Source organism: Lactuca saligna, chromosome 8 (assembly GCF_052625555.1).
Source record: "Lactuca saligna cultivar CGN05327 chromosome 8, ASM5262555v1, whole genome shotgun sequence".
NCBI lineage: Eukaryota > Viridiplantae > Streptophyta > Magnoliopsida > Asterales > Asteraceae > Lactuca > Lactuca saligna.
Window position 1 is genome coordinate 50,692,572 of NC_136424.1, and position 144,179 is coordinate 50,836,750.

At 37.8% G+C, this 144,179-nt stretch overlaps 1 long non-coding RNA gene across 7 annotated transcripts; it reads right to left on the bottom strand.

Moving 5' to 3' along the window:
• Window positions 1-57,158: 57,158 nt before the first annotated feature.
• Window positions 57,159-111,497, bottom strand: LOC145008005 (uncharacterized). 7 transcript variants are annotated; one of them, XR_013663227.1, is made up of 5 exons: window positions 111,179-111,497; window positions 109,645-111,074; window positions 108,437-108,545; window positions 57,367-58,257; window positions 57,159-57,263 (listed from the first exon to the last, which is right to left on the bottom strand). It is a non-coding gene; the product is annotated as an uncharacterized LOC145008005 (long non-coding RNA). The 7 variants fall into 7 exon arrangements; XR_013663223.1 differs by having other exon boundaries at window positions 57,159-57,272; XR_013663226.1 differs by lacking the exons at window positions 57,159-57,263; window positions 57,367-58,257 and adding an exon at window positions 74,798-74,954 and having other exon boundaries at window positions 111,179-111,496.
• Window positions 111,498-144,179: the final 32,682 nt, after the last annotated feature.

The following is a 144,179-nucleotide window of genomic DNA, read 5'->3' on the forward strand; positions in this document are numbered from 1 at the left end:
GATTATGGGAGAGAGTGGTTAGCGCAGGCGGGTTATATGTTCAACAACTAGGTCAAGCCGATATCTTCAGCATGGTTGTTCTAGATTTTTTGCCTATGTTATGGATACTTGGGAGAATGGTAAGGCGAATGTTGATGATATGTTAGTCGTTCAGGAATATTCGGATGTGTTCCCCGATGATTTTCCTGGACTTCCTCCAGAAAGGTAGGTGGAGTTTCGGATTGACTAGGTTCACGGTTGGCTCCGATAGCCAAAGCACCTTATTAGTTAGCACCTCCGGAGATGTAGGAGTTGTCTACATAGCTGCAGAAGCTGTTAGACAAAGGGTTCATTCAGCTAATTAGTTCTCCATGGGGAGCGCCGACCTTGTTTATGAGGAAGAAGGATGGGTCATATCAGATGTGTATCAACTATCAGGAGCTGAATAATCTAACGGTGAAGAAACGTTATCCACTTCCTAGGATTGACGATACAGTTGACCATCTTTAGGGGGCATCTTGGTTTTCTAAGATTGATCTTTGTTCGGGTTATCATCAAATGAGGGTCAAATAGGACGATACGCAAAAGACAACTTTCTGGTCTCTTTATGGTCATTACGAGTTCGTGGTGATGCCCTTCGGGCTCACCAATGCTCCAGCCAGATTCATAGACCTCATGAATCGCGTATGTAGACCCATGTTGGATCGGTATGTGATTATGTTTATCGATGATATCCTGGTCTATTCTAAGACCCATGAGCTGCATGAGGAGCATATGAGGGAGTTATTAGAGACCTTGAGGAGGGAGATACTGTATGCGAAGTACTCCATGTGTGATTTCTGGTTGCTTTAGGTGCAGTTTCTAGGGCACTTTGTCAACCAAAACCGTATTCTGGTCGATCCGACAAAGGTTGAGGCAGTGATAAGATGGGAGGTTCCAAAGTCTCTATCTGAGATTCATAGTTTCCTTGGTTTGGAAGGCTACTATCGGAGATTTATTCAGGATTTCTACAAGATAGCGGTTCCTCTGACTCGGCTAACGAAGAATACTGTCACGTTTCGTTCAGGGTCCTGCATAGCATGTTGCTTTTGAGACCTTGAGGCAAAATTGTTTGAGGCACCGATCCTAACCCTTCCAGAGGGTGTTAAGGATTTTGTAGTTCAATATGATGCGTTGATGATGGGTTTGGGTACAGTTCTGATGGAAAAGGGTGGCGTTACATCTATGGTGTTCGCCCTCAAGATTTGGTGGCATTGCCTCTATGAGGTTCGTTGTACTATCTACATGGATCACAAGAGCCTGAGGTACTTGATGCATCAAACAAATATGAACATCAGGCATCGTAGGTGGTTGGATGCGGTGAAGGATCATGATTGTGAGATCTTTTATCACCCATGGAAGGCCAATGTGGTAGCCGATGTTCTCAGCCGCAAGTCGGTCACGGCTCTGATCAGGGATTTGTGTTTAAGGATGATAGTGATTACTCCACTCTTGGAGCAGATTCGAGAGGTGCAGATCGAGACTATGAAGGAAGAGAAATTGAAGAGTGAGTGCATATTGGGACAGGTGGCTTCCTTCGATTATGATAGCCGGAGGTTATTGACCCTTTACCGGAGGGTGTGGGTTCCGTAAAGGGGTGGTGTACGATAGATTTTGATGGAAGAGGCGCACAAGTCGATATTCTCTATTCATCCTAGAGCGAAAAAGATGTATAGAGATCTTCGTCCTGATTATTGGTGGAAATGTATGACGCGGGATGTGGCATGGTATGTGGAGAGGTGCTTGACTTGCAGGAAAGTCAAGGCCAAGCATCAGTGACCTCATGGAAAGATGCAGCCTTTAGACATTCCCGTTTGGAAATGGGAAGAGATTATTATGGATTTCATCACGAAGTTGCCACGGACAACGAATAGAGTGGATTCGATATGGGTCATCGTGGATCGACTAACCAAGAGCATGCATTTCATTCCGATCCATGAGATTATCTATGCAGTTTACTTCCAGCGAGGTTGTGGCACGACATGGGGTGTCGGTTTCAGTGGATTCAGACAGGGATGTACGGTTGTTCTTCCAGGTTTTGGAAGATGTTTCACGATGAGTTGGGTACTCAACTGCATTTCAGCACGACTTTCCACCCACAGACTGATGGCCAGAGTGAGCGGACTATCCAAACTCTGGAGGATATGCTTTGGGAATGTGTATTGGATTTTGGTGGGAGTTAGAATATGTATTTCCCTTTGGCGAGTGCATTGCACGTGATCGGCCGAGCGAAGTAAGTAGTTACCAAATGTGTTAGCCATGTTATACTGATATGTGAGTTACGATAATCATATGAGTCTTGCTATGTGTATGCTTTCAAAATTGTATACGGTTAGGGTCATATAGCCTCAGAATGATTGATTTGGCCTTATTCATGTTCCTTGTCTGGTTGTGGTCTTCGGGTAGAGTCTATTATTCGAAAGTCTATTTGATCCTTTTTTTTTAGTATAATTTGCATGTATAAGGCAACATGATATGATTGAGTTCCGGATTGATATGGATGGAGGAAATCTTAGGTTAGCTTAGGATTTGAGATATGCAATAGTTGTGAGATATGATTGTTGGATTAATGTCTAAGTCCATAACTATAATTGGTAAGACTTGACCCGACCCGGCATGGTCCATTCGGGTTGCATGGCATCATGCACTTGGATAGACTATAATGAGAGAAATAAGACACTTATGGTTATTAATATATTATAAGTTCTAGTATATTAATAATAAGAATAATAAGATTATTTAATTAGTATTGATCAAGAATTAATCTAGGATTAATTAAGTGATCAAAAGAAGACTAATTAAATATATGGGTTGATTGTGTAAATCATCCATACTTGTATAGTGGGCTAATGCTCCATGGATTATCTAGTTGGGCCAAAACCCCCATATGATGCTCCATGGATGCTCCATGGTGTATTTGAACCCATGGATCCAAGGAAATGGAGAGTCATGACAATTAGGGTTTGCCCTAATTGTAACACTATATAAAGATCTTATTCTTGATCAAAACCGGCCACTAGTGAGAGTAAGAAAGGGCTAGCCGATTTTCATGAAGTGTAGAATTCTCTCAAGTTATTCTAAGTGTATTTGGTGTTGTGTGAACCATTTGAGGTGTCACACTTGGGGCACTAGGCACTCAAGCTTCATGAAGACATTCTACATCAAAGAGGTATGTATTCTATCTTGTTATATTGATAGTTTTGTATGCTAGATTAGGATAATACCTTGGACGTTCATATTTGCATGTATAATAGAGAAAACATAGATCCAAGGTATTTAGGGTTGCATGTACACTTAGGAGTGTTAGAATGCTCATAACCCAACAATGATTTGTTATGGGACTAATTAGAGTTATCAGGTAGGACCTTGGGGAAGGTACAGGTAGGTGTGAAAGGTAGTATTGGGCCCGTACTACTTAAAGCACATGACCTATACCCGAACCAATGTTAGACTTGGATGCTCTAAGGAGGACCAGTGTGGGAGGATCCCCTATATAGACATCATGATCATTATGTTTTATGGTATTGTTGTATAGTATGGTGGTGACACGACACAGAGTTGGGGGATCAATATCGAGATTTGGATCTAGGTCGGGCGATGGTACCGAGCCCATTGACGAGAGGCTACGAGAGCTCATCGCAACCGAGGTTACAAGGGTTATCCTTGACGCTACCCCAATCATATTTGGGATGGTTAAGGAGGGTATGATGCATATCATGGAGGAGAGGCTCAGGGCATTCAGAGCCAAGATTGTTGCGAGCCAGGTCTAGGCCGAACTCCCTCGTTCTAGGAGTTCAACGTGTGCGGGGAGATAGTTTTTCTGGGTCAGGGACCCCATTATTAGCCGATGTTGGGTGGCGGTAAGAGAAAACTCCCAGCGCACGAGTTCAGGCCCTGATGCGCCGAAGCTGGGGCTTGCTTCCTATATGCTGAGGGATCGAGCCTAGGATTAGTGGGTATAGGTGACTAGCCAGGTGGGAGCAGCCGGTGTTGTTGAGATGACATGGGCTGAGTTTGTCAGGCGATTTGATTAGGAGTTTTCACCACCTGTTGAGGTGAAACGACTGGTGAGGGAGGTTCATGAGCTTTAGTAGACCACCGAGACTGTGGTAGAGATCACCGCCAAGTTTCGAGAACGGGCTTTGTTGATTCCACATATGCTACTGATGAGGACATGAGGAACACGAGGTATCATTCCATGATGAGAGATGAGGAGGATGAGGTATCATTCCACATATGCTACTGATGAGGACATGAGAAGGACGAGGTATCATTCCATGATGAGAGATGATATCCACGAGTTTGTGATTTTTATAGGGTGCAAAAACCTGATTGAGATGGTGGAGAAGGCCGGTGAGCAGGAGATGGAGTTGGACTTCCGCACAAAGTGGAAGCTGGAGCAGGCACAAACAACAGTGGGTCAGGCTAAAAAGCGTAACACCTTAGATTCTTCTAGAAGGGGCCATTAGGGCCATGGATGGTGGGCCAGTAGGGCCGTGGCCGGCGGGCTCGGGATGTTATGCATGTGGCCAACAGGGTCACTTGAGCAGGGATTGCCCCAAGAAAGGCTTGATTTGTTTTCACTGCAACCACACCGGTCACAAATGGGCTGTTTGTCAGAGTTTGCAAGGAGGGGGAAGAGTCGTGGCAGCACCTGCACCCGTCACAATGAGGATCACCGATGGCCGCCCTGTTAAGGCGGATACTCCAGTAGTGAAGAGTCGCGTGTTTCAGTTGACCACCGAGGAGGCTCGGGTAGCACCAGATGTTGTGGCGGTGAAGAGTCGCATGTTTCAATTGACCACCATACCGGATAGCTCCATGCGAGATGCAGGAGCTAGCTACGCATCTTCAGGAGCTGCTAGACTGGGGATTTATTCGTCCGAGCAGTTCACCGTGGGGTCCCACAGGGTGTGCATTGATTACCGGGACCGGAAGAAACTAACTGTGAAAAACCATTATCCGCTACCAAGGATCGATGATTTGTTCTATCAGTTGCAGGGTGCGTCTTGGTTTTCCAAGATTGATCTTCATTCGGGGTACCATTAGATGAGGATTCAGAATGAGGATATACCAAAGACAACCTTCAGGACTCGGCATGGGTACTATGAGTTTGTGGTGATGCCATTTGGGCTCACCAATGCCCCAACAACTTTCATGGACCTCATGAACAGAGTGCATGGACCAATGCTGGATCGGTCAGTGATTGTTTTCATTGATGATTTCCTGGTATATTTTAAGACCAAGGAGCAGCATGAGCAGCTTCTGAGAGAGGTATTGGAGACATTGAGAACGGAAAGGCTTTATGCCAAGTTCTCAAAGTGTATTTTTGGCTGCGTGAGGTGCAGTTTTTGGGGCACATCATCAACCAGGAGGGCATTTCGGTTGATCCGGCCATGGTTGAGGTTGTGATAAGGTGGGAAATACCGAAGAACACATCGAAGATTCATAGCTTCTTGGGATTAACGAGGTACTACCGGAGATTCATCAAGGATTTCTACAAGATCGTCGTGCCTTTGACCCACTTGACCAAGAAGAATGTGACATTTCGTTGGGGCATGGATCAGCAGTTGGCTTTTGAGACCCTGAGACAGAGTTTATGCGAGGCTCTGATTCCAGTACTACCTGAGGGGCTGGGTGATTTGGTGGTATACTTTGATGCATCAATTTAAGGGTTAGGCGTGGTACTGATGAAGGAGGGGCATGTGATAGCTTACGCCTCGAAGGAGTTGAAGCCTAATGAGGCGAACTACCGCACTCACGACCTGGAGTTAGGGGCAGTAGTGTTTACCCTCAAGATTTGGAGGCACTACTTGTATGGAGTATGGTGCACTATTTATACTGATCCAAAGAGTTTGAAGTATTTGATGGACCAATAGAAGCTCAACATGCGTCAGAAGAGGTGGTTGGATGTGCTAAAATATTACGACTGCGAGATATTATACCATCCAGGGAAGGCTAACATAGTGGCCGATGATTTGAGTCGTAAGACGGCGGGTTGTCTGATTGGGAATGTTTGTTTGAGGATGATTGTAGTCTCTCAACTGCTAGACTTGATCAAGAAGGCTCAAGTGGAGGGTTTGAAGAAAGAAAACTGGAAAATAGAGAATATTCGGGGGAAACTTCTCTTGTTTATCCGGGATGGTCGGGGTCTCTTGACACAGTGTGGCCAAAGCTGGGTACTGGTCACCGGGGGAGTGAGATAGAAGATATTGGAAGAGGCGCACAAGTCCAAGTTCTCTATACATCCGAGAGCTACAAAAACTTATAGGTACTTGAGACTGAGTTACCGGTGGCCCTTTATGAAGCGGGAGATAGCCTGGTTTGTGGAACGGTGCTTGACCTACCGGAAGGTCAAGGCTGAACACCAACGACCGTATAGTAAGTTTCAGCCATTACCTATTCCTATATGGAAGTGGGAGGAGATCACTATGGACTTCATCATAAAGTTACCGAGGACAACGAGGGGCGTGCATGTCATATGGGTGATTGTGTACCGGTTGACGAAGAGTGGCCACTTTATTCCAATCTTCGAGAGCATCTCCGCTGAGAAATTGGCGGATATTTATGTGTGAGAGATGGTGGCTAGGCACGGAGTGCCAATGTCAGTAGTCTTTGGCAAAGATGTTTGATTTACATCTAGATTCTGGAAGAACTTCCATGAGGAACTGGGTAATCAGTTACATTTCAGCACGACATACCACCCCCAGACAAATGGCCACAGCGAAAGGACTGTTGGAATAGTGTCTAAGGTTGCAACTATATTATGCAAGTATTTGATCCGGTTGTGCATGGTCCTTTTGGGTTGCCTTCACCATAGCAACTTGATGGATGATTTGTTAAGAGAGAGTAAATATTATAAGGAATAATATATGGTTATCTGAGTCATAAATTAATTGGAATTAATTTGGTGACTTAAAGAGATTAATTAAATAAAGGGGTATAAACTGTCAATTGTTTGATAGTTAAACTTTAGACTATAAATCCATTGGGATATGCTTTGGACGAATTCTATGAGATATAGGATAGCTAAAATCGTCCAAAGGCTTATCTATGGAATGGATTTGGATAGCCTTAAGAGAAGATTATCCAAGTAGGGTTTAGGTTGTAACCCTTAAGGAGTCTACAAGTATAAATAGACCCTAGGGGTGAGGGAATTCGATACACCATCAAAAGTAGAGATACTCTGGCCGAATTCCTCCCCTCTCTTCTCTCCTAAATCATCTTGCTTGCTATTGGTGTTTGTAAGCCATTAGAGGAGTGACATTTGTGACTCTAGAAGCTCCAAGACAACAAGATCAACAAGGAACTCAAAGGTATGATTCTAGATCTGTTTCAATGTTGTTATTTAACCTAATTAGCCATTAGAAGTCTTGGATTCAAAGCATGTTTAATTAGAAAGCCTAGATCCAAGCATTAGGGTTTTGCATGCGCACATAGGAAAGTTCTTATGGCTAAAACCCATCAGTGGTATCAGAGCCTAGCTTGGTTTTCTTTAAATTGTTGCTTGATTAACTGAAACAAACCTGCAAAATTCAATTTTGGGTTTATGAGTCATGTACTCGCCGAGTTCCAAAGTGGACTCGGCGAGTAGGCCTGTACTCGGCGAGTCCGAGCGTCTGGATTAGGCAAAACCGGGATTTTTTCATGTTTATCTTATGGAATCTTACCTTAATCATATTAGATCAACCCTAATTCGATTTTTTGATATATATGACTATTATCTTGATCTAATTAAAGATATTTATCATCTAATAAAATATTTAATTTCCTTATGTGATAAATGATTAATTATTTTGATAATTATCTTAAAAGAAATCTTGGATAAATCAAATAAAGATAATCAGGATATTAATTGTTAATTGGAATTATTTGTTATTTGATCCTCCATGTTTTAAATGTTTAAAACCTACCCTAAAGTTTTGAAATTTATATTTGTGATTAAAAGTTTTAATTTAGACAACTTAAATTTCAAACCCTAGATTTTAAAAGGTTTTAAAATACAACCCTATACTAATATGATATTACTAGAATAATATATATATGTATAACTAAATGCTAGTCTTACCGTTAGTAGGCCTCATTCACGAAGCCGATCTATAAGGTGGGTATAAGGTTGCGGCCTATAAAATGGTGCTTAATGGGTGTACACTCACACCCACCGCTTGCTTGATTGGTGGAGGGTCGTTAGCCGAATGGGTAGGATAGGGCAACCTCATCCTCTCATTAAAAGTATAATAAGAAATACAAAGTAACTACACGTTTTAAAATTTTCCCAATCTTAGTTACTTTAGGAAAAGTGAATTGATGCAATCCCATGAAATTACACTTTGCACCTTGCTAAGAAGTTAGTGGAGCGTGTGTGGTTTACCGGCACACTAATTGGTTCTAAGCGAAGGTGGCAAAGGGTGATTCCTTGTTTATCATAGTTCGATGGAGCGTGTGTGGTTTACCGGCACATCGAATAGGTGATCGTTACAATGAAGGCACCATGTGAATTTGCATGGTAATTCACACCCGCTTTGTGATCCTCGGCATCCCAGTCACAAACAAGAGGGGCATATCGAGATTTAAACATGCCATTGAATAGTTTCAATGAATCTCATCCGAACCTAGGAATCCTCAAAAACACTTAGGGCTAATAGTTTAAGTTTTGTGATGGAGAATTAGTGAATCGTCATTCACTTACCTTCAATTTATTTGCATGTTAGATTACGGCATCCCTTTTCTAGTATGTAAATGTTATTGTTGGATCCTAGCCCTAATTTTCTTATTGGGTGATAATTAGGGATTCTTATTCTAATCTATCTTTGTCCTTTCTATAAATGTCGAACGCAAACAACGCTGCTGCTAGTTCTTTCACGTTGATGAGCCTTTGCCAAAAGGTCACCTTCGATGGAACGAACTTTAGCGAATGGATAAGATACATTCGCACCATTGCTCGCTATGAGGATAAAGAGTATGTCCTCGATGAGAAGCTCGAGAAAATCAACCCCGAAGTTGCTACTCCCGAAGAAATCACCGCCTTTGAAACTCATGAGCGAGATGCAACGAAGGTACATTGCATCATGATCGCCACCATGAACTCCGAATTCCAAAAGTCCTACGAGGACATGTATCCATATGAGATGCATCAAGACTTATTGGAGAGATACCACCAAAACGCGAGACAAGAGCGTTACGAGATTTTCACTAACATGATCTCCGCTAAGATGGGTCATGGAGAATCTCTTAGCGTGCACCTGCAAAAGATGCAAAGGTATGTCGACCGCCTTCGCAAGTTAAATGTTGACTTTGGTGAAGCCTTGGCGATCGATATGGTGCGTCACTCTTTGCCTCCGATGTACAACCAATTTAGGATGACCTACCACATGAACAAAGAAGAGGTCACCCTAAGAAAACTCCAAGGTCTCTTGAGGGTCGCTGAGAGAAACTTCAAGGACAAGTCTGTTGCACCTACTCCTAATCCGTCCGTTGCTCCTGTCTTGGCTATTGGTCAAGGGAAGGGAAAGAAGAGGAAAGCTTCATCGAATAACTATTGCAAGGTGAAAGCCCGAGATGGTGCCTCTTCTAGTGGGACCAAATTTGATCCCGCTAAGCCCTGCTCCAACCCAAAGGAGGCAGAGTGCCACCACTGCCACAAGATAGGACATTGGAAGAGAAGCTGCCCGGATTACCTGCAAGTGATCAAAGAAGGAAAGATCAAGCCATCTTTCACATGTATATACACAATCAAATCTAACGATTCTAATCATGCTATTTCTTGGGTTCTTGATACCGGTTGTGGTTATCACATTTGTTCTAATGTGCAGGGACTAAGAAGAAGTAGGGATGTAGAGCAAGGAAGGATCAATCTAATCATGGGGAACAGAAGATCGTCGCCTGTGACCAAGATTGGAGTGTATTCTTTAGTGCTTAGGAATAGTTTAGTTTTAGATTTGAACAATTGTTGCTATTCGCCAGAAATGGCTAGAAACATCATTTCATTTCATGGTTTATATAGACAAGGATTTAGATTTTCTTTTAATAATGAGAATGGTTCTATTTTGGCTTATCTAAATGGTGTCTTTTACTTTGAAGCTATACCATGTAATGGAATATATGAAACTGTTATGATTGTTGATAACTTAGGAAATGATGTTTTGAATATTGACTCTTCCACTAGTATGGATAAAGCATCCTTGTGGCATTGTCGTCTTGGACATGTCAACAAGAAACGCATAGCGCAGCTCCAAAAGGATGGAGTGTTGGAGTCATTCGACCTTAGGGAAGATGACACATGCGAGTCTTGTTTACTTGGAAAGATGACTAAGTCACCCTTCACGAGTACTTGTGAAAGGGGTGAGGGGCTATTGGACCTAATACATACCGATGTATGTGGACCCTTTAGATCAACCACGAAGGATGGGAACCGCTTCTATGTGACTTTTACCGATGACTATAGTAGATATGGGTATATCTACTTAATCAAGTAAAAGTTAGACACCTTTGAAAAGTTCAAAGAGTTCAAGAATGAAGTGGAGAATCAATTGGGTAGGAAAATCAAGATGCTTCGATCCGATCGAGGAGGAGAGTACCTAAGTCTTGAATTCCACGATTATCTCAAGGAGTGTGGAATAGTTTCGCAATTGACGCCTCCTAGGACACCGCAGTTGAATGGTGTGGCAGAAAGGCGTAATCGAACCTTATTGGATATGGTTCGCTCTATGATGAGTCGTGCTTCACTACCTATCTTCTTTTGGGGGTATGCCTTCGAGACTGCCGCCCATGTCCTTAACCGAGTCCCTACTAAGAAGGTTGCCAAAACACCTCACGAGATGTGGACAGGGAAAGCTCCCTCGTTGGCACATATCAAGGTTTGGGGTTGCGAGGCCTTCGTAAGACGAGATACTCATGACAAGTTTGAACCTCGAAGTGAGCGATGTATTTTCATCGGCTACCCGCAAACATCCTTTGGATATCTCTTCTATAGACCGAAAGACAATGTTGTCTTTGTTGCGAGGAGAGGAGTTTTCAGGGAGCGAGAACTCATGAGCCAAGGAGACAGTGGGAGGCAAATCGAACTTGAAGAGATTCAAGAATCGATAGATGAAGGAACCTCTACCGCTGGCATTCAACCCGAGGAGGAAACTCCGGTTGAACCGATTGACGAATCCTTACCTCTCAGACGTTCTGATAGATTTAGAGTTCAACCCCAGTTTTATGGTTTTCATATTACTACCGAAGGGGACACGTATATTAGTGATGGTACACTAGTAAATCTTGATGAACCTAATAGCTATAAGGAAGCCATGGCAGGCCCGGAGTCTGCGAAATGGAAAGAGGCAATGGATAGCGAGATCCAATCCATGTACGATAACCAAGTTTGGAATTTGGTTGATTATGTGCCCGAACGTAAGACCGTTGGGTGCAAATGGATCTTCAAAAAGAAGACCGACATGGATGGGAACGTACACACATATAAGGCGCGATCGGTCGCGAAGGGATTTACTCAAACTCCCGGAGTTGACTATGATGAGACCTTCTCACCAGTTGCGAAGATTAAATCTATTAGAGTGATGCTAGCAATTGCCGCATTTCATGATTATGAGATTTGGCAAATGGATGTCAAGACCGCTTTCCTTAACGGAAAGTTGGCTGAGGATGTTTACATGGCTCAGCCAGAGGGGTTTGTGGATCCGAAGCATCCGAATAGAGTGTGTAAGCTTGAGAAGTCCATTTATGGACTTAAGCAAGCGTCTCGTAGATGGAATCTTTGCTTCGATGAGAAAGTCAAAGAGTTTGGATTTGTACGAAGCGAAGATGAATCTTGTGTATATGTCACAGCCAGTGGGAGTATAGTAAGCTTTCTCGTTCTATATGTCGATGACATATTACTCATAGGGAACGACATCCCGACTCTGCAGGAGGTTAAGTCCTGGCTCGGGAAGTGTTTCACTATGAAGGACCTCAGAGAGGCTTCTTACATTTTGGGAATAAGGATAGTAAGAAAAAGAAGTAAGAGACTAATTGGACTTAGTCAGAATACTTACTTAGAGAAGGTACTAAAACGTTTTAGTATGGAAAACTCAAAGAAGGGAGAATTACCGATACAAGGAAATGCCAAGTTGAGTAAGACTCAAAGTCCGAGTACCGAAGCTGAGATAGCAGAAATGAGCCGAGTACCATACGCTTCCGCAGTTGGCTCAATCATGTACGCTATCACTTGTACTCGCCCTGATGTAGCCTTCGCCTTGAGCATGGTTAGCAGATATCAAGGGAACCCTGGCAAAGCACATTGGATTGCGGTGAAGAACATCCTTAAGTACCTTCGGAGGACGAAAGAATGGTTCTTAGTCCTTGGAGAGAGTGATGACTTGAAGGTGCGAGGGTATAGTGATGCCAGCTTTCAGACCGACAGGGACAACTATCGTTCGCAGTCGGGCTGGGTCTTTACCCTAAATGGAGGAGCAGTGACATGGAAGAGTTCCAAGCAGGAAACCGTAGCTGATTCAACGTGCGAATCAGAGTACATTGCAGCGAGCGAAGTGTCGAAGGAGGCAATATGGCTAAAGAACTTCATTGGTGATCTTGGAGTTGTGCCGGCCATAAAGGAGCCCATGGAGATTTTCTGTGATAACGAAGGTGCGGTTGCCTTGACCAAGGAACCGAGGGATCATGGTAGATCTCGACATATCGACAGAAAATATCACTTAATTAGACATCGTGTAGAAGAAGGACAACTCGTAGTGAAAAGGATATCATCAGAAGATTACCCAGCAGATCCGCTTACGAAGGGACTGAGTAGGGTTAAGCACTTGCAGCATGCTAGGAGTATTGGGCTGAAGGATGATATTAGTATAGATTAGATAGTGTTAGAAACGTATAATAGATAAATGTAATTAACATTTGATGATTAAATAAAGGAGTTTTATTTATGAGTAAAGTTACTGTCACATGTTAATTGTTTAACTATTGTTTCACTTTGCATGTTTTGACTTCCAGAATAATTGAGTTTATTAGGAATAATCGAATTATTCAAATGGTCCACAATCGTTCATATGTTGGGAGTAGATATGAATGAAGATTGTCATGAATTGGTGTGTAGAATGTCTAAATGGTGTTAGACATAGCAAGGGTTGCTGCAACGTTCATGAGTGCTTATCAACTGGTTTTGAGCATTGGAGTAAACCCGCGCTTGTTGGAATCACCTTATGGAATACGATATAAAAGGTGATCGCAAGACGATAATATCATATAGTCTTAAAACCTAGATATATGGTTTATTATTTGTTAATTGATTGTACATTGATAATGCGAAAACGCATCAGTAATTCGGTGTTATAAAACGCATTGTTGTGTATAGTTGGTTAATGAATAAGTAAATGCATATAAGTCGAAGTTTATCTGTAACTTTTATCTATGAAGGTAAAAGCGATATCTCGGCCGCTCGATGATTTGATTTGACTTATGTGTCGGGCCCGGTCAGAACTGAATTGATGTGTTTGATTAAGTTCTATGTCAAATAAATCGGAGATCGAGAAATCTAAATGCTTGACTAACCATTCCATAGGATTGTTGGCATGATATCTAACAGAGGACTGTACGATCCCTTATCTAAAGGACAAGATTGATTAGATCAGAGTTGACAGCGTCTTTGAGAGCTACGATTGCAAACCGAATTATACTTGTATAGTTACTAGACTTATCCAAGTGGGAGACTGTTGGAATAGTGTGTAAGGTTGCAACTATATTATGCAAGTATTTGATCCGGTTGTGCATGGTCCTTTTGGGTTGCCTTCACCATAGCAACTTGATGGATGATTTGTTAAGAGAGAGTAAATATTATAAGGAATAATATATGGTTATTTGAGTCATAAATTAATTGGAATTAATTTGGTGACTTAAAGAGATTAATTAAATAAAGGGATATAAACTGTCAATTGTTTGATAGTTAAACTTTAGACTATAAATCCATTGGGATATGCTTTGGACGAATTCTATGAGATATAGGATAGCTAAAATCGTCCAAAGGCTTATCTATGGAATTCATTTGGATAGCCTTAATAGAAGATTATCCAATTAGGGTTTAGATTGTAACCCTTAAGGAGTCTACAAGTATAAATAGACCCTAGGGGTGAAGGAATTCGATACACCATCAAAAGTAGAGATACTCTGGACGAATTCCTCCCCTCTCTTCTCTCCTAAATCATCTTGCTTGCTATTGGTGTTTGTAAGCCATTAGAGGAGTGACATTTGTGACTCTAGAAGCTCCAAGACAACAAGATCAACAAGGAACTCAAAGGTATGATTCTAGATCTGTTTCAATGTTGTTATTTAACCTAATTAGCCATTAGAAGTCTTGGATTCAAAGCATGTTTAATTAGAAAGCCCAGATCCAAGCATTAGGGTTTTGCATGTGCACATAGGAAAGTTCTTATGGCTAAAACCCATCAAGGACGATCCAGAAACTCGAGGATGTAATTCGGGCATGCGTGTTGGATTTTGGAGGTAGTTGGGATACATACCTCCCATTGGCAGAGTTTTCATACAACAATAGTTACCATGCCAGTATCGACCCATCTCCGTTTAAGATGTTTTATGGTCAACGATGTAGGACCTCGGTTTGTTGGGGCGAGTTCCAAAGTGGTGCTCAAGACTATTGGATTGATTCAGCAGGTGTGCGACCAACTACGAGTTACACAGAGCCGTCATAAAAGCTATGTTGACCAACGAGGATCGAAGCTGGAGTTGTGGATGGGGGACTTTGTTTTGCTAAAGGTGTCACCATGGAAGGGAGTCATTAGGTTTCCGAAGAGAGGCAAGTTGGGGTCATGACATATTGGCCCATTCAGGATTTCGGCCCGAGTGGGCAAGGTGGCTTACCGTTTTGATCTGTCAGACGAACTTAGGCAGATACACAACACCTTCCATGTGTCTCAACTCTGGAAGTGTGTCATAGACGAGGCCATGGTTGTTTCTCTGGATGACATTAAGGTGGATGAGAGTCTGAACTACATTGAGAGGCCCGTTGCATTTTTGGATAAGAAGACCAATGTTCTTTGGAACAAGGAAGTGAAGCCTGTAAAGGTGCAATGGCAGCACCGAAGGGGCTCCGAATGGACATGGGAACTGGAAGATGAGATGCGGGAGCATTACCCCGATCTATTTGCATCTACGGACTTCGAAGATGAAGTCTAGTTCAAGTGGGGGAGATTTGCAACACTCCAAATCAGGTATTACCTTTGAAGCCCTTGAAATTTTAAATATTGCATAATAAGTCCCTTAAGTACGTTGGGTGTACTTCATGAGTACGCTTAGTGTACCATGCATGGATAATCATGGAGGTCCAGCCCGTACGCTAGGCCTACGTGACGGATGTTCCAACCCTAGTTTCTGGACTTAAGACCTATATAAGCATCCTTATCTAATTTGAGATTCACCATAACTAAGCTCTTTCACATTCAAACTTCCCTAAAAACCCTAAAATCATTAGAGAGTGAGTTCTTGAGCTTTTGAGTGTTTAAACATTATACTTGTTGTGTGTTAGCTACAAAGAAGAAGAGGAAACAAGCTTAAACGAGGAAGAGCTTCTGGATCTCGAATTTTGAACAGTCTAGGAAGCTTAAGGAGGTAAAAAGCTTTCACCTTGGTTATCATCTCCATTTCTAGAGCTAGGGTTTTCTCATTAGTCCCTTTTTGGGTTCTTGAACCACCTCTTGAGAGTTTGAGCAACTCCAGAGCTTAGGGAGGATAGATTTGAAGTCCTTTGGTCCATTCATAGCATAAAAATGGAGTATTGATGGATGTTTTGACCTCATGCATGGATTAAGACTCTCGGAAAGGTCTTAATGGGTTTTTGGGAGCATAGGGGACATGCAAAGGCATAAAGTTGCCAACTTTATTCCTTAGGACATTTTAATTAAATAAAGCTTGGACGTTAGAGCATCGAGTATTAAGCACTTAATGGATTTGTGCTTAATATGTTTATACGTTGGGCGTAACTTTGAGTACGCAACGTGTATGACTCAGGGACTCAGTACGATGCGCGTACCAGGGTGGTACGCAAGGTGTATGCATAGCAGATGGACTCGGAGTTGTTTTGGGCTTGTAAGCCTTTGGGCCTTAATTAATAATTGGGCTTGGTCACATTTTTAGTTAGTAGGCCAACTTATCTATATTGGGCCATGGTTCTTGTGGTTGGGCTTTATTGGGTTATGAGGCCCGTTAATGATTTGGACATGGACTTTGGGCCCATTAGCAAAGGAATACTTTTGGGCCATTGTAAAAAGGACATGGACTTTGGGCCTATCAGCACGGGAGGTCACAGACTGTTAGGAAAGTAGCTTTCGGGTTCAGCATTCATGAAAGGTGAGTCTCCTCACCATACTAATGGGTCTAAGACACCAAGGGCGGCCAATTTTCTGATATGTGGTACACCCATTATTGTACAGATATGTGGTATGCTAGTTAGTTATGCTTTCTGTTTTGCTAGGTATTGTTGGATAAGGTGTCTAAGTCCATAACTTATTTGGTATATACTTGACTTGGTCGGCATGGTCCATTTGGGTTGCATCTCATCCAAACTATTATGGATAATTTTATGAGAGTTATGCACATATGTTTATTAATATATTATAAGTTATAATATATTAATATGAAGTTATGTTATTTAATTAGTTTTAGTCTTAAATTAATTATGAATTAATTTAGAGATTAAAAGGAAGACTAATTAGATTATGGGCTATTGGTTTTATATGGTGTGGGCTAAGACTCAATTGTTAATGGGCTAGGCTTATGTGGAAGTCCATGGATGATCCATGGAGCTTTTAACCCATGGATCCTTGGAAAGGAAAATACATGGGTTATTAGGGTTTCACCCTAACCTTGCACACTATATAAGCATGCTTATGGAGCATGAAATGGCAACTAGTGAACTAGTGTGTGTGTGCTTGTGTGTGGCTGAATTTATACAAGTGTGTATACTCTCTCAAAGTTTTCCAAGAGTTTGTGGTGTTTTGTGATTCCATTTGAGGCATTCACACTATTGGTGCTTGGCCCTCAAACTCCTTAGAACCAAACTCATCAAAAGGTATGTAATCTCTTCTAACTCTTTTATGTTGAAATGTTCCCCATGCCATGTTAGATATGTTATAAACCTTGGAAAATTTATTATTTTGCATGTATTTAGACAAACATAGATCCAAGGTTTATTAGGGTTGCATGCACACTTAGGAAGTGTTAGATTGCTCAAAACCCAACAATGGTATCAGAGCCTAGGCTTGCTTGTTTGATACTTGATGCAAAATAGTGAAAAAAGTCGAAATCGTTGCTGTCTGCATGATGGACTCGCCGAGTCCATGGGGGGACTTGACGAGTCCAAGGTAAACTTCAACCTACTCGTCGAGTAGGTTCATGCACTCGACGAGTAGGATCGAGAGAGTGCATATTTTCGACTTTTGCTGCTGGAAATGGACTAGAAACATTACCCTAAACTGTTTTGGTGTTATAAAACTTATTTTAGTTGGTGTAATGGTTGTTCTAATCCATTTACAATAGCATATATCAAAATTCCATGATTTTATGTGTTCATATAATTCTTGAAATTTTGATGATCATGTTCATGTTCTTATGAATTTAGGAATTATTTGCTGAATTGTTTAGAATTAATTCTTGATCATTTATGTGTTTTAATGGAGTCCATAATTTGTCCTCAAGTTATGGATTTCCAAAGGTCACTTTTATTTAACACACACTTAAAACACATAAGTTACATGAAAATGAAGAGTCTTCATTTTTATGAACCTTTAATTCATAAGTTATGAAATGAAGAGTTTTGCATAGTTACAAAACTTGCCCTCAAGTTTTGGAATTTATAAAGTTTCACACACTTTAATAAACTTTAATTCCAACCCTTAGAGTTTTAATAGTTAAAATTCAATCCTTATACTATTTATAACATTAATGGTTAATTATTATATATATGTATAAGAATAATTCGTTTTACCGTTAGTAGGCCTCATTCACGAAGCCGATCTATAAGGTGGGTATGAGGTTGTTGCCTATAAAATGGCGACTTAATGGGTGTCCATTCTCACCCACCGTTTGCTTGACTGGTGGAGGGTCGTTAGCCGAACGGGTAGGACAATGACTTTAAATCCTCATTAAAAGTATAATGAATATTATAAAGTAACTAAACCTTTTATTTAATTCCTAATCTTAGTTACTTTAGGAAAAATGTGAACATGGTGCTAGTCCATGGAATTCACACTTTGTACCTTACCAAGTCGTTGGTGGAGCGTGTGTGGTTAACCGACACACTAACTTGGACTAGTAAGGATCACGAAGGGTGACTTAATGTTTGTCATAGATCAATGGAGCGTGTGTCATTAACCGGCACATTGATTAGGTGATAATATTAAGGGTACCAAGTGAATTAGCATGGTTATTCACACCTTGTTTTGTGATCCTCGGCATCCCAGTCACAAAACTTGAAGGGCACAATCGAGATTGAAACATGCCATTGAAAAGTTCAGTGAATCTCAAAAGAATCTAGGAATTTCAAATCCAATTAAACCTAATAAATCATTTCATTTTTGTGGTGGAAATTGGTGAATCGTCATTCACCTACCTCTCAAATATATTATTACTTAGATTACAGCATCCCTCTTCTAAGTATAATATATTGTGATTGGGTCCTAGCCTTAATATTACATTTGGGTGTCTTATTAAGGATCCTATAACTCTAATCTAAACTTGATTTCTTCTTTCAGATGTCTTCCAACACTAATGCTTCAGCCTCTAACCCAATTGGTTCTTTCTCTCTCATAAATCTTTGTGGGAGGGTCATCTTTGATGGTTCCAACTTCATGGATTGGATTAGGAACATCAGGATGGTTACTCGTTATGAGGACAAGGAATATGTCCTCGATAAGGAGTTAAAGGAACTTGATGAGTCTACTGCTACTCCTGAGGAGATCGCTGAATTCAGAACTCATGAGAGAGATGCTACTAAGGTGGCATGTATCATGATGGCGACGATGACAGCCGAGCTCCAAAAGTCATATGAAGATTTCTACCCTTTTGAGATGCACCAAGACCTGATGGAAAGGTACCATCAGAGTGCTCGCCAGGAGCGGTATGAAATAATCTCCTCCGTAATAACTACCCACATGAAGGACGGTGAATCCGTCACGGCCCACATGCAAAAGATGCAATGGTATGTGGACCGTTTGCTGGAACTGAATGTTAACATCCCTGAGGAGTTGGCAATTGACATCATTTTACACTCCTTGCCTTCTTGTTATGATCACTTTCGAATGACATATCATATGAACAAGGAGGAAGTTACCCTCAGCAAGCTTCAAGGACTCTTGAAGACCGCGGAATCCGGTCTTAAGGGCAAGGCGGTTGTTACCTCTCCTACTTCTACTCCAACATCTACCCCTGTTTTAGCTACCGGGCAAGGCAAAGGGAAGAAGAGGAAGCACCCCTCGAAGGGTACCAAGGGAAAGTCTCTTGAAGGCTCCTCATCAAAGACCAAGAGCGGTTCTGTCACTCCTTCTGCCGTTCCCAAGGATGCTGAATGCTTTTATTGCCATGAAAAGGCACACTGGAAGCGAAACTGCCCTAAGTACTTGCAAGATCTAAAGGATGGGAAAGTGAAACCCACCCATGCAGGTATTTACACTATATTGTCTAATTACTCAACATATTCTAACTCTTGGGTGCTTGATACAGGATGTGGTATTCACATATGTTCTGATTTGCAGGGCCTAAGAAGAAGTGAGGATGTGGAGCACGGGAAGATAAACTTGATCATGGGGAATAGGAAGGCTTCACCTGTTTCCAAAATTGGAGTTTATACTTTGTTGCTTAATAATGGGTTAAAATTGGATTTGAATAAATGTGTGTACTCGTCTGAAATGGCGAGGAATATTATTTCTTTTCATGCTTTGTACAAACAAGGTTTTACCTTTTCGTTTGATAATGAATGTGGTGGTATTAATGCTTTTTATAATAATGTGTTTTATTTTAAATCGTTACCTTGTGATGGTGTGTATGAAACTATGTCGATTGTAGACAACTTAGGAAATAATGTGTTGTATATTGATTCTTCTACTAGCCTAGATAAAGAATCATTGTGGCATTGTCGTCTTGGACATGGAAACAAGAAACGCATAGGCCAACTCCAAAAGAGTGGAGTCTTGGAATCATTTGACCTTAAATCGGATGATAGTTGTGAATCTTGTCTACTTGGAAAGATGACAAAATCACCCTTCACTGGAACTTGTGAGAGGGGTGAGGGTTTGTTGGACCTAATACATACTGATGTATGTGGGCCATTCAAAACCGCCACAAGAGATGCTAATCGGTATTATGTGACTTTCATTGATGATTTTAGTAGATATGGGTATGTCTACTTAATCAAACATAAGTCAGAAACCTTTGAAAGGTTTAAGGAATTCAAACAGGAAGTAGAAAATCAATTAGGCAGGAACATTAAGATGCTTCAATCTGATCGAGGTGGTGAGTATCTTAGTACCGAGTTCCTTGACTATCTTAAGGAGTGTGAGATTGTCTCACAATTGACTCCTCCCAGGACACCACAGCTAAATGGTGTAGCTGAGAGGCGTAATCGAACTTTGTTGGACATGGTTCGCTCTATGATGAGTCAAGTTTCATTACCAATCTCTTTTTGGGGGTATGCCTTAGAGACTGCCGCCCATATCCTTAATCTAGTCCCTACGAAGAAGGTTACCAAAACACCTCATGAGATGTGGACTGGGAAGGTTCCCAACCACATCAAGATTTGGGGTTGCAAAGCTTTCGTGAGGCGTGAAACTCATGATAAGATTGAACCCCAAAGTGAAAGGTGTATTTTCATCGGCTACCCACAGAAATCCTTTGGTTACCTCTTCTACAGACCCAGTGAGAATGTGGTCTTTGTAGCAAGAAGAGGAGTCTTTCGTGAGAGAGAATTTATAAGCCAAGGAGACAGTGGGAGGCAAATTGATCTTGAAGAAATTCAAGAATCAATTGGTGAAGGAACCTCAGACACTAGCAATCAACTTGAGGAGGAAACTCCGGTTGATCCAGCTGACGAGTCTGTACCTCCGAGGCGTTCCACACGGGTTAGGAACACACCTTCGTTTTATTATGGCTTTCATATTACTACGGAATGTGATACGTTTATCAGTGATAGTACACTGGTAAATTTGGATGAACCTAGTAGTGTTAAGGAATCCATGGCAGGCCCGGAGTCTGCTAAATGGAAGGAGGCTATGGACAGCGAGATACAGTCCATGTATGACAATGAAGTTTGGAACTTGGTTGACAATGTACCAGGCCATAAAACAGTCGGGTGCAAATGGATCTTCAAGAAGAAGACAGACATGGAAGGAAAAGTGCATACTTATAAGGCTCGACTGGTTGCGAAGGGTTTTACTCAAACTCAAGGTATTGATTATGATGAAACCTTCTCGCCGGTAGCAAAGATTAAGTCTATTAGGGTTATGCTAGCCATCGCAGCATTTCATGATTATGAAATATGGCAAATGGATGTCAAAACCGCTTTCCTTAACGGAAAATTGGCTGAGGATGTGTACATGAATCAGCCAAAGGGTTTTGTCAGTGCAGAGTACCCCAATAGAGTATGCAAGCTTGAGAAATCCATTTATGGATTAAAACAAGCATCTCGTAATTGGAATCTTTGTTTTGATGAGAAGGTAAAAGAGTTTGGCTTCTCGAGAAGCGAAGATGAGTCTTGCGTGTATGTCAGAGCTAGTGGGAGTATAGTTAGCTTCTTGGTACTGTATGTGGATGACATACTACTTATAGGAAATGACATCCCAACCTTGCAGGAGGTTAAGTCCTGGCTTGGGAAGTGCTTTGCTATGAACGACCTAGGGGAGGCTGCCTATATCCTAGGGATAAGGATATTAAGAGAAAGGAGTATAAGACTAATTGGACTTAGTCAGAGTATCTACTTGGATAAGGTGTTGAAAAGGTTCAACATGGAGAATTCCAAGAAAGGAGATTTACCGATCCAAAGAAATACCAAACTGAGTAAGACTCAGAGTCCGAGTACAGAGGCAGAGACAGCTGAGATGAGCCAACTACCGTATGCTTCCGCTGTTGGCTCAATCATGTATGCTATGACTTGTACCCGCCCTAATGTGGCATTTGCTTTAAGCATGGTCAGCAGGTATCAGGGGAACCCTGGCAAGGCTCATTGGACCGCGGTAAAGAACATTCTCAAGTACCTGCGGAGGACTAAGGACTGGGTTCTTGCCCTTGGTGGGAGTGATGACTTGAGAGTATTAGGGTATAGTGATGCTAGTTTTCAGACTGATAGGGATAATTTCCGCTCTCAGTCGGGCTGGATCTTTACCTTAAACGGAGTGGCAATTTCTTGGAAGAGTTCCAAGCAGGAGACGGTGGCTGATTCGACTTGTGAATCAGAGTATGTAGCAGCGAGTGAAGAAGCGAAGGAGGCGATATGGCTAAAGAACTTTATCGGAGACCTTGGAGTTGTACCAGCTATTAAGGAACCTATGGAGATTTTCTGTGACAACAATAGTGCGGTTGCCTTAGCTAAGGAACCAAGAGATCATGGCAGATCCCGACACATTGATAGAAAATATCACTTCATAAGACACAAGATTTAAGAAGGACTCCTCGTGGCAAGGAGGATATCGTCGGAAGAGAATCCTGCAGATCCCCTTACGAAGGGTCTGACGAGGGTTAAGCATTTTCAGCATGCGAGGTGCATCGGGCTGAGGGACGATATTAGTTTTACAGATTAGATAGTTTTTCCTGAAACTTGTAAAATGTAATCGACGTTTGATGATGAATAAAATTTGTGATTTATTTATGAGTAAAGTGTTACTATCATTGTCAATTATTTACTATTGTTTCAGTTTTGCATGTTTTGACTTCCAGAATAATTAATTTATTCAAACCTCCACAATCGATCATACGTCGGAAGTAGGTATGAATCAAGATTGTCATGAATTGGGTTTGTAGATGGCTAAAGGTGTTTAGACATGGCAATGGTTGCTACAACATTCATGAGTACTCATAAGTTATGAGTATTGGTATAAACCAACGCTCACTTGTATCACTTCATGGAATTTATCTCGAGTGATCGTGAGACGATAATATCATATAAATCTTTAAACCTAGAGATATGAGTTGTTTCCTATGAGTTGGTTGTGCATTGATTGCACGCAAACGCATCAGTAACTTGATGTTATAAAATGTGCCTTTTTGTACAATTCAATAAGTAGTATAACAAGCATATCAGTCGAAGTTTATCTGTTCCTTCTAGAAATAGAAGCGATATCTGGGCCCCTCGATGATTTTGTGTTGACCTATGTACCGGGCCCGGTCAGAACTAAACCGATGTGTTCAGTGAAGTTCTTTGTCAAACAAATCGGAAAATCGATAAACAACTGCTAGACAATAAGCAAGACATAGTTCCATGTGTTTGTCCGACTGATATCATGAGAACAGAGGCCTGTATGATCACTTGTCTTAAAATGGCGCTTCATAGTTCGACGGAGTTTTCGAGAGCTACGATTGTTGAAAGGTTCCTGAAGTTATACAGGCAAATACAGTTATTAGACTTATCCAAGTGGGAGTATGTTGGCTAAGGTGTCTAAGTCCATAACTTATTTGGTATATACTTGACCCGGCCGGCATTGTCTATTTGGGTTGCATCTCATTCAAACTATTATGGATAATTTTATGAGAGTTATACACATATGTTTATTAATATATTATAAGTTATAATATATTAATATGAAGTTATGTTATTTAATTAGTTTTAGTCTTAAATTAATTATGAATTAATTTAGAGATTAAAAGGAAGACTAATTAGATTATGGGTTATTGGTTTTATATGGTGTGGGCTAAGACTCATTTGCTAATGGGCTAGGCTTATGTGGAAGTCCATGGATGATCCATGGAGCTTTTAACCCATGGATCCTTGGAAAGGAAAAGACATGGGTTATTAGGGTTTCACCCTAACCATGCACACTATATAAGCATACTTATGGAGCATGAAATGGCAACTAGTGAACTAGTGTGTGTGTGCTTGTGTGTGGCCGAATTTATACAAGTGTGTATACTCTCTCAAAGTTTTCCAAGAGTTTGTGGTGTTTTGTGATTCCATTTGAGGCATTCACACTATTAGTGCTTGGCCCTCAAACTCCTTAGAACCAAACTCATCAAAAGGTATGTAATCTCTTCTAACTCTTTTATGTTGAAATGTTCCCCATGCCATGTTAGATAGGTTATAAACCTTGGAAAATTTATTATTTTGCATGTATTTAGACAAACATAGATCCAAGGTTTATTAGGGTTGCATGCACACTTAGGAAGTGTTAGATTGCTCAAAACCCAACAGGTTTGTATGTGATACTTGTAGGGAAGACCATGGGAGGAGCCCATAACACTTGGATGTAAGACCATGTGGGGGAGCCCATGGCTTTTCAAGTAAAGACCATGGGAGGATCCCATGTCACTTGGATGTAAGACCATGTAGGGGAGCCCACGACTTTCCAGCTAATGACCATGGGGGTGCCCATGGCACTTAGTTGGAAGACTATGTGGGGGAGCCCATGACATCCTGGAGTAAGACCTTGGGAGGAGCTCCCGACATCCTTATGTGTTTGTATGCATGGCTTATGTGGTATATGCAGCTATTGTAGCTAACATGATATGTGTTTATGTTGATTGTGTGCGGGGTATGCTATAGGGAACTCACTAAGCATTAGCTTATAGTTTGTTGATTTGTTTTAGGTACTTCTAAGTCTAAGGGCAAGGGCAAGGCTTAATGGTACGGTGTGCACTCTCCGACATTTGTTTTAATGGGACACTCTGATGTTTTAAATAAAATATCAACGTTATGAATTTTGAAAACAGTGATTAATGTTCATGTTTTATGGGAATGTTTGGCTAAATAAAAATGAAAATTTTATTTGAAATTTGGGTCGTTACACTCATTGTCCAAAATTATGTTTCCAAATTTCTCAATTTGTGATGACATCATTAGACTACTAACTGAACACATCAATTCAGTCCCGGTTGGGCCCAACACTATAATTTCAACACCAAATCACCAAAGGGACCAAATATATTGCTTTTCCCATTAGGAAAAAGGAATGAATAATCTTTGACAATATAATTGTGACCATTACTCGCCAAAATCATACATGATACTATGTTTTATAACATCAAGTTACCAATGTGTTTTCGAAAAACCAACGCACACCGACTTGTAAATTAGAACTTATATATCTTTGTTTGAAGAATATAAGATATTATTGTCTTAAAATTACTCGTGATTGAATCCATGAATTAATCCCTAAGTGTGGGTTTATCTAATACTAAAAAGTCTCTATTTTCAAGGTACTCACGAGTATTGCAACAATCCCATGAAATCTCTAATCTCTATATAGACTCTACAATCGATTCATGATAGTCTTAATTCACTACTTACGTCCAAAAGTATGAGTGACTGTAGAATTTTGAATAATCAAATTAATCAGGAAGTAAAACATGCAAATCGAAAAACAAGAATAAATAATTAAAGAAATCGGTATGATACTCATAAATAATTCTCTATTATTCATTCACAAAAATCATTTACATTTATTTTATTACAAAGTTTCAATCTATCAACTAACTACTAAAATTAATATCCTCTCATAAGACAATGTTCCTAGCATGTTGGTTGTGTTTGACCTTGCTCATAGCCTTTATAAAGGGATCTGTAATATTATCTTTTGATGATACTCGTTTCACCAGGAGATGCCCTTCTTGAACCCTATGTCTGATGTAGTGGTACTTTTTGTCGATACTTAGACCTACCATGGTATTTCGGTTCTTTGGTCAAAGCAACCGCACCTTTATTATCGCATAATATTTCTATTGGCTCTTTAATGGTCGAGACTACTTCGAGAAATCCAATAAAGTTCTTTAAGCAAATCGCTTCCTTCGATGCCTTACTCGTTGCGATGAACTTTGAGTCACAAGTTGAATCAACCACCGTTAATTGTTTGAAACTTTTCTAAGTCACCGTTCCACCATTCAACAAGAACAAACAACCAGATTGAAAGATGGTGTCACTGCAACCACTCACTCTCAACATATCATTGCATCCAAGAACTAGAAACATGTCTTTTGTTCTTCGCAAATAATGGAGAATATTCTTGACTGATGTCCAATGGGCTCTGCCTGGATTTCCCTGAAAGTGACTTGCCATGCTTAAAGCATAAGCCACATACAGAATTGATCTTATAGTCAAAGCATATGGGACTCAAGTCATGTCATCTATCTCTTCCTCAGTATTGGGACTTTGAGTCTTACTTAATATGATAGTACATTGAATGGGAAAATCCCCTTTCTTGGAGTTATCCATATTGAAATGCTTTAATATTTTGTCTAAGTATGTACTCTGACTAAGTCCAATAAGATGGTTCATTCTATCCCTTACAATTGTTAATCCAAGAATATAGGTCGCTTCCTTTAGATCCCTTAGAGAAAAACACTTCCCAAACCAACATTTCACTTCTTGCAAGGTTGGAATGTCATTTCCTATGATGAGTATGTCATCAACATACAACACTATGAAAATTATTGTACTCCCACTAGATTTGACATATACACATGACTCATCCTCACTCCTAGAGAATCCAAACTCTTTGACTTTCTCATAGAAGAAAAGGTTCCAGTTGTGAGATGCTTGTTTCAATCATTAATGGATTTCTCAAGCTTACACACTCTATCAGGATACTTGGCATTTACAAAAACTTTTGGATGACTCATGTACACATCCTCGGTTAACTTCCCATTTTGGAAAGCAGTTTTAACATCCATTAGTCATACCTTATAATCATAAAAGGAAACTATGGAAAGCATAATCCTGATCAACTTGATCTTAGCCACATGTGAGAACATCTCATCCAAGTTAACCCCTTGGGTTTGAGTAAATCCCTTCGCAACCAATCGAACCTTGAACATGTACCTTCCCATCCATGTCATTCTTCTTCTTGAAGATCCATTTGCAGAATACTGTCTTTCGAATGGGTTCATGATCAACCAAGTTCCATACTTGGTTATTATACATGGAATGATCTCGTTTTCCATTGCTTCCTTCCATTTTGTAGCCTTAGGGCTTACCATCGCTTCCTTGTAGTTAGCAGGTTCATCCAAATTCACTAGTGTTATATCATTGATGAACGTGTCTCCATATTTAGTTATATGAAAACCATACAACTCAAGTGACATGTTAACCGTACTGGACCAACGAAGAGGTAATGAATTGTCAATAGGATCAACTAGAGTCTTATCCTCTGGTTGAGAGCTAGATTCATTCAAGGTTCCTTCATTGGATGAATCTGGAATTACTTCTAGATCAATAAAACTCTCACTCTCCTCTTTGAATATGAGATCTTTCTCTCTCTCTCTCTCTCCCTCCTTCCCTCTTTCTCTCTCTCTCTTGCAAAAGACTCCTCTTCGAGCTACAAAAACCACATTCTCACTAGATCTGTAGAACAGGTATCCAAAGGACATTTGTGGGTAGCCAATGAAAATACAGTTCTCAGCTTTGGGTTCAAGTTTTTTATGAGTTTATTGTCTTATGAGAGCTTCACAACCCCAAAACTTGATTTGTCCAAGCAAGGGTACTTTCCATGTCCACATCTTATGAGGTGTTTTGGTGACATTCTTAGTGGGAAGAAGATTTAGGATATGGACAACTGTCTCTAAGGCATATCCCCATAAGGATATTGGAAGCAAAGCTTGAATCATCATGGAACGAACCATATCAAGTAAGGTTCGATTACGAACATCAACCACACCATTATGCTATGGTGTTCTGGGAGGATTCACTAGTTAAATGATTCCACATTCCTTTATATAGTTGGGGAAATCAATACTAAGATACTCTCCACCTCTGTTAGATCAAAACATCATTATCTTCCTACCCAAATGATTCTCGACATCATGCTTAAACTCTTTGAAACTTTCAAAGGTGTTCGATTTATGTTTGATCAAGTAGATATATCCATATCTACTATAATCATTCGTAAATGTCACGTATAATCGATTGGTGTCCCTCGTTGAAGGCCCCGCGCACATATGTGTAGATGAGGTCCAACAATGTTTCACATTTTTCACATGTGCCAGTGAAGGGTGATTTTGTCATCTTGCCCAAAAGACAAGACTCACATTCATCATATGACCTTAAGCCAAATGATTCTAACACTCCATCCTTTTGGAATTAGACGACTCATTCCTAATACGACAATGCAACAAACATGTTGTTATTGGACTAGGTGTCTATTCCAATAACTATAAGTGGTATGTACTTGACCCGATACAGCATGGTCCATTTGGGTTGTAACACTCTGGAACAATTTGATAGGATAGATACTTGAGAAAGAGTTTATTTGTGATTTATTAATATATTATAAGTAAAATGTATAAATTGAGAAATCATATTATTTAATTAGTATTGATCAAGAATTAATTGGAAATTAATTTAGTGATCAAAAGAGACTAATTAAATTAATGGGGACTGATTAAGTCAATCAGTAATATTCATAGTTTGGACCAATGATCCATATTGATTAGGATGGACTAATTCTATGTAGAGTCCATGAAGAGTTAGTCCATAAAACCCATCATATGGATTATTAGATTGCTTAAAGGCTTAAGTAAATGGACTAGGGTTTACAAGTTAAACATTAGGAAGCCCACATAATATAAATGTAACCCCTAAGCCAAAATGTGTACTAAGTGATTCTAAGAAGCCTTGCATGATTTTTGTGTCTCCAAACCTCTCTCTCAAGTTCCTCCTCTTGTTCTTGGTTTGTTATAATTCCATTTGAGGCATGACACTTGAGGAGCTAGGCTCTTGAAAGACAAATTACTACTAGCTACAACAAAGATGTAATCTTCTAACTTACTTTTATGATTTATATGTCAAATTGTATGCTAGTTGTAGGCTTCATGCTATGGAAATTTTGTTGCATGTATAATTAGAGAAAACTTAGATTGAAAGCTATTAGGGTTGTATGTGCACCATAGGAATGTTATAGTACATAAAACCCCATCAGTGGTATCAGAGCCATGGGTTATTTTCTATTATATTGATGCAATTGTGTTATTTTCAAAGTTGAGAAAAATAATAAAAATGTTGTTTGACTGTTGGACAAGACGAGACCATGAATGAACTCGTTGAGTTGGCTCTTACGTTCATCAACTTGTCGAGCTGGATATTGCACTTATCGATTTGAGAAGCTATGCTATAGATTCTTCGAGTCTGTGTCATATTTTGGATTAGCGTCATTACCAAAAACTGTTTTGGTTTATAAAATTTGATTTTGTTGATATGGTAATGATTATCCCCATCCAAAAACATGAATTTTGTCAAATTTTAAGATAATTACTTGATTTTGTTAAAACTAATTATTGGTAAAATTTGAAACTATCTTGAATATCAACTAGGTAAAATTGGTAAATGATGAATTGTATGATAATTGGATTAGTTTAATTTGATCTAAATGTTTTTTGGAGAGTTACAAAACTTGTTATTCAGTTTTGGAATTCTAAAAGTTTTTAAGGAGTTACAATATTTGTCATCAAATTTGCATCTCAAAAGTTTTTGAAGAGTTCCATAAGTTATGGAACTTGAAAACTCTCATCTTCATAAAACAAATTAATTCCTTAACTTATGGAGTACAAAACTTTCCATCAAGTTTTAAAAGTTGAAAAGTCTCAATTAAGAAACATTGAATTCATAGAAACCCTAAAAATTTGAAAAGTTTTCAAAAATCTAACTCATGGGTTCATTACTTAAAATTAATTAAATAGTTTTAATTTGATTTAGCATGTTGATGTTTTTTGAATAAGTTCAATTACCTCTTATGGACTTTATTAATAGTTAATTAAATGTTTCATTCAAAGAGTATTATTAAATCCATAATAATAACATGGTTTAAGTTCAATTAAACCATCAAGTATTTTAAAAGTTTAAAATACACCCTTATACTATATAAAGTTAAAAGTATAATATATTATATATGAATAAGTTAAAAGTCAGTCTTACCGTTAGTAGGTCTCATTCACGAAATTGGTCTATAAGGTGGGGGGGGGGGGGGTATAAGGTTACTGTCTATAAATGGTGGTTTATGTTAGATTAGTGTTTAAGCCCGTAATTATATTTGGTATGTACTTGACCCGGTTGTGCATGGTCCTTTTGGGTTACCTTCACCAAAGCAACTTGACATGGTAATTTTTGAAGAGAGAGGTTAATATGGTTTATTAATATATTATATGAATAATATATTAAAGGAGAAATCATATAGTTTAATTAATATTAGACAAGAATTAATTAAGAAATAATTATGTAGCTAAAAAACATTAATTAAATAAAGGGGACTAAAACTGTCAATTGTGTGATAGTTGAATATTGGGCTGAGAAGCCTTATGGACTAGGAATGGATGAAATTAATGATGTGTCCATCTTAATTTCGGCCATAGACGCCTTATTCCAGAAGGTTCCTTGGATTGCTTAAGGCCTAAGCTATCCATTAGGGTTTTGACTGAAACCCTAGCAGCACAAGTATAAATAGATCCCTAGGGCATCTGTTTTCAGCCACTTGAAACCCTAGAAGAGTTCATAACCAATATTGTGCCTCCTTCCCTCTCTCAAATATCATCCACTTGCTTGTGGTGTTTCTAAGCCATTAGAGGAGTGACATTTGTGACTCTAAGCTCCAAGAGAAGAAGATTCAATCCATTCTTGAAGAGGTAATCATCTAGATCTGATTTCTTACGATAATTTTGAAAGGTGTATGCTAGATCTAGGGTTCATAAGTTTTGGATGAATTGCATGTACAATATAGAAACCTAAATCCAAGCTTTTGGGTTTGCATGATCACATAGGATGTTCTTTTGGCTCAAACTCATTAGTGGTATCAAAGCTTTGTTTGGTTTCTATTGTATTAATGCCTTGTATGTTCATCTTGCTGAAAAAAATTCATTTTTATGCCCTCTGGCCGACTTGAATCGGCGAGTCACTTGCTGCACTCGGCAAGTCGACCTAACTCGGCGAGTCCAATTATTGAGTCGGCGAGTCGGGGAGTCAGACAGAGGGAAAATCGGGATTTCTTGCTGTTTTGCTGAAGGATAACTACCAAAACTATTTTTGACTAATATAATCTGAATTTTATTATTATTATGTGATTATCCTTACCAAAACAAAAGATAATTACCAATTAATTAAATAATAAGTTCCTTATATGATAAAATATGATTATTTGAATTATTTGATGAGTTATCTTGTGAATAAAATGGAATAGGTCAAATTTAGATAATCATTAAATTAAATGTTTAATATTAAATTATTTGATATTTGATCCTATGTGTTTTGAAAAGTTCAAAACTTGCCTTCAAGTTTTCAAATTTAAATTTTAACTAAAAGTTTAATTTGAATTATTTAAATTTCAAACCCTAAAATGTTACAAGTTTAAAATTCAACATTATACTTTATTTATTATAAGATTAATATATATATATATATATATATATATATATATATATATATATATATATATATATATATATATATATATATATATATATAACCTAAATGCTAGTGTTACCGTTAGTAGGCCTCATTCATGAAGTCGGTCTATATGGGGGGGTATAAGTCTATACCAATAAAATGGTCGTTTAATGGGTGTCCACTCTCCCCCACCGCTTCTTTGATTGGTGGAGGATCGTTAGCCGAACGGGTAGGATAGGGCAACCCTTTCCTCATTAAAAGTTTAATGAATTTATAAAGTAACTAAATTATTTTACAAAATTCTCAATCTTAGTTACTTTAGGAAAAAGTGAATTGATGCCATTCCATGAAATTAGACTTTGTACCCTTGCTAAGACGTTAATGGAGCGTGTGTGGTTAACTGGCACACTAATTGGGCTCTAAACAAAGGTGGCAAAGGGTGACTAGATGTTTGTCATAGTTCGATGGATCGTGTGTGGTTAACCGACACGTCGAATAGGTGACTATAATATTGAGGGCACCATGTACATTTGCATGGTTATTCACACCCAATTTGTGATCCTCGGCATCCCAGTCCCAAACTTGAGGGTCATATCAAGATTTAAACATGCCATTGAAAAGTTCAATGAATCTAAAAAAGATCTACGAGTTTTCAATACATTTAAAACTTAATTTTTAATTTGTTTTTCATGGTGGAAAATTAGTGAATCATCATTTACTTACCTTCAAATTATTTACATGTTAGATTACGGCATCCCTCTTCTAATTTGTAAATAATGTTGTCGTATCCTAGCCCTAATTTCTCATTTGGGTGTTTAATTGGGGATTATTTCTAATCAAACTTTATCTCTTTTCTATTTCAGATGTCGAATGTCAAAAAAAAAACGCTTCTGGCTCAAATTCCTCTAGCTCGTTCTCACTCATGAACTTGTGTTGGAGAGTGATTTTTGACGGGTCCAATTTCAATGATTCGATCTGTAACATTCAAATGGTCACTCGTTACGAGTACAAGGAGTATGTCCACGATAAGAAGCTGAAGGAAATCAACATCAACATGGCCTCTGCTAAAGAGATCGCAGCCTTTGAGGCCCATGAGCATGATGCTACGAAGGTCCATTGCATGATGCTGGAGACTATGACTGCAGAACTCTAGAAGTCCTATGAGGACATGTATCCCTATGAGATGCATCAAGATCTGTTGGACCGATACCACCAAAGTGCTAGGCAAGAGAGGTACGAGATCATTACTTCGATGATGACTATCAAAATGGGTAATGGAGAGTCCCTTACTGCTCATCTGCAAAACATGCATAGATATGTTGATCGCCTGCTAAAGTTAAATGTTAACTTTGATGAAGAGCTGGCAATTGATATCATCCTTCACTCATTGCCTCCCTGCTACAACTAGTTCTGCATGACCTACCACATGAATACGGAGGAGGTCACTTTGAGCAAACTTCAAGGCTTGATCAGGACTATTGAGAGCAACTTCAAAGAAAAATATGTTGCATCAACTCCTAGTCCTGTTGCTGCCCCAGTCTTGGCAATTGGGCAAGGGAAGGGTAAGAAGAGGAAGGCTCCCTCAAAGAGCCAGCATAAAGGAAATTCCCATGATGACACCTCTTCTAGTGGAACCAAGGTTGGTTCTGCTAAACCCAACTCCAAACCCGAGGAGGCAGAGTGTCACCACTGCCATGAAATAGGGCATTAGAAACGAAGCTTCCCGAAATATCTGCAAGATATCAAGGATGGAAAGATCAAGCCGTACTACGTAGGTATTTACACTTTGGAAAGATCAAGTCGTCTTACGCAAGTATTTACATTATAGGCCCTGCAAATCAGAAAAAATGACAAAGGGTGAGGGTTTATTGGATCTCATACACACCGATGTGTCTGGGCCCTTTAGATCTACCACAAGGGATGCGAGCCGCTTCTATGTGACTTTCACCAATGATTAAAGTAGATATGGGTATATCTAATTAATCAAGCACAAGTCAAAAACCTTTGAAAAGTTCAAATAGTTTAAATAAGAAGTAGAGAATCAGTTGGGCAGGAAAATCAAGATGCTTTGATCCGATCGAGGTGGAGAGTACCTAAGTCTTGAATTCCACGACTACCTCAAGGAATGCGAAATCGTTTCGCAATTGACACCACCTAGGACACCGCAGTTGAATGGTGTGGCTGAGAGGCATAATCGAACCTTGCTAGACATTCTTCGGTCCATGATGAGTCGTGTTTCGCTACCTATCTCATTCTGGGGTAATGCCTTAGAGACTGCCGCCCATATGCTTAACTTAATCCCTACGAAGAAGGTTGCCAAAATGCCTCACAAGATGTGGATAGGGAAAGCTCCCTCGTTGGCACATATCAAGGTTTGGGGTTGCGAGGCTTTCGTAAGATGAGAGACTCACGACAAGCTCGAGCCTCGTAGTGAGTGGTGTATTTTCATCGGCTACCTGCAGAAGTCCTTTGGATATCTCTTCTATAGACCGAGTGACAATGTTGTCTTCGTTGCGATGAGAGGGGTTTTTCGAGAGTGGGAACTCATAAGCCAAGGGGACAGTGGGATGCAAATCGATTTTGAAGAGCTTCAAGAGTCGAGCGATGAAGGAACCTCTAACATTGGCGCTCAACCCAAGGAGGAAACTCCGGTTGAACCGATTGACGAGTCCTTACCTCTTAGACATTCCGAAAAAATTAGGGTTCAACCTCAGTTTTATGCTTTTCATATTACTACAGAAGGGGATACGTTCATTGGTGATAGTACACTAGTGAATTTGGATGAACCTAAATGCTAGAAGGAAGCATGGTTGACCCAGAGTCTACAAAATGGAAATAGGCTATGGACAACGAGATTCAGTCCATCTATGACAACCAAGTTTGGAGTTTGGTTGACAATGTGCCATGTCCTAAGACGGTCAGGTGCAAGTGGATCTTCAAGAAGAAGACCAACATGGATGGGAAAGTATACATCTATAAGGCGTGATTGGTTGCAAAAGCGCTTTACTCAAACTCCCGGAGTTGACTATGATGAGACCTCTCATCACTTGCGAAGATAAAGTCTATTAGGGTGATGCTAGCCATTGCTGTATTTCATGAATATGAGATATGGCAGATGAATGTCAAAACCGTTCTCCTAAATGGGAAGTTGGTTGAGGATGTTTACATGAATCAGCCAGAGGGTTTTGTCGATGCGAAGCACCTTAATAGAGTGTGCAAGCTTGAGAAGTCCATTTATGGATTGAAACAAGCATCTCGCAGATTGAATATTTGTTTTGATGAGAAGGTCAAAGAGTTTGGTTGTCTAGAAAGAAATGATGAATTATGTGTACATGTCAAAGCCAATGGGAGTATAGTTAGTATTTTAGTGCAAAGTTCTTCATGTATGACTTTGTAGATGGTTTGACTTTTGTAGACACACTTGCATGTGGTGCATTAGCCTTATGCCTAATGGGTATTTGAGAGTGAGAGAGAGACATGTAAACACCTCTATAAAATGTGGGTTCGTGCCACTTATAGAGGTGTGGTTGAGATATGTAGTCATAGTGAGTAGTGAGTGAGATATTTATGAAGTTCTAGACTAGATCCCTTTTTCTACTCATTTACTATGATCGAATATATCTTTTAGCACCCAAATCACCATGTTCAATTGTGCAAACATTAATTCCGCATACCAAACCATGTTCTTATGTCACTACAATTGGTATCAGAGTGGGTCTTCAAGATCAAGGTGATTTTTGAAGAACGATTCTGGGTTTGGCAACTTTTGTCACAATTGAAGCAATTTTTGGCGAGTCTCTCTCTGTGATCTCTCTTAATCGTTGAATTTGTGTGTTGCATTTTTGAGTTGTGATCATTTTGATTCATTCGATCTAATTTGTTTCAAATCCCTTTGCTGATCCGATTATTTTTTTCAAAGTCCAATCCAAAAGATAATTCCATTCATTCAAATCCAAATGATTCAAACTGTTACTGTTCATATAACTGAGTTTTTAAGCCCAAATTTCTGATTCTACACTATTCGTTTAATCCTTTCTAAAACAAAAATCAATTTCAATCCAATATATAGTGAGCCCAACATCGATTAAAGTATATGAATCATTGAACTCCTCATTGATTTAGTCACAAGCCTCCATGGGTTGTACATTTGGATTCACTCACATATGTTCTTATTTCTTAATCGATCACACATTTTTCTCTTATCATTTTGTAACGACCAAAAATTTCAACAAAATTTAAACTTTTCAAAAACAAACCATTTTAATAATGTTATTACAAAAAGATTTTCAATACATTTATTATCAGAGTATTCCCAGAACCTTGTCATAAACATAAACACGAGGAGCGGTACGATCACGCCTTCGCCTTGCCACGGTCTCCTGAAGAACCTGAAAAACATTAAACCACAACTGTAAGCCCGAAAGCTTAATGAGATACCCCAAAATACCAACCATATATATCATACACATATAACATGTCATATCATAACTGAATCACATAACAACCATGCATATCGGGTCTACCGTGTGACTGGTCCGCCGTATCGGGCCTTCAGTCCACCTGGTCCACCCTCCGATTCTAGTCATGTCCCTCGAGTCTGCAGTGTGGTTGGTCCGCCCGCACCGGGCCTTCAACCCACCTGGTCCACTCTTTGAGTCTACAATATGACTGGTCCGCCCGCATCGGGCCTTCAGTCGGCCTGGTCCACTCTCCAAGCCTCAGCACGTCTGGTTCGCCCTCGTGGGTCCTACAGCCTATCCGGACCACTCGCTGGGCCTTCGGAACAACCGGTCCGCCCTGGGTATCTTGGCCTACAGCACAAAGCAGGACCCGCCTCAAGCCAAATCCAGTCCAAACAACCATGTGCACATAAACATAAAATCATATAACAGTTCACAGTCAACAAGCCGATCAAACAGATCACATAATATATCATCATCCTAACCAGGATACCGACCTAACTGGTCACTAGCATATACCATCCTAACTACTAGGATGCAAACATATCAAAGCAATAGCATAACAACAAATACCCGGATCTCAATCCGATAAAGGGCCGACCTTGGTGCCTTAGACCCTGTTAGTATAGTGAGGATAACTCACCTCTCGATTGCCGATACTCTGAACTGAAGAAGCAGATTCTCAAATCACCAACTCACCGCAAATCCCTAGCTAGCCCACATAGCACAAATACCCATTAGGCCAAGCATACATCCACTTATCGGGCCAAGGCCAAAGTCCAAATCTTATACAAAGACCAATATTGGCCCAATTTACCAAATTGGGCCCACCTCACCAAATGGGCCTAGATCCAAGGTCCATAACACTAATTGGGTCCAAAGTATTCTATCCATAAATTTCCAGACATGGCCAATAAACCAACAACCCACAACGACCCAAACTCTAAGGCCAAACATTAAAGTCCAATCAGGGGGAGTACGCTGGCCGTACCCTCCTTGGTACGCGGGGCGTACACACTGAAACGCAGCTGAGGATCAGGGCCCTGACCCGCTACGCGGGGCGTACTACCATGTTACGCGGGGCGTAACTTCGCTACTCCTAAAGTCCTTTTAACCTCTTAATGGCTTAAGCTCTTAAGCCCAAACATCAGATCCCTAGGCCAAATATGCCTAAGATTCATAAAGTCTCAAACTTTATCACTTGGGACGTCCATAAAGCTCTTAATCCAAGGTATTAATCCATTAAGACCTACATATCTCACACATGGAACAACCACAGCCCTTGGGACCTCATTTTTCTCACTCAAGACCTCTCCAAAGGTCTGAAAGGACAGATAATCTCGGCCAACACAAAGCATGAATCAAGATGAGGACTTTTGGGACAAGAAAGATGCTAAAACTTCACAACACTTAGATCTAATGAAAATAATTGGCAAGCAAGAAGCGTTATACCTCAAATAAGCTCCAAAGGATGATATCTCTCCAGATCTACAAGTTCCAATCGTTCCTTTCCTTCTTTGACAACTTCTCCTTTCTTCTTCTAGCTTTTCTTTTGCCAAAAATGAGCTTTCCAAGAACAAACACACCCCACAATGGAGGGAATACGGGTTTCTAGGGTTCCTGAGGTTAAGGGTGAGCTTATGGAGGATAGGGTATGAACCAACATGTTCCTTATATAGTGGCTGACCCTAATTTTAGGGTTTGGGGTTTCTGAGAGTACGCTGGGTGTACTCACCTTGCCACCCCGCACATTTCCCTTCACTACGCTGGGCGTACGTCCAGCTTAAGCTAGGCGTACCCAACCAAACTCTAAAACACATGCATGGAACCCCTTTTTCCACTTTTCCGTTAAGAGCTATAAGCAATTATCATCTTCAAAACGCCGCAATTCCTCTACTCTAAACCCGCTCCCAAATAACTTTACATTCACACGAGGGTGGCGAGAAGCCATATGCTTCTAACAACATACATCCATCCGAAACCTTCTCGGATAAAACCCATTTCCCATAAAAGGACCAAAATTACCCTTCCCCTTAAATCTCAGGGACTCGTAATTAAACACTTTAAGAACGGGGTGTTACAATTCTCCCCCACTTAAATTAGGCTTTGTCCTCGAAGCCTACGACAACTCTACTCTAGAACTACCCCCGCAATGCACCGCCTGGCATTCACCAGACCAGGTTCCTCAAGACACAACCAACGAATCCTGAAACCCAACTTTCCCTTTCTTGCTGACAGGATGACACGTGCCTCAGCCTCAAAGCAACTCCCATGAGTCCTCCACCGCAATCTCATAACCACACTGAATTGGCTCTAGTGTCCTCGGGTTAGGAAAAACTCAATACACTGATGACACTTCCAAACATCTTTCAGGGTGAATCCCCACCACAAAAACAAAGTCTAACTGGAAATCTGAGATTCCATCCATGCATCCCTACCGAGCCTTAGCAACCATCCAACCCGGGTGTGATCCCATACCACGGTCGCAATTATGCTGCTCAATGACTATAATTGGACCACTCCAATCCTAACTCTGCGTTGCTGCTTTCACTTCCATGAATTTACACTCCCTCTAGGAACTACATTCCTCTCTCTTTTCTTACCAAGGAAATCCACTTCGCCGCCTTGTCACTACGACAAGTGCCACGGTGCTCGCCCAACACTACACCACTCCCTTGTAGCATAACTGCTATCCATACAACACACATGCTCTGAATCTGTTCACAAGGACTCTCGAGTCCATGCACCATCTCGACCAATCAAGATCAATACCCGGGGCCAAACCTTCTAATGCTAACACATCACGACATACTCAACCCATTTCCTCGAACCGGTCTAACAATACATGCAGAGTCTTCAGCATGACTGGTCCACCTTACCAGGCCTTCAGCCAATCTGGACTACTCTCAAAACCTTCAGCCAATCTGGACTTCCCTCCAGGGCCTTCAGTCTGGCTGGACTGTCCTCCGAGCCTTCGGCCTGACTGGTACGCCTACCGGCCTTCAGTCTATCCGGACCGCTCAACTAGCATTCATCACTCCGAGTTATCTCTCCGGGAAATCCTCCTATGCATACTGTTCTAGCCCTCTAGGGGTTTCGAACTCTATCTCCATCATACATACTCGATCCCGGCCTGATCCCAGGCCCTCCACAATCAATGCCATAGGTTTGTATCCCGCCCCGCACGCCTACCACTCACTCATACCAGCCTGCTCTTGGCTGACAGAAACACTGCTGAATCCCAAGCAGCTAAACAATCTCTCATGCCTATCGACCTTCCGGAGAATTTCCAATTCTCCCCCACTTAGGGCAATGACTATCAACCACCGGTCGCTATCACCGACCTCCCAAAACAACCTTGCACAAAACCCAACACTTACACGCGGACTGATTCCCACTAGCACTAGCAACCTTCATAAAATCACATTTCCGCACTGATCATCCCACTGGAAAGAAACTCAATCTTCAGCTAACCACTCCTCAGACTGCAGATGCTACCCGTCATTCAGACCAACGCCATATTTCCACTAATAACCCTCATGAATGATAACCAACGAAAACCTAAACACTAACCCATAACCATACCAAACCTCAAGGAACAACGGATACCAAAACGAAAACCACACAACGAGACTAGAAGATAATAATACTCCACAATAATCACAAGATAACAAGATATCAAGAAATGAACATACCCGCAGCTGCATCCGGCACTGCTTTGACCTACTCTGCTATAAGCTGAAAAGCACGACCCTGAGCCCTTGGGGGCTCCGCTCCACCTTGACCTCCACCCGTGATCCTCAAAGTGGTCAGTGCTGGAGCCTCCACCGGTTCCGCAACAAGCTGTGGACATTTGACCCTCAAGTGCCCAACCTGATGACAATGATAACAGATCCTCAAATCCTGACCTGGGGCTGCCTGCCGACAATCCCGCACATAGTTCCCCTCCTTTCCGCACTTGAGGCATGCACCACCGGACCTACAAACTCCGGTGTGAACCCTCCCACACTTCCCACAAACGTGGCTGCTCTGATATCCCACCCTGGAGTCAACGGTCTTGGACCGTTTCGACGCTGGTTGCGACTGCACCGAAGCTTGCCTCAGCTCACGCAACTGCAACTCAATCTCCAACTCCCACCGCCTAGCGGCCTCCTGCAACTCTAACAAGGTCTCGCACCTCTGCGTAGACACAATCTGTCTGATATCTCTCGGGACATCTGAGCCAGCTCCGAAGTGAACTCAAGGCAAAACATCGCCCTCTCAGTAAACATCCTGGTGATCTCCGTCACCGACTCCGAATCCTGCTTCAGCTCAAGGAACTCCTGCGCCAATCTCTCCCTCTCGACCTGCGTAACATAACGAGTACTGAACATCTCTCTGAACTGATCCCATGAAACCGCAGCCCTCTGCGCATCCGAATATGACCTTATGGTCAATCTCCACCAATCCTTTGCCACGAGCCTTAACAGGTTCAAAGCACACCTCACCCTCTGATCTGCAGGGCATGAACACGTGAAGAAACACCCCTCCACGTCCGATAACCATCTCATAGCAACGATCGGGTCCTAAACTCCATCAAAGGTGGGAGGCTTCGTATTATCAAAGTCCCGATACTAGAAACCTCTACCAGCTCCTCCCCATGCCGCTGCTACAACCGCTGTAGCCGCCGCGGTAGCCATCTCAGTGAGAGCGGCATAACACTCATCAAAATACTCCACCATGGCGGTCTTGATCGACCCAAACAGTTCCGACAGCTCGGCCCGGAACAACGCAACAACCTCATCATGTAGGATCTCGCAAATCCTCGCATCCAACTCGCACGTGTTCATCTGACCAATAACCTCGGGCGGTACTGACCCGCCCGAAACTCCCTCTCCTGCTCCCGATCCTAACCCGGATCCACTCCCAGCATGCCTCGAAATCTCCATACTGAAAATAAACCACATAATCTCAAACATTTCCCACTATCCCGGGAATCAACTCTTAACCCAACCCTAGAGATCATGGTTTCCCTGATACGCGTATGGGTCCTGTGCTTTCAGTAGTACGGGCCCATACTACCTTCCACACCTACCCATATTTGTATGAAGTACTACCACAACACCCTAGTGACAAATACGCATAGCAAGCGTTCAATCCTCGCTCCTAGAGGAACACTGAAAATCTCATACAGAAAGAGACCCTAGGCTAGCAGGCATCATAAAACAGGCAACATTATCATGAAATCCTGAAGATCCCTAGCCTAGTACTAGCATGTTGTTCTATTAAAGCTCGAAAACAAATATCATGTATGGTATTTTGGGGTTACTTACTGGCTCCGGATGATCGTACCTCCGCGTCCTCCTTTTTCTTAATTTGAAAACCATTTTAAATTCTCTTTTAAAAAAAACTCTCCTTGGTTTGAGACTGGATTCACACGAATGTTCCTCCAATTCACTCAAACCAAGGCTCTGATACAAACTTGTAACGACCAAAAATTTCAACAAAATTTAAACTTTTCAAAAACAACCCATTTTAATAATGTTATTACAAAAAGATTTTCAATACATTTATTATCAAAGTATTCCCAGAACCTTGTCATAAACATAAACACGAGGAGCGGTACGATCACGCCTTCGCCTTGCCACGGTCTCCTGAAGAACCTGAAAAGCATTCAACCACAACTGTAAGCCCGAAAGCTTAATGAGATACCCCAAAATACCAACCATATATATCATACACATATAACATGTCATATCATAACTGAATCACAGAACAGCCATGCATATCGGGTCTACCGTGTGACTGGTCCGCCGTATCGGGCCTTCAGTCCACCGGGTCCACCCTTCGAGTCTAGTCATGTCCCTCGAGTATGCAGTGTGGTTGGTCCGCCCGCACCGGGCCTTCAACCCACCTGGTCCACTCTCTGAGTCTATAGTATGACTGGTCCGCCCGCATCGGGCCTTCAGTCGGCCTGGTCCACTCTCCGAGCCTCGGCACGTCTGGTCTGCTCTCGTGGGGCCTACAGCCTATCCGAACCACTCGCTGGGCCTTCGGAACAACCGGTCCACCCTGGGTATCTTGGCCTACAGCACAAAGCAGGAACCACCTCAACCCAACTCCAGTCCAAACAACCATGTGCACATAAACATAAAATCATATAACAGTTCACAGTCAACAAGCCGATCAAACAGATCACATAACATATCATCATCCTAACCAGGATACCGACCTAACCGGTCACTAGCATATACCATCCTAGCTACCAGGATGCAAACATATCAAAGCAATAGCATAACAACAAATACCCGGATCTCAATCCGATAAAGGGCCGGCCTTGGTGCCTTAGACCCTGTTAATATAGTGAGGATAACTCACCTCACGATTGCCGATACTCTGAACTGAAGAAGCAGATTCTCGAATCACCAACTCACCGCAAATCCCTAGCTAGCCCACATAGCACAAATACCCATTAGGCCAAGCATACATCCACTTATCGGGCCAAGGCCAAAGTCCAAATCTTATACAAAGTCCAATATTGTCCCAATTTTCCAAATTGGGCCCACCTCACCAAATGGGCCTAGATCCAAGGTCCATAACAATAATTGGGTCCAAAGTATTCTATCCATAAATTTCCAGACATGGCCCATAAACCAACAACCTACAACGACCCAAACTCTAAGGCCCAACATTAAAGTCCAATCAGGGGGAGTACGCTAGTCGTACCCTCCTTGGTACGCGGGGCGTACACACTGAAACGCAGTTGAGGATCGGGGCCCGACCCGCTACACGGGGCGTACTACCATGTTACGCGGGGCGTAACTTCGCTACTCATAAAGTCCTTATAACCTCTTAATGGCTTAAGATCTAAAGCACAAACTTCAGATCCCTAGGCCAAATATGCCTAAGATTCATAAAGTCTCAAACTTTATCACTTGGGACGTCCATAAAGCTCTTAATCCAAGGTCTTAATCCATTAAGACCTACATATCTCACACATGGAACAACCATAGCCCTTGGGACCTCATTTTTCTCACTCAAGACCTCTCCAAAGGTCTGAAAGGACAGATAATCTTGGCCAACACAAAGCATGAATCAAGATGAGGAGTTTTGGGACAAGAAAGATGCTAAAACTTCACAAAACTTAGATCTATGCAAAATAATTGGCAAGCAAGAAGCTTTATACCTCAAATAAGCTCCAAAGGATGATATCTCTCCAGATCTACAAGTTCCAATCGTTCCTTTCCTTCTTTGACAACTTCTCCTTTCTTCTTCTAGCTTTTCTTTTGCCAAAAATGAACTTTCCAAGTCCAAACACACCCCACAAATGGAGGGAATACGGGTTTCTAGGGTTCCTGAGGTTAAGGGTGAGCTTATGGAGGCTAGGGTATGAACCAACATGTTCCTTATATAGTGGCTGACCCTAATTTTAGGGTTTGGGGTTTCTGAGACTACGCTGGGCGTACCTCTAGTACGCTGGGCGTACTCACCTTGCCACCCCGCACATTTCCCTTCACTATGTTGGGCGTACCCAGCCAAACTCTAAAACACATGCATGGGTTGCATGGAACCCTTTTTTCCACTTTTTCATTAAGAGCTATAATCAATTATCATCTTGAAAACGCCGCAACTCCTCTACTCTAAACCCGCTCCCAAATAACTTTACATTCACATGAGGGTGGTGAGACGCCCTATGCTTCTAACAACATACATCAGTCCGAAACCTTCTCGGATAAAACCTATTTCCCATAAAAGGACCAAAATTACCCTTCCTCTTAAATCTCAGGGACTCATAATTGAACACTTTATGAACGGGGTATTACACATTTTTTTTCCAATAATCTTGTTTGCTTTCTTTTGTTAAAATGTCGATCAAAAATCTGATAATATGTTTTGATTTCATCAGTTTTGGAACATGATGAATCCGAGTTCGTTCAAATGAAGAAATAATCAAAATTAATTGTTGATTTTGATGAACTTATACAAAGAACTCATGAATATGATGATGAATTGTCGAATAATTATATTTTGTTCCAAAATTGTTGTGTTTGAATCATCAATTTGTTGTTAATTCATCTTTGACTTCGAAAACTCAATCATAGAAAAAGTCAAACACAACTTTTATGGATCGATTTGGTGAATTGAAAGTTGAAATGGTTGAATTTGAGTTGAATATTGGCTGTGAATATTGAAATCTTATTTGATTTGAGATTTGATTTCGAGAATTTGTAGGGTTTATGGATTTATTGAAGGATGAACGATGATTGAAAGAAGAAACGAACTGTGAAATTGTTTTGGGTGATCTATGTTCATTCGATGGGTTGAGGATGAACAACATCAACAAAGATGATTGTGTTGAACATATTTGAGTTTCGTTTGGGTATCAAACTAGGTTTTGATGAATTTGATGAATAAAAGGCGAAGTCAGCAAGCTGGATGATTTATTTGGGTGTCATGTGCGAAGGATTGAGTGATCGAAGACTATGTTGATTAAGATTTTGCAATGGATTGAAGTTCGAACACACTGACTGGGTTGCAAATTGGCGGTCAAAACATTGTTCAAAGAATTGATTTTTGGAATCGATTGATGAATATTCAGTTTGAAGTTACTATAACAATACACGAAGGAATACAAGCATAATACGAAGAAATAAAGATTTACATGCGAAGGGGGTGTATGTTTGGGAAATATACGAAGGGGTTTGTATACAGGATTAATACGAATGGGTGTTTGGGAATTCATAGGAAAGATAAAGGATGGATTCGTATGAATTAAAGAAGGATTTCGTATGAAAGATAAAGGATGGATTCGTATGAATTAAAGAAAAAGGTGAATTTTCAAAAATGGTCCTTATGGTTTCAATTTTTTGACAAAATTTAAACATCCTTCATATGATTGATCACCATTTTGTATGATTTTAACAAATGAAAAAGTTTCGAATTCAGCCCCTGAACCTTCGAATATTTGACACTTCGAAAATTAACTCAAGTTTCGAATGTTTGACACTTTTCACCCAAATTCGAAAATTATTTGAAGCTTCGTATGTTTGGGGTCATTCTCCGTATGATTTGAGCACAAAGGACAGAATTGTCAAAAATAGTCCCTGATGTTTCGAATGTTTGGCGGTTTGTACACAAATTCGAAAAAGTATTGTTTTTGCTGAAAATTGAAGAAAGTGCATTTCAGGCCCTTACAGTTTGTGCAAATTGATGCTTTCTACCCAACTTTAGAAAAAGGAGAGAGTTTTGCATATTTTGTTGTTTTGGGAGTAACGTGTCACTGCAGAATTTTGAAATTGACAATTTCTACCCATTTTGAGAAATTTTGTCAAAGGCGATCCGTGAATGAAGCTAGAAATTGAATATTTGTTGGATTTTCCGAATTTAAGCACGAAGTTTATGCCACATATTAAGGGGAATTTTTGACTCGAAAAGTTCCGAATAGAGCATGTTCTTTTTCCTTGGATATTTTATAATCAAATTTCGATTATAAAAAAGGGGGTAAAGTTTATATGGAAATTCAAACTTGAATTTCTCATATTACGCAGATTTGAAGACTGAAGTGATCTTGAAGTTATGAAGATTACGAGATGATGCAATTGGAAGTTCGGTAATGATTTATTTTCGAAATGGGTTTGGAATTATTGAAGATTTTTTAGGAGTGTTTTTACGCTCAACTTTAGGGTGATCGATGTAGAGTTTGAGAAGCTCGTGATCATTCGTTAATGCTCAGATTGTACGGTCTCACATCCTAGAGCCCAAATTGAAGAATCATGGAAGAATTGAAGATTGAATTTCGTTTCAATATGTGTCACCTTTGAGGCTCGAACCACGTAGCTGCTTGATTTTGGAAGATTTGAAGTGGGTCATCCATTCCTAACTTTGAGGGGGAGAATGTTGGGGTGCAAAGTTCTTCATGTATGACTTTAGAGATGGTTTGAATTTTATAGACCCACTTACATGTGGTGCATTAGCCTTATGACTAATGGGTATTTGAGGTTGAGAGAGAGACATGTAAACACCTGTATATAAGGTGAGTTCATATCACTTGTAGAGGTATGCTTGAGAGATGTAGTCATAGTGATTAGTGAGTGAAATATTTATGAAGTTCTAGACTAGATCCCTTTTTGTACTCAATTACTATGATCGAATATATATTTTAGCACCCAAATCACCATGTTCAATTGTGCAAACATTAATTCCGCATGCCAAACCATGTTCTTATGTCACTACAGTTAGTTTCCTCGTATTGTATGTCGATGACATACTACTCATAGGAAACGACATCCCAACACTGCAGGAAGTTAAGTACTGGCTTGGGAAGTGTTTCGCTATGAAGGACCTTGGAGAGGGTGCCTATATTTTTGGAATAAAGATAGTGAGAAACAGAAGTAAAAGACCAATATGACTTAGTCAGAATACTTATTTGGACAAGGTACTAAAGCGTTTTAGTATGGAGAATTCCAAGAAGGGGGAGTTACCAATCCAAAGTAATGCCAAGTTGAATAAGACAAAAAGCCCGAGTACCGAATTCAACATAGCATAGATGAGCCAAGTACCATACGTTTCTACAGTTGGCTCAATTATGTATGCTATGACTTGTACTCGCCCCGATGTGGCCTTCGCTTTGAGCATGGTCAGCAGATATGAAGGGAACCCTGACAAAGCACATTGGACCGCAATCAAGAATATTCTTAGGTACCTTCGGAGGACCATGGAATGGTTTCTAGTCCTTGGTGGGAGTGATGACTTAAGGGTGGGAGGGTATAGTGACACCGGTTTTCAGACCGACAGGGACAACTACCGTTAGCAGTGGGGCTGGGTCTTTACCCTAAATAGAGGAGCAGTGACTTGGAAAAGTTCCAAGCACGAGACCGTAGCTGATTCTACATGTCAATAAGAGTATATAGCGGCGAGCGAAGCGTTAAAGGAGGCGATATGGTTGAAGAATTTCATTGGAGACCTTGGAGTTGTGCCAGCCATAAAGGAGCCCATGAAAATTTTTTGTGCTAATGAAGGAGTGGTTGACTTGACCAAGGAACCAAGGGATCATGGTAGATCTCGTCATATCGATAGGAAATATCAATTTATTCTACATCGGCTGGAAGAGGTACTCCTCGTAGTGAAGAGGGTATCGTCGGAGGATAACCCAACAGATCCGTTTACAAAGGGACTGAGTAGGGTTAAGCACTTGCAGCATGCTAGGAGCATTTGGCTGAAGGATGACATTAGATTAGATTAGATAGCTTCGAAACGGGTAATAGATAAATGTAATTGACATTTGATGATTAAATACACAAGTATTATTTATAAGTAAAGTTATTGTCTTACATTAATTGTTTACCTATTATTTCACTTTGCATGATTTGACTTCCTGAATAATAAAATTATTTGAATGTTCCACAGTCGCTCATACTTTGGGAGTAGGTATGAAAGAAGATTGTCATGAATTGGTTTGTAATTGTCTAAAGTGTATTAGACATAGAAAAGGTTTGTTGCAACGTTCATGAGTACTTATGAATATGATTTGAGTATTGGATTAAACCCGCGCTTGCTGGTATCACTTCATGGAGTTTATCTCAAATGATCGTAAGACGATAATATCATATGGTCTTAAAAACTAGATATATGGTTTATTATTTGCAAGCTGGTTGTGCATTGATAATGTGTAAACGCATCAGTAACTTGATGTTATAAAACGCATTATTGTGCATGATTTGATGAGTGAATGGTAAATGCATATAATTTGAAGTTTATCTGTTCCTTTTATCCTAAGAGGGTGAAAGCGATATCTGGGCCCCTCGATGATTTTGTTTTACTTATGTGTGAGGCCCGGTTAGGACTAAATTGATGTTTTTAATTAAGTTCTATGTCAGATGAATTAGAGATCGAGAAACAAACTGATGAACAATAAGTATGACTATGTTCCATGTAATTGTCCGCACAATATCTAGAACGTAGGACTATACGATCCCTTATCTAAAGGACAGGTTACTGATAAGATCATAGTTCGACAACATCTTTGAGAGCTATGATTGCTAATCGGGTTGTACTTAAGTTTATAGTTACTAGACTTATCCATGTGGGAGACTGTTGGATTAGTGTTTAAGCCCGTAACTATATTTGGTATGTACTTGAACCAATTGTGCATCGTCCTTTTGGGTTGCCTTCACCAGAGCAACTTGACAGGGTGATTTTTGAAGAGAGAGGTTATTATGGTTTATTAATATATTATATGAATAATATGTTAAAGGAGAAATCATATAGTTTAATTAATATTAGACAAGAATTAATTAATAATTAATTATGTGGCTAAAAGACATTAATTAAATAAAGGGGACTAGAAATGTCAATTATGTGATAGTTGAATATTGGGCTGAGAAGCCTTATGGACTAGGCATGGACGAAATTAAGGATGTGTCCATCTTAATTTCGGCCATAGAGGCCTTATTCCAGAAGGTTCCTTGGACTGCTTAAGGCCTAAGCTGTCCATTAGGATTTTCACTGAAAACCTTATCAATACAAGTATAAATAGACCCCTAGGACATCTGTTTTCGGCCACTTGAAACCCTAGAAGAGTTCATAGCCGAAATTGTGCCTCCTTCCCTCTCTCTAATATCATCCTCTTTCTTGTGGTGTTTGTAATCCATTAGAGGAGTGACATTTGTGACTCTAAGCTCCAAGAGAATAAGATTCAAGCCATTCTTGAAGAGATAATCATCTAGATCTGATTTCTTATGATAATTTCGAAATATGCATGCTAGATCTAGGGTTCATAAGTCTTGCATGAGTTTCATGTACAATAGAGAAACCAAGATCCAAGCTTTAGGGTTTGCATGAGCACATATGATGTTCTTTTGGGTTAAACCCATCAGTATAATGGGTGTCCACTCTCACCCACCGCTTCCTTGACTGGTGGGGGGTCGTTAGTTGAACGGGTTTGACAAGACATTTAAATTCTAATTTAAAGTATAATGAAATATAAAGTAACTAAACTTTTATAAATTCTCAATCTTAGTTACCTTAGGAAAAATATGAATTTGGTGCTAACCCATGAAATTGCACTTTACACCTTGTTAAGTCGTTAGTGGAACGTGTGTAGTTAGAGGCACACTAATTTAGGACTGACAATGTGTGGCAAAGGGTAGCTTGGTGTTAATCATGGATCAATGGAACGTGTGTGGTTAACCGACACATTGATTGGGTGATTTGTAACATCAAATGCACCAAGCTAATTTTTATGGTTATTCACACCTTGTTTGTGATCCTCGGCATCCCAATTACAAACTTGAGAGGGCATAATCGAGATTAAACATGCCATTGAAAAGTTCAATGAGTCTCAAAGAATCTAGGAATTTCAATTCATTTAAAACCTAAAATTCATTTTCGTTTTTCATGGTGGAAATTGGTAAATCATCATTTACCTACCTTCAAATATTTTGCAGTTGGGTCCTAGCCTTAATATTTCATTTTGGGTGTTATATTAAGGACTTAAATTAACTAACTTGAATTTCTCCCTATAGATCTCTAGTTCTGACAACTATGGTCATCCCGAATCTTTTGGAAAAAACTTTCCTCATGAAGTTGATGTTCCCAGAAATCATACTTCACTTCCTCCAATAATTCTCCCTAACCCACTTGTTCAAAAGACTTGAAAAGTTCAAGGTCACTCAAACCCTATTATCAAGCAAACACTAAGATGGAAGGTATGTGTATGCACATGTCTTGGAGATGAAGTCACATGTTGACATGCTGGGAATGTTAGGAGTCGTTGTCTCGAGGAAGTCGACTGTTGACTTGGTTCTTCAGTCACTTCCTAAGTCATATAGTGAGTTCATTAAAGATTACTATATGACAGACCATGACATGTCCCTTATCGATCTTACCTATTTGCTAATTGCAGCTCAATCAACAATGATTACGTGCACTAGTAAAGAAAAATTTATTGGAAGATCTACTTCCCAAACTTCCATGGATAATGACAATGGAAACATTGGAAGTCCAAAAAAGATTTCTCTTTCCAAGGGAAAGGTAAAGGCTAAGTCTGAGATTGTCCCGTGTGCCATTCCAAAAGAGTCTGTTTGCTTCTATTGCTAAGAAAAAGGGCATTAGTTTCAAAGTTGACATATTTACCTGAAGGACCACAAGGATGGTAAAGTCAAAATGTTTTACTCTGTTTCAGGATACTCCATTATCTAATTATGTTAAATTCCTATTTGGAGACTCTTAATACATGATGTAACATAATTACATTTTGATGTTTTAAAGGATCGAATAAGAGAAAGGAAGCTTAAAGAAAGAGCAGGTTGAATCTGATCGTGAAGAGATGGATTTCAATCGCATGATTTGATGATCAGAATTATGAGTTGCTACTTAAGAGTTATAATAGATTGCTTAGAAACATGTAGCGACATAGTTTTCATGTGTAATTGCATTGTAAGGAAAGGTTTTCCGCATTTTTATAAATAAAGAAAAATTTCAATTTTGTGTTATATTATATATCCTTGCGATGGCATTTGTGAAAATTAATGTTTTTATATTTCTATTGTTAGCAATATTGGAAAATGGATTTGATTCTTCCGTTTGTGGTAGTGTCATAATTTACCAAATAAGGAAAAATCCGCATCGCCCAAGTTTCAATTGGATAGAAACTTGGAATCATTAAACTTGTATTGTATGATGAGTAAGAACCTTCGTCTTTGGGAAATTAAGACTAATTCCTTGTGCACATGTATATGTGACTCAAGTGAAAGACTAGGGGATCGGGTACACTTGGTTGTGCACTGATCAGGTCCACCACAAAGAACGATAGGACTATTCATCATAGTTTACTAAAATTTTAGTAAATATGGTTATTCTTACAAGTTTAAGTGTAATTATGAGTCATTGGAAATGTTTCAATGTATAGCAGAATGAATAAGAAGAATCAATTTAGGCAGAAAGATAAAAGTTTCTCCAATCTGAAAAGAAGGGAGAGTACTTGAGTGTCGTGTCTTATGATCATCTTAGTGATTATGAAAACCATATCACAATTGATCATCCAAGGATACCTTAGTGCACTTGTATGGCTAAGAAGAGGAATCATGAATTGTTGAAATGGTTAAATCAAAAGGTGAACATACTTCATTCCAAAATCAAGTCTTAGAGTCGTACTCCAAGATTGTAACTTAAGTGACATAATCTTAAGAAAGATTTATAACACTTATCAAATGTACAATAGAATGTTTTTTTTACTGTTGTACATTTGAAATTGTTAAGTTGTGATATCTTGGATAAGACAAAGACCAACCAAGACGAATTATGTGAAGTGTTTGTCTTCATAAGAAACCGCACTATCTCTTGAATATTTGTTTGCCAAGGAATGATTATTTAGAAGGGAATCTTATATGTCAAGAGGTCTGTGAGAGTCTTAAAGATCTTGAAAAGTTTTAAGAACTAATCAAGAATAAACTTGTTACTAATCACTAGAACACGACTTGAGGTTTGTAACCTATCGTGTTGACATGTTCTTATTTATGTGCCCATTCCGGTTAATTTGACTACGCATGTGAGTTCTATGAATTATCAATTGTTTACATAACAACTTATGGTAGGCCCTTGAGCTTCCAGGTGGTAAGAAATTAAGATTGAACAAGTTCAGTCCATATGAGTTTGGATTTGTCACTAACCTTGTCTTGTGATTATGGTTATGACAAATTCACAAGGATAGGAACACATACACCATAAAATCTAAGTGTCATAAGGTTTCTCTCTGCTTCATCAAAATTCTTTTGATGAAACATTTTCACTAAGTAGATTTTAAGGAGATAGCATTTGTGATATGTAGCACCTGGTTCCTGGTATGTATTTATTTAAGTATTTTGCATTTTCGCCTGGGACTCGGTGAGTTAAAGGCCTAAATCATCGAGTAGAAGCGAATTGGATATGGGATTTAAATGACGTACTCGGCGAGTCGGCCTCAATACTTGACGAGTAGTCTCTGACTGGACAAAACCCTAATCTAAGGGTTTGCACCCTATTTAAGCATCTCTTTCAGCCACCCTTCATCCTTATTGCTTCCAGAAACCCCCATAGCAAACACTAACTATGTGTGTGAAGATCTAAAGGCATTTGTGGTGATTTTTGGTGATTTTGATCACAAGGAAGAACGAAGGGACTAGAGGGATCAAGAAAAGACCAAGGGGGTTTGAGTTTGTGCATCATTTGCAATTCCTAGAAGGTATAAAGTCGATACCTTGCTTTTTCATTTGCTAGATCCCTTTTTGGGGATATTTAGGGCTTTTTAAGCCATTCTTGGTGATCAACCATAATTGCAAGCATGGTTGGGGGTTGACGCTTCAGATCTAGGTCCATCAAGGAGTTACAAGGCAGAAAAGGGCTGCTTTTGCACCTATGGAAGCCCCCATGCAACTTAAGAGTATCTTTTAGAGCCTTTTTGGCTCAAAGTCCCATGCATGCATGTAAAGTTCGTAAGTTTACATGCTAGATCGAGTTTAGGGACATAGATCTATCATTTGGAGAACAGTTGTACACCAGAAATCAAAGAAATAAGACTTGGACAGTATCGACTTCGTGAGTCGTTCTTAGGACTCGGCGAGTTCGAGGTTAGACTCTCCTTCTCTATTACGGGTCAAAGAGACCCATATGAGTGTTGGAAAGGTTTTAGAGGGTCCAAGGGAGTGACCCAATGTTTTGGGCTAAGCCATAGTCCTAGAGGTTATAGGACTCGGCGAGTGCATGAGCCGACTCGGCGAGTCTAAGGAAATCTCCAAACATTTGAAGATAAACTTGACGAGTTGTTCTTACCACTTGGCAAGTCTAGGATAGGACTGGTTCATAGGATGAGGATAAACTCGGTGAGTTGTTCATACTACTCGGCGAGTCAGATGAAGGATCCTTCGACGATTTATATAGGAGGAGAACTCGTCAAGTCATTGCTAAACTCGACGAGTAGAGAGATGGAGGAGCACAGTTAAAGGGATATGGACTCGACGAGTTGGTGGCCCAACTCCGCAAGTCAGGTCAAATGGAAGTTGACTTTGACTTTGACTTGGTCAGGGGTAAAATGGTCATTTTACCCTAAGAATAGATATCAGAATCTAATTAAGTGTTTTGTGGGATTATAGCCGGAGGATTTCCAGAGCAGCAGCAGATAGAGATTTCCTGCGCAGATTATTGGTAGCTACTCGTTCGAGGTGTGTTACCTTCCAGTAGGGGCGAGTCTACGGCCATAATGTCGGCCCACTAATAAGGGTAATTGGTAGATAATTGTCTTTGTGATAATTATCTTGGTATGGTTATGTGCTTTGGTTATGAGATGTGCATGTGTGATATGTTATGTGTGTTAATGGTAGTGGTAGGGATTAGTCTTTCCCTAACATCGGTCTTAAGGATCGAGGGGTAGGTCAGTCCCCAGCTATGCCTGACTGTATGATTATATCTTGTTATTGTATGATAGTGGTAGGGGGAGCAATAGTCTCTAGTTATCGGTTAAAAGATACCGATGGTAGTTACCGTTTGAAAGATACCAATGGCAATTACCGGTTGAAAGATACTGATGACAGATGTCGGTTGAAAGACAACGATGACAGTTACCGGTTGAAAGATACCGATGATAATATATGGTATGTGATATGATGGGGGAACTCACTAAGCTTTGTGCTTACAGCTTCAGTTTTGGTTTCAGGTACCTCTTTGTCTAAGGGGAAGGAGTCGGCGGTGTAGCTGTGTGTCACACATTCACACATGATTTCCACAATGACCTTCTGGGATTGTACTCTGATTTACATCACTTATGATGTTATGATTTTTGAGACACGATATTGTAGTTTAAACCTGATGTAAAATTGACAATGTTTTGGTAACATATTTTATGATTTACTTAAATTAAAAACAAAATTTTTGGCCTCAAATTTTGGGATGTTACATGATATTTGCATTCTCAAATTCGATTATGATTACGGGATCCCTGTTCATAGTTTGAATTGTGAGAAATGGAAAAAGGTCCACACATTTGAGACTTATTGTTGTAAGTTCTGAATAGTTTAGACACACATATGAGCTTTCTAATAAAAGGTGTATGATTTTGAGAAACCTAGATAAAGTCTTATCGAAACATCTTGTATCAGAAATCTAAACTTTGGTAAGAAAGTCAACAAGTATTTATTTCTAGAAGTCCAGCTGGCTTCTGGGTACATGTCAAAGCAAGTGGGAGCATAAGTGTTATGCTAGTAAGATAATAATTATTATGCTAGTGGGAGCATAATCATTATGGTAAGTGTTGCGAGTTAGCAATGTTAATTATAGAAAACAAAAGTTTCAATTCGCAAAGTTGCAGAGTTTGAAAAGTTGTTTTGCTATAATTAAGGGATACGAATTCATACTTCATTTCGAATCTAAAAGCTTAGATTTATATTTTAATCGAATTTAGTCATGGACAGATGTGAATGTTATGTTGAAATGATTCAACATAAGGAAATTCTATATGTGGAAATATTATAGTGAAACACTGGTAAAGTAGTATGTCTTTATGTAAGACATTATGAATCGTTTCCCATATGTTTCAGGTATAGGGTCGATTGCATATGCCATAATATTCACATGTTCTAATTTTCCAAATGCCTAGGACATTAGGAGGCGAAAAGGAATAGAACCGGGTATGACTAAAGTATTTAAACAACTGTAAAGGACAATCTAAAGTTCGCTGATGATTGGTTGCTTAAGAACAGTTGGAAGTATAGTAATGAGTGGAGCATATCGACATTATTATGAATAGACAGTATTCTATTAATAATGAGTTGTCATATGGCAAACATGGAAGTGTTTCCATAATGGGAGTTGGATATTAAGAATCTATGAGAAAGTTAAAAACTTCTATGCGATAAGGATTTTCAAAGGAATGCACTTTGAAAATGAGACTTCACTTCCAAGGAATTGTTTTGTAACAATCTCCAAAGGAATACTTAGTAATATCGTTGGCAAAGTCTCTATGACTTTAGTACCATGATATTACTAAAGGTTATATTGCATGATAGTTTAGAATCTAACACATTCTAGCAGTGACAAGAATTTGGTATTCTTACACTTGCAATATGGATTTGGAATTGTGAAATGAGAATCATTGAAATGTTTTCAATTGATCTATTTCACAAAGTAAGGACCATATATAAATATAGTGTGCATTCTTGGAGCATAGGATAACTATTGTTTTAGTTCAAGTATAAAGTTGATAAATCGAAACGTTATACAATGAATAATGTGTAATCAATATGGTTATTACATAAAAGGTGTTTTATTTATATTCAAAAGTTTTGAGACCATATTGGATTCGATTACTCTTGTGTTTCACTTTGCATGTTTTGACTTCCTAAATAACAAGGTTATTCAAACTATCCACAGTCGATCATACTTAGGAAGTAGGAATTGAAGCTAAATTGTCATGAATGGGTATGTAGATTGTCTAAAGGCGTTTAGACACATCACAAGTTTGTTGTAGTATTCATGAGTACTCCTGTAATAAGATTTGAGTATTGGATTCAACCCACACTCATTTGAATCACTTCATGGATTTTATCATGAGTGATAATGAGATGATAATATCTTATATTCTTGAAACCAAGATATGTGAGTTGTAGTTTACAAGTCGGTTGCACAATGACACATGTAAAGGCACCAGTAACTTGGTGTTATAACACATATTTTTGTGTGTGATTTGATGAGTAAGTAAAAGCAAGCGTTTGAGTAGAAGTTTATCCATTCCTTTTACCCAATGTGGGAAGCGATATATGTCCCCCCCCCCCCCCGATGATTTAGTTGATGACAACCCTAAGCTCTTGGCCAAGCCTGTACTGATTTAATTTGTTCAATTAGTCGGTCGTTATAAATTGGAAATCGGGAAACAACACATGAACAGAGAGAATGATTATAATCCATGTCTCAGTTCATACGATATCTAGAATGGAGGAATATATGATCTCTTATCTAATGGACGCACTATTGATCAGAGTCGACAATGGTCTTTTGAAGAGCTACGATTGCTAATCGGGTTTTAGAGTCGTACATGGAATAATAGTTACTAGACTTATCCAAGTGGGGGACTATTGGATTAGGTGTCTAATCCCATAATTTTAATTGGTATGTACTTGACCCAATACAACATGGTCCATTTCGGTTGTAACACTCTAGAACAATTTGATATGATGGATACTTGAGAAAGAGGTTATTTGTGATTTATTAATATATTATAAGTATAATATATTAATTGAGAAATCATATTATTTAATTAGTATTGATCAAGAATTAATTTGAAATTAATTTAGTGATCAAAAGAGACTAATTAAATTAGTGAGGACTGATTAAGTCAACCAGTAATATTTATAGTTTGGACCAATGATCCATATTGATTAGGATGGACTAATTCTATGTGGGAGTCCATGAAGAGTTAGTCCATAAGGCCCATCATATGGATTATTGGATTGCTTAAAGGATTAAGTAAATGGACTATGGTTTACAAGTTAAACCTTAGGAAGCCCACACTATATCAATGTAACCCCTAATCCAAAAATGTGCACTAAGTAATTCTAAGAAGCCTTGCATGATTTTTGTGTCTCCAAACCTCTCTCTCAAGTTCCTCCTCTTGTTCTTGGTTTGTTATAATTCCATTTGAGGCATCACACTTGAGGTGCTAGGCTCTTCAAAGACCAATTCCTACTAGCTACAACAAAGAGGTAATCTTCTAACTTACTTTTATGATTTATATGTCCAATTGTATGCTAGTCGTAGGCTTCATGCTTTGGAAAATTTTGTTGCATGTATAATTAGAGAAAACTTAGATCCAAATCTATTAAGGTTGTATGTGCACAATAAGAATGTTATAGTACATAAAACCCAACAACGTTTTCTACACCATTAGACGAATCAATATGGAATACATTCTTTCCTAAGTTATCAACACATGCCACAGTTTCATACACACCATTACAAGGTAAAGCTTTGAAATAAAACAACCATTTTTATGAACCAAAATAGAACCATTGTCATTATCAAATGAATATCTAAAACCTTGTCTGAATAATACATGAAATGAAACTATGTTTCTTGTCATTTCTGATGAATAATAGCAATTATCAAATCTACCTTAACGTCACTACCAAGCACAAGTCCATATGTCCCAATCCTGGTAATAGGTGAAAAATGTATATTCCCCATGTTCAGGTTTAACCTTCCATGCTCCACTTCCTAATTTTCTTTTATCCCTTGCATATCAGAACAAATGTGAAAACCACATCATGTATCAAGGACCCCAAGAATGAGAAAATTGTGTGTTATTGATTTAAAAAGTGTATATACCTGATGAGGAGCCATATTCCTTGATCTTCCCCTCTTTCAACTCTTTAAGGTACTTTGGGCAGCTTCTTCTTCAATGCTCTTTGTCACCACAATGAAAGCAAGTGACTGGATCAGTAACAAAAAAGTTGGGCTTTGTCTTTGACTAACTGCTAGACACTCCAGCATGGGACTTTCCCTTCAAGTTTGATTGGGAGGAAGCCTTCCTCTACTTTCCTCTGTTCTAACTAATGTTCAGGAAAGGAGAACTTGTCGTATAACGGACATGTTTTTCTTCATCCTTGATTGAGCAGTTTGCACAAGTTGTGGAGTTGGGTCAATGTTGTCTCCGTGTTGTTCAGATGATAAGTTAGGGTGAACTGATGATAACTGTGAGGCAAAGAGTTAAGGACTATATCAATGACAAACTCTTGGTCAAACGATACATTGAGCTTTTCTAGTTGCTCCACATATTGCATGTGAGCGCAAACAGGGTATCCTTCCTTCAACTTTCATGCAATGTGAGACTTAACCACTTTATAGCGTTCTTGTCTTTCTTTCTTGTGAAACGTTTCAGCAAGATCAAGGCTCATTTCATATGGCAAATAGTCCACGTAGAACTTCTGGAGTTCTAGCGCCATGGTAGCAACCATGATGCAAGTGACCATAGTGGCGTTGTCACGATGTTTGTTGTAGAAAACGATTTCACCAAGAGTTGCAGTCGTTTCGTAGATATCAACAAGAGGCTTGTCGAGAACATACTCTTTATTCTCGTGTCGAAGAACCATCTTCAGATTTCTCATCCATTCCATGTAGTTTGGACCGGTTAGCTTCTCTTAACAGAATCGACAAAAGAGTGAAGTTGGAGTTTTGGTTGGAGGTTTAAGCAACAGGAGCATCACCATTTCCAGACATCTATAACAAGAGAGATAGTTTTAGTTAGTTGATAAATCCTTAATGTTTTAACCCAATTTAATATTCAAGGATAGGATCTAAAATACAATTCGAAATTAAGAAGAGGGGTGTCGTAATCTAATTACGAATTTATTAAGGTATGTTAAACAATTCACCAATTTTAATCTTATGATATTCCTAGATAATTTAAGATTCATTGAATCATATTAATGGAATGTTTAATCTTGGATTATGCTCTTCAATTTTGTGACTGGGATATCGATAATCATAAACAAGATGTGAATAACCATGCAAATCCGCTCAACAACCTCGATGTCATTTATCATCTCAAATTGTGTCGGTAAACCATACACACTCCATCAATAATGATAATTTTCGAGTTGTTCAATCATCTCAACTTTATATCCCCAAATTAGTTTGAGGGGTATCCACACACGCTCCACTAACAACTAATAAAGAATGATGTGTGTTTTCATGCATTAGCATACATTTCACATTTTTCCTAAATTAGCTAAAGATGGATTTCCAAAGAAGGTTCTAGTACACATGAGAGCGGTGGTTGAAAACGACACCTATTCTTCGTTCAATTTATAAACTGTTTCCTTATACCCTATTTATAGCACAGTTTCGTGAAAGAGACCTACTATTGATTCGACTAACTTTTTCTTATACATATAGTAATTAAACTTTATATATATATATATATATATATATATATATATATATATATATATATAAAATTTTCAAAATACAATGTTTAAAATAAAATATCTTAATTAATAGATTATTAAATAATCATTTAACCATTTAAAATCAATTATTTAATCAATTAATTAATGATTGATTAAAACCAATCTAGATTTATAGTTATCTTTTAATTAGTCTTTATAATTAAATTAATTATTAAATCCATAAGGATAATCCTAATTAATCTTATAATTAAACGTTTCTCATTCAGTATTATCAACTAATATTTGAGGTTTTTATTTTAATCATCCTGTGCAAGCAAAACCAGATTTTAGCAGAAAACAAAACAAATAATTACCAAATAAAACCACAAAGATCAGATAAGGGAGAAAGTACCGAATTTCTGGTTTTCATCTAAGTTCACGTCGTGATAGAGGTACCGTCACGTCGTGAAGACAATTTTCAAAAAAAATCGATTTAACCCATGTGCTATTAATTTGTGAGACCAATGCTCTGATAGCATTGATAGGTTTTATAGTTTATGACAAAAAATGTATTATGTGGAAAGTCACTTAACAACTAAGAAGGATACATACAACCTATAAGGATTTATGTCTTCATAAAATAAGGCAACATACTTTGAATATTAAGAACCCTAAAAGATACCTATTAAAATAAAAATTCAAGAGTATAGTTACATACATTTTGATTTATTATAGGAATACCTCAATGATCCTAACTTTGTACTTTAGAAGCCTAGCACCAAAAATTTAGTGTCTATAATGGTTTGTACCCAAACCCTAGCAACTAGAAGAAAAGAGGAGAGAGGAGAAGAATGAGCAAAATTTCGACTCTTCTAAGGAATGTGTAGTGGACGAAAATAAAGAGCCACATGGGTCCTATTTATAGCTACTCAAGGAACCCTTAGAAATCCTATTTTAAATATAATAATACTATCTCAAATTTAGTACTTATCCAGTCCCTTAATTATCTACAAGGAATATTCCAGATCCCTTTTGGATCCCTTTCAAAACCGTCCATAACATTGGAAGGTTCTAAAATTCCCTCTTGTTCAACTATTGAACAAATACAATGCAGTCCTTGCACTATTGATTAATCTAAATAATTCAAACTAATTTCTAATTATGTAACATCCCAATATTTTCCATTTATAGTCCCTGGGGATGGAAGGGTGGAGCCATGAAAATTCTAAGGGCTAAATTGTAATTTTGGGATCAGGAGGAGTACGTTGCGCCTACATAAGGGTACGCTGAGCATACTAGGCGCGCCCTAGTACTTTGGGCGTATACTTATGTACGTTGGGCGTACTCATGACAGAAGGAAGCCATAATATTTAGGTTTTGAGGGACTATATAAGCAACACTATGAGCACAAAACCCTCCCTTATCCCAGCCTCCACTGCTTAGAGTCGTCTTCCCCAAACCTAGCCATTTCCTTGAGTGTTTGAGCTTATTGAGTGTTTCTTCAGCGTTTTAAGAAAAAGGTGTTGCATCAAAGAGTTGGAGAAGAAGATCAAGCTTGTAGATCTAAAGTTGGTTTGTGAACTAGAAGCTCCGGGAGGTAAAAAGCTTGAAACTTTATACTTATATGAGATAGATCTAGTCATTTTAGCTTTATGGAAGCATTCTTGTCCCAAAAGTCCCAAAATGGTGCATGTTATCTTTTGGACGAAATGAGTTGTCCTTTCAGACCTTAGAAGAGGTCCTAAGTGATAAAAATGGTGTCCTAATAGCTAGATTGGTCTCAAGCATGAAGTAGGAGGGTCTTAATGGATTAATATCATGTGTTAAGAACTTTCTGGATGTCGAAAGTGATAAAGTTCGAGACTTTATAGTCCTATGGCACATTTGGTTGATGGATCTGAAATTTGGGCTTAAGTGCTTAAGCCATAGCTCGCCTACGCCCCGCGTAAATCTAGTATCCCCAGTATACTAGGTCAACCACCCTGATGGTGGTCAACCATAGGACAAGTACGCCCCGCATACCAGAGGAGTATGCCCCACGTACATCCTCTATTGGGGCCTTGGCAATTGGACTTCGAGTTTTCGGTTGTTTATGGACTAGTTGGATTTTGGCATTTGCTGTACTTCATGAATATTATGTTTTGGGCCAAGTTTTGATAATGGATCTTGGAATCAGGCCCAATTAGAGAGTTGGGCCCAATTCAATAAATTGGGCCAATAATGGGCTTGGCATAAGGACTTTCAAGGTTATGGAATTAGCATTAGGCCTTAGCCAAATAAAGAGAATGAACATGATTGATTGCGTGCACCCCCTTAGACAATATTGTTATGGTGTGTAATGACTTCGTATTTATTATTTGGATAGTTCGGGATCTTTGGTGACTTAGCGATTCGGGAGTTCAATTCTTTAGTTTGGATGGGTTTTGCGAGGTGAGTTTTCCTCACTATACTGAAGGGTCTAAGGGACCAAGGTCGACCCTTTTGGATTGTTACCTGATATGTTATAGTTGGATAAGGTGTCTAAGTCCGTAACTATATTTGGTATGAACTTGACCCGACCCGACATGGTCCATTTGGGTTGCACTTCACCTAACAATTTGTATGGATATACCTTTGAGAATAAGATGTTTTATGATCTATTAATATATTATAAGTTATAATATATTAATATGAAATTATATTATTTAATTAGTGTTGATCAAGAAATGATTTTGGAATTAATTTAGTGATCAAAAGAGGCTAATTAAATATGGACTCTTATATATATATATATATATATATATATATATATATATATATATATATATATATATATATATATATATATATATATATATATATATATATATATAGGGCTAAGATTTACTTAGGATGGGCTAAGAGTATATGGAAGTCCATGGAGCTTTTAACCCATGGATCCTAGGTAAATGAAGAGTCATGGGTATTAGGGTTTAACCCTAATCCTCCATAGTATATAAAGAGGTCCTTGGTTCTAGAATTGGCACGAGTGTGTGTGAGGAAAAAAGAGTGGGCCGATTCTAGTGAGCATCATATTCTCTTAAGTATTTCCAAGTTGTTTTGGGTGATTTGTGACACCACTTGAGGCATCCACACTATTGGTGTTAGGCTCCAAAACTCCAAGGAATCAACCACTAATAAAAGGCATGTCATTCTTCTAGTGTTTTATGATCCTAGTTCTCCATGCTATGCTAGTTAGGATGTAAACCTTGGAAATTCTTATTTGCATGTATTTTAGAGAAAACATAGATCCAAGGCTTCTAGGGTTGCATGTACACCATAGGAGTGTTAGAATGCTCAAAACCCAACAGTGGTATCAGTGCCTAGGCTTGTTTTCTTGAATACTTGATGCAAATTGCTGAAAATCGATGTTTGTCTGTTGTCTGCACAACTGACTAACCGAGTCCATGAAGGGACTCGATGAGTCCATGCCTAAATCCATCCAACTTGTTGAGTTGGTTCATACACTCGATGAGTTGGAACCCCAGACAGCATATCTTCGAGTTTTGGTGCTGTAATACGTCTAAATCATTACCTTAAATTGTTTTGGACTTATAAAATCTATTTTTGTTGTGGTAATGATTATGGTGAACCAATTTCAAAGCTATAATAAAAGGTTCAAGTTTTATATATGTTTATATGATTCTTGAAAGTTGTTGATTATGAATGTTCATGAACTTATGAGTTTTGGTAGATCATAGGAATTTTGTGCAAATTGTTTGTCAGCATGATTCTTGATCTTTATGATATTGAATGGACTCCATAACTAGTCCTCAAGTTATGGAATTCCAAAAGTTTTCTCTAAAAGAGTCATAGGTTACACATTTGAAGAGTTGTTTCTCATTAATGGTTTTATGGACCCCATAACTTGTCCTCAAGTTATGGATTTCCAAGAGTCTCTTCATTAAAAGATTTTGAACTTTATTAAAACTCATAAGTTACGAATATCCAAAAGTTTTTGAATTGTTCAAAACTTGCCCTCAAGTTTTGAAATTTGTAAAGTCTCACACAAACTTTAATTTCATACCTCAGAATTTTAAAAGTTTAAAATTCAACCCTTATACTTCTGTAATATTAAAAGTTTTATTACATATATGTATAAGAATAAGTTAGTCTTACCGGTAGTAGGCCTCATTCACGAAGCCATTCTATAAGGGGTATAAGGTTACTACCTATAAAATGGCGGTTTAATGGATGTCCACTCTCACCCACCGATTCCTTTACTAGTGGAGGGTCGTTAGCCGAACAGATAGGATAGGACCTTAATCCTCATTAAAAGTATAGTGAAATTACAAAGTAACTAAACATTTATAAATTCCCAATCTTAGTTACTTTAGGAAAATGTGAAATAGGTGCTAACCATGAAATTACACTTTGGACCTTTGCAAGTCGTTAGTGGAGCGTGTGTGGTTAACTGGCACACTAACAAGGACTAGAAAGAGTGGTAAAGGGTGACTTAAGGTTTTTCATAGATCGATGGAGCGCGTGTGGTTAAATGCACATCGATTGGGTGATAAAATTAAGGGTACCAAGTCAATTTACATGGTTATTCAAACCTTGTTTGTGATCCTCGGCATCCCAGTCAGAAACTTGAGAGGGAACAATTGAGATTTAAACATGTCATTGAAAAGTTCAATGAATCTCAAAAGATCTAGGAGTTTCAAATCCAAGTAAAACCTAATAAAATTATTTCAATTTTGATGGTGGAAATTGGTGAATTGTCATTCTCCTACCTTCAAATATTGTATAGCTTGGATTACGACATCCCTCTTCCAAGTTATAAAATATTGTGTTGCGTCCTAGTCTTAATATTTCATATTGGATGGTATATTTAGGGCTCAAATTAACTAACTTGAAATTCTCCAATTGTTGATGTCTGGTTCAGATAACTGTGGTCTTCCCAAATCTCTTGGTACAATCTTTTCTATTGAAGATGATGTATAGCAACATCATGCTTCACTTCCCCCCCCCCCCACCCAATTTATTCTCACTGACCTATAAGCTCGAAGATTTGAAAAGTTCAAACTCACTCAAGTACTCCTATTGGATAGTAAACACAAGGATGGAAAGCCAGTGTGTGCACATGTCTTAGAGATGAAGGCACACATTGACAGGCTAAGGATGATGGGTGTCGGTTTCCCAAGGAAGTTGTCTATCGACTGGGTTCTTCAGTCACTTCCTGAGTCATTTAGTGAGTTTGTTAAAGATCACTATGTGACGGATTTCGACGTGAACCTAATAAATCTTACCTATTTGCTATTTGCTGCTGAATCAGCAATAATTTGGCACAATGATCAAGAAACTTTGATAGGAAGGTCTACTTCCCAAGCTGACATGGACATTCCATAAATGATCCCTTCTCCTAAAGGGAAGGAATTGTCCATGGTCAAAAGTGATGATCATAAGAGAAAGGTTGTTTCTGAGACTGTTCTATGTGCTGGCTCTGATGAGTCCATGTCTTTCTGTTGCCAAGGAAAGGGACATTGGAATCAAAGATACCCTAACTACCTGAGATCTTTAGTCATAATGTATGGTTCTACTTCAGGTAAGTCCACTATCTAACTCTGTTAAGTACCTAATTGTTGAAACTTAATGCATGATGTGACTATGTTGCATTTTGATGTTTGGCAGGATCAAGCAAGGGAAAGGAAACTTAAGGGAAGAGTATGTTGAATCTGATCGTGAAGATGGATTTCAATCGCATGGTTCGAAGATCGGATTCTTGAGCTACAACTTAGGAGTTATGATAGATTGCTAGGAAATATGTAATAGCATAGTTTCATTTAAGGTTGCATTGTAAGGAAAAGTTTTTTCTGCATTTTATAAATAAATAAAAATTTGATTTTATTTTATATCTCCTTGTCATGGCATTTATGAAAATTGATGTTTGTATGATTCTAGCAATAACAGAAAATTGAATTTCATTCTTTCATTTGTTGTAGTGTCTAAATTTACCAAATAAGGAAAGATTCTCATCACCCAAGTTTCAATTGGACCGAAACTTGGAATCATGCAAGCTGTATGATGAATGAGAATTTTCATCTTTAGAAAAATTAAGACTAATTCCTTGTTCGCATGTATATGTGAGTCAAGTGAAGGACTAAGGGATCGAGTACACATTTGTGTGCACTGTTGAAGTCCACCACAAAAGATAGATAACACTATTCATCATGATTTACTAAAGTTTATTAAATATGGTTATACTTAAGTATAATTCTGAAACATTAGAAAAGTTCCAATGTATGGCAGAACGAATGGAAAGAATCAAATTAGGCAGAAAGATAAAAGATTCTCAAATCTAAAAAGATGGAAGAGTACTTTAGTATCATGTTTTGTGATCATCTTAATGATTAAGAAATCATATCACAATTGGTCCTCTAAGGACATCTTAGGGCATTCCTATGGCTAAAACCCACTTGCAAGTGGTGCATTAGCCTTTAGACCCATGTGTTAGTGAGAGTGAGAGAGAGACATGTAAACACCTCTATATAAGGTGGGTTTGTCCACTTGTAGCGGTGTGCTTGAGAGATGTAGTCATAGTGATTAGTGAGTGAGATATTTGTGAAGCTCTAGACTAGATCCATTTTTGTACTCATTTACTATGATCGCATATATCTTTTAGCACCCAAATCACCATGTTCAATTGTGCAAACTTAAATTCCGCATGCCAAACCATGTTCTTTGTCACTACAATCGGTATCAGAGCGAGTCTTCAAGATCAAGGTGATATTTGAAGAACGATTCTCGGTTTGGCAATTATTGTCGCAATTTGAACAATTTTGGTGAGTCTCTCTCTATGATCTCTCTTAATTTTGATGATTCGTGCGTTGCGTTCTTGAATTTTTGATCGATTTGTTTCGTCGGATCTAACCTGTTTTTACCCCATTGTTGATCCAACAAATTTTTGTTAAGATCAAGCCTAAAACTAAATTTCATTACTATTTGTCAATTAATTCAAAGAGCCTAAATAAAGTTGTTACTGTTCATCGGTAATTTGATCCAACACAATTTCTTGATTCATACATCGATAAACATGGGGCCTAATATTTTCGTTATTATTAATTAAACCAAATGGATCACTTACTACTCAAAAATGGATTTGTAAGCCCACTTTATCAAATCCAATATACTTAGCGATTTCATTATTGGGTCCATACTCATTCGAATCTTTTATCTAGTTCTCTATTCCTTCATGTTCAATGAAGGCAGTCGATTGATTATCAAGATCGGTTTCCAAATTGATTCATGTTCCTCGATTTCATATATCTCATTCTCATATGTTCATGTGTCTAGTATTTTATTTTTCACTATGAATCGAACATATTTGAGAATTGGAGGATCGATTTTTGTTGATTTGGTTTAAATTGACTTTCTGTGTGAAGTCAAAATCAGTGTTTTTGATAAATCAAGTTCGAAATTGCAAGTTAAACTGACTTGTAATCACGATGTTGATTTTGGTTGAGGATTTTGGAGTCGGCTTACTGAAAGATGTTATGTTACATTGGGTCGATTGTTAAAGAAGGTAGATTTGGAATTGGGTTGATTTCATAGTCGATGTTCATCGTCTATGATTTTTGTATATGGAGACTATTTGGATTTGATGCTCGATGAATTGAATTTGTTGATAAAGTTGGTTTGGAGTTCATGGTGTCGACACACAGTTAATGGGTCTTGTTTGATTCTTAAAATCGATTTTGAAATTGGATGGGTTTTGAGTTGTCGAATGATTTTGAGAAGTGAATTGAGAACGAAAGCCGAGATTTTAATTTCGAATTGTTGATGTACGAAGGTTGAATGATCGAATTAGGTTCTTGAATGAAAAGCAAAATATTAAAGTTGTATATTATTTCTTTGGTTCGATGGGTTATTAAATGATTTGGAGAATCGATTTGATCGATTTTTGGGTTTAATGTCGATTTTCGAATGTTTGATGAACGAAGGATGATTTAGGGTCGACTAAGAATGATGATATACGAAGGCTTGATGTGCGAATGGTTCCACAATGATCGATTAGATTTGGGATTAATGATAAAAGAAAGATTTTGTGTTTAATCAAAGGGTATAAAGAATTTGTATGGTTTGTGATTTTGATATGAAGAACTGGGTCAAACGATTTGAATGAAGGGTATTTGGAAATATACAATTAGTTATTGTTCATTACTATTCACTGTATAGCTTTGGTATGCTTCCTGCTTCGTATGCAAGAAGGAAAAGCAAATTTTCGTATATGGCCCCACACACTTTGCTTGATTGTCACTTTACACCCGAGGAAGCTTCGTATGAATTGGGGTCTTGTATGAATTGGGGTCTTCGTATGAATTGAAAAAGCAAAAGTTTCAAAAATGGCCCCCGAACCTTCGAATATTTGACACTTCGCAAATTAACTCAAGTTTCGTATGTTTGACACTTTGCACCCAAATTCGAAATTTTTTGGAGCTTCGTATCTTTGGGACTAATCTTCGTATGTTTGGAGCAAAAAGGGAAGAATTTTCGAAAATAGTCCCTCAGACTTCGAATTTTTGGCAGTTTGCACCCAAATTCAAAAAATGACTAATTTTTGCTGGAAATTAAAGAATGTGCATTTCAGGCCCCTACAGTTTGTGCAAATTGATGCTTTTTACCCAAATTTGAAAAAGGGGGACTGTTTTGGATGTTTTGCTGTTTAGGGTGCAACGGGTCAGTGCAAAATTTTGAAATTGAAAATTTCTACCCATTTTTGAGAAATTCTATCAAAGGCAATCTGTGAACGAAGATAAAAATTGATTATTCTTTGGATTTTCCAGATTGAAGCACAAAGTTTATGCCACATGTTAAGGGGGAGTTTTGACACGAAAAATTCTAAATAGAGCACGTTCTTTTTCCTTGGAGTTTTATAATCAAATTTTGATTATAAAAAGGGGGAGAAGTTTTATATGGAAATTCGAACTTGAATTTTTCATACTACGCGGATTTAAAGACCGAAGTGATTTGAAGTTTTGAAGCCACGAGATGATGCAATTGGAAGTTCGGAAGTGATGTATTCGAAATGGGTTTGGATTTATTGAAGATTTTCGGGGTGTGTTTTTATGCGCAACTATTGGGTGATTATTTGGAATTAATCATTCGTTGCTGCTCGGATTGTATGGTCTCACATCCTAGAGCCCAAATTGAAGAATCATGGAAGAATTGAAGATTGAAGTTCGTTTCGACATGTGTCACCTTTGAGGCTCGAACCGCGTAGTTACTTGACTTTGGAAGATTTGAAGTGGGTCATCCATTCCTAACTTTGAGGGGGAGAATGTTGGGGTGCAAAGTTCTTCATGTATGACTTTGTAAATGTTTGACTTTTGTAAAACCCACTTGCATGTGGTGAATTAGCCTTTAGACCCATGTGTTAATGAGAGTGAGAGAGAGACATGTAAACACCTCTATATAAGGTGGGTTTGTCCACTTCTAGAGGTGTGCTTGAGAGACGTAATCATAGTGATTAGTGAGTGAGATATTTATGAAGCTCTAGACTAGATCCGTTTTTGTACTCATTTACTATGATCGAATATATCTTTTAGCACCCAAATCACCATGCTCAATTGTGCAAACTTAAATTCCGCATGCCAAACCATGTTCTTTGTCACTACAAATATGACTACAATGAATAAGTAGTTTTCAAGGACAATCTAAGGGTTACTAAAGTTTGGTTGCTCAGGGACAGTTGGAAGTATAGTGATAATTTTCGAAAGACCATATTGACATATTCTGAAAGGAGGTAACTCTTGTTCAGAAGTGATAGTCAAAATAGAATATGGAAATGTTTCATAAGTGGAAGCTATTCTATCTATGCAAGATTAGAATAACTTAATGCAAGAAGGATGTTCAAAGCAATGTACTTTGAATATGAAACTTCGTTTCCATGGAGTTGATCTCCATTGGAATACTCTGTAATAATTGTTGACAAGTCTTTGTGACTTCGTGCATAATCATTACAAAAGGATCAGCGCATATGAGTTTAGAATCTAACAGATTCCGGTAAATGGTAAGCAATTTGGAATTCTTACATTTACGATAAGGATTTGGGTTTGTGAAATGAGAATCATCGGATTTATGTTCAATTGATCTATTCCACAAAGTAAGGATCATACACAAACATAGTGTGCATACTTGTTGTATGGCATAACTATAGTTTGAATAAACATAGTGTGCATGCTCAGGGCATGGCATGACTATTGTTTTGATTCAAGTATAAAGTTAATTATTTCAAACATTATATAGTGAATAATGAGTAATCAATATGGTGTTTAAATAAAAGTTGTTCTATTTACTCTCAAGGTACTTGGGGCCATATTAGATTAGTATTATTCTTGTGTTTCACTTAGCATGTATTGACTTCCAGAATAGCTAGGTTATTCTTTACGAATGACTAAGTTATTCAAAACTCTCCACAGTCAGTCATACGTTGGAAGTAGGTATTGAATTATGACTGTCATGAATTTGGCTTGTAAGATTTGTCTAAGGTGCATTAGACATGGTAATGGTTGTTGTAACATTCATGAGTGTTCATAAGGTCTGAGTATTGGATTAAACCCACACTCACTTGTATCACTTCATGGAATTTATCTCGAGTGATCGTGAGACGGTAATATCATATATATATATATATATATATATATATATATATATGTATGTATGTATGTATATATATGTATATATATATATATATATATATATATATATATATATATATTCAAACCTAGAGATATGAGTTGTTGATTATGAGTTGGTTATCCATTGATTATACGGAAACACATCAGTAACTTGATGTCATAAAACGTGCTTTTGTGCATAATTCAACAAGTAGTTAGTACAAGCATATGAGTCGAAGTTTATCTGTTCCTTCTAGCAATAGAAGCAATATCTAGGCCCCTCGATGATTTGGTTTTGACTTATGTGTCGGGCCTGGTCAGAACCTAATTGATGTGTTCAATTTAGTTCTATGTCAAACAAATCTTAGATCGAGAAACAACTGATGGACATTAAGTACGACATTGTTCCATGTATTTGTCTGACTGATATCTTGAGAACAGAGGATTATATGATCATTGATCTAAAATGACGTTTCATAGTTCAATGGAGTTTTAAAGAGCTACTATTGATGGTTGGTTCCTGAAGTTATACTTGCAACTATAGTTATCAGACTTATCCAAGTGGGAGATTATTGGCTAATGTGTCTAAGTCCGTAACTATATTTGGTATGAACTTGACCCGACCCGGCATGGTCCATTTGGGTTGCACTTCACCTAACAATTTATATGGATATACTTTTGATAATAAGATGTTCATGATCTATTAATATATTATAAGTTATAATATATTAATATGAAATTATATTATTTATCTAGTGTTGATCAAGAATTCATTTTGGAATTAATTTAGTGATCAAAATAGGCTAATTAAATATGGACTCTTAAATATATATGGATTGGGCTAAGATTTATTTTGGATGGGCTAAAAGTATATGGAAGTCCATGGACAGTCCATGGAGCTTTTAACCCATGGATCCTAGGAAAATGAAGAGTCATGGGTATTAGGGTTTAACCCTAATCCTCCATAATATATATAAAGAGGTCCTTGGTTCTAGAATTGGCACGAGGGTGTGTGAGAAAAAAAAAAAGTGAGTTGATTCTAGTGAGCATCATATTCTCTTAAGTATTTCCAAGTTGTTTAGGGTGATTTGTCACACCAGTTGTGGCATCCACACTATTGGTGCTAGGCTTTAAAACTCCAAGGAATCAACCACTACTAAAAGGTATGTGACTCTTCTGGTATTTTATGATCATAGTTCTCCATGTTATGCTAGTTAGGATGTAAACCTTGGAAATTCTTATTTGCATGTATGTTAGAGAAAACATAGATCAAAGGTTTCTAGGGTTACATGTACATCATAAGAGTTTTAGAATGCTCAAAACCCAACAGTTATATGCTCGGGTGTTGTTATGATCCGTTAGATCGGTATCGTGGTAGATAGGATGTTATATGCTGTTATGATCCGTTAAATCAGTATCCTGGTAGATAGGATGTTATATGCTGTTATGATCCGTTAGATCAGTATCCTGGTAGATAGGATGTTATAGGTTGTTATATGATCCGTTAGATCTGTATCCTGGTAGATAGGATGTTATATGTTGTTATGATCCGTTAGATCCGTATCCTGGTAGATAGGATGTTATATGTTGTTATGATCTGTTAAATCAGTATCCTAGTAGATAGGATGTTATATGTTGCCATGATCTGTTAGATCAGTATCATGGTAGATAGGATGTTATACGTTGCCATGATTTTTTAGATCGGTATCCTGGTAGATCGGATGTGGTTATGCTTAGTGACCTATAGTTTGGTCTGACTGTCTACATGCTGGTCGAAGATTACATATTATATGTACATATGATTGATTGGTAGTTGAGGGTATTCCATCCCGAGGATGATCGGACCCTAGTATATTGTCTTTATAGACTGTTATATGATTATCTAATATAGGTGCACATGTTTGATTTGTTATGGGGGGCATTCCAACCCGATGGTTGTGGGTCGAGAGTATTCCATCCCAAGGATAATTTGACTCATTGTATGTTAGCATTCCAACCCGATGGTTGAGGGTCAGGGTATTCCAACCCGATGGTTGATTGGACCCATAGTATGTTAACATTCCAACCCGATGGTTGAGGGCTTGGGGTATTTCATCCCAATGGATGTTTGGACCTATAGTATCTGTTATATATGTGTTTTGTGTGTGCATTCCAACCCAATGGATGAGGTTCTGGGGTATTCCATCCCGATGGATGATTGGACCCATAGTATGTTGTTTGTGATTATATGTGCATTGTTATGTATATGAGTATTTTGGGGGAACTTACTAAGTTTTGTGCTTACGATTTCAGTTATTGTTTCAGGTGCTTCAAATGACTCGACAAGATGAAGACGTGACCATACACATCCTCGTGATTTGGAAATATTAATAATTAATTGAGAATTTGTAACACCCATTAAAAATTATTTAATAAGTATTAAGTCTTTTAAGAAAATGGGAAATAAATACAAGAAAGACATAATAGTTATTACAATATTCAAAGGGATCAAATACATAACGAAACCAACTTAAAATGACCACTAATCCAAAAAAGTCGGGGTTTGAACCAAAACCCGAAAAAGATGCATATCACAGCGAGCATTTTTGCAATTTTGTTTAAAATATTTAAAAAATTTGTTATCTTTTTGAAACTTTAAAGTTCTCCAAAGGACGCTATATAATTTTATGTTTTTATAGCCATACAATTTTTTAAAGGATATAATAAAAAGGATACGCATTATACTTACCTTTGTTTTTTTTTTTTTTTTTTTTTTTTCAATTTTAAACTAAATTATAAAAAATTACGGTTCCATGCCTTTGATAAAAAAGTTTCTACAGTTTTTATGTGTTTTTTTGTTTTTACATGTAACTTTAAAAGTCTAACTCATGCCATAAATAGCCCATTGTCATGGTTGGGATAATACATTACATATTGTTACTTATTTTGGTCCTTTTATAAATAAATTAATAAATCGTACATGACACGGTGGTACATAAATTAATATATTGGATCTTAAGGTATGCAGTCATTTTCTGTATTAATTTATTCCACATCCATATCAATATGAAACGCGGCAAACTAAAACTCCTAATATATAATTGTTGTATTTTGTTGGAAAAATTAAATATATCCTTCTATCTATTTAAATGATAACATGTATCATATTAGAATCCTAAAATATTATTAAATTTTATTAAAAAAACATTAAATGTTCATTTTGAATTAATAACCATTTTTAGTTTTATCTTTCCTGTGTTCTATCCTTATTATTATTATTATTATTATTATTATTATTATTGTTATTATTATTATTATGAGATCCGTATATTACATGGGTTTATTTAAAAAAATTAAATATTAAATTAAATTGTAACATAAAATGTTTTTTAATATACAACTTTTAAACTAAAAAATAAATAAACATATATATATATATATATATATATATATATATATATATATATATATATATATATATATATATATATAGGAAAAATGAATATACCCTTAAAGGTATATAAGCTTAGGTACCCAAACCTACAATAATACATCACTTTGTTTGTTATAATCATTATAATGTCTTCAACTTCAACCCCTAACTTGATTTACTTTCAAGATTTTTGAAATTTCACTATTATCTTCCACTTACATTACATATGTATGTCGAAGACCTACTAAGCTATACATATTATAGTTAAAAATAAAAATTATGTAAAATGAAGATAAATATAAAATTTATAAAATTCTTTGAATTAAATCAAGTTAAAAGTTGAATTAGAAGTACATTGGACAATTATAATATGTATATATGATATAAAACGATGTAATATAGTGAGTTTGGGTACTTAAGCTTATATATGATATTTAATACTTTATATATATATATATATATATATATATATATATATATATATATATATATATATATATAATTTTAATTTTAAAAATTAAAACAAATCAAAAGTTAATAAGTTGATAATATTTATTTCAAAAATACCATAAAATTATAAGTGTCAAAACTTATCAGAAATTAACATATGATAAAAAAAAACTTTCATTTATTAAGAAATATTATTATTATTATTATTATTATTATTATTATTATTATTATTATTATTATTATTATTATTATTATTATTATTATTACTTTTACTTTTACTTTTACTTTTATGACCATGTTTCTCTTTTTACCCAATGCCACATTTTGGTCAATCAAACTATTTTCACTGCAGACCGAATCCACAACTTTTTTTTTGTTTTCACTTAAACTGTTAAACCATATGTTTTTCACTTAATAGCTAGTGTCTCCTACATTTTGATGTTTTAGATCTTAGAATTAGGTTTTCCGTTCGTTACTGATTATTTTCATATTAGGTTTCACACTTCCTCCGCGAAGAAGCTTCTCCATGTAACAATCAAAATTTCCTTTAATTTTTTATTGTTTCCTAACATATTTTACTCTTTGGTTTTTTCTTCTCGCTTCTACTCTACGAAAAAACCCTGACAGCCGTCAAACGGAAAATAATATAACATTATTCCATCCCATAAGTTACTGCGTAATTAGGAACAAAACCCATAAGTATTTTATTCTTGATGAGCAAAACTGTTGATGTTTCCTTTGTCTTTTACAGTTAGGGTTATTTATAGGATCGAACCAAGCTGACTTTATTGTATGTGTGAGACGAAATGGAATATTTGAGACATATTCCAATTTCGTAAACATAAAAAGTTAAGACAATATTATTACATTTTAATTTTGTTTTCACTTCGTCTGTATTATTATAACAATTAACTAAGCAAATCCTTTCACTACTAAAATACAACAGTTATTATAGATCAACACTGATTTTTCATTAATTGAATTGTTTATTATAGCTAGAGGTGTTCAAGAATGGTTATCCGAATCGAAATTCATTGATGATTAATTGAAACTTTTGGTTTGCTATTTTCTTGATCGTAAGCCTAGACCGAAAATCCAGTTTTCCGGTTAGTTTGTTTTCTCGCTGCGGCTATGCAGTTAACAAATTAACCGTTTTCTAATAAATTATATTTGAGAATTAATTTCTAAAAGGTAAGTTGAAGTAACTTGAAAAAAAGGTTTTGATGAGCCTAAAAATCAGTATTGTTTTTCCTATTTTAGTTTGGGTTTTCTGGCTTTTTATATTTTTCATAGCATGATAATCTCTATTTTTCCCTATTACAACGTCATGCTTTGATAAAACAACGCACATCATACTTTGGAAAATCTATCAATTATAACAACAAATAACAATGTACTTTCATAGTTGAAAAATCTGTGAATTAGCCGAATACTTTCATTGAATTGTTTGCACTACATTAACGTGTTAACATGCCTTCCTTTTCTTTCGTGTTGCATACAAGGATCATGTGAAAGTAAAGTTCCATCCATCTAGACCAACAATCGAGAAATAATATATTAAAAGAAGTAAAGAACCTTATGTAGATGGATATAATAAAAAGATCTTTTGATCAAAGGTTATGTTCTATGGTATATACCCTTTACAAATTAGACTATTAGTAGAGTACAATACCCTTTACAAATTAGACTATTAGTAGACTACAATTCCTATTTATTTGTTGATCTAATTTTATGAAGAACAAAATGCAATGTATTTGTATGTTTAAGATAGAAAATTATTTTTGATCAAATTCATTTCTATATTTCATTATTTTCTACTTGTGGTATATAAGATATGATGATAGGTCTTAGTTAAACAATAAAAAGTAGGGTGAGCAAAAACCGAACCGCAAAACAACAAAATCGTATAAACGGAAAAAGAAAAACCGAAACCGAATAAAAACCGACGGTGAGGTTTTTAGTTTTGCAAAAACTACAAAAAACATACCGAACCGCACCGTGTGTGTGTGTGTATATATATATATATATATATATATATATATATATATATATATATATATATATATTAGGTGTTGATATTTGTAAGAATAACGAACTCGTGATAATTAAAATTTCTATAAATATAAATATCTATCTTATTAGAAGATGATTGTATATTTGTAAGCATACATTTAATGATATTTACAAGAACAAATAATGTTTACACTACTACAAAACAGAGCAATAGCGACAAAATCTTAGTGGCGGCAAAATCCGTTGGAATTTGATCAAAAAATCTTTTTATTAGTGGTGAGAATGGTGTGGTTCGGTGCGGTTTTATGGCCAAAACCAAACTGAAAATCGTAGTTTCGGTTTTTTGAAGTTTAGAAACCGCACCATTCGGTTTTAATGCAGATCGGTTTTTGCAGTTTTTTGCGGTTCGTTTTTGCCATTTTTTGTCAGTTTTTATTTTTTATTTTTTATTTTTTTATTTTTGTTTTGCCGTTTTACTAAAACTCAGGTAACTCAACGAGTTACCTTTACTTGGATTAGAAGTGCTAATCATTTCTTAAGGAGCTTTATATAAAGACGAGGAGAGCTAGATTTTTCATCTCAAGCAATGTGAGACTCCTAAAAAATGTGGGTTAAAAGCCATAGACTTAACTCTCTTATATAAAAGATGAGAATCGTGAATACTTTATCTCAAAGGTGATGTAGGATGTCTTTATAAGGCTGACCAAATTAAAGCCCAAATGTTATATTAGAGATAAATTGATACCATCACCTCTTGGTTTGAAAACAAATGAGATAACCACTCATCCAACATGCTTCTAATGTTTGGATATAATTAGAATTAAATATAATATTTGTTTCACAGGTACGTATGTGATACTATCAATTAATGTATTTATAAAAATGATATTATCATCAGTATTACTTTTTATATTTAAATGTTAAAAAATGTTATAAATATTATTTTTTCTTGTAAATATCATTGAATGTATGCTTAAAAATATACAATCATCTTCTGATAAGATAGATATTTATATTTATAGAAATTTTAATTGTCACGAGTTCTTCGTTCTTACAAATATCAACACCTAATATGTATATATATATATATATACACACACACACACACACGGTGCGGTTCAATTTTTTGCAGTTTTTGCAAAACTAAAAATCGCACCGTTGGTTTTTATTTCAGTTTCGGTTTTTCGGTTTCCGTTTATGCGGTTTTCCGTTTTTTTTTTTGTTTTGCGATTCGGTTTTTACTCACCCTACTTTTTATTTTTTAACTAAGACCGATCATCATATCTTATATACAACAAGTAGAAAATAATCAAATATAAAAATGAATATGATCAAAAAATAATTTTCTATCTTAAACACAAATGCATTGCATTTTGCTCTTCATAAACCCAAATCAACAAATAAATAGGAATTGTTCTCTCCTAATAGTCTAATATGTAAAGGGTATATACCATAGAACATACTAATAGAAAATTATAAACTACTGATATATTAAAGATTCTAATAACTAACTACCTTCAAGTGAATATTGTTATTATAATTTAATAAAAGGACGATGACTGGTAAAATGGCAACCAAGTATGTATGAAAGTACAATCATAAAAGATCAATGACATCAATATTAATGAAACGCCCGATTCCTGATATCTAACTAAATCAAAATTTATTCACTTTTGCGTAGAAACTCGACGAGTTGGTGGCCCCAAACTCGTCGAGTAGGAAAGGAATTGGACGTGGGTTGTAAAGTTTACTCGGCAAGTTGATGAGCCTCAACTCGACGAGTAGGCTGGTAGAAATAAAACCCTAATTTCAGGGTTTTGTACCCTATTTAAGGACCTTAATGCCTCATTATGGCATACCTCATCGCCACCTCAGTCCAGAAAAACCCTAATTTGTGAGCTTGAGCCTTCTTGAGTGTGTAGGAGTGAAAATAGAGTGATTCGTTGGTATTTTCCTAGTGAAGTTGAAGTTGAAGGTGCTTGGTTGAAGGGAGAATCTTTGGATCCAGGGATTTCTCTGCTAAGGCAGTCATATTAAGGTATAAAGTCTATACCTTGACTATTCATTTGCTAGATCTCTTCATGGAGGAGTTTAGGGATTTTAGTAGCTTGTTTTGAAACCATTCTTGGATTTGAGCATGCTTTGATTTCGAGTTGAGAATAACTTTGCAAAATAAGTTAATTGGTTCAGAGATCCATGTTCGATGTAGTATCTGACTCAAGTCAAGAGCTTAAAGGAAGGGATAATTAAAGACATCGCTAGAAGTGTCATGAACGTCGTTAAGGCTAAGCAGCATGTAGCTGTAATTGCAACCTACTATAATGTGATTATATCACATTAGAACATGAAGGAAGGTTTCATCCATGTTGGAGTATAACTCAAAAGACCCGAGCCTAGCCATTCCATTATACGACGAAAGGTCATTAGATGCACCACCCATCGGTCTGTTATGGTAATCGAAGTATAAAGTTTATCTTCAGTTAAGCCTGTTAAAGAAGGAGTAGGAGTCCCAAATAAGGATCGAGTTTGTAAATCAAAAATTACGATTGAACATCCAACATAGGATAAACAACGAGTACAAGATTGAGCATCACCAGTAGTCAATAAGTCCTAGAGTTAGATACTCATTTGAAATGACATAAGAGTTATGGTTATTACCTACGATGAAAAGATAATGTGCAGAGTTGTTATGTAATCCCTATTTTTTTTGACGATTCTAGGACTTAATCATCCTAAGAAGAGATAATTTTAACACCTTTAGATTCGGGCTAGTCTATTAAGATATAATAGATGTTAAAAATTCCTTTTTGATAGAAGATTATTTAGTATAAATAATCTTAACCAAAGTTATAGTATGGTCACAAGGATTTCGTACATATAAGAAACGCTAAAATACGACTTCGTATGAAGACGTTATGTTTATTCAAAGTTTGACGATTAAATTGACATGATTCTATGGATCGTAAAAAGTAAATTTTTGATAAATTACCTTTTAGCTTGAGTGGTCTAAACGAAAGTCATAGTAGTCGTTTAACTGAGGATGTGCATATAGAGAACATCTAAATCTGGATTCATTAAAGGAAGTTATGATTTTTCTAAGATTTAGTGTAGCAGTATACAGCTCAGAAATTGAATTTTAGATCGGTCGGTTTTTAGCCGAAATGATCTAAATGAGAGTAGAAGATCGCACTAATAGGAGAATCACTCCCAAACATTCCGCTCTCTATAGATCCCATTTTTTGAAATTTTCGGGGTTTTAGAGTATCTTCGCGAGGCTCTAAGGATCAGAGAGCTCGAAAAATAGAAGCTCTCGAGCCGGAATTCTGCTAGTATAATTCCCGACTTTTCACTAGAAATCTTTGTAATTTAAGCTACACTTATATTACTTTAAGTGTAACTTTTATTTATATTCATAATCATTATTATGAACCTATAAAAATGATGTATCAATGATTCCAAGTCATAATATCTACTTATAGGGGTGATGTCTAGGCAAGATTTAGTGATGTTTTTAAAGTGGGATTTCCAAACAATATACTCGGTATACCAAATGGACTCTACATCCGATATGATATTACTTGGTTGCTCCTTACCTAATAGATCTTGATATAGACATTTGGATTTTTGAGGAATCAAATTCTTTAGTATAACAAGTTCCATGAAATATGAAAATTAGACTAAGGCTTAACATTATGTAAATCTAGGCCTCTTGGAAAAAGGTGAAAGGCAAAGCTCTCCCTGATTCACCAATCACCAGACAACTCGTAAGTGTTTTCAAGTCAAACACGGGCAAGTATACGACCTGTAGGTGTTAGTAAATTATCTTGTGGGAAGGTCTATGAGTTGTAGGAATTAATGAACCATATATAGAATGTCTTCGACTGAAATGTGTTACTAAATTAAACATAGGTAGGTCCTTGATCTACAGATGTTAAGGAACCTCATACGGATATGACTACAAACTATATGTATGAATGGATTATTCATGTGGGTACTACATTCACTCCATTACTATCTTATTAGCACATATTGCTAGTGGACCTGCGAAGCAGTATTATTTACCTAGAGATCCTTTAGGATATGTAATGTCCTCGTTTCCAAGCAAGGCATTATCGTTGATGCAATAGTCTAGGTTAACATTGTAACTCTTTTTGAAGTATTAATGATGAAATATTTGAGTATTATGTGAATTATGTGATTTACGTGTTTGTTTTCTTAATTATTATAATTTAATGAATTAAGAATAAAATAAGCGTCAAAAGTAAAGTGTGAGATAAGCCCGATATATTTGCTTGAAGATGTAGTGGTTGAAAGAAGGATTCTTGAGATATAAAGAATGCCAAAATCCGAGTTATAACGAAGAAGTTATGACCCGTTGAATTTTCGCGACAAGACCGACACAACGCTGAGTGACGTAAAATGTGAATTTCAGATAGACCAATATTTAGCCTTAGTGATCTAAACGAATGTTGTAGAGTTTATTAAACCAAGAGCGTGCATAACAGGATCGTCAAAATCTGACTTCGTATGAGGAAGTTATGATTTTCCGAAGTTTCAGCTTAGCATTATGCAGCCCGAAACTCGAATATGAGATCATGTGATTTCTAGACGAAGCAATCTAAACGAGAATCAAATATCTCGTCATTATTAGTGCAACGATAAAAAGACAGACGAAAACGGATGTCACATGAAGAAGTTATGAATTTATAACGGAGTTTTCATGTCCAGACCTACAAAAAATAAATAATAAAAATAAATTCAAAATTAGTCGACGGAGTATAAACGAAAGTTGTAGAGCGTAGTCTCACCTACGCGTGGATATAAAGAACGTCGAAAACGGAGTTCGTATGAGGAATATATAAATTTTTGAAGTTTATTAAATAATTAAAATATTAAATTTAATTATATATGTCCAATATTATCCGAAGGTGGGGAGTCACCGGACTTATCCAGGTTACGCCCATCGTACCTAAGATTACGCCCAACGTAATCGAAGGTTCCAGCCCCTATAAAAGGAAGTCGAGGTTGCCGAGTTTCTTTGCTCCTTTTCTCTTCTTTCTCTCTCTCTCTCCCTCTCTCTCTCTCTCTCTCTCTCTCTCTCTCTCTCTCTCTCCTGTTTTACCTTGTTTTTCATGCAAGAAATATCCCAAAACCCCGGTATCATCCACGAGACCTGAAGTAAGTCCCGAAGCCCCGAAGATCCCGAGAAGTAAGATTCCTGAGCCGAAGCTCTGCCCACGAGAATCCAGTTTTTTGTGAAGATCTCCTGGTTTCATCGAAGCCTACTACTTCTACAAGCCGTAGTGCTGTCCGATCATCTTCTGGTTAAGTGAGTGTGTAGTTAATTTCTTCCAATACATTAATACGAAGTATTTACTATGAAATACATGTTATGTGTTTATATATTGGTGTTTATTTGAAGGGGGTACATAATCTTTTTAAAATGAAGGATTTTATACAAGTATCGATTTAACGTACTAAGTATATGTGTTATGTGAGTGTATCGATGTTATCTTCTAATCTCATAGATACAATTTATTCTCTATGAAATACATGTAATGTTTATGTGTCTCATCTTTTATCTGGAATGTGTTTTGAATGAACATACTATACATGTTTTAAACTATGTATAAAAATGTATATTTTATCTACTAAAATGTTGGCTAGAACATGGGTAGATAGTTGTCTTGCGATAAAAAGATTAGAGACATCGATGTTTTTGATTTAGCCATCTAGCGGAGTTTAGATGACGACCACAAACTTTTCTAGACAGTCCTGTGGAACGCTAGCAAGATCGCCATGTGTAGGTGTTAATGAACTTGGATGTTAATTCGATGTACTCCATCCAATTTATGGTTGCCTTATTTGACATATATTGTTAGGAAACCCCTGAATGCTTGTGTTGTCGCCCCAATGAAATATTTTTAGACTAGGTCCCTTGTGTTAGTTGTCTTAGTAACGTAAATTGAGAATAACAGGAATGGTAATTGGGTTATTGTTGGTTGGTGGAATTAAATATAGTTATTTATTGTGGGTTGAAAACCCTATATGCTTACTAGGCTACCAAGCCTGACCCACTAAGTTTTCTTTGTATTACAGGTAGTGGTGCCATAACATAAGTTGGGTGACTTGTCAAGTTATTTTTGGATTATGGACCTGTTGTTTGATATAACTATTGTAAGGTTTGTAATGTAATGTTTATGCTTTTGGTCTGTTTATCGGAACATGACATCCAGAGTTTTGTTATACAATGAAAATACATTTCTTTAAGGAATTTTTGGTAAATCTTATTATTATCATATTTCATTTTGGGAACGAATTCCATAACTCTTTTAATAAAGGGATTCCTCTGAAATTGTTTTAAAAACATAAATTAAACCGGTATTTTCTGGCTATGATTTTGGGGATGTCACAGTTGGTATCAGAACATTAGTTTAAGCGAACTAGGAATTTGTAGGATTTCTAGACTTAAACTCAGAATGCTAAGTGAAGATTATTAGATGCGTGTCTGTTATATTTTAGACACGAGAGCTAGTATACATTAGGAAAGCTACCTAATATGCTTTTATGTGCTAAATGTTATATGTTTCCATATATGATATTATTTGTTCTGATCTATGGTCTGTTGCCGACCGGATCGGGAAACCTTATGTGTTTAGGATTCTAAGCGTATGGTTACAATATTAGAACTAGTTTGTAAATGTTTCGGAGTGATATGGAGGATTGTAATATCTATCGTGAATGAAGATCTAAATTTCACCTTATTCGGTGTATAGATCAAGAAAGGAAAGAACAAGAAGCGGAGTCGGAAACGCAAATGAGAACAGGAATCAACCACCTGTGACTGAGCGAATACCTATTGTAGCAGCAACACCCGAGCCAATGAAAATGGCTGGTGTACAAATGATGATTCAAACAATGTTGGATCGTCATATGGAGGAGACCAGGCGGTTGATTCAACAGAATCATGAAGAACTGTCAATTCAAGTGGAAGAGCCCGAATTAAATGAACGACACTCAGAAGCAGGAAACTTCAGTGGATCTGTTGGTCAAGCCAACCCACCGATAGTTAGCCAAAACAACCAAGATGGAAGGAATGATGGAATGAGATGCAAGTATAAGGATTTTCTAACTTGCAAACCATCGACCTTCACTGGAAAGGAGGATCCGATCGAAGTCATGAATTGGATAACGGAAATGGAGATACCCTTCATGACGTGTGGTTGCAGAGGCAAGTTGTAGACTACATTCGCTGTACGTCAATTCAGGGGTGGAGCTGTTTGTTGGTGGAACACTCTAGGGAAAACCCTAAGCCCTAACGAGCCACTAAAATTGACTTGGGCATAATTTTTGGTGCAATTCAAGCGCAAGTTCTGTTCGGCTCAATATCTGCTGGAATTAGAGAACAAGTGTCTGATATTGGCGAAAGACAGCATGTTAGGTGATGAATACACAAATGCTTTCACAGACAAGATGGAGTTTACTTTGCGCATCGTTCCAGATGAGCTGACAAAGGTTGACCAATACGCAAAAGGACTCCCATGGGAGTACGCGGTGCCAGTGCATCAAGCACCTACTCTAGAGGCAGCTATTTGGGCTGCCAAGTTTGTTGAAAATATGATCAAAGGGAGGACTGCCGACAAGGCTGAAGTTGGCGAAAAGAGAAATTTTGAAGGAACTTTAGGTTCCAGTAAGAAAAGTAAATTTTCGAAGTCTACTTCGAAGAATTTTGGAGGAAAGGAGGCGAAGCAAAATGTTGCGAGATGTGCAAGAAAAAGCACTTTGGGAAATGTAGTGAGGAAGTAACCTGCTACAAGTGTGGAAAAATTGGGCACTATGCCAATGAGTGTCCTTCCAACAAGAGGATGTGCTTTGGATGTAATGAAGAGGGGAACATTTTGAAAGAATGTCCGAAGAAGAAGGAGACAGCTAAGCCAAACATTCCACCAAAGCCGAAGGCGAGAGCCTTTCAGATGACACTTGAGGCTGCGAAAGATGAAGCTAATGTCGCTTCAGGTACCTTTCTCGTAAACGAATTACCTGCTCAAATTGTGTTTGATTCTGGAGCTAACTACTCCTTTATTTCACATGAGTTTGGTAGAAAACTAGATTTTCCTGTTGATAGACTAGATAATGCTTTATTAGTCGAAGTTGCTAGTGGCAAGTTTGTACCTGTTAGCAATCACATGAAAAACATCTTCATTGACTTGAATGGGAATAAGTTCCACGAGGAATTATTGCCCATAGAACTAAATGGTTTTGACATCGTTCTGGGAATGGATTGGCTTAGCGCTAATGATGTCGAAATATTGTGTAGAAAGAAGATAGTGAAAGTAAACCCGCCAGGGAAAGAGTCATTTATGGTGTATGGGGATAAACGCAAAATGAACTCTGGAATCATTTCCATAATGAAATCCAGAAAGTGTTTGACCAAGGGATGTACATCGTACTTAGTGTTCGTGATCGATGTTAAGAAGGAAAAGAAGGAGATGCAGAGCATTCCAGTGGTGTGTGATTATCTGGAAGTATTTCCCAAAGATCTTCTTGGATTACCGCCTGATAGAAAAGTGGACTTAAGAATAGACTTGTTACCAGGAACAACGCCAATAGCAAAAGCACCGTACCGATTAGCACCGACGGAGATGAAGGAGCTGATGATGCAACTTCAAGAGTCGTTGGACAAAGGTTTCATTAAACCTAGTTCATCACTCTGGGGAGCTCCGGTGTTATTCGTAAAGGAAAAGGATGGGAGCATGAGAATGTGCATTGATTATAGAGAGCTAAATAAAGCAACGATAAAGAATAGATATTCATTGCCAAGAATTGATGACCTGTTCGATTAGATGCAAGGCTCAAGTTATTTCTCACAAATCGATCTTTGGTCAGGATATCATCAGTTGAAGGTAAGAGAATAAGATATCGAGAAGACTGCATTCAAAACTAGATATGGATACTACGAATTCTTGGTTATGTCGTTTGGACTAACCAATGCTCCAGCAACATTCATGGATTTGATGAATAGGATTTGTAATCGTCCTTGATAAATCTGTGATAGTGTTCATAGATGACATTCTGATTTACTTAAAAAGCCAAGAGGTGCATGGCAAACACTTGTGAGAAGTGTTAGAAGTTTTGAAGAAGAAGAAGTTCTCTGCAAGTTCTTAAAATGTGATTTTTGGATTCGAGAAGTCCAATTCTTGGGTCATGTGGTTAACCAAGAAGGAATAATGGTTGATCCAGCACAGATCGAAGTTGTAACGAAGTGGGAACAACCGAAAAGTCCCACGGAGATCCAAAACTTTTTAGGATTAGCCGAATATTACCGAAGGTTTATCAAAGACTTTCCTTCGATCGCTACTCTATTAATAGCTTTGACCCACAAAGGAGCTACTTATACTTGGAGTGAGAAGCATAAGGAAGCATTCGAGAAGCTAAAGAAAAGGCTATGTGAGGCACCGATTTTATCTGTACCCGATGGAGTTGATGATTTCTCTGTTTATAGCGATGCGTCTGGTGTTGGGTTGGGTTATGTTTTGACCCAAAGAGAAAAGGTGATAGCATATGTGTCTCAACAGCTGAAAGAGCGTGAAAAGAACTACCCCACTCACGATTTAGAGCTGGCAGCAGTAGTTTTCGCTCTGAATATATGGAGGCATTACCTCTATGGCACGAAGTGCAAACTTTTCACTGATCATAAGAGTCTCCAATATCTCTTTAATCAAAGAGAATTGAATATGAGGCAACGACCCTGGCTGGAGTTACTCAAGGACTACGACTGTGAGATACTTTACCATCCTGGTAAAGCTAATGTTGTCGCTGATGCTCTCAGTTGGAAAGTCAATGTGGATAGAAAAAGGCCAAGAGCGTTGAGAATTAAGTTGTCTCGACAATTGTGGAGAGTATAAAGAAAGCTCAAGAGGAAACTTCTAAAAAGAATCACCGGAAGGAGGAACGTTTCGGTAAAACGTTGGTGTTTGATACAAACGGTAATGGACTAAAGATATTCCAAGATCGATTTTGGGTGCCTAAGTCAGGAGGAATAAGATATCTTCTACTGGAAGAAGCTCACAAAACCATGTACTCAATTCATCTTGGCAACACTAAAATGTATAGGGACCTGAAACCCTATTACTGGTGGCCGACGATGAAGCTTGATATTGCAAAGTACGTGGCAGAATATGTGACGTGTGCTAGAGTTAAGGCACAACATTAGAAACCATATGGGAGTTTAGAACCTTTACCTGTACCTATGGGTAAATGGGAAGACATTGCCATGGATTTTGTAACTAAACTACCCAGAACAAAGAACGGTCACGACATGATTTGGGTGGTCGTTGATCACTTCACTAAAGGTGTGCACTTCATAGCAGCCAATGAGAAATGGTCTATGGATAAGCTGACGAATTCTTACGTGAAAGAAATTTTGAGGCTTCACGGTGTTCCGTTAACGATTGTATCGGATCATGATAGTCGTTTCACCTCAAGGTTTTGGAAAAGTCTACAGGAGGAAATGGGTACCAACTTGTGTTTAAGTACAGCTTACCATCCGCAGACTGATGGTCAGAGTGAATGAACGATACAAACACTTGAAGATATGATGAGAGCATGTACTCTGGAATTCCTAGGCAATTAGGATGAAAATTTATCTTTGCTAGAATTTTCCTATAACAATAGTTTCCACTCGAGCATAAAGATGGCACCTTATCAAGCTTTGTACGGAAAAAAGTGTTGTGTGCCGTCTTTTTGGCTTGAGGCTAGAGAAAAGTAGTTTATGGGACCTGAGATGGTTCATCAAACTGCTAAAAAGCTGAAGATAATTAGAGAAAGAATGTTAGCAACTCAGGATCGTCAAAAGAGCTATGTTGACAAGAAAAGAAGACCGATGACTTTTGAAGTAGGGGACTTGGTTTTGCTTAAAGTCTCACCGTGGAAGGGACCTATAAGATTTGGAAAAAGGGGAAAGTTAAGTCCAAGGTGTATTGGACTGTTTAAAGTTTTTCAGAGGGTTGGGAACCAAGCTTACAAGCTCGAATTACCCGAAGAACTGAATGGAATTCATAACACTTTCCATGTGTGATATTTGAGGAATTTCACGGGAGAAGTTCCCGATATAATTCCAATTTCTGAATTAAGAACTGATGAGAACAAAAGGTTAACTGAAGAACTAAAGGCAATCGTTGACCGAAAGACTAAGAAGTTGCGACACAAGATGGTCGAGTTAGTGCTTGTCCAATGGAAACATACGAATGGGCCAAATTTCACCTGGGAAAAGGAGAGTGACATGTTGAGTCTCTATTTGCATTTGTTTGTTGATGTGTGATTCCGGGGATGGAATCATCCTAAGGGGGAGAGAATTGTAACGTCCGCGTTTCCAGGCTAGGCGTTATCGTTGATGTAATAGTGTAGGTTGACATTGTAACTCTTTTTGAAGTATTAATGATGAAATATTTGATTATTATGTGAATTATGTGATTTACGTGTTTGTTTTCTTAATTATTATAATTTAATGAATTACGAATAAAATAAGCGTCAAAAGTAAAGTGTGAGATAAGCCCGATATCTTTGCTTCAAGATGTAGTGGTTGAAAGAATGATTACAGAGACATAAAGAATGCCAAAATCCGAGTTATAATGAAGAAGTTATGACTTGTCGAAGTTTCACGATAGGACCGGCACGGTGTTGAGTGACGTAAAATGTGAATTTGAGATAGAGCGATATTTAGCCTTAGTGATCTAAACGAATGTTGTAGAGTTCGTTAAACCAAGACCGTGCATAAATAGATCGTACAAATCAGACTTCGTATGAAGAAGTTATTCTTTTCCGAAGTTTCAACTTCGTAATATGCAGCCCGAAACTCGAATACGAGATCATGTGATTTCTAGCTGAAGCAATCTAAACAAGAATCGAAGATCACTTCATTAGTAGTGCAACAATAAAAAGACAGATGAAAACGAACGTTATATGAAGAAGTTATGAATTTATAACGGAGTTTTCCTGTCCTGTCCAACTTAAAATAAACAATAAAAATAAATTCAAAATTAGCCGAATGAGTCTAAATGAAAGTTGTAGAGCGTAGACTCACCTACGCGTGGATATAAAGAATGTCGAAAACTGAGTTCGTATGAGGAAGATGTGAATTTTTGAAGTTTATTAAATAATTAAAATATTAAATTTAAATATAAATGTCCGATATTATCTGAAGGGTGGGAGTCATCGGACTTATGCGGGTTACGCCCAACGTACCTAAGATTACGCCCAGCGTAATCAAAGGTTCCAGCTCCTATAAAAGGAAGTCGAGGCTGCCAAGTTTCTTTGCACATTTTCTCTTTTCTCTCTCCCATATTACCTCGTTTTTCGTGCAAGAAATATCTCAAAGCCTCGGTATGATCCCCGAGACCCGAAGTAAGTCCCGAAGCCCCGAAGATCCCTAGAATTGAAATTCCTGAGCCGAAGCTCTACCCGCGAGAAGCCCGATTTTCGTGAAGATCTCCCGGTTTCACCGAAGCTTACTACTTCTACAAGTTGTAGTGTTGTCCGATCATCTTCTGATCAAGTGAATGTGTAGTTACTTTCTTCTAATACAAAAATACGAAGTATTTACTATGAAATATGTGTTATGTGTTTATATATTGGTGTTTATTTGAAGGGGGTACATAATCTCTTTCAAATGCACGATTTTATACAAGTATCGATTTAACGTACTAAGTATATGTGTTATGTGAGTGTATCGATGTTATCTTCTAATCTCATAGATACGATTTATTCTCTATGAAATACGTGTAATGTTTATGTGTCTCATCTTTTATCTGGAATGTTTTTTGAATGAACATACTATACATGTTTGAAACTATGTATAAAAATGTATATTTTATCTCCTAAAATGTTGGCTAGAACATGGGTAGATTGTAACACCCAAAGTTTCAAAGGCCAAGAAAGGAAAGAAAAGCCCTAATTTAAGGGTCGACTCGGCGAGTCCAAGGAGGTACTGGGCGAGTGCGAGCGGGATCCGGGTCAAGGTGTAAGTGACCAACTCGGCGAGTCGGCCAAGTGGACTTGGTGAGTCTGGTCTGTGCGAGGAAAACCCTAAATCCGGGACTTTGGGCACTATTTAAGCTCCTTATTATCTCCATTAGGGTTCCTTAGAGCCCCCCTTGTTTAGAAAATGAAGCCTAAGCCTCCATTGTTGTGCATTCAAGCTTCCAAGCCATATTTGGGAGATTTGAAGGAAGAAGAAGGAGAGGAATCAGTGAAGCTTCAAGGATTTGCTTCAGATCTGGAGTTTGTGGAACCTTTCTGAAGTATTGAAGGTATTAAGTCATTTCTTCCTCTTGGATCTAACTTTGGTTGTGAGTTTTGGGGCTTTTAAGCCATGATTAGCCACCCTTATGGGTTAGAAGCCGGATATGGAGTTACTACTTCAGATCCAAGTGTGTTATGGCCTGGAGAGGCATAAAGTATCAGCCATTAAGTCGATTTTGAAGCCCTTTGGCCTTAAACCCTAGTTTATGGCATATTTCGCCTAGATCTCCTTCTCTACACGTAAAGTTTGCAACTTTACGTGTGGAATAGGCTTGGGAAGGGTAGATCTACAGTTTGGAGTCCATGCATGACTCTAAAATCCTCTGCATGTAAGGAGAACTGAAGGGACTCGGCGAGTCCTTTGAGTGGACTCGGCGAGTAGCATGAAGTTGTGGAGAAACTCGACGAGTGGGATGAACAACCCGTCGAGTCGTATGAAGATTGCCTTGTACTCGGCGAGTCTGTTCTTGGACTCGGCGAGTCAGGTTGCGAAACCCCAAACCCTTCGAGTTGTGACTCGAATCAGTGAGTCGGGTGGAGACTCAGTGAGTTGGACAGGTCTGGACTCAGAAATCGGTAGACTCGGCGAGTCATGGACTGACTTGGCGAGTCGAGTCATGAATGGAAGGAATCTGAACATTATGAACTCGGCGAGTCAGTAGGGTGACTCGGCGAGTAGGGTTGACCTGGAAGGTTGACTTTGACCAGGACTTTGACCTTGGACCAGGGTGGACTTGGTTGTCTTTTGGGGGTTAGTTAGACTCGGTGTTGCATTGATATTGGTAGTTCGGGGAGCAAGGGGAGCAGGAGCTTCGTGAGTTGTCGGGCAGAAGCTAGTGAGATCATCAGCAAGTTCAGCCAGTGCAGGTGAGTTTCCCTTTGTGTGAATGGGTCTAAGGCCACAATGCCGGCCCATGTAGTTATGAGTAGAAGACCCGGGGGTTAGCCCTAGGCACAGTATGCTAGTATTATTTTCAGGATGAGGTCCAGTAATAGCGGGCGGGTGCCCAGGGAATTGTTTATAGGATAGTTATACTTGTTGTCTGTGTGATACATGTATGTGCCTGGTAGGGAGGTGAGTGTGGGCGAGGTCCCATATCTCACCAATAGCAGAGTGTGGATGGGGCTCCATATCTCATCAGTAGCAGGACATGGGCGAGGCCCAGGATAGGCGAGGCCTTAGGACAGAACCAATTGTATGTGTTAGTTATGAAATGTTATGTGTTAACATTTGTTGGCGGGCGAGGCCCTGTGACAGGCGGGGCCTAAGTAAAACAGATCTGTATCCAAGCAGGGCTCGAAGCCAGGCGGGGCCATTGTAACGGGTGAGGCCCGAGGTAGGGGGCTAGTCCCAAGGTAGTGGGCGTGGCCCAGTATGTGCAGTATGTGCAGTACGTGGTTATGCATGGTATGTGGTAGGGTGGGGAACTCACTAAGCTTCGTGCTTACGGTTTTCAGTTTTGGTTTCAAGTACTTCCGGTAGCGGAGGGAAGAGCTCGGGGTGATCGCATGGCACACACCATAGATTAGACAGTCTGGGAATGTTTACTCTGATAATGAACATGTGTTTTGAAAACTTATACTCCTAATATGTTTTGGAATGATGACTTTGTTTTAAGTAATGAATTATTAAAAGAAATTTTTGGTCTTAAATTTTGGGTCGTTACAAGTTGGTATCAGAGCCTTGGTTTGAGGGATTCAGACATGCCCTCGGGGGTGTCTGAACTCAAACTGAGGAATTGGTAAAGAAGTTTTCAAATGAAAAGATAGTTTTGTAAAAAGGGGGTTTTGATAAAGAAAATAGTTTTAGAAAAGCAAAAAGAATTCGGAAAGATAAAAACTTTGAAAAGAGAAAAAAGAGGTGTGGTGCATGCAATCAACCGAGCTCAAGTAAGTACCCCAAAATACCCATACAAGTTTATGTTTTGATCATTAGTTAATAGAACAGCATGCTAGATTAGGACTAAGGATCTAGGGAGGATGTCTTATGTGCCTGTTATATGTGCTTTTGATCTGCATGATAGTGCTGAATAGTCAGTAGTAGGATAGCCTGATTAGGTTATGCCTGAGTTTATGAGTTGTGTTGCATGCTAGTTCAGATTCTTGCTATGTGGATATGATTGCTTGAGTATGTTATGGTTAGATTTCCCCTTGTCTGAATGCTGCTTGGTTTATGCACTGTGGGATTCTAAGTGATGGGAGTTAGCCATTAGGTGGATACATCACGTCACATGTGATCCGGGTTGAATAATCTCAGAGTGTTGGATTTGGTCCTATTGCGCAGCTCTTGTTTGAGTCCAACCGTTGTAGGAATGAGTCTTTTACTTGAAGGATTATCTGAGCCTCGTTACATGTGATGGTATCCAGGTGATGGCTAATTGGCATTGCGAGGAGGCCTTCAGCAGCTGAGGACTGGTTTGAGTTGAGTCAAAGGTTTCCCTAGGGTAAGCCTAGGATGAGGTAGTGCTGGGAGTAGTAGAAGTAGAAAAGGGACCTGGTGGGGTCAAAGCAGTTCCTGAGGAAGGTACGGATAGATGTGGAAGGTAGTATGTGTTGGATTAGTGTCTAAGTCCATAACTATTTTGGTATGTACTTGACCCGATGGTGCATGGTCCTTTTGGGTTGCCTTCACCAAAGCAACTTGATTGGAGAAATGAATAAAGAGAGAGAGGATAATATGAATAATATATTAAAGGAGAAATCATATTTGTTTAATTAATATTGGTCAATAATTAATTAAGAATTAGTTTTGTGATCAAATGTAATTAATTAAACTAGAGGGGCTGATTTGTAATTATGTGATAGTTACAAAATAAGGTAAGGATTATCTTATTTATATGGTGGACGAATTTAAGGTTGGAAAGCCTTAGAATTCGAGTATGATAAGGATTCAAGGATTATCTTATTGGTTGCTTAATGGATAATCAACTAGATAAGGATAATGACTGAAACCCTATCTCTACACCTATATAAACACCCCAAGGGTCATGAATTCGTGTATCCCTTCCCAAGAGGTCCTAGATACGAATTCTAACCTCTCACCTCTCTCCTTATACCTTCTCCACTTGCTTATGGTGTTTGTAAGCCATTAGAGGAGTGACACTTGTGACTCTATGCATTCCAAAGTCAATACAAGGAGATTTGGGATTGTTATTGCTACATAACAATCAAGGTAACACTATAAACTTATTCTCATGTTAATATGATTATATGTATGCTAGAATTAGGGTTTATAGTCTTGGATTCAAAGCATGTACAATAGAGAAACCTAGATCCAAGCATTAGGGTTTGTATGAGCACATAGGATGTCTTATGACCAAAACCCATCAGTGGTATCAGAGCTTAGATTGGTTTCAATTGTATTGATGCATTGTATAACTAAAAAAATTCGATTTTTTGGATTGTGAAGGCTGGACTCGCCGAGTCCATGGCTGAACTCGCCGAGTCCATGCAGACTCGACGAGTCCATGCCTGACTCGACGAGTCAACTCGTCAGATAATGTTTATCTCGGGATTTTTTGCTGTTTTTGCATATGGATAGTTACCTTATCATGTTAGATCAATATAAATCCGATTTTATGATATATATATGACTATATTCTTGATCAAATTAAAGATAATTATCAATTAATAAGATAATTGTTTCCTTATAAGATAATTGATTAATTATTTTGCAAGAAATCATTAAATAAATCAAATATGGATAATTATGTGATTAAATGTTAATTTAAAATTATTTGTTATTTGATCCTTGTTGTTATGAAAAGTTTCATATTTTCCCCTTTAGGTTTTATAGTTTAAATTTGAACCCAAAAGTTTTGGAGTTTTGAAATTTAAATAGTTAAAACCCTAATGTTTTGAAAAAGGTTTCAAAACTTGCCCTCAAGTTTTGGAATTTAAAAGTTGATTAAAGGTTTAATTAGAAATGTTAAATTCTAAAACTCTAGTAATGTTTTGAAAAGTTCAAATCACACCCTTATGGTTTTATTAATTAGTTAAGGAGTATAATTAAAAGAGGTTTAATAAATCCATAAAAGTTTTGGTTAACCATTTAATTGGATTAAAGGGTAATTGTTAAAGTTAACCATATAGTATTTTAAAAGTATAAAATACACCCTATACTATATATAACATTAAAAGTCTAACATTATATATATGTATGAGTAAAAGTCAGTCTTACCGTTAGTAGGCCTCATTCACGAAGCTGGTCTATAAGGGGTGTTTAAGGAAATTGCCTATAAAATGGCGATTGAATGGGTATTCACTCTTACCCACCGCACTCTTGACTAGTGGAGGGTCGCTAGCCGAACGGGTAGGATAGGACGAAGCCTTCCATTATAAGTATAATGAGATACAAAGTAACTAAATGTTTTTCAAATTCCCAATCTTAGTTACTTAGGCAAAAGTGAATTGATGCAATTCCATGAAATTACACTTTGTGCCCTTGCGAAGACGTTAGTGGAGCGTGTGTGGTTTACCGGCACACTAAATGGTTCTAAGCAAAGGTAGCAAAGGGTGACTCAATGTTTGTCATAGTTCGGTGGAGCGTGTGTGGTTTACCGGCACATCGAATAGGTGATTGTAACATGTGAGGGCACCATGTAGTTTGCATGGTTATTCACACCCGCTTTGTGATCCTCGGCATCCCAGTCACAAACAAGAGGGGCATATCGAGATTTAAACATGGCATTGAAATGATCAATGAATCTCAAAGGATCTAGGAGTTTTCATAGATTTAAAACTTAATTTACTTTTTCGTTTTTCATGGTGGAAATTAGTGAATCGTCATTCACTTACCTTCAAATGTTCTGCGATTTGGGTTACGGCATCCCTCTCCCGAGTTGTAGGATATTGTGTTGGGTCCTAGCCTTGGAATTTCATTTGGGTGATTTACCAAGGACTCAATCAATCAACTAACTTGAATTCGTTTTTCTCCCGATGTCAAAGTTCGACAACTATGGTCTTCTCAAGTCCCGTGGAACAAGCATTCCACATGAAGATGATATTCCACGATTCGATCGAGGAACAAGAAATCATGCTTCACTTCCTCCTCCTCCTCCAATTATTCTCCCTAACCCACAAGATTGTAAAATTGAAAAGTTCAATATCACTCAAGCCCTTTTGGCAAGTAAACATAAAGAAGGAAAGTCGGTGTGTACACACGTCCTAGGGATGAAGTCGCACATTGATAGACTAAGAATGATAGGATCCATTGTCGGTGAAGAGATGGCTGTTGATTGGGTTCTTCAGTCACTTCCTAACTCATATAGTGAGTTCGTAAGAGAGTACTATATGATGAACCGTGACGTGACCCTTATAGATCTCACCTATATGCTTATTGTTGCTGAATCAGCAATGGTTTGGCGCAATAGAAAAGCAAAGTTGATTGGTGAATCTGCCTTCGAGACCTCTATGGATATAGACAATGGCAATGAAAGACATGCAATGATCGAAAAGTTTGATCATAAGAGAAAGGCGATGTCTGAAGTAGTTCCATGTGTTGTTCCAAAAAGAGTCAATTTGCTTTTATTGCCAAGAGAAAGGGCATTGGAGACGAAGCTGCCCTATTTACCTAAGAGATCTAAGAGATGGGAGAGTCGAAACGTATGGCTCTAATTTAGGTAAAATCCATTGACTAACTCTTTTAAGCTTCATTCTAGATTCTGAATACATAATGTGATAAGATTACAATTGATGTTTAGAAGGATCGAAGAAAAGAAAAGAAGCTTAAGGGAAGAAGTAAGCAGAATCTAACTGTGAAGGAATGGATTTCGATTGCGTTTCTCGAAGATTAGATTCTTGAGCTACTACTTAGAGTTAGAATTAGATTGCTAAGAAAGATGTATTCGCATAAGTTTTTCAATGAGTTGCATTGTGAAGGACAAATTTTTCCGCAATAAAATAAATTTTGATTTTAAATTTTATTTATTTATCCTTACAATGGCGTGTATGAAAAAATTGATGTTAAAATTATTAGCAATAATGGATTTGTTTCTTATTGTGTTATGGAAAGTCAAGAATTTACCAAATAGGGAGAGTTTCTCATCGCCCAAGTTTCAATTGGACAGAAACTTGGAATCATGCAACTTGGTTGCATGATGAATAAGAAATTTCATATTTGGTAATTAGACTAATTCGTTGACAAAGTGTCAAGTGAAGGACTAGGAGATCTAGTACACAAAGTTGTGTGTTGATCAAGTTCACCATAAGAGTAACAAAGATATTCATCATCATTTACTAAAGGTTTAGTAAATATGATTATACTTACAAGATTAAGTGTAATTTTGAATTGATTAAAGGGTTTAGATCAATAGCAAAATGAATAAGAAGAATCAAATAGGCAGAAAGATAAGAGTTTCTCCATTCTAAGAAGAAGGGAGAGTGGCTTTTATGCTTTATGATAGGTCTTAATGATTAAGAACCATATCTCAATTGATCCTCTAAGTGAGTCTTGGTACAATTGTATGTCCAAGAAGAGGAATCAAAGATTGATGAAATGGTCAAATCAAGAAGACAATCATACTTTGTTCCAATAACAAGTCTTAAAGTTAAGATTGTGACAATGAGTAAAAAGTATTAAAGGTTTATAACATTCATCAAATGTGGAAAGTTGTGATGTCTTGGATAAGACAAAGACCAACTATGACCAATTTATGAAGTGTTTTGATACAAGCTACACTAACTCTTGAAAATTTGTTTGTCAAGAAATGTTTATTGACAAAAGAATCTTATATGTCAAGGAGTCAGTGGGAGTCTTAATGGTCTTGAAAAGTTTCAAGAACAAATCAAATAAACCTTATCGATCATCACTAGCACACGAGTTGAGGTTTACAACCTATCGTGAAGACATTATTTTGTTTCTGTGCCAATCCAATCGAGTTAATTATGCATGTGAGTCCTATGAGTTCTCATTTGAATGCATAAAAGGCAAGGACCTTGATCAATGGAAAGTACATTGATAGGAAAAGGTGAGCTACTTAACTACTTGGAAGACGTGGTGGGCAGCTGTGCTACCATAAGGCAAGAAATCAAGATTAAGAAAGTTCGATCCATATGAGTTTGAATTTGTCGTAAACTTTGGTTTTTAACAAATTTGCATGGATAGGAACACATACACCGTTTAAATCTAAGTGTCATAAGATTTCCTCCTTCATGAAAATGATTGTGAGAAAATGCTTTCACTAAGAAAGATTTTAAAAGATAGTGATTGTAAAATTGCATTCTCAAATTCGATCATGGTTACGGCATCCCTTTCCATAATTTGAATTGTGAGGTTTGGCAATTAGTCTTAATTGTTAAGACACATATATGAACTATCTAAGGCAAAAGTGTATAAGTTCAAGAAGCCTTGATAAAAGATTATCAAAGCACTAAGTATTAGAAACATGAACTTAAGAAATTCAATAAGTATTGTTTTTCTGAAAGTTAAGATGTTTATGAATACATGTCGAAGCTAGTGGGAGCATAAGTGTTATGTTTTATAATAATCATCATGATAGTGGGAGCATAAATGTTATGATTGTATGATTATTAAGGCACGTATTGCATAGTTGGCAATATTAATTATAGAAAACAAGAGTCATACTTTGCAAAGTTGTAAGAGTTGAAAGGTTGTTTTGCTATAATTAAGGGAGAGAATATTATGCTTCATTTCAAATCTAAAGGATTAGGTTGTGGAATGTTAATAAATTTAGTCAAAGGTACATAGTGTGTTCTTAAAATTTCGATTGTGATTACGGCATTCCTCTTCGCAATTCGAGTTTTGAGAACATAGCAAATAAAACATTATGCGTCGTGTCCCATACGCTTCGGGTATAGGATCGATTGCGAATGCTTTAATGTTTGACCATTCTAAAATTTTCCAAATGTCTAGTGCATTTAGAGGGAAAAGGGACTAGAATTGGTTTTGACAAAAATAATTAAACAACTATCAAAGGACAATCCAAAGTTCGACGAGGATTGGTCGCTTGTGAGTAGTTGGAAGTATAGTATTGGAAATTATGGAAATGTTTCCATATTGGATGGACAATATCGACATCATTACGAATAGATAAGATTCTATTAATAAATTAGTTGTCATATGGAAAATATGGAAGCGTGTCCATATTGGGAAGTAAATATTGAAAATCTATGTCTAGATTAGAAACTTTTATGCAAAAGGATGTTCAAAGGAATGTACTTTGAGAGAGAGACATCATATCTAAGGAATTGTCTTGTAACAATCTCCGATAAAGGACTTTGTAATATCATTGGCAATAGTCTTTGAGACTTTGGTGCAGTGACATTACAAAAGGATCGTTGCATAAAGTGTTAGAATCTAGTATATTCTATAAGTAACAAGAATTTGATATTCTTACACTTAAGAAAATGGATTTGGAGTTGTAAAATGAGAATGATTGGAAACGTGTTCAATTTGTCTATTTCACAAAAGTAAGAACCATAGGTAAACATTGTGTGCATGCTAGGAGCATGGGACAAGTGTAATAATTCAAGTAAGACGTTGATTACCCGAAACGACAAATAATGAGTAATCGATATGGTGATAAATAAAACGTGTTTTGTTTATATTCAAAGGTTTGAGGCCATATGGGATTAGTATTATTCTTGTGTTTCACTTTGCATGTTTTGACTTCCAGAATAATTGAGTTTATTAAGAATAATCGAATTATTCAAACGGGCCGCAGTCGTTCATATGTTGGAAGTAGATATGAATGAAGACTGTCATGAATTGGTGTGTGGATTGTCTAGAAAAGTATTAGACATAAGCAAATGTTTGCTGCAACGTTCATGAGTGCTTATGAATATGATTTGAGCATTGGATTAAACCCACGCTCACTTGGATCACTATCTCGAGTGATTAGTGAGACGATAACATCTTATATTCTTGAAACCGAGATGTGTGAGTTGTATCTTGCTAATCGGTTGCACATTGATAATATGTAAACGCACTAGTAAATTGGTGTTATAAAACATATTGTTGTGTGTGATTTGGTTAGTGAGTGCAAGCGAGCATTGTATCAAAGTTTATCCGTTCCTTTTATCCAAAGTAGGATAAAAGCGATATCTTTGGGCCCCTCGATGGTTTAGTGATGACATACGTAAATGCTCGGCCGGGCTAGGGCTAATTTGATTTGTTCAACTAGTCTGTCGTCATAAATCAGAAATCGAGATATAGTACAAAGAGAATGATTTGAAATCATATCTCATACGATATCTAGAATGGAGGAATATATGATCCCTTATCTAAGGACACGCGTATCTGATATGATCAGAGTTGACAGTGGCTTTGGAAAGCTACGATTGCAGATCAGGATCTGAAGTCATACGCAGAATAGTTGTTAGACTTATCCAAGTGGGAGACTGTTGGATTAGTGTCTAAGTCCATAACTATTTTGGTATGTACTTGACCCGATGGTGCATGGTCCTTTTGGGTTGCCTTCACCAAAGCAACTTGATTGGAGAAATGAATAAAGAGAGAGAGGATAATATGAATAATATATTAAAGGAGAAATCATATTTGTTTAATTAATATTGGTCAATAATTAATTAAGAATTAGTTTTGTGATCAAATGTAATTAATTAAACTAGAGGGGCTGATTTGTAATTATGTGATAGTTACAAAATAAGGTAAGGATTATCTTATTTATATGGTGGACGAATTTAAGGTTGGAAAGCCTTAGAATTCGAGTATGATAAGGATTCAAGGATTATCTTATTGGTTGCTTAATGGATAATCAACTAGATAAGGATAATGACTGAAACCCTATCTCTACACCTATATAAACACCCCTAGGGTCATGAATTCGTGTATCCCTTCCCAAGAGGTCCTAGATACGAATTCTAACCTCTCACCTCTCTCCTTATACCTTCTCCACTTGCTTATGGTGTTTGTAAGCCATTAGAGGAGTGACACTTGTGACTCTATGCATTCCAAAGTCAATACAAGGAGATTTGGGATTGTTATTGCTACATAACAATCAAGGTAACACTATAAACTTATTCTCATGTTAATATGATTATATGTATGCTAGAATTAGGGTTTATAGTCTTGGATTCAAAGCATGTACAATAGAGAAACCTAGATCCAAGCATTAGGGTTTGTATGAGCACATAGGATGTCTTATGACCAAAACCCATCAGTATGGGCCCGTACTACTGAAAGCAGAGGATTCGTACTCGATTCGGGAAAGGCCGAGACAAGACCGGGAACCTGGTAGTGGGTATGTTTAGTCTCACAGCAGTGAGGAATATTCTGATAGTGGTTATGTTATATGTTTCAGTATGGTGACATTGCAAGAGGGACCAGCGGGCGGATCGGGAGCCGGAGAGGGATTAGGCTCGGGTTTTGGGGCCGAGCAGCTCGAGGAGTGGATGAGATAGTTGATATCAGCGGAGGTTACGTGCAGTATTCTAGCTCAGACTCCTGTGATCTTTGGCACGGTCAAGGAGGGTATATTGGAGATTTTGGATGAGAGACTGGGAGCCTTCCGTACTGAGATGATGGCTTTGTTGGGAGCGCGTACCTTGACATTTCGGGAGTTCAGGGCTTGCGGGGCACCAGATTATCATGGGAATAGGGACCGCATCGCTAGCAGCAGATGGTTGGCTGATGTTGCCAACGCATTCCGTACGAGCCGGTGTCCTGAGGAGGACAAGGTCAGACTCGCTTCCTGTCTTCTGAAGGACAGAGTGAGGGATTGGTGGGAGGAGATTGTTCATGCTTTGGGTGATGATGCCGCGTTGGACGCGATGACTTGGAGTGATTTCTCAGCGAGGTTTAGAGCGGAGTTTTCGCCGATTATTGAGGTGCAGCAGTTGGCCCGGGAGTTTCAGGATTTGATGCAGACTACTGAGACTGTGGCGGAGATCACCGCCAAGTTCAGAGAGAGAGCCCTTCTTGTTCCGCAGTATGTCGCGGATGAGGAGATGAAGAAGGCACGATATCACGAGATGCTGAGGGATGACATCAGGGAGTTCGTGAGCAGGTTCGGTTGTAAGACTCTGGAGGATATGATTTCTCGGGCCAGGGAGAGGGAAATTGATTTGGAGTAGATCCGGAAGAGGAAGTCGGATGAGGTTCAAGTAGCCGCAAGTTCGGGAAAAAGGCCCAAGGGATCGGATTCGATGTCGAGGGATTATCAGGACCGCAGTCGATGCGGAAGGTGTGGCAGGACGCACGGGGGCGCGTGCAGGAGTGGTAGTGGTGGTGAGTCTGGCTGTTTCAGGTGCGGTCGGACTGGTCATTTTAGCAGAGATTGTACTACTACCATCACTCAGGGATCAGACTTGATATGTTTTCACTGCAATCAGCGGGGCCACAAGAAGGCCCAGTGCCCCAGTTTGCTTTCAGCAGGACGGGTGATGGCACCTGCCCCTGCAACTTTGAGGATCACAGATGGCCCTCAGGGCCGTGCGGAGGCACTTGCGGTAGGAGGCAGGGCTTTTCAGATGGCTACTTTGGAGATGCGAGCAGCACCGGACATTGCAGGTATGCGACTTCCGTTTTCAGTTCTTTTATTTTGTGCATGATTATATTGTTATGGTTCTGCATCATTAGCGGTTGAGCATTTTATTTTCGAGCGGGTTCATTGTGATCGAGTTATATGCCTTTTGCATACCTTGGTTATTGATTAGTAATTAAGGGATGGGTTGTATCGAAGAAGGTTGCTTTGAGTGCAGTATCTGTAGCATGCCTTGGAGAGACTCAGTATGTCTCGCTAGTTCGGAGCCGTATAAGTTTTAGAATGACCAGGTTAGACCCTTAGCTATGGTAAGCTTGGGATTCCTCAGCGGATTGATTATGGTAGCAAGGATTGGGATTTCTCTTCATCGAGCATCGAGGTGTAAGCAGGATCAAAGTGGGGGAGAATCCTCCGACTGTATAAGGGTAAGGGCACGCAAATCCAGATCGGGTATATGATTCTGAGAAGGAAAGGAGGTAGTTCAGCGTTTGACGGATCGAGTAGTTCAGGTTTGGGAGTTTGAGAACTTCCCATTAGTGCGTGCATGTAAAGGGTAATGGTGGGTATGTGGTTCGGATTCAGGATAAAGGGCCACATGTAGGACTCGTGTGAGTCGGAATGGAGATCTTGAGGTCAAATAGCAGGGGATGTTTTCGTGTTAGCAGTCTGTGGTGGAAAGTGATGTAAGACTACAGGGCAGCCGTAGCATTCCGTAGTAGCTTCGTTGGCGGAGTTGGGGCGAGGCCCTTATCTCCTAGCTTTCAGATAGGGATCGAGATTGGGGATTAGATGAGAATGGTAAAGAGTTGCCTGTATAGCCATTGAGAGATGGGACCTGGGATGAGGCCGCTCTAGGATGTAGTTGGGTGAGACCCGTGGGCGAGGCCCGTATGAGGATAGCAGTATATGTGAGGCCTGAGAGCAGGGTGGCTCAGTAGTATGGTTGGGTGAGACCCGTGGGCGAGGCCCGTGAGTTTTAGCAGCACAGGTGGGACCTGGTAAGGATCTTAGCGTCTAGGCAAGGGGATCGGGGATCCCAGGAAATTGTAGTGCTAGCATGGTAGAACAGATTGAGCAGTATAGGTGGCGGAAGTATCTTCGAATGTCGCTGGGAGCGACTAGGGGTTGTCCTGGGTCAGTAATCGGTGAGAGTCGGTAATCCAGATATTGATAGGTTGGTAGGGACCAGGATGGTCTCAGTTCATTCGGAAGCTAGATAAGAATAGCAGGATTTCTAGTCAGTAGCAGTGCGGGGATGCAAAGTATGGTGGAATTCAGTTAGTCGATCGTGGGGTGCTCGACACCGAATGATAGTAGGAAGAATGCACAGTGGGTGCTGGCAACGATGACCCGTAGTGGGAGTGGCGGGAGTAATAGATTTGGTGAGGAAAGGGTCTTCACCGCGGCAGAAGGGATAGATGGTTATGGAGCATTGCCTTGGGGAGGCAAGGAAAGCGCGTAAGGAAAGAAAGGGTGAACCCCTACGGGGTCAGTGCAGTATTTGGAGATTACCAAAAAGATTGTCGGTTGAGTAAGTTGTGTTACAGGATGTTCAGGCTCAGGATGGACCTGAGATTATTATCTTTAAGGATTCGCGTTGGTCTGAATGATTAAACGGAAGGCCAGCAAAGTTAGGCAGCTGGTGTTGGAATGGACGGTGGGGCTTTGGAGGCAGATCGCCGACAGTAGAGTATAGTAAACTTCGAGGACGAAGTTTAGTTTAAGTGGGGGAGAGTTGTAACACCCAAAGCTTTAAAGGCCAAGAAAGGAAAGAAAAGCCCTAATTTAAGGGTCGAATCGGCGAGTCCAAGGAGGGACTCGGCGAGTCCGAGCGGGATCCGGGTCAAGGTGTAAGTGACCAACTCGGCGAGTCGGCCAAGTGGACTCGGCGAGTCTAGTCTGTGCGAGGAACACCCTAAATCCTGGACTTTGGGCACTATTTAAGCTCCTTATTCTCTCCATTAGGGTTCCTTAGAGCCCCCCTTGTTTAGAAAATGAAGCCTAAGCCTCCATTGTTGTGCATTCAAGCTTCCAAGCCATTTTTGGGAGATTTGAAGGAAGAAGAAGGAGAGGAATCAGTGAAGCTTCAAGGATTTGCTTCAGATCTGGAGTTTGTGGAACCTTTCTGAAGTATTGAAGGTATTAAGTCATTTCCTCCTCTTAGATCTAACTTTGGTTGTGAGTTTTGAGGCTTTTAAGCCATGATTAGCCACCCTTATGGGTTAGAAGCCGGATCTGGAGTTGCTACTTCAGATCCAAGTGTGTTATAGCCTGGAGAGGCATAAAGTATCAGCCATTAAGTCGATTTTGAAGCCCCTTGGCCTTAAACCCTAGTTTATGGCATATTTCGCCTAGATCTCCTTCTCTACACGTAAAGTTTGCAACTTTACATGTGGAATAGGCTTGGGAAGGGTAGATCTACAGTTTGGAGTCCATGCATGACTCTAAAATCCTCTGCACGTAAGGAGAACTGAAGGGACTCGGTGAGTCCTTTGAGTGGACTCGGCGAGTAGCATGAAGTTGTGGAGAAACTCGACGAGTGGGATGAACAACTCGTAGAGTCGTATGAAGATTGCCTTGTACTCGGCGAGTCTGTTCTTGGACTCAGCGAGTCAGGTTGCGAAACCCCAAACCCTTCGAGTTGTGACTCGAATCAGTGAGTCGAGTGGAGACTCAGTGAGTTGGACAGGTCTAGACTCAGAAATCGGTAGACTCGGCGAGTCGAGTCATGAATGGAAGGAATCTGAACATTATGAACTCGGCGAGTCAGTAGGGTGACTCGGCGAGTAGGGTTGACCTGGAAGGTTGAATTTGACCAGGACTTTGACCTTGGACCAAGGTGAACTTGGTTGTCTTTCGGGGGTTAGTTAGACTCGGTGTTGCATTGATATTGGTAGTTCGGGGAGCAAGGGGAGCAGGAGCTTCGTGAGTTGTCGGGCAGCAGCTAGTGAGATCATCAGCAAGTTCAGCCAGTGCAGGTGAGCTTCCCTTTGTGTGAATGGGTCTAAGGCCATAATGCCGGCCCATGTAGTTATGAGTAGAAGACCCGGGGGTTAGCCCTAGGCACAGTATGCTAGTATTATTTTCAGGACGAGGTCCAGTAATAGCGGGCGGGTGCCCAGGGAATTGTTTATAGGATAGTTATACTTGTTGTCTGTGTGATACATGTATGTGCCTGGTAGGGAGGTGAGTGTGGGCGAGGTCCCGTATCTCACCAATAGCAGAGTGTGGATGGGGTTCCATATCTCATCAGTAGCAGGAGATGGGCGAGGCCCAGGATAGGCGTGGCCTTAGGACAGAACCAGTTGTATGTGTTAGTTATGAAATGTTATGTGTTAACATTTGTTGGCGGTCGAGGCCCTGTGACAGGCGGGGACTAAGTAAAACAGATCTGTATCCGAGCGGGGCTCGAAGCAGGCGGGGCCTGGAACGGCGGGGCCGTTGTAGCGGGTGAGGCCCGAGGTAGGGGCGAGGCCCAAGGTAGTGGGTGTGGCCCAGTATGTGAAGTATGTGAAGTACGTGGTTATGCATGGTATGTGGTAGGGTGGGGAACTCACTAAGCTTCGTGCTTACGGTTTTCAGTTTTGGTTTCAGGTACTTCCGGTAGCGGAGGGAAGAGCTCGGGGTGATCGCATGGTACACCCCATAGATTAGACAGCCTGGGAATGTTTACTCTAATAATGAACATGTGTTTTGAAAACTTATACTCCTAATAGGTTTTGGAATGATGACTTTGTTTTAAGTAATGAATTATTAAAAGAAATTTTTGGTCTTAAATCATGGGTCGTTACATAGATAGTTGTCGTGCGATGAAAAGATGAGAGACATCGATGTTTTTGATTTAGTCATCTAGTGGAGTTTAGATGACGACCACAAACTTTTCTAGACAGTCCTGTGGAACGCTAGCAAGATCGCCACGTGTAGGTGTTAATGAACTTGGATGTTAATTCGATGTACTCCATCCACTTTATGGTTGCCTTATTTGACATATATTGTTAGGAAACCCCTGAATGCATGTGTTGTCGCCCCGATGAAATATTTTTAGACTAGGTCCCTTGTGTTAGTTGTCTTAGTAACGTAAATTGAGAATAACAGGAATGGTAATTGGGTTATTGTTGGTTGGTGGAATTAAATATAGTTATTTATTGTGGGTTGAAAACCCTATAGGCTTACTAGGCTACCAAGCCTGACCCACTCAGTTTTCTTTGTATTACAGGTAGTGGCACCAGAGCATAAGTTGGGTGACTTGTCAAGTTATTTGTGGATTATAGACCTGTTGTTTGATATAACTATTGTAAGGTCTGTAATGTAATGTTTATGCTTTTGGTCTGTTTATCGGAACATGACATCCCGAGTTTTGTTATACAATGAAAATAAATTTCTTTAAGGAATGCTTTGGTAAATCTTATTTTTATCATATTTCGTTTTGGGAACGAATTCCGCAACTCTTTTAATCAAAGGATTACTCTGAAATTGTTTTAAAATAATAAATTAAACTGTCTTTTCTGACCGTGATTTTGGGGATGTCACAGTTGGTATCAGAACATTAGTTTAAGCAAACTAGGAATTTGTAGAATTTCTAGACTTAAACTTAAAATTCAATGTGAAGGTTGTGAGATGTGTGTCTGTTATATTTTAGACACGCGAATTAGTATAATGGAAAGCTACCTAATATGCTTTTATGTGCTAAATGTTATATGTTTCCATATATGATATTATTTGTTCTGATCTATGGTCTGTTGCCGACCGGATCGTGAAACCTTATGTGTTTAGGATTCTAAGCGTATTGTTACGATATTAGAACTAGCATGTAAATGTTTCAGAGTGATATGGAGGATTATAATATCTATCATGAATGAAGATCAAATTTTCACCTCATTCGGTGTATAGATCAAGAATGGCAAGAACAAGAAGCGGAGTCGGAAACGAAAATGAGAACATGAATCAACCACATATGATTGAGCAAATACCTGTTGTAGCAGCAGCACCTGAGCGAATGACAATGTCTGGTGTACAAATGATGATTCAAGCAATGTTGGATCGTCAGATGGAGGAGACCAGACAGTTGATTCAACAGAATCGTGAAGAATTGTCAATTCAAGTGGAAGACCCCGAATCAAATGAAGGGCACTCGGAAGGAGGAAACTTCAGTGGATCTGTTGGTCAAGCCAACCCACCAATAGTTAGGCAAAACAACAAAGATGGAAGGAATAATGGAATGGGATGCAAGTATAAGGATTTTCTGACTTGCAAACCATCGACCTTCACTGGAAAGGAGGATCCGATCGAAGTCATTTATTGGATATTAGAAATGGAGCTAGCCTTCATGACATCTGGTTGCAGAGGAAAGTTGCAAACTACGTTCGTTGTATGTCAGTTTAGGGGTGGATCTATTCATTGGTGGAACACTCTGGGGAAATCCGTAAGCCCTAATGAGCCACTGCAAATGACTTGGGCAGAATTTTTAGTGCAATTCAAGCGCAAGTTCTATTCGGCTCAAAATCTACTGGAGTTGGAGAACAAGTTTCTGACATTGACAAAGGACAGCATGTCAGTTGATGGATACACAAAAGCTTTCACAGAGAAGATAGAGTTTGCTTTGCGCATCGTTCCAGAGAGCTAACAAAGGTTGAGCGATACGCAAAAGGACTCTTATGGGAGTACGCGGTGCCACTGCGTCAGCCACCTACTCTAGAGGCAACTATTTGGGCTGCCAAGTCTGTTGAGAATATGATTAAAGTTAGGACCACCGACAAAGGTTGAAGTTGGCGAAAAGAGAAATTTTGAAGGAACTTTAGGTTCCAGTAAGAAAAGTAAAATTTTGAAGTCTACGTCGAAGAAGTTTTGAGGAAAAGGAGGCGAAGCGAAATGGTGCGAGATGTGCAAGAAAAAGCACTTTGGGAAATGTAGTGAGGAAGTAACCTGCTACAAGTGTGGAAAAACTGGGCATTATGCCAACGGGTGTCTATCCAACAAGAGGATGTGCTTTGGATGTAGTGAAGAGGGGTACATTTTGAAAGACTGTCTAAAGAAGAAGGAGGCAGCTAAGCCCAACATTCCACTAAAGCAGTAGTGCTTCTATGCAAGTGTTGTGATCAAACTATAGCCCTTGATATAAGTATTGTGATCCCACCATAATCTTTCATGCAAAAGTCACACAAACAATATAATATCACGACACCTAATGTGCAACAATGTATAATGGGAAAACTCACATGATCAAAGAGATGTAATCCACTAATCGAAATCCCACAAAATAAACTACATGTACCTCATAAACCAATCACAATCCAAATATCAGGCTATAACTCAAAACTTCTCTAAGTTTGACCAAAAGTCAAATTGGTCAAAAAGTCAACAATCAAAGTTAACGGTCAGCCACCGTGTCGCTGTGGCAAACCAAGGACTATGTCATGGCATCCAATCAACAAAACAGTCAGAGATGAAACCCATCACGATGTCATGGAAACTGTCCCAAAACAACTTAGTGGATTAAGCCCTTAATCTATTAAGCCATGCACCTATACTTTCTAGAAGGCTTCCGAGCACTCAAATGAGTCATAAAAATCATAACTTTACGGACATGCACACCCCATGCATCACTTACACCATTCTAAGTCAAAATAGAGAAAAATGAGACCTTTACTCTTTGCTTGGTACCAAATCACTCCTTAGTTCCAGATCTAAAAGATAAAACATTTAAGGGACACTCAATGTTTGTAAAGTTGCAAGCTTTACCTGGATTTCTTCCATTAAATCCAACCAAACCCGTAAAAGGGATCTAAAATGCTACAAAATTCTAGATTTATGAATTAAAAACCATAAAGTTAAATACTTGAGCACTTACAAAGGTCCAGGAGGTAACCAAGGTGTTGGATCTTCCACAAGACACTCTCAAACTCCAAAGGGTGGTGATTTTTCCTTCAAAATGACACAACACACACACACATACACAAAATACTTATAACACAAAATGGGAGGCTAAGGTTTGTAGGATATGTTTTCGAGAGATGGAGGTTAGGGTTTGTAGGAAACCTTAGCCCCAACATTCCTTAAGTATGACTGATGATTCGAGGCTTAGGGTTTTGATCCCAAAACGGCGCTGCGTCGCAATCTAATAACTCACTGCGTTGCAGTTAAAATGCATTCACCATGTCATGGCAAGCCCATCACCACATCACGAACTGTGTCATAATGCCAAAACCCAACTCTGGTACTTAGGTTTAAAAAGCATAAAGTCATACCTAGATTATATGTGACATTAAAAATATGACTTTTAGATATAAAAATTTGGAGTATGACATGTACATGGGAATCCCTTGATATGTAGTTAAAAATGAAATAAACATTAAGGCAAGTTTATATGTGAAATTTATAAGAATGCGAAGTTGGTCATAAACCATTATATAGATTAAAGTAAACTAGGAGGTCATCCCGTGCTTTGCCACGGAGCGTTGTTTTTTTCTTTTTGTTATATTGTGTTATAACAGATATCACAAAAAATTACCAGAAAAATCTTATGTACAACTCAATGAAAATTTTGATATGACAGTGGTTTTTATCTTTGTATTGTATTATATGTTATTCGTATGAATTTAGCTTTAAGGGTTGCTAAATTTCTTAAAATGACAACACATGACCAAAAGGTTAGAGAATAGTACCACAAGGAACAAAAATGCAAACAATTTCCTTTTTAGATCAAATCTAAAAGATATACTTTGGACCAAAAAAGAGAGTGATACTATTATATTCACATATTTAAATGCTCTCCTACATTTTACAACCAACGGATTAAAAGGTCTTAAAATAGTAACACATGGACCAAAAAAGAGAAAAAAATTCATATTTTGATGAAATTGATATAGCTATCTACAACTGAAGGACTAAAACTGAAAGTTACTTTAAAAAAAGTATTTTTCAACTAAAACCTACAACATGTGATGAACAATCCTTTCCAGTGAGAATTAGGTGATATGTTTTTACTTTATCACGTTCACCCGCATCATCAAGATTCATAATCATATCATTTTTATTAGAAGGAGCATTGTCATCATTATCTAAAACATTATTTCATTGAACATATAAGGAGGTGGTACTTGTACATAAAGAACAAACACGGTTAAAACAATCAAGTTTCAAGTTGATTAGAACTTCATATTACTTGCTGGAATGTAATACCTTGACAACTTGCAATTTTTTGTGAGAAGTATTAGAGTATTATGAAAAGATTGTCTTTACCTACGGTAAAAACTCGGAGAATGAGAAAGGGGTAGTAGTTGATGCAGTTCGGTCGACCCTGTCACCGGTTGTTACAGTAAGTCAAAAACTCCCTCAGCAACCCCATAACCTGGAAAACACCAGAACAAAATGCACAAATTCAACATTACATTCTGTTGGATTTAATAATAAAAACATATACTAATTAGAAAGAATCCATATAAATACCTTATAATTTGTGCAAGTTAGGAGCCTACAAAAAGTAATAATAGCAAAAAAGTAGGGGTATAAGTAGATAACATTTTTCAACACCCCTATGGATTATATACATTTACTCTAGGGGACAATTAGTTTTCATGAAAGGTATAGACCAAGTAAAAAAAAATGTTTACAGCCAAGAAACTTTAAATATTTGCTTGACGGTTTTAGACAACTTACAACTTTCTTCTTTGTCATGACTACTCATCCCTATTTTTGATTTCTTTCTTTGCAACAACATCCAAGTAGGACATGCTAGCTTCATCATTGAAAATGCATTCTTATCAAGTAAATGTGAGTTTTCTTTTGTGAAATTTTATTGGAAACAAATAAGGTAAATGTTTCTCAAAGAAAATAGAAGCAACATTTAGTATAATTGTATAAACTTGATTACAATTACAATTTTTTCCAAAACATTGTCGGTCATAGTCAAGAAAATAAAATTTTGATAAGGTGTGACTAAAACAATGTATTAAAATATCCATTGAAATTTTACACATAATAGTACTTTATTTTTTTCATTAATTTATCCGAAGGTAATGTTTTGAGATGCTTTGGCAAAATTAATTTAGATCATTGTGTACCAAACTTTAAAATAAAAAAAAATCCAAATCTATCATATCATGAGCACAACACCATTTTTGTAAGTAAATAACATATGTTATAGGCACTACGTTGACCCCTTCGAGTTCCTTATGAGCCTTGGTGTAGCAAAAAAAAAAAACATAACCAAATAATCATTTTACTCGAATAGTTGGAGTTACTGTCTACTGTATTATTTAAACAAACTTTGTATAACTCAAAAAGTCCAACATGCTCGTAAATATGTCCATGGCCAAGCCTTTTAGATTCTCCTCCTCCCCAACTTAAGACATCACTTGTTTCGGAAGCACATGGTAACCAATATATAAAAAAAACCACCAATCCTGATTGAAAATATACTCATTAAAGAGGGACAAAACTACTTATACATTTTTGTAACCTGTAGCAACAGCAAAGTGATATGATCCCAAGGCAGCCATCTTAATCAAAACTCTAACTTTTAGGTGTTTGCATGCACCTTTCTCATCATTGTATGTGGATGTATTCTCCCAACTGGTTGGTTGTAGAATAAATCACAAACAATAACTACAACAAATGGGCAAAACCAAAGCTTTATCAAAATGATAAAATTTTGTGAAAGAAACACTTGAAAATACTTTCTCAAACTTAGAACTTGATTCATATGATGCAAACAGAAAGGCAATCATATAATTTGATAAGAAACGAATTATAAGCCTAGCATCATTTTGTGTAGAATATTCTTTGACTTGTGTGTATAAATTGTATTATCACTTTCCTATACTTAATTTACTGTAAAATATGCGCTTGTTATCATTATCACACATTTATCTTTGACTATTATTAACTTCTTTCACTTTTCCTTCTTCACAATCGCCAATAATGCGCCTTCTAATATTAATGATATGATTATGAATATTTTTACTAAAATAGGAGTGGATCCATCGCATAAAAAACATAAGGAATAGCAATTGAACAGAAAATCAAATTCACATAGAAACACCATACAAAATACCGATATTCCAAACAAAAACAAAACACAGTCGATGATAAACGGCCAATGATTTGATCTATCCAACTTAGGTTATATTACAACCTTACAATTCTTCATTCTATCTTTACATTCAAACTACTTTTCCTTAAAGACTAGGGCTTATTACTTATATCTCTATGATCTATGATTCAGGTGCGTAATGAAAAGGCAAGAAAATACTTGACTGATATGCGTAGAAACAAACCTGTCACATTTCATAAGAAGTTTCTAGGTGTTGATCCATTGACACTTAGACTTTTGCAGAGGTTGTTAGCTTTTGATCCAAAGGATCAACCAACTGCTGAACAGGTAATTTTGTAATTGACTAATCCTCAATTCAAGATTCTCGTACTAAGGGTATTTATGTCATTTTTTCAGGTATTAGCGGATCCTTTCTTGATCGATTTGGTGTAAAAACATTATACCCACAATATTGACGTGAAACCCACAACGTTGGGAAAGAAGAAATTCGAAATTGAAAAGATAAAATCAAAAGCATATACAAACGACATAAAACATGCCTGGACTTCAAATTGCAATAGAGATGTTGGAGGCGGCCACAAAGCACAGGCGTTTGGTGGATACGGAATTGGAAATCCTAAGTTCTTCATCGACACTGTGCGTGAAACATGAAACCCAAAATTGGAAATCCTAATTCTTGATCGACAAGATGTCGGAGACTTCAAACAACAGTTTGCACAAAGCATATACAAACGACAGAGAACATACCCAGAATTGAAATGGCAATAGAGACGGCTGGAGGTGGCCACAAACCACATACGTTTGGTGGAGATGGAAGTGGAAAATCTTGATCGAGAAGACGAAGGATATGTATTTTTGAACAAATTCAGAAAGATTGGGAAAACTCGATGATCAGAAGTTGAAAAGAGAAAAATATTGAATTGTAATACCTTATGAATCAGAAGACTTGGGTGCGGATCGTAAATTCTTGGAGGAAAAACCACCAATATCTACATATGAAGAAACCTTTTTTTGTGCATGTTTTGAAATTCAGAAAGGTTGGACAAAGTCCCTCATCAGAATCGTTAACTTGTTTCACAATTTCCTACCTACAACGATTGGAAACATAGAAAGAGAAGTACAGAATCTTCCAATGTGATAGAGAAGGAAATTGCAATTGACGTACCTTCTGAGTCAGAAGAGCTGTAGAGAAATGGAAACTAAGGTAATGTTTGTTTTTGTCTGCAAGGCCTCTTCTGTCTGCGCCGTACAGACCACACACATACATTAGCTTTTGCAGACTGTTTGTTTTTTTGAAGACTGCAGACTTAAAAATATATACGTGCCCTCTTCTTGATGCAGATGTGGACCAGAGTCTTCTAACATTTTCAGACATCTTTTAGCCTAAAAACACATATATATCTTTATTTTCTTTTTAAGTTTTTTTTAAATTTATATTTTTTCCAACTTTATTAATGACAAACAATTTGAAAAAAAAATACAAAACTTAAAGAAAAAAAAAAGCGTTCGATGATACAAACATGATATTTTTGACAAATTTATAAATAAAGATTTATTGCAATAATAGTCGTTGGAGTTGTTTATATAAACGGGATAAGGAATATACATTACAACCCCACCTAAACTTAGGTACTGAACTTCTAAAATATATCGTTTTAACTTTCTAAATATACCCGATTTGGTTTCACTTGGTAAATATATCATCTTTCATAAAATTTCTTTCTTTCATTATCATTTTACTATCTCTTTTTTCTTTCCTTCATTATCGTTTATTACTTCAACCAAGTGAACATTACTAAAACCTAAACCTAAATCCTAAATCCTAAACCCTAAACCGAATACCTAAACCCTAAACCCTAAACCCCAAACCTAAACCTAAACCCCAAACCTAAACCTAAACCCTAAACCCTAAACCTAAACCCTAAACACTAAACCCTTATCAATAAACCCTAAACCCCAAACCTAAACCCTAAAACTTAAACCCTAAACCTAAACCCTAAACCTAAACCCTAAACACTAAACCCTTATCAATAAACCCTAAACCCTAAACCCAATTGTGTCGAACTTGAATTTACATCTTGAAGTATTAACCATGAATCCATTAACCGTAATCTTTATATAGTAAAATAATGTATTTTCAAGACGGTTAGTACCTAATTTTAGGTGAGGCTGTAATGTATATTCTCTATTCCCTTATATAAATATGAAAAAAAAAAATCATAATATGTTCATACAATTTTTATTTTTATTTTTTTATACAATAATACATAAAAGTTGATCTAAATTCGTTAATTATTTATAACAAAGTGTTGGGGTGCAAAGTTATTCATTCATGACTTTGTAAATGTTTGACTTTTGTAAAACCCACTTGCATGTGGTGCTTTAGCCTTTAGACCCATTTGTTAGTGAGAGTAAGAGAGAGATGTAAACACCTCTATAAATAATGGGTTTGTCCACTTATAGTGGTGTGCTTGAGAGATGTAGAAGTGAGTGTAAGTGTGTGTTAATTATGTAGTCTAGATCTAGATCGTTTTTGTGTAACACCATATACATTCAATATATCTCTTAAACACCCAAATCACCATGTTCAGTTGTGCAAGCTTTAATTCCGCATGCCAAACCATGTTCTTTGTCACTACAATTGGTATCAGAGCGGGTCTTCAAGATCAAGGTGATTATTGAAGAACGATTCTCAGTTTGGCAATTTTTGTTACAATTTTGAGCAATTTTGGTGAGTCTCTCTCTATGATCTCTTGTCAATTCGTTAAAATCGTGCGTTGTGTTCTTGATTTATGATCGTTTGACTCGTTGGATCAAATTTTCTTTGAAAAAAAAAACCATTTGTTATGATCCAATAATTTTTTCATTGCTCAAACCCAATCTAATCTCATATTATTTTGTTCGATTCGATTCTAAATCTGCAAGTATATATTTGAATCAAAATCTGGCCCAATTATTTTTTTTGTTCAACCCAAATAGTTCGTGATTAGATATTGTGAGTCGAAATTCACATTTTCATCCAAATTGTCACTTTTCATATTTTATTCGTAATCTTTTGGCCCCCGCAATTGTATGTTCCGATTGCTATTCATCTAATCCAACTTTTGAGCCCAATGATTCATTAAAATCCATTCGATATTATTTGTTGTTGAGACGTCTTCATCTTGTGCATATACAAGTTGTACATCGACATTCCAAGCGATTATATGTTGATTCATCGTTCTTGAGTTTCGATTTCATTTTGTTGATTCTGAATAATCGATTGATGTTTGTTTTGATCGTTCAAATAGCATCCTGAATCGATTTTGTATTATGTGCTATATCTTAAAAAACGATTTTGTTCAAATCTTACTCTAGAAGTCGACAATTGAGTTTTTGATTTTGATGAAATTGATCAAGAACTTTCAAATTTTTGTGAAGAACGGTGTTAGAACAGTTGTTTGAACACTTTTTGATCTGAAATTGGACATCAGATTCGTCTATTTCGTGTTTTCTGATCTTTGACTTCGAAAAGTCAATCCCATAAGAAGTCAAAAACTACATCTATGGGTCGATTTGATGATTTGATGGTTAAAATTGTATGATTCGAGATGAATACGAGATATAGATGTCGAAATTATGTGTGATTTGAGGTTTAATTTCAAAAATTGATTGAATATTAAATGGTTGAAAACGCACAGTGTAAGAGTGTTCGTTACCTGTCTTCGCATCTTGACTAATGGATTAAGGTTTGATTTTGACTGAAATTGGCTTTGGTTGAGTTGAAAGCTAAGTGGAGTCGATATTGGAAATAAGAAATGATGTCGATTTTTAATTTTGCATCGAGTTCTTCATTCGCATCTGTAATTGTGGTATGAAAACCTGTGAAGATTTGGAGTTTTGTTGGAATCGCATTTAGGTCTCAAGTAATTTCGCATATGAGGTTAAAATTGTGTTCGCATTTACGGATTGAGTTCTTATGTTTGATATCAATTTTGGGTTGACTTTGTGATTTTGGGTTTACTGGTAGTCGATATCGCGAAGGATATATGGGAGTCGATGTTGATGATTTGGTTTCGCATGAACGTTTGCATCTCCAATCGTAATTTAGGTGTTCGCATATGAAATAAATTGAATTCGCATATGAGTGTTTCAAACATGATTTCGCATTTGGGTTTCTCAGTTAAATTCGCATTTGATTAATTGGATTAAAATGCGAAGGTGATTAATTCGGTTTCTCAGTCAAGTTCGCATTTGTTTAATGCGAAGGAATGCGAAGGAATGAAGAAGAAAAAAAAATATTTTCGCATTTGGCCCCTGATCTTTTCACGAAATAATACAAGTTGTCCAAATTCGCAAAATGGGGTAATAAAAAGACAACTAAAGAATTTTCATTTCGCATCCCTACAGTCTTCGCAAGATGGCAAATTTTACCCAGTTTCGCATTTGGGCTAAAAACTTTGAGAAATTGGAATATTTTCAAATCTGGTCCATGCAGTTTGTGCGAATTTACACATTTTACCCAGTTTTGCAAATGGGAGTGTGTTTCGCATATTTGGCTGTTTTTGGCGCAATGGGTCACTGCAAAATTTTGAAATTGACAATTTCTATCCATTTTTGAGAAATTATGTCAAAGGCGATCCGTGAACTATGATAAAAATTCATTATTTATTGGATTTTCCGGATTGAAGCACAAAGTTTATGCCACATGTTAAGGGGGAGTTTTGACATGAAAAATTTCGATTATAGCACATTCTTTTTCCTTGGAGTTTTATAATCAAATTTCGATTATACAAAGGGGGAGAAGTTTTATATGGAAATTTGAACTTGAATTTTTCATATTACGCGGATTTGAAGACCGAAGTGATCTTGAAGTTTTGAAGATTGCGAGATGATGCAATTGGAAGTTCGGAAGTGATGTATTCGAAATGGGTTTGGAATTATTGAAGATTTTTGGGGTGTGTTTTTATGCGCAACTTTTGGGTGATTATTTGAAATTAATCAATCGTTGTTGCTCGGATTGTATGGTCTGACATCCTAGAGCCTAAATTGAAGAATCATGGAAGAATTGAAGATTAAAGTTCATTTCGACATGTGTCACCTTTGAGGTTCGAACCGCGTAGTGCTTGATTTTGGAAGATTTGAAGTGGGTCATTCATTCCTAACTTTGAGGGGGAGAATGTTGGGGTGCAAAGTTATTCATTCATGGCTTTGTAAATGTTTGACTTTTGTAAAACCCACTTGCATGTGGTGATTTAGCCTTTAGACCCAATTGTTAGTGAGAGTGAGAGAGACATGTAAACACCTCTATAAATAGTGGGTTTGTCCACTTATAGAGGTGTGCTTGAGAGATGTAGAAGTGAGTGTGTAAGTGTGTGTTAATTATGTAGTCTAGATCTAGATCCTTTTTGTGTAACACCATATACATTCAATATATCTCTTAAACACCCAAATCACCATGTTCAATGGTGCAAGCTTTAATTCCGCATGCCAAACCATGTTCTTTGTCACTACACAAAGTCATAAAATTATTAAAAAATCAATTTGAAGTTTAAAAAAATCAGTTTATTTAGATTTCAGTTTATTTTAGTAGCCTGCAAATGTTAACAAAACAAACAGTCTTGTTTTTTCAGACGGCAGACGTTTGGTCCACCTCCTCTACTGCAGAGGTCTACAGATATGGTCCATAGACTACATACATTTTGCCTCAGAAAAACAAACAACACCTAAGAAAGAGTTACAGAGATTGGAAACGATGGAAAGTTCAAGGATTTAAGAACATACAGAAAACAACGATGAGAATATTGGATTTGGCAAGAAGGCAGTTGGAATTTAAAAGGACAGGATAGTCAATTTGTACATATTAATGGGGTTAAAATCTGAAACGGATGAAGTATATATTGATCACAAACGCTAGGACTTTTAATATATGTATATAATGGAAAAAGAGTTTTATGACATAACTACAACGAGGAATGTATGTAATATGTTATGTAAGTTGTTTTTAATTATATAAAAGTACTTTAAATTGAATGGTAAGGTTTTCTTGAAGGTTACACGAAAAAATGATGAATTTGGAAAAAGTGGCAAAAAACACCAAGTTAAGCACTTAAAGCATAAGGCTCATAGTCATCATGACTCACATGACCACAAGGTAAACCAGAAAGTTGCGACTTCCTACACGTATATTCCCCTTTATCAAAATCAACAATTCCATCCCTTGAAGTAATGAACCTGAAATATGATATTCGTAATCGAGTTAATTGTCAGGTTACTACTTGTTTCGATCTCCTTTGCACCTTTTTAATTATGCATTGATGTGGTTAGTGTGTTTTTATTTCCAATGTAAAACAAAGAACGAAATTAAGTTCTAATACATTTTAAACATACAAGTCCATAAGCATCATAAATAGTGTAATTCCTGGGAAGTTTCATTGATCAAAACACTATTGCTTCATCGGTACATAGAAGAACTCAATCAGCAGTATTAGTACTAGCATCTTCCATGCATATATAGTAAAAGAATTTATGGATTCGACATTATTATATGTCGATCATACTATAGAAATAACTATGAAAATGCACCCTAACCCATTTTTAGGTTCGCTCTCATTATGAAATCCTGTACGTGTTAGCTTACATTCTGTAATATTTGCATCACATAAACAAAGTAAATAATATGCACCTTGCAAATATAGAGCCACTACAAGGATCGTATACTATGGAGATGATAATTTTGAGCTTTGTCCAGATGACTTGTCGTCGGTAAAGCCTATAGAGACAACATTTGGTCTGTAAAAAGTCGTCGGTATAGTTTCGTCGCTAAAAGTTGAAAATGTTGTCGGTATAGGTGTCGTTGGTATAGCATACTCTGTCCAGACGACAAGTCGTCTGGAAAGGGTCGTCGGGATTGATTTTCGAGGAAATTAGAAAAAGTTTTATTCTCACCCTATAGAGACGACTTGTCGTCGGTAAAAGTGTGACGCTATAGAGACGATATGTCGTTTGGATAAGTAAGAGCTATAGAGACGACTTGTCGTTTTGAAAAATGAAAACTGCTTTTACAGTTGGAAAGCTATACCCATGACATCTCGTCTCTATAGCCATTTTTTTATATATCATCCACCAGTTTTGTTATATATACCATTTAAAACAAATCCACAAGGGATATTTTCAGAATAATATAAACATAAGATAACATATGATTAAAATCCAAAAGCACTTAATAAACATAACATACCTTTGAAATTCTACTACATAACAAAATAACAAAAAAAAAAAAAACAAGTTTTTAACAAACATTGTTTTCTTTACCATTCTAGTTTTCCTCCTACTCATCATCATCAACATCATCAAACAAAATAACAAAAAAATAAGCAAGTTTTTAATAAACATTGTTGTCATTACCGTTCTAGTTATCCTCCTCCTCCTCTTCCTCATCATCATCATCATCATCATCATCATCATCATCATCATCACCACCATCATCATCATCATCATCATCCTCCGCAAGTTCATTTGATGTTTCGGGGTTATTTTGTGGAACCATATTGGGATTAAACTGGAATTGTGGCATTGGTTGTGGTTGAAAGTTTGGAATGAAAGACGCGAAAGTGTTATTAAACATTTGGTTCATTTGTTGCTGCATGAATTGAATTTGTTGGGATAATACAGCAACTTGGGGATTATCTGAAGATTGGGATGTGGAAGCTTTGGAGCGCTTGGTATGTTCATTTGGAAATAAATTATTGTTGATACTTGGTTTCCTTCCAATTCCGCGAATATGCCCACGTCTCTCACCGAGGGCACGAGCGAGGTATTGTTCTTCATTTAACTTTTTGTTCTCCCCGAGTTGTGATTGCATCACCATCTTCTCACGTTGAATGTTTTCCTAAGATAAAGAAAACAATAAAAGTATATTAATTAAAAAAAATAACTAAATTTATACACTAAAATAATAATATTATACCTTAAACTAACTAAAATAATAATAACATATTTATCAAACAACTTATTAACTTTTTTTTATTACTTACCAAAACTACTTCTGCTTGTGGTGTACACCATCCCCAACTTTCTTTAAATCGCATCTGTCTCCAACCGTCGATATGTTGCAGGTCTTCTCCTCTTTCTCTCTATAATAAGCCAAAAACAATTAATATATTTACATAAATGTTAATAAATTTTTTATAAAATACAAATAAATTTAGTTACCTCCTCACGTCGTCTGTCTGCATATGTTATACTTCCATGAGCACTCGTAATTTGAAGTTTGGACATGCTTTCTTTACCCTCTCCGCACTGCTTCCTATAACCCTCATCCAAAAAAAGAAGATCAACCATGTTATTCCAAACTTCCTCATCCATATCATCCGGTGGAGTTTGTCTTGCACCTTCCACATCATCATATCCACCAACACTATCAAAATAATCTTTCACGTCATGTTTGTGCTGTTTATAAGCTCTTTGGCAGTCGTCATGTACAGTCGCTCGAACGGATTCCCATATATTTGTACCCCGATACATATCAAGATCAAAATACGTCTGCAATAAAAAAATAAATTTAATTAGTAAAAAAACATTTAAAAAGTATAAAATTTTTCACATATAAAAAGTATTTTGTACATACTTCAATTTCAGGATACATAGCTTCATAGTAATGGAAAGGAACACGTCTCCGATTCCTATAATGGAGTGGTACATGATTTGCCACAAAGTTTGAGATAAACATTGTCAACATTTTGCCATTTGTATTTATGAATCTATAGGTCCCCCCGACGCTATCAATTTCCACAGGTAAAGGTTGACCGCTGTGCTTGAACTTTTTTCGCATATTTAAGCATCCTCCTTTTCCACGACGACACGTCGAGTTTGCTACATTGACACATAGAACTAAAATTTAGAAATTTAAAACTTATAAATATATCCAATATATTTAAGAAATTCATGTAACTTACAAGATTGACAACCCGTCGGTATCTTACCTGCACGCTCATGTGGAGGTCGTTCCCCGCCGTCTCCTCTATGCCCCCTCGCAACATGTGTAGCCATCTGTTTAATAAATATTAGAAAATATACTTAACGTACTTTAAAAAAAATAATAAACAATTTTAAGCAATCAAAATGTATAACAACCGTAACATACCATCAATCAACATGTCATGTAACCGACATGTTTCTCACTGTGATGAATCCATGTAGTATATGTTTCTAGAAACCCATTGTCATGTAAGTGGGCATAAACCGTAGGCAAAACATGTCGATACGAATTCACACACGTTTTGCACGGGCACCGCACTTTGCCTTTGGAGTTGACATGTTTCTCAACAATCTTCATAAAGTTTTTAAGACCTTCCAAGTATTTTGAAGACATTCGGTTCTCTCTAATCCAACTCTTATCGATCGTCATTGCTGTTTCATTATTAAAAATTATATTATATATATAGTTATCGAAAGTTAGATTGTATTTAGGCTATATAAATAAATATATACCTGAGAATGGATAGAGTATTCACAAGTATATAAAAATATATGTACTCGAAAAGTAAAAATCAGACGGATTGGATAGAGTATGCACAATGGTTATGCAGAAGAAACTTAAACTAAAAATCAACGTCTTTTAATAAGAAAATCATATCAATTTGATTTTATAATTTATTTTATTTTATTATAATATTAATATTAATTTGATTTTAAAACTAATTTAATTTGATTTTATAATTAATTTGATTTTGTTTTAAACCATATATAGTTTACCCTTAAGTTTTTTTTAGAGTTTCTAGTTGTTTCAATTATATCGTTGTAGTTTTTTCCTTTATTTTTCTTATTCATTTTTATATTTATATATGGTTTTATAATTAATTTGATTTTGTTCTAAACTAATATTAATTTGATTTTAAAACTAATTTAATTTGATTTTACAATTAATTTAATATTTTGTTTTTATTGATTTTTTTTTTAAAAAACTATATCTCATTACTTGCTAGTTCTATATCACATTTACTTTATAATTATTTTACAATTACTAAAAGTACGTTGCTATTAACTGTAACGCCCGGGTTTTCAGGGCTAAGCATTTTTGTCAATGTAATAGTCTAGGTCAACTATTGTAACTCTTTTTGAAGTAATAAATATGAAATATTTGAGTATTATGTGAATTATGTGTGTTTATATGTTTATTATTTAATTATAAATGTATAATTAATAAAGAATAAAAATGAGCGTCAAAATTAAAGTGTGAGATAATCCCGATATCTCTACATAAAGTTGTAGAATATGTCTCAAGGTTTACGTACATATAAAGAATGCCCAAATCCGAGCTATAACGAAGAAGTTATGGCCCGCCGAAGTTTTACGGCTAAACCGGCACGACACCGGGAGATGTAAATAGTGAATTTACGATAGAAGACTTTTTAGCCTTATCAATCTAAACAAAAGTCGTAGAATGTGTTAAACTAAGAACATCGATAAAAAGAACGCCCAAATCTGACTTCGTATGAAGAAGTTATGATTTTTCTAAGATTCGGCTTAGCAGTGCACGGCCTGAAACTCGAATTTTAGTTCGAGCGGTTTTTGGCTTACGCAACGTAAATGAGAGTTGAAGATCTCATTAATAGGAAATCAACGGTAAAAAGACAGACAAAAAACAGAGTCCGTATGTAGAAGTTATTAATTTTACGCAGACGTTTAACAGTATAATCTCCTTGTACTGTTAAATTTAAGATCGGTCGAGAATTAGCTGACGGTGTCAAAATGAAAGTTGTAGATCTTATTATTACCTACGCGTGGATATAAAGAACATCAAAAACGGAGGTCGTATGTGAAAGTTACGGATTTTAGAAGTCGGAAGTGTGCTGTGCGAAAATGGGTGATGTGGCACAATCTTGGCCATTGCTTTCTCCCCAAGGCTTGCCACCAGATGGTGACATGTGGCACCAAGTTCAGCCACATTTCACCCTATAAATACCACCTCTCCCACCCTCATTTTCTTCACACCTTTCCCATTCTTTCTTCTCTTTACTCTCTCTCTCTCTCTAGAACCTCTCTCTAGCCCCGAAATCCCCCGAAAAGCCTAGGGAACCTCCCTAGCACGAGGCGGAAGCCCCGGAGTGCTCGAAGGCTCTGAGAAGAAGAGATTTTCGGCTCGGGAACGCTGCTCCAAGCAAAGCCCGGTTTTCTATAAAACCCGCTGTAAGTGAGCTACGCCTACGCTATTTTTAATATAACTTTTATTTAATTATAGTAACGTTATTAGGAACTTATAATAAATACTTGGGCTATTATTATGGGTTATATAAGTATTTTTTTGACGCTTATATAATAATAATAATAATAGCTAGACTATTAATTAGTCTCGACGAATAATAAACTAAACTCTAGTGGTAATAATACTAGGTTTCGTCGAAGAAAAATTCTTTTTAAGAAGCGAAGCGCTGTCTGAGTTCGGAATCACCACCTTTTCCGGTGAGTGCATAGTTACTTTCAGCTTACACATAGATATGAAGTATTTTATATAAATTATGTGCTATGTGTGCATATTATCTGAATACTTGCTATCTACGTTAGATGAACGTTGTTATACATGTTTTCAATGATTTAAACTGTATATGTATTTTATATCTACGAAAATGTTGGGGTAAAACATGGGTAGATGTAATAGGTGATGTGTGATAAAATGATGAGAGGCCTCGATGTTGTTGTTGTTGATCCAGTCATCTAGCGGAGTATAGATGACGACCACGGAATCTTCTAGACAGTCCAGTGGAACACTAGCAGGCTCGCAACCTGTAGGTGTTGTGAACGATGTGTTCACCGGTGTACTCCATCCCCCACATGGTTGCCTATTAGGACATTTATTGCTAAGGAATCCCCTTAGCAGTAGTGTCCGTCCCGATGATGATCCTTAGGCTAGGTCCCTTATGATAGGTGTTTAGGGACGTAAAGTGAGGATAACGGGAACGGGTAATCGGGTTATTGTTGATTGATGAAATTAATAAACTTATTTATTGTGGGTTGAAAACCCTATGTGCTCACCAGGCTCCCAAGCCTCACCCACTCAGTTTTATGCATTACAGGTAGTGGCGCATGAGCATAGGTGTGATGTTTTGGACGAGGGATTACGGATATAGGCCTGTAGATATGAAATAATGTAGTAAGGCTTATATTGTACTGTTTATACTTTTGATTGTAGATATGAAATAATGTAGTAAGGCTTATATTGTACTGTTTATACTTTTGATCTGTACGAACATGACATCCCGAGTCTTTTAATGAAATACATTTCTATGGAAATGCTTTTGATAAATCTTTATCATATTATTGTTTTGGGACAAATTCCGCAACCCTTTTTATTAAAAAATAACTCTGATTTTGAAATAAAGTATAAACAAAACCGGTCTTTTCTGGCCATGATTTTGGGGATGTCACAGTTGGTATCAGAGCATTAGTTTAAGCGAACTAGGAATTTGTAGGATTTCTAGACTTAAACTTAGAATGCTAAGCGATGATTGTGAGGTGTGAGCACTAGCTTATTTTAGGAATTGTGCCTAAAATGCTTATATGTGCTAAATGCTTTATGCATGATATGCTGTTATTTTGTTCGGATCTATGGTCTGTTGCCGACCGGATCTGGAAACCTTATGTGTTTAGGATTCTAAACGTACGACTACGATATTAGAACTAGCATGTAAACGTTTCGGAGTGATTAGGACGATTTAAAACGTCTCTCCTAAATAAAGATCTAAATTCACCTTATTCGGTGTATAGATCAAGATGGCAAGGACCCGTAGCGGAAACGTAAACGCAAATGGGAATAGACACCAACCCCCCGTGATCGAGCAAATACCAGTTGTGGAAGCCGCTGTTGGACCAATAACGATGGCCGGAGTGCAAGTGATGATCCAGGCAATGTTGGATCGTCAAATGGAGGAAACCAGGCGTTTGCTCCAGCAAAATCGAGAGGAAGCGACTATTCAGCTCGAACAGCCCGAGTTGAACGAAGGGCAGACTGAAGAAGGAAACTACAGTGGGACTATTGGTCAAGCCAACCCACCGATAGTTAGGCAAAACCACCAGGATGGAGGAAATGATGGACGTGGATGCAAATACAAGGATTTCATGGCATCCAAACCACCGAGTCTATCCGGAAGCCCGACGCCGGTGGAAGTCATGAACTGGATCTCTGAGATGGAGACAATGTTTGAGAGTTGCGAGTGTAGCAATAGGCAGAAGACTGCTCTTGCAGCTCCTCTATTGAAATCTGGAGTACTAAGCTGGTGGAAGCTATTAGCTGATTCAATGCCCAAAGGTGAAGCAAGCAAAATGTCGTGGGAGGATTTCCTGGTACAGTTAAAGATGCAATACTGCTCTGAGCAGGATCTTCTGGAGATCAGCAACGAATTCCAGAATCTGAAGAAGGGAAGAATGAGCGTTACTGAATACGCTGCAAGCTTTACTGAGAAAATGAAGCTCGTTCCTCACCTCGTCCCAACCGAACTCTCCAAGGTTAACAAATTTGCCCTCGGATTACCAGCGGACTTCGGTCCAATGGTCAAGCAAACTACCACTCTGAAAGCTGCCATCTGGGCTGCTAAGAATGTGGAGACCCAGATACGAGAGAAGGGTCTGGAGAGAGCGGAAGTGGGAGAGAAAAGGAAATTTGACGGATCCTCGAGGTCCGGTAAGAAAGGAAGATTCTCGAAGTCTGGTTCGAGAGGAGGAGGATCAGAAGCAAAGTGGTGTGACAAGTGCAAGAAGAAGCACTTTGGGAAGTGTGATGGAGGAGTCACTTGTTACAAATGCGGAAAGCCTGGGCACTATGCCAATGAATGCAACCTTAACCAGAAGGCCTGTTATGGGTGTAATGAAGAAGGGCACATTTTGAAGGACTGCCCGAAGAAGAAGGAGGCAGGAAGACCCAACATACCACCAAAGCCGAAGGCGAGAGCCTTCCAGATGACGCTCGAGGCTGCAAAGGAGGCAGCAGACGTCGCTTCAGGTACCTTTCTTGTAAATGGTTTGCCTGCAAATATACTGTTTGATTCCGGAGCCAACTACTCCTTTGTGTCGCATAAATTTAGTGCGAAATTAGCATTACCTGTAGAAAAACTTGATAACGCCTTAATTGTAGAAGTTGCCAGTGGCAAATTTGTACCTGTTAGTAATCGTATTAGGAACATCATCATTGACCTAAACGGAAACGAATTCCAGGAGGAACTATTACCCATAGAGTTAAACGGTTTCGACATCGTTTTGGGTATGGATTGGCTTAGTGCCAACGATGCCGAGATATTATGCCGAAAGAAGATAGTTAGGATAAACCCACCCGGAAAGGAATCATTTATGGTGTACGGGGACAAACGCAGAGTGAGTTCTGGAATCATCTCCTTGATGAAAGCCAGGAAATGTTTGTCCAAGGGATGTGCATCGTACTTGGCATTCGTAATCGATGCTAAGAAAGAAAAGAAAGAGGTGCAGAATATACCGGTTGTGTGCGATTATCCGGAAGTCTTTCCTGAAGATCTTCCCGGATTACCACCTGATAGGCAAGTAGAATTTCGTATAGACTTATTACCAGGAACAACACCGATAGCAAAGGCACCTTACCGATTAGCACCGACGGAGATGAAGGAGCTCATGATGCAACTTCAGGAGCTGTTGGACAGCGGTTTCATTCGACCTAGTTCATCACCCTGGGGAGCTCCGGTGTTATTCGTGAAGAAGAAGGACGGAAGCATGAGGATGTGCATAGACTACCGAGAGCTGAATAAGGCAACGGTGAAGAACAAGTATCCATTGCCGAGGATTGATGACCTATTCGATCAGCTGCAAGGTTCAAGCTACTTCTCAAAGATCGATCTTAGGTCAGGATATCATCAGCTGAAGGTGAGAGAGCAGGATATTGAGAAGACTGCATTCAGAACAAGATATGGACACTACGAGTTCTTGGTTATGTCATTCGGACTAACCAATGCTCCCGCAGCATTCATGGATTTGATGAACAGGGTTTGTAAACCATTCCTCGATAAATCCGTGATAGTGTTCATCGACGACATTCTCATCTACTCGAAAAGCCAGGAGGAGCACGGCAAGCATCTACGAGAAGTATTGGAGGTGTTAAAGAAGGAGAAGCTTTTTGCAAAGTTCTCCAAATGCGACTTTTGGATACAGGAAGTCCAATTCTTGGGTCATGTTGTTAACCAGGAAGGAATAATGGTTGACCCTGCTAAGATCGAGGCTGTAATGAAGTGGGAACGTCCGAAGAGTCCCACGGAGATTCGAAGCTTTCTAGGATTAGCCGGATATTACCGACGATTTATCCAAGGCTTTTCTTCGATAGCTGCTCCATTAACAGCTTTGACCCATAAAGGAGCTACGTATACATGGAGTGAGAAACACGATGAGGCGTTCGAGAAGCTAAAGAAGAAGTTATGTGAAGCGCCGATACTTTCTCTACCCGATGGAGTCGAAGATTTCCCAGTTTATAGTGATGCATCTGGAGTCGGGTTAGGTTGTGTTCTGACCCAAAGAGAAAAGGTGATAGCATACGCATCTCGACAATTGAAAGAGCACGAAAAGAACTACCCCACTCATGATCTGGAGTTGGCAGCGGTAGTATTCGCCTTAAAGATATGGAGGCATTACCTCTACGGCACGAAGTGCAAGCTCTTCACTGATCATAAGAGTCTCCAGTATCTCTTTAATCAGAAGGAGTTGAACATGAGGCAACGACGCTGGCTAGAACTTCTCAAGGACTACGACTGTGAGATACTTTACCACCCAGGTAAAGCAAATATTGTTGCTGATGCTCTCAGTCGGAAAGTCAATCTTGAAAGAAGAAGGCCAAGAGCATTAAGAATTGAAGTCGTCTCGACGATTGTGGAAAGTATCAGGAAAGCTCAAGAAGAAGCCTTAGAAAAGAATGACCGAAAGGAAGAACGTTTGGGAAAAACGTTAGTGTTCGGTACGAACAGTCGAGGACTGAAGGTATTCCAAGATCGAATTTGGGTACCTAAGACGGGAGGAATAAGAGATCTTCTAATGGAAGAAGCACACAAGACCATGTACTCGATTCATCCCGGTAGCACTAAAATGTATAGGGACCTAAAACCCTACTACTGGTGGCCGACGATGAAGCTCGATGTTGCGAAGTATGTGGCTGAGTGCGTAACATGTGCGAGGGTTAAGGCACAACATCAAAAACCGTATGGGAGTTTAGAACCCTTACCTGTACCCATGGGTAAATGGGAAGACATCACCATGGATTTTGTGACTAAACTGCCCAGAACGAAGAATGGTCACGACATGATTTGGGTAGTCGTGGATCGTTTCACCAAGAGTGCACACTTCATAGCAGCCAACGAGAAGTGGTCTATGGATAAGCTCGCAAATGCTTACGTGAAGGAAATTGTAAGACTTCACGGTATCCCTCTTACGATTGTGTCAGATCGTGATAGTCGTTTCACGTCGAGGTTTTGGAGGAGTCTACAAGAGGAGTTGGGTACAAAGTTGTGTTTGAGTACTGCTTACCATCCGCAAACTGATGGTCAGAGCGAAAGAACGATTCAGACGTTGGAAGATATGCTGAGAGCATGTACCCTCGAATTCCAAGGGAATTGGGACGACCACTTACCCCTAGTAGAATTTTCCTACAATAATAGTTTTCACTCGAGCATCAAGATGGCACCTTATCAGGCCTTGTATGGACAGAAGTGTCGTACGCCGTCTTGTTGGCTTGAAGCCGGAGAGAAGCAGTTTATGGGCCCCGAGATAGTCCATGAGACTGCTGAGAAATTGAAGGTGATTAGGGAAAGAATGTTAGCAGCTCAGGATCGTCAGAAGAGTTATGCCGACAAGAAAAGACGACCGATAACCTTCGAAGTTGGGGATTCCGTTTTACTTAAAGTCTCACCGTGGAAGGGACTTATACGATTTGGGAAATGAGGAAAGTTGAGTCCAAGGTTTATTGGACCATTCAAAGTTCTTCAGAGGATTGGGAACCAAGCTTACAAGCTGGAATTGCCCGAAGAACTCAATGGTATTCATAACACCTTCCATGTGTGTTATTTGAGGAAATTCATGGGAGATGTTCCCGACATAATTCCAATCTCGGAATTAAGGATGGATGAGAATAAAAGGCTGATCGAAGAGCCTGAGGCAATTATTGACCGTAAGACTAAGAAGTTACGACGCAAGATGGTCGACTTGGTGCTAGTCCGATGGAAACATTCGAATGGGCCGAATCTCACTTGGGAAACAGAGGATGACATGATGAGTCGCTATCCACATCTGTTTGCTGATGCATGATTCCGGGACGGAATCATCCTAAGGGGGTGAGAATTGTAACGCCCGGGTTTTCAGGGCTAAGCATTTTTGTCAATGTAATAGTCTAGGTCAACTATTTTAACTCTTTTTGAAGTAATAAATATGAAATATTTGAGTATTATGTGAATTATGTGTGTTTATGTGTTTATTATTTAATTATAAATGTATAATTAATAAAGAATAAAAATGAGCGTCAAAATTAAAGTGTGAGATAATCCCGATATCTCTACATAAAGTTGTAGAATATGTCTCAAGGTTTCCGTACATATAAAGAATGCCCAAATCCGAGCTATAACGAAGAAGTTATGGCCCGCCGAAGTTTTACGGCTAAACCGGCACGACACCGGGAGATGTAAATAGTGAATTTACGATAGAAGACTTTTTAGCCTTATCAATCTAAACAAAAGTCGTAGAATGTGTTAAACTAAGAACATCGATAAAAAGAACGCCCAAATCTGACTTCGTATGAAGAAGTTATGATTTTTCTAAGATTCGGCTTAGCAGTGCACGGCCTGAAACTCGAATTTTAGTTCGAGCGGTTTTTGGCTTACGCAACGTAAATGAGAGTTGAAGATCTCATTAATAGGAAATCAACGGTAAAAAGACAGACAAAAAACAGAGTCCGTATGTAGAAGTTATTAATTTTACGCAGACGTTTAACAGTATAATCTCCTTGTACTGTTAAATTTAAGATCGGTCGAGAATTAGCTGACGGTGTCAAAATGAAAGTTGTAGATCTTATTATTACCTACGCGTGGATATAAAGAACATCAAAAACGGAGGTCGTATGTGAAAGTTACGGATTTTAGAAGTCGGAAGTGTGCTGTGCGAAAATGGGTGATGTGGCACAATCTTGGCCATTGCTTTCTCCCCAAGGCTTGCCACCAGATGGTGACATGTGGCACCAAGTTCAGCCACATTTCACCCTATAAATACCACCTCTCCCACCCTCATTTTCTTCACACCTTTCCCATTCTTTCTTCTCTTTACTCTCTCTCTCTCTCTAGAACCTCTCTCTAGCCCCGAAATCCCCCGAAAAGCCTAGGGAACCTCCCTAGCACGAGGCGGAAGCCCCAGAGTGCTCGAAGGCTCTGAGAAGAAGAGATTTTCGGCTCGGGAACGCTGCTCCAAGCAAAGCCCGGTTTTCTATAAAACCCGCTGTAAGTGAGCTACGCCTACGCTATTTTTAATATAACTTTTATTTAATTATAGTAACGTTATTAGGAACTTATAATAAATACTTGGGCTATTATTATGGGTTATATAAGTATTTTTTTGACGCTTATATAATAATAATAATAATAGCTAGACTATTAATTAGTCTCGACGAATAATAAACTAAACTCTAGTGGTAATAATACTAGGTTTCGTTGAAGAAAAATTCTTTTTAAGAAGCGAAGCGCTGTCTGAGTTCGGAATCACCACCTTTTCCGGTGAGTGCATAGTTACTTTCAGCTTACACATAGATATGAAGTATTTTATATAAATTACGTGCTATGTGTGCATATTATCTGAATACTTGCTATCTACGTTAGATGAACGTTGTTATACATGTTTTCAATGATTTAAACTGTATATGTATTTTATATCTACGAAAATGTTGGGGTAAAACATGGGTAGATGTAATAGGTGATGTGTGATAAAATGATGAGAGGCCTCGATGTTGTTGTTGTTGATCCAGTCATCTAGCGGAGTATAGATGACGACCACGGACTCTTCTAGACAGTCCAGTGGAACACTAGCAGGCTCGCAACCTGTAGGTGTTGTGAACGATGTGTTCACCGGTGTACTCCATCCCCCACATGGTTGCCTATTAGGACATTTATTGCTAAGGAATCCCCTTAGCAGTAGTGTCCGTCCCGATGATGATCCTTAGGCTAGGTCCCTTATGATAGGTGTTTAGGGACGTAAAGTGAGGATAACGGGAACGGGTAATCGGGTTATTGTTGATTGATGAAATTAATAAACTTATTTATTGTGGGTTGAAAACCCTATGTGCTCACCAGGCTCCCAAGCCTGACCCACTCAGTTTTATGCATTACAGGTAGTGGCGCATGAGCATAGGTGTGATGTTTTGGACGAGGGATTACGGATATAGGCCTGTAGATATGAAATAATGTAGTAAGGCTTATATTGTACTGTTTATACTTTTGATCTGTACGAACATGACATCCCGAGTCTTTTAATGAAATACATTTCTATGGAAATGCTTTTGATAAATCTTTATCATATTATTGTTTTGGGACAAATTCCGCAACCCTTTTTATTAAAAAATAACTCTGATTTTGAAATAAAGTATAAACAAAACCGGTCTTTTCTGGCCGTGATTTTGGGGATGTCACATTAACAACCTAATTAGACTAAAGTCGTAATGACCAACATTAAGTCACTAACAAAATTAAACACTCAAATTGTGAAGTTTGCTGGCTAGTTCTATAAGGTTACACATAAACTAAAATTGTTAAGATGATTCCATGAATTTCGTTAGCTAAGTATTGTTTTTTATGTATTAAGTCAAAATATAATGTCCATATATAGTTTACCGTTAAGTTTTTTTTAGAGTTTCTAGTTGTTTCAATTATATCATTGTAGTTTTTTCCTTTATTTTTTTTATTCATTTTTATATTTATATATGGTTTTATAATTAATTTGATTTTGTTTTAAACTAATATTCATTTGATTTTAAAACTAATTTAATTTGATTTTACAATTAATTTAATATTTTGTTTTTATTGATTTTTTTAAAATTAAATCACATTTACTTTATAACTATTTTAAAATTACTAAAAGTACATTGCTATTAATAACCTAATTAAGCTAAAGTCGTAATGACCAACATTAAGTCATTGTAATTTTTTCCTTTATTTTTCTTATTCATTTTTATATTTATATATGGTTGACATAGTTGCATGCTTTTTGTTAGTGGTTTCACAAATTGTATGTCTATGTAGTTTAAGATTTTTTGGCACTATTGGGAAACTAAATTAATGAGTGTGATTGGATTCTTATCACACTAATGCACTAAAATTATCATCTAATGCACTATTGGGAAACTAAATTAATGAGTGTGATTGGGTTCTTATCACACTAGTGCACTAAAATTATTATCTAATGCACCCTTGAAGCACATCTAATGCACTAAAATTATCATCATTTAAAACCATTCATATCAATGCAATTCAAAGTGGTTCTTATGTTTATATATATATATATATATATATATATATATATATAACTATCCCTTGAAGCACATCTAATCCACTAAAATTATCATCATTTAAAACCATTCATATCAATACAATTCAAAGTGGTTCAAAGTGGTCCTTATGTTGCATATACATATCATTGTCTATGAAAAAAAAATACAAACACTACATCGTCTCTGTGGTGTGGTAGAGTTTAAGGAGGAAATTAAAAAATCAATAAACTAACCTCAAAATGTGGTCAATCAACGGAATTCCTTTTCTATGGGGGTGGTGAACCTTCTCCCCAATCAATAGAGAGAAATGGGGTTGTGATTTAGGGCTCCATATTATTACAAATGAAGGACCAAACCATTAGAAATTAAGAAGCAATCAAGCAACAAAACCCTTACTTTGGTCGAAGATAAACTCGGAAGCAGCTTCTAGCCCTTGAAATCGCCGACTATGAGAGAAAATGGTGATGAGCCCGACTGCAAAAAGAAAGCTGAGATGGGGTTTTGTTATCAGGGAAACCCTATACCGACGACATGTCGTCGGTATAGGTCAACCAAAACGTGATCGTATAGCTTTAGTTCATTAAAAAATAAATTAAACTATAAAAAAGATTTCACGCAGATCGGGGCCCCCTTTTACCGACGACATATCGTCGGTATTACATTGCAAACGACATCGTTTCCCATGTTCTGCGACACGGATTAAAAATAAAGGGAAATTAAATTTTAATCAACCTATACAGACGATAAGTCATCGGCATAGATCGACAAAAACGACATCGTCTTGGATTTTTGCTACAAGGAAATAAAATAAATGGAAAATATTTTTTTAGAGCATTTTCTAGACGACAAGTCGTTTGTAAAGCTTTTCGATATACCGCCAATATTTCATCATTTCCCGCCGAGTCTGTACCGACGACATGTCGTCGGTATAGTACTTCTGGTCAAAGTTTAATAGTCAATATTTTTTCACTTTGTACCGATGACATGTCGTCGGTATAGGGTGACTTTTGCCGACGACATGTGTCGTCTGGATAGGTGTCGTCTGCACAAGATGGAATTCTTGTAGTGAGCTTTGCCCTTACCAACTTTTTTTTTGAATTGATTTGTTAAATTTTCATACAAAAGGTGTCCACAAATTCTATGATGAGCATCTGGAAAAGTATTTGCAATGGATGCAGCAATTGATGGAACCTTATATGATACGAATGAATTGTGTTCCATGTAATCGCATGCAGTTTCTATAAGAACCATGTTCACGAGCCTGTACACTTACTCTTGAGTATTCCATATGCAGTTTATAATATTTGGTTTTGCCCATTCATAGAAACTCCAAGTAACATCATACCCTTGAAGTCACCTTTAAGGTGGGAAACATCTATGACAAGCGTTCGACTATAATAGGTACATAATGAACATAGCTACAAAACATTAGAATTTATTTTACATTTGGCAAATGGGGAATTTATGATACTTCAAGTTGAATTATAAAAAGTAAATCTTACAAAGAAACCAATTGAAATAAATAGGACCTAACACGGATAATCATCTAATGGAGTGCATGTGGCAAAGCTCGAATTATGCTTTTCCAAGTTGTAAAAATAAACAAATAGTTTGCTAAATGAGCCTCTTGGTTTCCCTTTATCAAATCTAACGTATGTTGTTTCCCCCGCCATGCATGTTTATATGTAATACTAATACAAATTAAATCATGGGTGGTTGCACAATAGTTTCAGAAATACTAGCATAACTAGGTACACTACTATACACAGATATATCCGGAGCGAAAAAATGCGTAGTTCATTGTTTCTTTTCTTCCCGCTAGATCTAATATCATAGTTGCTTTTAGCTTTCCCCTTAAATAGGTTACACGCATCACCTTTCAACCACATAAACGCGTATAATATTTGGAACACCTACAATTACGTTGATCAAGTGACAAACATCACTGTCATGAACTATGTCTATAAAGTAAAGTATTTTAGGATGTTTGAAAGACGAAGTGATATCTAATTTCTCTTATAAAGCGGCCTCTTCTTACAATAAAAATTACTATCATTAATATTTCCCGAAAACTTTACTCCAAAATTCTTACAAAATGCACATATTTTGGTGGTTAATCAAAAGTCTCCTAATTCCCATCATACAAAAGATAACAAAAAGCTGACTAAAATTCATACTTTTCTTAAAATGTAAAATATATACGATCTGATGATTTTTTTTTTTTTTTTTTATTTATTTATTTTTTTTTTAAAATTATGTAAAGATAAACAACTTTTATAAAACAAGTGAAACTTTTTCTCAAAAACCGCAGTCAAAATTTACGAAATCGGAGTCAAAATATTATCTTTAATAGACAACAACAGAAAAAACAACATTTACGAAATCGCAGTCCAAATATTAGCTTTAATAGACAACAATAGAAAAAAAACAACATGATATTGCAAATGAGGAGAAAAGAAATTGCAGATTGGTGTATGACATCTGCGAATTTGTGTATGGTGAAAATAAATAAATAAATAAATTTATATATATACTAGATGTGAGACCCGAATATTATACGGGTTGATTTAAAAAATAATTAAACTTAAAAATATAAAAAAGAAATATTTTTTAATGTACAACTTTAAAATAAGAAACAACAAACGTATTTATTACAATTTAATATATATATATATATATATATATATATATATATATATATATATATATATATATATATATATATATATATATATATATATAATATTTTACATATATAAGTATATGACTTTAATTAAAATTAAAAAAAAAAAAAAAAAAAAAAAAAAAACTTGTCAAGTGCATAATATTTATTTTAAAATTACCACTAAATGACAAGTGTTAAGACTTATGATAAATTAACAAGTGGTAAAAAAAACCTTTATTTATTAAGGAGGATATATATATATATATATATATATATATATATATATATATATATATATATATATATATATATATATATATATATATTGTGACATCTCCAAAATCTCGGCCAGAAAAGATCGATTTTCATTTATGCTTTTAAAATAATTTCAGAGTAAATCCTTTTGATTTGAAAGAGTTGCGGAATTTGTTCCCAAAAACAAAACGTGGTAAAACAATGTTTACCAAAGCATTTCATAAAAGAAATGTATTTTCATTATATAACCAAAACTCAGGATGTTATGTTCCGATACAGACCATAAAGCATAAACGATAACATTACAAGTCATTCAACAAATATATACATATACAAACTTGTAAACAAAACAACTTGATCGTTCATCCATCTTATGCCCTTGCGCCACTTCCTGTAATACAAATAAAACTGAGTGGGTCAGGCTTGGGAGCCTGGTAGGCATATAGGGTTTTCAACCCACAATAAATAATTATATTTAATTTCCACCACCCAACAATAACCCGATTATCCATTCCCGTTATTCTCACCTTACGTCCCTAAGACAACTAACATAAGGGACCTAGTTTAAGAATATTTCATCGGGGCGACAACAAATGCTTCGGGGGTTCCTCAGCAAGATAAGTCAAATAAGGCAACCATGAGGGGGATGGAATACATCGAATGAACACCTAAGTTCATTAACACCTACAGGTTATGAGCCTGTTAGCGTTCCACGGGACTGTCTAGAAAAGTCAGTGGTCGTCATCTAAATTCCGCTAGATGACTGGATCAAAACAACATCGAGGCCTCTCATCTGTTTATTACACACCAACTATCTACCCATGTTCTACCCAACGTATTAGTAGATAAAACATACATTTTTATACATAGTTTCGAGACCTGTATAGCATGCTCAATCAATACATTTTCCACATAACAGATGAGGCACACACACATAACACGTATTTCATATAGAAATAATCAGATCTGTAAGATAGAAGAAAGTGAATATACATTCACACACATAACAACAAAATATACACATAACACGTATCTTGTATAAAATACTTCATAATTATGCGTTAGAAGAAAGTAACTACACACTCACTTGACCAGAAGATGATTGGATAGCACGACGACTCGTAGAAGTAGTAATCCTCAGCAGATCTGGAAGATCTCTACAAAAATCGAACTTCTCGCGGGCAGAGCTTCGGCTCGGGAACCGCACTTCTCAGGATCTTCGGGATCTCGGGACTTGCTTCGGGACTCGGGAATATTACCGGGGCTTCGGCGTACTTCTGGCATGCAAATCGATGCAAAACGGGAGAGAGAAAGGAGAAAAATAGCAAAAGAACCGGTTGCCCTCGCATCCTATTTATAGGAGGCTGGAGCCTCGGAGTACGCGGGGCGTACTGCCTCGGTTCGTAAGCGCATGCGTCATCTGAAGAACTCGAGTGCGAGTGTCGACATATCTTGGGTACGCGGGGCGTACTTCGGATGAGTCCGGTGACTCCTCTTCGGATAATGCCGGATTTAATAATTAAATTTAATTATTAATTATTTAATAAACTTCAAAAATTCATATCTTCTTCATACGAACTCCGTTTTCGACGTTCTTTATATCCACACGAATGTGAGACTACGCTCTACAACTTTTTTTAGACTCCGTTGGCTAATTTTGACTTTATTTTTATTATTTATTTTTAATAGGGCGGGACAGAAAATTTCGTTATAAATTCATAACTTCTTCGTTTGACGTCCGTTCTCGCCTAACTTTTTATCGCTTCGATACTAACAACGAGATCTTCGATTCTCGTTTAGATCACTAAGGCTAAATATTGCTTTAACGTAAATTTCACTTTTTACGTCATTCAGCGTTGCCGGTTCTGTCGCGAAACTTCGACAGGTCATTACTTCTTCGTTATAACTCGGATTTCGGCATTCTTTATATCTTCGGAAACCTTGTTTCAACTACTACAACATTATCTAAAGATATCAAGTTTATTTTACACTTAAATTTTGACGTTTATTTTTATTTTTAATTAATCAAACCACATAATTAAGCAATTAAGCACAAAACACATAATACTCAAATAATAAACTTCTATTATTTAAAAACGGGTTACAAAGGTTAACCTAGACTATTATATCATCATTAATGACAGACCCAGAAACACAGGCGTTGCAATTCTCTCCAGCTTAGAATGATTCCGTCCCCGGAATCACACATCAACAAACAAATGCGGATAGCGACCCATCATGTCACTCTCCGTCTCCCAGGTGAGATTCGGCCAATTCGTGTGTTTCCATCGGACAAGCACTAACTCGACCATCTTGCATCGCAACTTCTTAGTCTTTCGGTCAACAATTGCCTCTGGTTGTTCAATCAACCTTTTGTTCTCATCAATGTTCAACTCCGAAAGTGGAATCATGTCGAGAACTTCCCCCGTGAACTTCCGTAAATAACACACATGAAAAGTGTTATGAATTCCATTCAGTTCTTCAGGTAGTTCGAGCTTGTAAGCTTGGTTCCCAATCCTCTGAAGAACTTTAAATGGTCCAATAAACCTTGGACTTAATTTTCCCCTTTTTCCAAATCATATAAGTCCCTTCCACGACGAGACTTTAAGCAAAACCAAATCCCCAACTTCAAAATTCATCGGTCTTCGCTTTTCGTCAGCATAGCTCTTTTGACGATCCTGAGCCGCTAACATTCTTTCCCTAATTATTTTCAACTTTTCAGCAGTTTGATGAACCAACTCCGGTCCCATAAACTGCTTTTCCCCAGCCTCAAGCCAACAAGACGGCGTACGACACTTCTGCCCGTACAAAGCTTGATAAGGTGCCATCTTAATGCTCGAGTGGAAACTATTATTGTAGGAAAATTCTACCAATGGTAAATGTTCATCCCAATTACCTAGGAATTCCAAGGTACATGCTCTCAGCATATCTTCAAGTGTTTGTATCGTTCTTTCACTCTGACCATCAGTCTGCGGATGGTAAGCTGTACTTAAACATAACTTGGTACCCATTTCCTCTTGTAGACTTTTCCAAAACCTTGAGGTGAAAAGGCTATCACAATCCGATACAACCGTTAACGGAACACCGTGAAGCCTCACAATTTCTTTCACGTAAGAATTTGCAAGCTTTTCCATAGATCATTTCTCCTTGGCTGCTATGAAATGCGCTCTTTTAGTGAATCGATCAACGACCACCCATATCATGTCGTGACCATTCTTTGTTCTGGGCAGTTTAGTGACAAAATCCATAGCAATGTCTTCTCACTTACCCATAGGCACAGACAATGGTTCTAAACTCCCGTACGGTTTCTGATGTTGTGTCTTGACTCTTGCACAAGTCACACACTCAGCCACATACTTTGCAACATCAAGCTTCATCGTCGGCCACCAATAGTAGGGTTTTAGGTCCTTATACATTTTAGTGCTACCGGGATGAATCGAGTACATGGTTCTGTGAGCTTCTTCCATCAGAAGATCTCTGATTCCTCTTGTCTTAGGTATCCAAATCCGATCTTGGAACACCTTCAGTCCATGACTGTTTACACCGAACACCAACGTTTTGCCCAAACGTTCCTCCTTTCGATCATTCTTTTCAGAAGCTTCCTCTTGAGCTTTCTTTCTACTTTCCACAATGGTCGAGACAACTTTAATTCTCAACGCTCTTGGCCTTTTCCTTTCAAGATTGACTTTCCGACTGAGAGCATCAGCAACTACATTAGCTTTACCGGGATGGTAAAGTATCTCACAGTCGTAGTCCTTGAGTAATTCCAGCCAGCGTCATTGCCTCATATTCAATTCCTTCTGATTGAAGAGATATTAGAGACTCTTATGATCAGTGAAAAGTTTGCACTTCGTGCCATAGAGGTAATGCCTCCATATTTTCAAAGCGAAAACTACTGCTGCCAACTCCAAATCATGCGTCGGGTAATTCTTTTCATGCTCCTTCAGCTGTCGAAACGCATATGCTATCACCTTTTCTCTTTGGGTTAAAACACAACCCAATCCAACACCAGATGCATCGCTATAAACAACGAAGTCTTCAACTCCATCGGGTAGAGAAAGTATCGGTGCCTCGCATAGTTTCTTCTTTAGCTTCTCGAATGCTTCTTTATGCTTCTCACTCTAAGCATAAGTAGCTCCTTTGTGGGTCAAAGCTGTCAACGGAGTAGCAATCGAAGAAAAACCTTGGATAAACCTTCGGTAATATGCAGCTAATCCTAAAAAGCTTCGGATCTCTATGGGACTTTTCGGTTGTTCCCACTTCATTACAGCTTCAATATTTGCTGGATCAACCATTATACCTTCTTGGTTGACCACATGACCCAAGAATTGGACTTCATGAATCCAAAAATCACATTTGGAGAACTTAACATACAGCTTCTCCTTTTTCAAGACTTTTAACACTTCTCGCAAGTGTCTGCCATGCTCCTCCTGGCTTTTCGAGTAAATCAGAATGTCATCTATGAATACTATCACAGATCTATCAAGGAATGGATTACAAACTCTGTTCATTAAATCCATGAATGTTGCTGGAGCATTGGTTAGTCCAAACGACATAACCAAAAACTCGTAGTGCCCATATCGGGTTCTGAATGCAGTCTTCTCTATATCCTGCTCTCTTACTTTCAGCTGATGATATCCTGACCTAAGATCGATCTTCGAGAAATAGCTCGAACCTTGCAATTGATCAAATAGGTCATCAATCCTCGGTAACGGATATCTATTCTTTATTGTTGCCTTATTCAGGTCTCGGTAATCGATGCACATCCTCATGCTTCCATCTTTCTTCTTCACGAATAACACCGGAGCTCCCCAGGGTGATGAACTAGGTCTAATGAAACCTTTGTCCAATAACTCCTGAAGTTGCATCATCAACTACTTCATCTCCGTCGGTGCTAATCGATAAGGTGCTTTTGCAATTGGCGTTGTTCCGGACAACAAGTCAATACGGAATTTCACTTGTCGATCAGGCGGTAATCCAGGAAGATCTTCGAGAAATACTTCCGGATAATCACACACCACTGGAATACTCTGCATCACCTTCTTTTCCTTCTTAGCATCAATCACGAATGCTAAATATGATGTACATCCCTTGGTCAAACACTTTCTGGCTTTCATTAGGGAAATGATTCCAGAATTCACTCGGCATTGTCCCCATACACCATACACGAATCTTTCCTAGGCGGGTTTACTTTAACTATCTTATTCTTGCACAATATCTCGACATCATTGGCACTAAGCCAATCCATTCCCAACACGATGTCGAAACCATTAAGTTCGATAGGTAATAATTCTTTGTGAAACTTATTCCCATTAAGGTCGATTAAGATGTTTTTCATACGATGGCTAACAGGTACAAACTTGCTACTAGCAACTTCGACTAATAAAGCATTATCTAGTCTATCAACAGGAAAAGCTAGTTTTCCACCAAATTCATGCGATATAAAGGAGTAGTTGGCTCCAGAATCAAATAAAATTTGGGCAGGCAATGTGTTTATGAGAAAGGTACCTGAAGCGACATCAACTTCATCTTTAGCAGCTTCCAGTGTCATCTGGAATGCTCTCGCCATCGGCTTTGGTGGAATGTTGGGCTTAGCTGCTTCCTTCTTCTTCGGTCAGTCTTTCAAAATGTGTCCCTCTTCATTACAACCAAAACACATCCTTTTGTTGTTCGGACATTCATTGGCAAAATGTCCAACCTTTCCACACTTGTAGCAGGTTACATCCTCGCTACATTTCCCAAAGTGTTTTTTCTTACACTTATCACACCACTTCGCTTCACCTCCTTTTCCTCCAAACTTTTTCGAATAAGATTTCGAAAATTTGCCTTTCTTACCGGAACCAGATGTTCCCTCAAACTTTCTCTTCTCACCAACTTCAACCTTGTCAGTGGTTCTCCCCTTAATTAATTTCTCAGCAGACTTGGCAGCCCAGATAGTTGCCTCTAAAGTATGTGCCAGACGTACTGGCACCTCGTACTCCCATGGGAGTCCCTGCGTATACCGGTCCACCTTTGTCAGATCGTTTGGAACGATACGCAAGGCAAACTCCATCTTATCGGTGAAGTTATTGGTGTATTCATCAACTGACATGCTGCCTTTCGTCAATGTCAGAAACTTGTTCTCTAGTTCCAATAGATTTTGAGCTGAGCAGAACTTGCGCTTGAACTGCACCAAGAACTCTGCCCATGTCAATTGCAGTGGCTTATTTAGGCTTAAAGTCTTCCCTAGAGTGTTCCACCAACGAACGGCTCCACCTTGGAACTGACGTACTGCATAGATAGTCTGCAACTTGCCTCTGCAGCCACAAGTCATGAAGGCTAACTCCATTTCAGAGATCCAATCCATCACTCCTATCGGGTCCTCCTTTCCATTGAAGGTCGATGGTTTGCAAGTTAGAAAGTCCTTGTACTTGCATCCCATTCCATCATTCCTTCCATCATGGTTGTTTTGCCTAACTATCGGTGGGTTGGCTTGACCAACAGACCCACTGAAGTTTCCACCTTCCAAGTGCCCTTCATTTAATTCGGGCTCTTCCACACGAATTGACAGTTCTTCACGATTCTGTTGAAGCAACCGCCTAGTTTCATCCATCTGACGATCCAACATTGTTTGAATCATCATTTGCACACCAGCCATGGTTATTGGCTCAGGTGCTGCTACTACGACATGTCTTTGTTCAATCACTGGTGGTTGATTCCTGTTTTCATCAGCATTTCCAACTCCACTTCTTGTTCTCACCATTTTTGATCTACACACCGAATAAGGTGAAATTAGATCCTGATTCACGATAGATATTCAAATCATCCTTATCACTCCGAAACGCTTAGAATCCTACACACATAAAGTTTCTAGATCTGGTCGGCAACAGACCATAGATCCGAACAAATAATATCATATATGGCAACATATAACATTTAGCACATAAAGCATTTTAGGCAACTTTCCTAAAATAAACTAGTGCTCGTGTCTAAAATATAACAGACACACATCTCAAAATTTCACTTAGCATTCTAAGTTTAAGTCTAGAAATCCTACAAATTCCTAAGTTCGTTTAAACTAATGCTCTGATACCAACTGTGACATCCCCAAAATCTCGGCCAGAAAAGACCGATTTTCATTTATGCTTTTAAAATAATTTCAGAGTAAATCCTTTTGATTTGAAAGAGTTGAGGAATTTGTTCCCAAAAACAAAACGTGGTAAAACAATGTTTACCAAAGCATTTCATAAAAGAAATGTGTTTTCATTATATAATCAAAACTCGGGATGTCATGTTCCGATACAGACCATAAAGCATAAACGATAACATTACAAGTTATTCAACAAATATATACATATACAGACTTGTAAACAAACAACGTGATGGTTCATCCATCTTATGCCCGTGCGTCACTTCCTGTAATACAAATAAAACTGAGTGGGTCAGGCTTGGGAGCCTGGTGAGCATATAGGGTTTTCAAGCCACAATAAATAATTATATTTAATTTCCACCAACCAACAATAACCCGATTACCCATTCCCGTTATTCTCACCTTACGTCCCTAAGACAACTAACATAAGGGACCTAGTTTAAGAATATTTCATCGGGGCGACAACAAATGCTTCGGGGGTTCCTCAGCAAGATAAGTCAAATAAGGCAACCATGAGGGGGATGGAATACATCGAATGAACACCTAAGTTCATTAACACCTACATGTTATGAGCCTGCTAGCGTTCCACGGGACTGTCTAGAAAAGTCAGTGGTCGTCATCTAAATTCCGCTAGATGACTGGATCAAAACAACATCGAGGCCTCTCATCTGTTTATTACACACCAACTATCTACCCATGTTCTACCCAACGTATTAGTAGATAAAACATACATTTTTATACATAGTTTCGAGACCTGTATAGCATGCTCAATTAATACATTTTCCACATAACAGATGAGGCACACACACATAACACGTATTTCAAATAGAAATAATCAGATCTGTAAGATAGAAGAAAGTGAATATACATTCACACACATAACAACAAAATATACACATAACACGTATCTCGTATAAAATACTTCATAATTATGCGTTAGAAGAAAGTAACTACACACTCACTTGATCAGAAGATGATTGGATAGCACGACGACTCGTAGAAGTAGTAATCCTCAGCAGATCTGGAAGATCTCTACAAAAATCGAACTTCTCGCGGGCAGAGCTTCGGCTCGGGAACCGCACTTCTCGGGATCTTCGGGATCTCGGGACTTGCTTCGGGACTCGGGAATATTACCGGGGCTTCGGCGTACTTCTGGCATGCAAATCGATGCAAAACGGGAGAGAGAAAGGACAAAAATAGCAAAAGAACCGGTTGCCCTCGCATCCTATTTATAGGAGGCTGGAGCCTCGGAGTACGCGGGGCGTACTGCCTCGGTTCGTAAGCGCATGCGTCATCCGAAGAACTCGAGTGCGAGTGTCGACATATCTTGGGTACGCGGGGCGTACTTCGGATGAGTCCGGTGACTCCTCTTCGGATAATGCCGGATTTAATAATTAAATTTAATTATTAATTATTTAATAAACTTCAAAAATTCATATCTTCTTCATACGAACTCCGTTTTCGACGTTATTTATATCCACGCGAATGTGAGACTATGCTCTACAACTTTTGTTTATACTCCGTCGGCTAATTTTGATTTGATTTTTATTATTTATTTTTAATAGGGCGGGACAGAAAATTTCGTTATAAATTCATAACTTCTTCGTTTGACGTCCGTTCTCGCCTAACTTTTTATCGCTTCGATACTAACAACGAGATCTTCGATTCTCGTTTAGATCACTAAGGCTAAATATCGCTCTAACGTAAATTTCATTTTTTATGTCATTCAGCGTTGCCGGTTCTGTTGCGAAACTTCAACATGTCATAACTTCTTCGTTATAACTCGAATTTCGGCATTCTTTATATCTTCGGTAACCTTGGTTCAACTACTACAACATTATCTAAAGATATCAAGTTTATTTTACACTTAAATTTTGATGTTTATTTTTATTCTTAGTTAATCAAACCACATAATTAAGCAATTAAGCACAAAACACATAATACTCAAATAATAAACTTCTATTATTTCAAAATGGGTTACAAAGGTTAACCTAGATTATTATATCATCATTAATGACAGGCCCAAAAACACAGGTGTTACATATATATATATATATATATATATATATATATATATATATATATATATATATATATATATATATATATATATATATATATATATATATATATATTTACAGTGTAATATTCTATTAGAATATTTCATGTCTTTTTCAAAAAACAAATGGTAACTTATTTTATTTATTTATTTATTTAATTATTTTTTAAAATAATTAAAGTTTCGAAAATAATAATTAAAAAAAGAATTTTTGGATTTTTCATTTTATTTTGCATTTTAAAATTATTTTTAGATTTGATCTCATGGTCTCACAAAATTAGCATGGTCTCAAATGAACCGGATCCTATATATATATATATATATATATATATATATATATATATATATATATATATATATATATATATATATATATACACACGCATGTAACCGAAATCGCATGAGTTGGGTTTACTAGAAATCGAGAAATCGCTTGCGAAAAATCGCTTGCAAACAATGGCACCTCATCGGAGAAGAAGAAAGACGGGCAACTGAAACCCTAAACGGTGTCGGATCTAAAAAACCATTTGAGCTACGATAGGACAATATTCAAACCCCAAGATGGCGGTACTTTAACCCTACGACATTGCTCAAACCTTTGTATTGTCCGAACGTGAACCTCTTTGTCGCCGTTGACTCTACAAACCCTAAATATCTCATAATATTTGTCCGTCGCCTTGTACATCGGATCAACAACGTTGTTGAAGAAGTGGCAATTTTCTTAATGTCGATGCCATCGGAAAACCGATAGATCTTGCCTGTCTTGAGGATGGTGGATTTGTCAGTCAACGGAGATTTGAGGGAAATGAGGGTTTTGAATAAGAAATGAAGAACATGAGAGAGAGAGAGAGAGAAAGAGAGAGAAAGAGAGAGGGAGAGAGAGAGAGAGAGGTTAAGGGATTTTTTTAGTTTTTTTTTAATTGTTGTAATAAAAGAAAATGAAAAATAAAAGAATAATGGGCAAATACGTCATAAAAAAGTTTCAAAAATTTTGGGCCAAATTTATAACAAAATGAAAAGTTTGGATATTCGGTGCTAGTCCAAACCTTTTTGGATTAAAGTGACATTTTTCAGCCAACCAGGAACATAAACTATTTAATAAAAAAGGTTACGAATACAATCATGAATATCAAAAAGTCGTTGATATAGTATTATTTACTAGAAAAAGCTTACTTCAATGATTAAAAAATTAAATTTAGACTGATCGTTAATATTTGATCTTTTAAAAAAAAAATTATTGGCAAATTGAGTAATCTAATCAATTTTGAATGGTATTTTAACAATAATATTTTTTTTTTGAAAAATGACCACATGGTCGGAAC